This window comes from Chaetodon trifascialis, chromosome 16 (assembly GCF_039877785.1).
Source record: "Chaetodon trifascialis isolate fChaTrf1 chromosome 16, fChaTrf1.hap1, whole genome shotgun sequence".
In the NCBI taxonomy this organism is placed as follows: domain Eukaryota; kingdom Metazoa; phylum Chordata; class Actinopteri; order Chaetodontiformes; family Chaetodontidae; genus Chaetodon; species Chaetodon trifascialis.
In genome coordinates, this window is record NC_092071.1 from 18,191,051 (window position 1) to 18,335,229 (window position 144,179).

The 144,179-nt window shown below is 41.5% G+C and overlaps 4 protein-coding genes across 5 annotated transcripts in view; 3 read left to right on the forward strand and 1 right to left on the reverse strand.

The window, feature by feature from the left end:
• Window positions 1–540: 540 nt before the first annotated feature.
• gabra3 (gamma-aminobutyric acid type A receptor subunit alpha3) lies at window positions 541–91,873 on the forward strand. 2 transcript variants are annotated; one of them, XM_070982850.1, is made up of 11 exons: window positions 541–879; window positions 25,989–26,095; window positions 46,815–46,936; window positions 51,528–51,595; window positions 66,484–66,704; window positions 70,634–70,716; window positions 71,302–71,445; window positions 74,420–74,572; window positions 77,164–77,369; window positions 84,580–84,618; window positions 84,756–91,873. In XM_070982850.1, exons 2-11 carry the CDS (start codon window positions 26,010–26,012, stop codon window positions 85,074–85,076), a joined length of 1,443 nt encoding a protein of 480 aa, XP_070838951.1. In that variant the 5' UTR covers window positions 541–879; window positions 25,989–26,009; the 3' UTR covers window positions 85,077–91,873. The 2 variants fall into 2 exon arrangements, with proteins under 2 accessions (XP_070838951.1, XP_070838952.1); XM_070982851.1 differs by lacking the exon at window positions 84,580–84,618.
• A 10,472-nt stretch (window positions 91,874–102,345) lies between these two features.
• LOC139345061 (transmembrane protein 164) lies at window positions 102,346–117,822 on the forward strand. Its single transcript, XM_070983520.1, has 6 exons — window positions 102,346–103,206; window positions 110,107–110,156; window positions 112,816–112,882; window positions 113,815–113,893; window positions 114,995–115,095; window positions 116,267–117,822. The coding sequence occupies exons 1-6, from the start codon at window positions 102,769–102,771 to the stop codon at window positions 116,471–116,473; spliced, it is 942 nt and encodes a 313-aa protein (XP_070839621.1). The 5' UTR covers window positions 102,346–102,768; the 3' UTR covers window positions 116,474–117,822.
• A 5,223-nt stretch (window positions 117,823–123,045) lies between these two features.
• On the reverse strand, window positions 123,046–135,966 carry ammecr1 (AMMECR nuclear protein 1). The gene is made up of 6 exons (XM_070982832.1): window positions 134,350–135,966; window positions 130,618–130,728; window positions 129,224–129,338; window positions 128,917–129,007; window positions 128,710–128,806; window positions 123,046–127,559 (listed from the first exon to the last, which is right to left on the reverse strand). The coding sequence occupies exons 1-6, from the start codon at window positions 134,823–134,825 to the stop codon at window positions 127,445–127,447; spliced, it is 1,005 nt and encodes a 334-aa protein (XP_070838933.1). The 5' UTR covers window positions 134,826–135,966; the 3' UTR covers window positions 123,046–127,444.
• Window positions 135,967–141,445: 5,479 nt separating this feature from the next.
• The window catches only part of kif4 (kinesin family member 4), a 12,592-nt gene continuing 9,858 nt past the window's right edge, over window positions 141,446–144,179 (forward strand). Inside the window, exons 1-9 of the mRNA XM_070983021.1 lie at window positions 141,446–141,568; window positions 141,747–141,861; window positions 142,126–142,316; window positions 142,453–142,542; window positions 142,711–142,877; window positions 143,008–143,102; window positions 143,256–143,375; window positions 143,780–143,955; window positions 144,170–144,179. The exon at window positions 144,170–144,179 is cut by the window's right edge and continues 52 nt beyond it. Coding sequence (XP_070839122.1) covers window positions 141,446–141,568; window positions 141,747–141,861; window positions 142,126–142,316; window positions 142,453–142,542; window positions 142,711–142,877; window positions 143,008–143,102; window positions 143,256–143,375; window positions 143,780–143,955; window positions 144,170–144,179 — 1,087 coding nt within the window. The remainder of the gene's footprint in view (window positions 141,569–141,746; window positions 141,862–142,125; window positions 142,317–142,452; window positions 142,543–142,710; window positions 142,878–143,007; window positions 143,103–143,255; window positions 143,376–143,779; window positions 143,956–144,169) is intronic.

Consider the following 144,179-nt stretch of genomic DNA (forward strand, 5'->3'; position numbering starts at 1 on the left):
AGGTCGGGGACTGCTTGCACAAACACACCTGGGACTTGCACGGCGCAACTGCAGCCTTGTACTATTTGCTGCTGCATGAGCAGAGGTTAGAGGTGACAGTACGCGCCTTGCACAAGGGCACCTTGAGCATAGTTGCAGAGGAAGGTGAGATGTCTCATTTTTCTCTCCCCCCCCCGCGCCCAGAATGTTCCCAGTTCCTCTCACTGATGAGACCACAGCACCCCAAGGTCACAGAGTGGGACTGATCTGCTCCCATTTCCTACTACTGCAATGACTCAGATGAGGCAGCTGTATCACTGTCAGCAGCAGCTCATAGGCTTGGCGTCTCTGTCAGTGGTGGTTGGACCTTGGGCACCTGCGTCAGTGCTCAAACCGTGGAGCCCGCTGAATAAGTGGGCCCACTCACTGCTTTTTCTCGCCTGGGAGGTTGTTGTGCAATAACGCACAAGGAGGGTGGGAGGTGGGGGGAGAGTCCCTTCCAGCTGTTCGAGCGCATCACTGACAAGCTGGTCGGTTAACAGTGAGCCCTTTCGCGTACGTCCACCGCATGTCCAAGTGGGCACTGATCCGCATGACAGATCACCGCCTCTGAAGCAGCCCTCGGGTTCAGGGTTTGCCCCTCCTGGCCAGCACCAATCTGAGATGGGTAGAAGGAGGGGGCGGGAAGGTTAGTTTGAAGAGGGCAGAGCTTTGCGAGAGGACGCCGATTTCCCTATTATTTCACCGCTGGAAGAGAAAAAAAAATAAAGATCCAAACCCAGTGGACAATAAGAGCTGAGGGAGAAATCAGTCGGACCAAACGTCAGAACCTCATTAACTCCGAGGAAAAGCAGTCGGGAGAGAGAAGAAAGAGCAAGAAGACAACCTTTACCGCTGCTGGTGAGCTTCTTCTTTTTTCTTTAATGCTAGTCATAAGGTTACCTATGGTGTGTTTCACGGACCGCGATTTGTCAGGTGTCGCGCGTGCCGCTGTCAGGAGACTGGCTGGACGGGGTTGCAAATGTGCTTAATGGCAATGTTTCATTCACATGCAACAACTGCTGTTTGTGTGGCCACCGCAGTATAATTGATGGTTTAACAGGTCTCCCTCTCATGCTGAATGATGCTGATGTGAGGATGCGGCGCTGCATGCTTCAGTGTCGCCTGCTGCCGTCAACACTCGGCCAGGCTGTCCAAAGTGCGGTTTGACCGGTGTAAGCAACAAATGTGTTTTTCTTTCGTTTGAACTGCAGTTCAGACAATGGCGGGGGCTTAAAAGCCTCTCTCCAGCTTGACTTCTCAGGACAGTCAAACGGCAACACAATGCGACACCGCTGCTCGCGCGGTGATTGTTACTTTTCCGTTAATGAGCAATTAATCGACGGCGCGCGTGACGTCTCCAGTAATAAATCCGCACCTGCACCGTAACTCCAGCCTCGTGCTTTGACCCAGCGTGCTGGAAATTCCGTCACAAACACGCCGCCGCAACCAGTGACAACACTGTTGAGCAGAGGCTAACTTAACCTTGAATAAAACCCCGATTCAGCGAAGGGTCTGGCAGCTTTCAGCCCCCCACGAGAGCCTTGTTTGTTACATCTCCCAGAACTGATCAATTCACCTGACGCCAAAAAGCATATCCATGCTGCCACATGCGTTTCATTGAAGGGATTTGCTCCCCTACATAATTCAAACTCAGTATAGTTGTGGGTTTTGCTGTAGCAACCAGGAGCTATATGCTTGCCTCATTTAACAAAGAACACCCCCCCACCCCCCTTGAAAAATCTGTTTGTCACTCTCTCCCTCTTCATCCCCTCACCCCTCCTCACCGTGGTGACCATGCATGGTCTGTAGTGTGTTGATGGTCACATATGCTGAGCGACGCACAGCTGGAATGACATTTCTATAAATCCCACCCAACAGCTTAAATAATTCAAATCATCCCCAAACATCTCGCTCGTTGCAGAAGAACATGCACACACCCCTCCACCGCCCCACCGCCCCCCAGGAGAAATAAAAATCACATTAAATTGGGTCAATGCAGACTCCACAAAGATACACACTCTCAGATTTACTGTTGCTTTGTCGCTGTTTGTTGCCCAAGAAGAAACAGGGTCACACAAATAGGCAACAAATGGTTTCAACCTTAGAGAAGTGTTGGCGAGGGTCCCTAACTGAGCACCAACGCTATGCAAGGTGATTATTTTTGATGTGCACAATGTGGTGATTGGCACTTTTCCAGGCAGGATGTATATCAAATGAACCTGTTGGTCCTGCATATTTAAAGTGGAAAGGTAAAAAGGTGTGTGCACGGGTGAAAGAGCCGGCTTCACATGCAGACACTTCACATCAGGATATCTCATTAGTCTTCGCTTCGTCTTTTCTTGCTTCTCAACCCGCCGATGTCAGAGGCCACGCTCTCGTCTTAATTACTGGACATCATCCAGATCGAGGTTAGAAGACATCCTTTACACTGAGGACAATCTTCCACTCTCTGCTCTGCAGTTTGCCTCGCACGCATTAAGGAGTTCCTCCTCTGCACATCACAAATTCATGTTTTTACCACACCTCTCATTTGATGTAATGCACAGTCATGTGGAGCTCCGCGCAGCCCTTCTCCCCTGCCATCTCGCAGTCTGCACGCTACACGGCTCATAATGCGATGGCTCCCTGGACTCATCAGTGTGACCACAAGTAAATGACTTTTCTCAGCCAGTTTCTTCATCTGTTGAGACACACAGAGCAGAGAGAGCCCCTTCTTTTTCACAGTAAATGTCTGCGTGGTGGAAGGGAAGCAAACTCGGATTTATTGTCCAGCAGGGAATGTGTCAGCGAGAGCAGATTTTGTTGAGGGAGAAGGTGTTATCTTTTCCGCGACTTACAGATGGATGTGTTGTGCTTCTGTGACTTAGTGAACCTGCTGCATCTGAAGTGGCGTGATTAGAGGATCTGTTTGTGATTGCCATTCTTTGGATTCTGCACGCAGATGCAGTCAAATAAAACGTGTAGCAAAGACAGAGGCAGATTGTTGCAGGGATTAGCATTTCTATATTGTTCCTCGAGGCACAGTAAGGCATGATGCAGTAAAATGCAAAGTATCGAGAGTGATTACAAAATAAATGAGGGTAATGTCTCCCAGAGTGTTAAGGGAAAGCAGTCTTTTTTTCTACAGGAGGCAAATGTTTTGTGAACGTGTTTTGGAAATTATTCAAAATGTGAAATAATGGCGTCGCCTTCGACCGCTGTTCATGTTTGCGGTTCAAAAAGCAGCGAGCACACACACGTTGCCCTACAGAGAAGCTTGTTTTGGAGATGTCAATATGTACTGAGATCCACCACACAGCTCAAGTGGAGATAGGACTAAGGCATAAAGCTACTGTCTGATGATGATAATGATAACAGCTGACAGGAGGTAATCACGAGAGCCCTCTAAGTATATTGAAGCCTCGACCAAGATCATGTCAGTCATGGCCAAGAGGCTTTGAGGGAAATTTACAGCTTGGATCCACGGGGGCAAAGATGATGAGAAGTGGACAAAGCAGGAGAATGAGAAGAGCATGCAGGGTGAATACAGACAGGGAGAGAAGGAGAAACACTTACTTCACTTATTCAGCACAACCAAACATAATTCACTGGACCAAGTGAGGGAAGTGAACATTTTAAGGCCGTGGAGTGCTTTTGCATTACTGAGAATTTCTCGACATATTCACGGCTTCCAATAATTTCACTGACCTCATTCGTTCTCTGCCTTGGTGAGATCCCATCATTTGCCCATTTATGTGCAGGAGAGGAGTGAGATTAATCACTGAAGCACCATTCAGATAAGAATAATGTTACCTCCAGACGGCCACTGATTCATGATCATGATTCTGTGATTGTCACTATCTTAATCCTGCAGAAAATTTCAGCCACATCTGAAATTTGTTACATAAAGACCCCACAAACAGATGAGTTGTATTCCAGCGTTTTGGCAGGGACAGAGGGCTCCTGACAAGAACAATCTCATGTGAATACACATCCCAGTAATTAAGGGACTAAAACTGCTTGCCAAAACTGCATAAAATATTTTCCAACAAGTACATTATGTGCAGAGCAAATCATTGACTATTGTTTGAAACACTGGTGGAGGTTGTGGCACAGTTGCAAAGTTGAGCTGTTCAAATTGATCTTGTTAGATAATCATTGAGATTAGATTTGATATTTAAAAGTGTATTTGTATCTGGCTGCAGACTGCTTGTCTTAAGCACTTTCTGTGGGAGTAGAATAACCACAAAAATGAAGTAAGAAATCCTAATTTGTGCAACATTTTGCACAATTTAGTACATTTGCCTCTAAATGAATTAATTCCTCCTCTAACAATACCTTCACTCTGGATCCATTGTCACCGCAGATGTTCGTGTTTTGTCTCTGACACTCCATCTGTAGTACAGAGGAATGGAGGAAATCGCTCTCACAGAATCATGTTCTACAAACAAAAAAAGCAAAAAACCGAAGATCCAGCATACATTTAATTTAAGATCTTCAGAGTGGAGCCAATCTGCATGTTTGCACTGTGGTGGTAGGCTTTGAATAAAACTCTGTTTTCATTCCACAAGTTTGGTTTTTCCCCCAAGATGTTAAATCCATATGTTACTGAAGGTTGTAGAAATGATCATACCACCTTGCTCTCGCTTATTTTCACCCACTCTCCTTAACCACATGCGTCTTTCTTGTTTCACTGAGCCCTTTGAGGCTGACACTCAAAATCTCTCCGATGTTAGAATCTTCCAGGAGCCTCAGGCTTCATATCAGGACTGGCTGCATGGAGAGGCAGAATGTCTGCAGGCCCTGAGAAATCCCTAAAATGTCTCAGATTGTATTAAACACATTCAAGACCTGAAATGGTGTTGAAGAGAGATAAACGCTGTATTTAAAACTGTAAAACCTTTTAAAACATCGTTTGTCCAGTGAAGAATTGGCCCAGTCATGCACTAATTTGGAAGCAAAGCGTTAAATGCTGGACTTTTCATTGAAGTTGGCAGAGGATTAAGAGGTATTTTAGGCCTTTCAAGTCAAAGACAATGGCTGGTCAGATTTTGGGCCTGATCCAGATAAGTTGAGAAACAACGCTTGAAGGTTATTGGACAGCAGGTGCATATTTTGTGAATCAAGCAGCATGGCACAAATTGCAGTCAAGTGTGGCATGTGCAGAGGGAGTGGCGGTGCACTTCTGGTGTTTTCGCGGCTGCAGGCACACTGGAATAAACTATTAAACCTTTACATGGTTGCGTAACCTCCTCTACACAATCCAAAAAAAGTTTTTTTCTCTCTATAACAAATTTCAGTCTCTCATTTCTCTACCTCAGTTGCAATAATGATGCTTCAGACGCTACTTTAGTCACACAAGACAATGCGCACAGCTGTTGTTGTCTCAGGATGTTTATAGGGGCTTGAGTAAATTCCATGTGTCACAAGAGTCCTGAGGACAGTCATCCCAGCTCACCTGGTAGAACGCGTGCCATTCCAGTCTTTTTGCTGCATGTCATCCACTCTGTCTCTCTACAGCTGTCACCATCAAATAAAGCAAAAATGCCAAAAAAAAGTGTCACCTTCATCAACACAGATTAATCTAAGTGCAACAACTGGGAGGATGTTGGGGACATCAAGATATAACCCCAGTTTGTTTTGCAATATTTAGGTCCAACCTAATGTTGCCTTACAGACCAAAGAACTATCCCAACCCCTTCTACAAAGACAGGCATGCAACTTATTTTAAACACTGGTGTCAAATTGGTGCATTCCTTATATATAATATAAATAATCAAACATGCAAGCAAGAGCAGAATCTCACTCGCGCTGCACTCTCATGTAGATTGTGTTGCTTGAGTTTGTGCTGTTAACTGATTTGGTTCATATTATAGCTTCATACTATCAAAAAACATGCACGTGCCAAAGGCCCAAAGCATTTTCATCTGACTTTTGTTTACTTCAAGGGATGGCACCGGCCTCAAGATAACATCAGATACTACGGGAGGCAATAGTGGTGACAGTGGAGCTTAATCACAAACACTCATTCCCAAGTCCCAGCTCTTCACCCGTGAGGATTTACTGCTGTTGTTTATCTTTTGGCATAATAAATAGAATATCTTTGTGTTTGGTATGGCAAAACAAGCAGTTTGAAGATGTCACCTTGGGCTTCAGGTAATTATAATAGGCATTTTGCAGAATTCTTACATCCTTCAATCAAATCAAAAAAACATTAGCAGATTAATCAATAATAGAAAAAACTGTTAATTGCAGCTTTAGCGGATAGTGAAGTGCACTGTTGCCTGTGCAGTGGCAGGTTTGTAGTTTGAGGAATGTTTAGCACTCATCACGTTGTCATATAGCAAGTTGAATGCACACATCCTCTCCAGAAGACTTACATGTTGTTAATGTAAGTCAAAGTGCATTTCGGCACAGAAATCAACAGCTGTCTTCTTCATACGTAAGCACTGAGACCATAGTATTGTTCTTTTTTAATCACAGGCTGCCAGATGATTGTGGGCATTTTAATGTGTGTACTGTTTGGCCACCCTCCTGCTGTCTCAGCCTACTCTGTATTGCAGCAGGTAGAGCATAGAGACATTTCTTCCACAGAGATTATTTTGCATCACTATTGCATCGCCATGCTCAAACATGGTGTAGGTGTGATGATAGCTGCTGAAATCTATCTTTTAAATGCACAAGGGGATTTTACAGTTTAAATTACAGCATAAATTGTTCCTGTCGAGAACAAAAACGATCAGATTTTCTGCATTTGCCACAGGAAATCTGTTAGTCAAGGTTAAAATGACTGACTAACCTAAATGCCTCAATAAACAGAGGGAGTCATGGGGATAGCAAATGCAAAATATTCAGATCAGACAAGGCAGCAGGGATGCAAGAAGAATAAACATCAAAGTTGAGCAAAAAAAAAAAAGCCTTTATTGCGAAGTCACATTGCTGGAAGCTTGTTCATGAGCTCTGCGCCCTGACAGCAACAGCATGGTCACCTTTAGTCTTTAACCTTGACACAGAAACTGTCAGGAGGCTCCTGTCTGAGGGTTTCAGGCTGCACACAGGGGTCACAAGGAATCTTAAGTTCAGAGACATGTTAGGGTCAAGTCATCCAAAGACAAAAACACATTAGCAGTTCTAAAAATCAATGAGAAAGAGGCACCCGCTGACAAGATGCTTAAACAAGCCTCGATGCAGCATTTCTGAACATGCTGTAGCAGCTTCATGGATAGGACAGATAAAGAAGGCATTGCAGCACAGAAGCAGCCACTGCGAGCTCATAGAAAGCCAGTAGAATATCACTGAAAGATCATATACTGATTCCTCTCAGCTGTGAAATATTCACAACCAGTGGAGAGGTAATAATAAAACATGTTATTCTCACATTTTTCTGACCCCAAAAGCCCTTTTATGAGGAGACAGGGCTACTTTATTACATTTGCTAGACCATGAAAGCATATTGTAGACCCTAAACCTGCAGAAAATATCATTCATATAACTCTGGCTTTACCTGCCAGAGGAGCTTTTATTAGCATTACAGTGCCCCACGCTTGAATACTCTCCAGTGTCACTGTTGTCAGTTTGTTCTTCTCTCTGCTCCAGAACGCATGTTAAAGAGGAGAATGGAGGCTGATCTTTATACTAAACAGGGTGAGTAACTATGTAAATCTTTAGTAATTTGATGTGCACAAATGTAAAGAACAAACCACAGACTAAAACTAAGGCTGAAAGGCTGACATTTTTCTGCAATCAGCAGGGATGCCATCCTCCTGTGATATCGCTGAGCTGGACGGTCAGAGCTCGGCTTTGCCTTGATACATATCCATGAACATCACGAGTACGCGAGCGGACAACTCTGTCGGACTCTGACACCCACCTTGAATGAGTTTGACTTCATGCCAAGAATGTGAACACAGTTCTCTGTGAGGACAGGGTGACTTGCAGCAGTGACTGTCCTCCTGTAAAACCTGTCACAGGTTACCTTGGAGAACAGGGCCGTTTTAAATCAAAACAGCTGCCGCTTCATTTACTTTCCACCGACTAATCAGTAACTAACTAGTCGCAGCTGTAATCTTGGCTGCATGCAGCATGACCATATAGTTCAGTGTGAGTAACATTAGCCTATGATAAATATTACTGTTCAAACGTTCGTCACGTTTCTCTTCATTCCTTCAATAATGGCTCTTTCAGCATGGATTTAAAAAAGCATACGAAATGTATGTAAATAGTTTGGGCCCAAAAAGAAATTGAAAAAGAATGTTTACCCATTTCCACCATTTTTCTCCCAAGTACCCTTCGATTTTGAATGTTTCCAATGGCACTAGATCTTTACTGTACCATGACGGAGCGATTGGATTTCACATATTTTGGGAACTCATTTGTCTTTGGCCCCTCTGCAGTCTACTCAGTGGTTAGATTGAATAGGTTTAAACTGTATCTGATATTCCCTGATCCAATTGCAGTAGTGCCAACCTGAGACTAACCTTCTACTAAGGTTTAAGAACAGCTTTGCTAAAGCCTTGTGCCTGTTATTTCCAGCATTATTATGCACTTGGAACCTGTTCCTTGTTAAATGACCAATTGCCGGTCTTTTCCCTATGACTGGTGATTTCTAAAATTCTGAATGAACTGTTGCACAGAGGTGTCTTTGTCTCTTTCTGCCCTTTTGGTTGTGTGGTTGAAACATTGTAAAGCATTTAGTTCTGCATGTACAAAACATCACTTTCCTTGCAAACCCCTCAGACAAAATAACATCTGTTTGTAAAGAGGACTTTCTCTAACCTGAAAGCATGAAGGACCATTCATAAATATACAGTTGTCCTCTCAGCCATCTGACCACAGCGAATCAAGCTTTTGTGGCAGCCGACTCCAAACCTTTGAGTGGTAGTGTATACTGATGCTGGAAAAGTGTTATGAGGATGATTTTATCTCTTCAGTATTGACACTCTCTGGTTGTCTATGATTGTCTACTTTTTTTCTGGTCACTGGTTGACAAGTCCATCGCTGGTCAGTCACTTTACAGGTGGTAGCCACATCTTTGCTTCCATTTCAAGTCATTTCAAGGCTTCCTTAAGCCATATTGTTCAATTTGTCTTCAAATTTCAAGCGTTTTCAGCCCAATTGAGTTAATATTGCTGTACTATATTTGTGTGGATCCCATATTTAAAGGTGCCAGACGTGTTTGAAAGACATTAGTGGTTTGTTTACTCAGATCTCAAGTCAAGTATTTCACATTTGGAGTAAGCGTGTAAAAGCCTTTTAAAAATTCAGGGACAAGTGGGATATAAAGCTTTGTTGCCATATAAAAGTAAATTTAAAGGTGGAGTTATTTTCTGTCTTAAATGCCTGTGTCCGTTGGCTGTCCTTGTGATTTGAAGGCTTGAATATTGCCTACCGGGCGCACGCAAAACTAAACTGAAATGAGCCAGTGCTCCGTGTTGAGTGTTGTGTGTTGTGTGTTGAACGGTCAGGGTTTTCAAGAAGTGAGCTTGCCAGTTTTCAATAATGGATGAGGAAAGAGAAGCAGAACAGCCTGAATACAAACTCTATGGAAGCTATTGTTGGATTTTTACAGGCCTTGAAGTCTCATCAAAGAAAGTGCATGAAAATAAACTGTCCTCAAGCAACACAGCAATTCAGATCTGGGGTCTGTGCTCATAATGTCCAACAATTAAGAAAATGACAGCAATGAATCATTTATCAAAACTCTCACCATCTACTTTCTGCCAGTTGATGAACTGATTAATCATTGTTTCCTGCTGTAGTCACATCAGACTTGGAGTTTTCTACTGATTGGTGATGATTAGATGAGCCATAATTTGTGTTTAAAATGTCATTCCAAGGTATTTTTTTGGTGATCAATTTCTTTTTGAAAAGATGAAAGCATTGTTCCTTGACATTACCAGTAGACTGCAGTGAGTTTCAACTGGAACATGAGACACGCTGGTAGGCCATGAAGGACTAAAATGCAGAGCCTCCTCAAAAAGAACACAAGGAAGACACTGTCACTAAGAATTCAATGCTCCAGTGCATACTGTCAACATGTTTTAGTAAGCGAATGTTACAGAGTGCTGTCAGAAACACTTGTGCTTAATACTGCTATTATATTCCATACTATTTCAAATATTGTTGTTTTTATTGTGTAGATCCCAACAGCACTCCAAGTTCCCTTTCGAACCTGAGAACTTTGAAACATTCCTGTCTTTGAACTCGCAGGAGAGAATGATAAGAACATTATATTCACTGTGAGCTGTGCCGCAGGAATTGAAAGTACTCGCCACTTTGTTGGGAGCATCGGCTGCCATTTATTTTCAGACCAGACTGTGATCTTACTCGTTTACTGTATATGAGTGGTACCAAAATAAATGAAAGCTACCTTGCTTTTCCAGAGGCAGATGAAAAAAAAAAGGGGGAGGGGGGATCAGTGCACTCACTGATGATTTCTGTAGAGTTATTACTGACACACTGTTTTCCTGATAAATGATTGCTCTGTGTATCTGTTGTGTTTATCAGGTATGAGTATGCTTTCTTTCCACAAGTTTTCTTGCAAATATTAAGGGTGATGCTATTTAGATGAACCCAATGTGATGCTCACAAGAATAAATCAGAAAATAATAGATCCAATAGCTCAAACATATGGTTTTTATCCTTGTGTATCATGTTGGAACATGATCCTTAAGCTTTTTCAAGGCAGCAGCGGCAGGCATCAGTTCAACCTGGTCCTAACTCAGTAAGAGAGTCAGTAAGAAAATCGTCTCAAAGTTGTTAGTTAAAGTCAATTCACAGTTCAGCTAGTCTTTTCAAGCTCATCAGTCACTTGTCCTGCAAACCGGTCCGGTTGAAGATAGCTGGGTGACGTGATGTCAGGTGAGCTCTGTAAGTGTGACGATGACTGTAGTACTGTGATGGAGTATTAAGCTCAGTGAAGACGTCATAGTCATGCATCCTTCATAAAATCCAAGCGAGGTTTCTGCATATTCTAGCCATCCACCTTAGCTTAATGGCATGTTGTTTGTACAACCCTGATTTCAAAGAAGTCAGGAGGCTGTGTAAAACGTAACTAAAAACAGAATGCAGTTATCTGCAAATGAACCTTTCATACCCAATTATGACACTGTCACCTGTTCACCAGCAATGAACCTGTTTACCTGTGGAATGATCCAAACAGGTGTTTCTGGAGCATTCCTTGTTGGTTGTACGTTGGCTTGTCATTCAAGCCAAGTTTGTCATAGTCATGTTTACCTCTGTTTGCACCACAGAAATTGTGTGTGTGGCTGGCCACATTTGTAACCTGAAGCACACTCACCAGTGTGTGTCCAGATTGCAGGAGTACTGGAGCTTATCAGCCACACTCCACTGCTGCTAGAAACAGAGTAGCATGAACAATGCTTAACTGAGTCTTTCTCACCCCAGCGGCGGTCAGTCACACTTGTTGTAGTTGTGTTCATCATGGCTGCTGCCCCACCAGCAAACTCCACCAGAGTGATAACTTGCTGCACCAGCAGTCAAAGCTGCTTTGATCACCAGAATCACTCTCACCACAGTCTGTCAGCCTCTGCAGCAGCAGCCCACACAGAGCATCCAGAATTATGCTCATCACAGATACTCTGTCACAGTAGCCACAGGTGGGCTGCTGTAGCCACAGTCCAGCTAGCCAGCTACAAAGAGCTGCTACTTGCCGCGATCCGCCATGGTTGCAGCTAGAGTTGCACTCGCCCTTGCTGCATTCAGCATCGTTCTCGCCAGAGACGTGCTTACCTCAGCCACAATCAGTCATGCTCACTGGAGTGCGACGAAGCTTGAGCAGCTGGCGCTATACGCTACATGAGACCAAGCAGCCATAGTTGGAGTCACACTTGCCAGAGGCGTCCTCACAGCTGCCATCATTCACACTAAGTGGGATCCTACCGGCCACGCAAAAAGCCCCAGTAAACATCTCATCCACTCACTGCAAGACCCAAAGCTGATCACAGCCCCCTTCAGACTCCCACTCACCTCATTCCACTGGAGGAAGAGCTGATTATTATCTAGACCGCGAAAAGGTAACTTACATGGTGAAGGATACTGCAAAAGCTGTGAATTTATCTACGTGTGTTGCCCGATCAAATTTAAATATGTCTTCTAGCTGTCTGTGTGTTGTAATAAGAAGGTAATGAAACTTGATGTGTGCACTGAGATTTGTGGAATTCACATTTACGCTGCGTAAGGTCGTTTTTGATGGGCTGTATCTGCTCTTCCGATAAGATTAAATATTTCTTGCAAGCCTAATGTATTTCAGGGAAGAACGCCATCAGTAATATCCCTCCGTGTCACACGGGGAAATGGGTGGCCAACACTTGCCTACGGCATTCACGCCTACATATCTGGCTGAGTGACGATAAGTTCAAATATGAATGGCCTATTTCAAATTCAGTCAAATGAAGGAATTTGTTCAATATGTGGACATTTATAATAACAGACACGACACTGAGTCATCCCTTAAAGGTGTCAGATTGTGCTGATTCACTGTGTTTCAGCGCAAATTTTGGAATTTTATTTCAAGTTTAAAACAGATTGCATATTTTTGCAAATGCATATGAAAGGTTCAAGAGTGCTTTAAAAACTAAAAACCACTTACTTCTGGCTTATTTCATATTTACTGAATACATCATTTCAGTCACGCATTTGTCACGTTTATTGAAACTGTGCTGCCCCCCGATGCAGCCTTCACACATTCAGAAGGACAGACTTTTCATAAAACTTCCACTTTCCCTGTAATAAAACTGACACCATTTTCGGGCAGATCTGAATTTTGGCTTTACTGTAGCAACAGATCAGATCAAATTGATTTTCAAGGAATGGGAGCTGGCTAGCTTGTTGCCTTTGAAACTGGCTCCATTCCTTATAGCTCATGTTGTTATATTGTACATCCTTGAAGCCTTACAGTATAGCCTTGTTTGGATAGGATAAGAAAACAAGAACGCTCATTCAACACAATTTCCTGCTAAGTGGCAAAGACAAGCCTATAGAGCTTCAAGGTGAACCACAGCATGGATGTTTGATTTATGGTTTAAATTATTCTGTTGGGCCAGTCTAGTGCGGGTGCTGAACTCTGCTGCTCTTTGTATGGCCATTACCTGAGAGTGAAACCTTGCATTCCAATTACAGTTAGGCTATATAGCTGTCATTCACGTTAGTAATGACTATAGCTTCTACTTACACTGAATCGCCACCATACCCATGAATACCTTTCCTTTTAGTGTGATCGATAGCTACTGATCAAGCCACTTCAGAGACACTCTCTTACATTGGAAGATTCAGCGGTGTTGTATAAAGACCCACTAGCCTCTTACAAAAAATAAGCAGGATGCTATGTGTAAATTAATAGTGGTATGCATGTTCTAAATTGGTTTTCTATTGTGCATACCAAGATGAATTACAGTAGTCGACATTTACCTTGAGGTGTGTGTCAATGTTTGATGGACCTGTGATTTGAACTGATACATGCCATGCCAAACTTTCAGGATTCAGGACGTGGTTAGCTCTACTGTACTGTAGCTTTGCTTGAAGTTTTGCGGTAGCAGGATCAAAATGGCACATTCTAAAATATTTCAAGGAATCATTTGGGCCAATGTCATTGCTTGATTGATCATGGCTTTGTTGTCTAGGGACCGTGAATCAGTCCATTACATAGATCTTGAGATATTCCAGAGGATAAGTGGAGATTTTGACCTTCTGGGGCGCCAGAGGAAAAGCACCCAAACTCAGGAACGAACATGACTCGCCTTCATCCTCTGTGAATCAGACATAAAATATCTTGTTAATCCAGATAATAGTTAATGCGAGTCTGTACCAAAGAGGTGGACTGACTGACAGACTGACATTGACGTGCCTGAGACCACGCCACTAGCATGGCTGAAAAAGATGTACAAGGAGGGCCAGTGAGTAAAGGTCTAGAGGGACACCTGACATGTTCATGCACAGACCATCTTTGTTAGTTTAGTGATTCGAAGTGATATGTTGATATGTCTTTGATTGATGGCAGTGACATGGAAGTCCCATCAGAGAATAAACAGCCCGTCTCATGTTCTTGGACTAGTGCATCTTAAATCTTAGTGAAGCCACACGACTCAAAGGACAAGATGAAACTAGACAGATGTTCGCCATGTGTCCTCTTCTCATTTCTTACCCTGCTTCTCTGCTGACTTTGGAGGACTGTCAGCCAGTTTTGTGAATGGACTGCACTTAAGTATGGATGCTGTTACATTTCGTAGACTCACTTTGTGACCTAGAAAGCCATGATTTAAGTAAGGGTGGACTAAGTTAATGGACAAACTACTAAATGATGCCACTGATGTATTTGATCTTTCCTGTGAGGCACAATATAACTCAAGTTTGTTTCATTGGAAATGACCTTGCGAATCCCATTGATAAGTGCTCCTTTCATGTGTTTGGACCAATCAGGCAGTGGATGCTATTCAGTCCTTCGCCACTTAGCAATGCCTACCTATTGGTTATAAAAGAAAACATCCAGTACATTAAGTTAAAGGTTCATAAGTATAAGAAGTAGATTTCAGAGTATTTTGAAGGAACAGTCGGAAAAATCTTTTTCATAGGGCCTAAAAGCCCCAATGTGGCATGGAGGGTTCATCTCATTAACAAATCTAGACAGTGTGAAAGTTTAAATAGCAGAGCTGCTCTTGCTTTTGGGTTCATCTTGAAATGTCCTGTTAGCAATGTACTTTATAGGGTACTAAATATAAAAAGTGAACAAGAAGGTAACCTATCTGTACATAGTGATTCTTCCTTCATAATTTATTGCTTCCTGGCATGAAGCCGATGTTCCTTTGGGAGACAAATTTGATGGAGCGGTGACTCAACGTCTCGCATACTGGACAACGGTTTGTTCGTAGTTGAGTCATGGATATGTTTTCACTCCATAAATGACTTTACACATAATTAGTTTGAGCACATAATGGCATCATGAGTTTCAAATGATTTATTGTGAAAAGTCTGATGACTTGTTAGCATATTCCTGCATTTAGGGTACTAAAGATGGATTTTAGTGTTAAATGCATCTATTTCATAGTGCAATTCCCCTTTTGTTTTCATTTCAGAAAGCTCATTGTTCCAGCAACTGGATATATAAATGATGTGTACACACAAAACCATACGTACACCCTCTCCCACTCTCACATGAACTAGTATTTATGGAGGAAGTCTGTGCATACCTCATGCAAACTTCAATCAGTTTTCAAGAGATAGCTGCAAGTGAAATGATAAGGTGGAGATGAAATATAAGGTGAGAGAGGTAACCTCAGAGTACAGCATTGTCTAGGTTCTTTGCCAATAGACCTTTGATCGTCCCTCTGATGGGTAGGAATAGTGACTGGGATGTCACCATGATGATGGTTTACAGGCATGTGATGAGTTCATGACATGGGTGCTGTAGTGGCCACAGTTGTGTGTAATAATTGGGAGTGGAAATGAAGCTTGTGCACAATGACTGAGATTTATGAAATGGGATCAGGCACATCCGTACAGCTTTATAAATCTAATGAACAAAATGTGCATGCATGTCTGTCTTTGTGCGTACACACAGTTTTAGTTATACATCTTGCTCCGGGGGTGTTGGGTGTGTGTTGGGTGTGTGTTGGTTGTGTGTCTAACACACACCCAATCCAACAAAATCCAACATTTTTAATTGCAGTCAGACTTCAGGTCAATGAGAGTCCTCAAGCAAACTGTTTTTGGTTCATACTTATTTTAAATAGCTTTTCTCCTGAATTTTACATCAAGAGACTCGTGCTTACACTGGAGTGAACTCCCACAGTAAACTCCAACAACAAGGGGCTGTATGGAGCCAGCCAACCCTCCTGGCCTAGAGCAGTCTACCAAGCACCTCACAAGCTGAATTGTTCCAACAGACCAGAGACATGGCTAAAAATGGTTCAGAAAATGAATCCAGGGAGTGATCAGCAGGTTAGTCATATAATAATTACTGCCATGCAAACAAGTGGAACATGCTGTTCTCCATGAATAATGCAGGCGGCCCTGGGGCCAATTAGTCGGGGTGCATCATTGCTTCAAATGTGATTTGTCAGGTGATAATTTAGACACCATCGGCCTGATTTTAACAAAATCTGAAGGGATAATGTGGGGTCCAGGTGCAATATGGCCTCACTCTGAGTCCTTTATCATTATTATTAGTAGTAGTATTAGTAGTAGAAGTAGTACCAGTAGTAGCAGTAGTAGTAGTAGTAGTAGTAGTATCCCCCCTTTTTCAGCATATCTAGAGCACCATATAGTCCATATCAAATTCCTATGTTCTTTCTCCACAGTATTGCACAGTATTGCATGCTGTATCCATTGCATGCTTTCCATGCCTCACGCATTTGTATTCCCAAAGCATCCTCGCAGCAGTAGGCTCCTGTTCTGACCCGCAATATCACTCCTTGCACACAACTGAGCTGTGTCAGCGTCACTGTGAACTGATTGGCTAAACATGCGTGTCCATGCAGGCAACTAGAAAGAAGTCTCACTATGTTGATCCTTAGTCTGTGCTGCAGCTTCTTTGCAACTTGGAAGTCATTGTCCTATGAAGTATAATCTAACTCCAACACATTCTTATGTTCATCAGCAAGATGGGAATCTCATTTTGTTTCGGATTTATTCTCCTTTGCTGCACTGCTTGATAATTGATAATTAATGCAATCCTAATACTTTTGCTCTAAGTATGTTTTTATGGAATCAGCTGCAGAAATGTTAACAATCACAGATGTGGCCTAATGAAACTGTTTTCCACATTTAAGTGAGTGGATCGGCTTTATATTTTGCAAAGAATGTGAGGAAGAGGTGCACCATATGTGAAGTGGCTACTCATAGAGTTTATTGTTCAAAATTCAAATCTCTTTTTGTCATCATTTTTATTGTTTTGTATCTTAAAACAAAAAAAAAAAAACATGGGCTGCAAAACTAGGATTGAACCACTGATGTATTCCCCCACTACACATTGCCCTCTTCCAATGTTCACAGCTTGTAAAGGAGTGCCAAGAACACAAATCAGCACTTGCAGACACAGACCACACACAGTATAGTCCATGCCAATTGCAAGTATGAAAATACACAAAAAAATCCTTGTGAAAGAAAACAGTCATTCAGCAAAATGAATACTTTTATATGACTCTGACTCCTACCACCAACACCACCACCCATTCTCAGCCCTATATCCCCTCTACCCCCACCCCCAGAAGGACCCCAGGTAGGTGATTACACATAGGTTCTGATCCTCACCAACACAGCCCCCCAGAATTCAGCGCGGGAACTTTCAGCACCGTGCATTTTTGCCACAGAACCTTCAAGTGACACCATGTCCATTAATGAAAGCAGCCATTGCTGCGTAGATAATGTGTGCTGTGGTTTCCATCTGCAGGCCGTCATGCTTTCAGCTACTGTAAGGCCAGCATTGCTTCGGTGGCGGGGATATATCAAAATCGGTGCTAACATTTAATATGTGTGCTGGATACAGCCTCGCGGGTTCTGATAAAAGCTGTGTGTTGTCACAACAGAGGTCTCCAGCTTAATGGAAATCCACCATTAATGCTGTAATACGTGACAGTTCTGTAAATTGTACCGTACACCTCCCTTCTCAATCCCTTCCTTCTGGTGCCCACTTTGGTTACCCCTCCTAATGGGCAAAGACTTTGTTCCAGCTGTAATCATAATCCACTGAGCACATGCAGAACTTGTCACAGTCTGAACTGAGATATTAATTTCCCCTCCATGTGGGGCCCAGCTCTGCTGGCCATGTAATGCTATCAGCTTTGAAGGAATCTTGTCTGGTTAAGCCTTTTTCAAACGTTCTCTTTGACATCTATTTTCTCGCTTAGATTTTGTTTTTGCTGATGGTGCAGGAAGCATTGCAGTTGAGGGGATGTATCTTTTTTAGTTTAGGTGCCTCCTTCACTGTCAGCATGTTTAATTTATGGGCTTCTGCTGGTGTAAGATAATTATCTGCAAATTGGAAATTTTAGGTTATGTCCTGTTCTAACTATACCGATCAGTCTAAAATTATGATTAAAAATCAAAATATACAAATAATAAGCTGACAGCTTTTGCATATAAGGTGGGTATCATGTCACCTGGAACAATAGTAATGTTTATGTTCATGAATGAACTCACAAACCAGCCAGAACATTGTAAACACCTGTTCTGTGTATTTCGCCGCTGACACTGAATGGAAACAGGAGAATGTTTGTATCTAATACAACTTGACTTTGAACCCAGAGGATGTGAAAGCTGCTTTTTGAATGTGAACCACTGGGCACTTACGGTAGGCAACAATAATTGTATTGTGATTTGTTTTTTTCCTTCTCATTCTCTTGTCTTGAGTAAACACCAACTTCCTTCGCTTGCTCTTGGTCCTAAAGCTTACAGTGTATGTTAGCCCCAGAACCACTGCTAATAATATTGTTCTTTTTTCTGTTATTTAACGATGATGTTGAAACTGCATTAGCAGAGCATTACTTGAGCCTGCTGCCGTTCCTCCTCTAACAATGATTATTCTCCCATTCCCACATATGGCATTTGCACTTGCATCCCTCAGGTCCTCATAAACGAGGACTTATATGTCTTATATTTATCGTTCATACTGTATTGTGGCCTATTTAGGTCGCTCTCATTATGTGAAATGCTATTTTCAGAAATGTAAACTAAATACAAACCAATGTCAACTTTGTCACTGGGATGAATGTGAAGAGTCAACAGTGTGCTATCTGAGTTGTGCAGGCATTAAGCTGCAAACAGTGGAACAAGGCCTGAGGTAATGCATGAGCACAGGTGGTGAGTGCTAGAGAAGGTATTGCTCATCACCAGGAATCCTTGATGAACCCTGACAGATTTCACCTACAAGGCAGACACCCTGTCCCTGGCCTAACAGCTGCTTTCCAGTTTTTGGTTTTTTTTTTGTTTTGTTTTGTTTTTTTAATTATTATTGTCTTGACTTGTATGCAGATCTGCAGGAGTTTGATGTTCTGTGTCTCTAATTGCAAAAGTCACACTGATTTACATGATTATTCTATTTATCTGATCAGATATCTTCCTCCCAGCAGCATAATGAATAGCAGAGACAATTGCCTCATTACATTGTATTTATAATAACAATATGTGATTTCAGCATGGAAACATATCTGAGGTATTTTCTCAGTTGCACTCCTCCAATTGGAATTAAATGAAAGAATACGTGATTGTGACCTGTAATGGAAAATATACTGTGAATAATGGTATGCACCCTGCAGAATATGGGCTTTTTTAATCAGGAGGGTCATTGTGTCAACGGATTACAGATTTGATAAATGGATATCAGATAGTGTTGATGCAGCAATATCTATGAAGAATTCTGTGCTCTGTAGCTAAGAAAGCATTGCAGATCTTACCTATTAGCAGCCTCACTTTTACATGTGAAAATGGGGAAGGAGTAATGGGTTGAAATAGATACTACAGGCCAGGGAGCGGTCATATATGAGACCATTCCCTCTGCATGGTTTTATGGAAGCCAAGGTAGCATGTCGGCGGGTTTAAACATTACACCACCTGCAAGCACTTACAGGAATTTGCACTTCTCTGCTGTTCCTGTTATTGTTTTATCACTCGTCTCTGGTCGGCCGTCGCAGGCTTGATGGGAGCTTAAGCCCCTGAAAGCCTTGCCTTGTCAAGCATCACGTCATATTCACTGTCACATGCACTGTATTGTCACCACCCAGACCTCGCTCTTGTGCTCTCAGTTTACATTTTATTTTCGCAAAAGGTTTGAGCTCCTTCTGAACGTCAAATCACAAATGTTTAAGGGCAGTGACAGTGTTTTACTTTTAACCACTTTGGCCTCATTTCGGGGAACCAGAGTTCTGTTTTTCCCTCTCGACTGTCATGTAAATTTACTCACGCAGCATGAAAAGTCCAAGTCTATCTCTGTAAAAATAACTCCATCTGGTATGTATTTTTTATTCATTTCTTTATGCTAATAGAGGACTCCTGTGTATTTTAATGTGTCACTCAGTTTTACACCTCTGTAAATGTGCAGTCAAAGGCAAGTAAGCTTTTTTGAAGTAGATCCTGGTGAAACAAGCTGGTAAGAGATCTTATTCTTCCCAGATTCCTGCCAAGTTTAGCACTAATAGAAACATTTATCAAGTCACTTCACCTTAAATTCAGAAGAGATTAAATATATTTAGCTTTGATCAAACTGGACTATCCGAGCCACTGGAGCTGTTTCATTCTACAGTTTTATATAGTTCCTCTCAGCACCTGTGAACAGTATACTTCCACTGAACATTAGTCAGCCAAAGCTTGGCACAGCAAAATGAAAATGACAGCCTGGAATTTATCTTTCTTCTGCCCTAAAAACAGCAGCAGAGCCTCATTGTCATGTGATGCTGTGTTCATAATGGATCCACGGTATCTCATTACATGTCTGTGAGGAGCAAACTCAAGACTAGACAAATTATCACTGGTGTAACATGATAGTGATGAGCCCCAGCGGAGAGAGTTTTGCCTGGCAGCCCGATACATTGATCATCTGGCAATGATGAGGCCTAATGATCATATTAACGCTCGTGCCCACAGTCCCAAAACAAAGAAAATTTGTCCTCACTCATTAGGTCCACCTGTGTTCTCTGTGCAGGCACCGTCTACAGGGGGTCCCTTTCTTGTCAGATGTGCCCCCACTCTCAGATGAACTCGAGCATCATCAACACCACATTCCTTGTTCCAAATGTGGTAACTTGACCTGATTTTACCCTGGAAGTTATTCAACATATTGGATAATGATACTATTTTCATACAATTTATCTGTCAGTGTTTACATGGTTCGGTCCATGTTCTAGCCTGTGCTACCTGTTGGACTGTCCGAAGCAAGATGCTTCAATCATTTATGTATTAGCCTACTTTAGCTATTTCAACCAAGTAAATCTAATGAGGTACTTTTAGCTAATTATTTCACCTGTTAAGCATCACTTTTAGCTATTTTACCTGTTATCCATTGCTTTTAGCTAACTGTAACACCTGTTTATTCATTACTTTAAGATAATGTCTAATCTAAAGCTAATGTTTTTCATTACCTCAAAGTAACTATTTCAACTAGAATTCTTATCTTATTATTTGAAATGTTATCCACGTTTGGCTCTCTAGGCTATTTCAACCTTTTACTGTATCAGTTAGGTAACAAGTTCAAGTTTTTTATCCTTGGTTTGGAATCACTGATTTACAAGAGACTTTTTAACTCAACTCAACCTTTGTTAGTGTTATTTGCTCACTGTTCTGTTTCAATTAAGTTTAGCAGAAGCAACTTTGAAACTGTATTGATCCTCAGCAGCACACCTTTTGTCCTTTTTGTGAATTTCCCCGCTGTGAGATCAATAAAGTCTTATCTTATCTTATCTTATCTTATCTTATCTCTTATACTGAGTACAATCAAATAGGTGAAATTTTTTATATATATATGGTTAAACTCTGCACCACAAAGATCACTGGTAGATGCTCAGTGCATGACCATCACATCAAACCAAATGTGACAGGATTTAGGGCTATTTTTAGTTTAACAGCCACTCGGATTACATGGCTATAGAGCTGTGTCCTAAATTCAACAATTACTGCAGTCGACGGTGTTTATTGGCTGATGAGGTCCACAGCTTTTTTTCAAATGGTAGCTGTTCCTCGACACCCTGTGCAGTAACTGCAGCAGGGGGATTTATTTGCATAGAAAACATGGATTTTATAATATTACAGTTTGAATTTCAATTTCCTTTAGGTCATGAATGATAGCCAAGCTATAAAACTAAATGGAAAAACCAAATTGTCCCCAACTGACATCCTTCCAGGAGGAAACTTGGCCCTGCCACTTCATATCTGACCACTTATTATCTTTATTATTGAACAGCCCAGTCTGCACAGTCGTCCAGTCAGATTATTCAGCTAATTTCCACCAAAGGCATTTATAGCCTTTTAATTCTGTCAAATGTGATTACATTACTCATAGCATATGCTTTATTCCCTGAAAAGAAATAAATAAATAAAATAAGCTGACAGTAGAATTGAAAACAAATGTTAGAAGACTGGGAAATAGAGAGTGCTTTAGCTCTACTGTCACCTTAGGCAAGCTATTTTTAATTTGCTAACAAAAGCACCATGTCTGTTTTCCCTCCCTTCATATTCTCCGTTTCAAGCACAATCTGAGCCCCAGGGACCGCTGAGCCCTTCATTTGCATGACAGGTATTGGTAAATCGGGTGGAGAATTGTAGACGGCGGCCGGCAGCCAGTCTTTTAATGCCTGTTTGTCTCATTCTTATAGGACGGATTTGCTGACACTTGTAAGAGTGCTGTCTAGTGCTTTCTGGATGATTTTTCATTGCAGCTCTAATTGGTGTTGTGTTGAGGAGACATGGGCTGAACAAAGAGAACAGAGATCCAACAGGAAACAGGACAGATGACGAAATGACTAATGAGAATACTGATTAATGATAAATACTGACTAATGAGAATATTGACTTTATCGTTACTGTTTTGTTTACGGGGAACATTACTGGGCACTCCCAGTGTCTGTGCTGCGTCTCTTTAATGAGAACTCAGCCTTCCTTTCAGCCACGGCATGACTACAAGTCATGAAGCTACACTGACTGAACCCCGAGGCACAGAGGAATCAACTTATTTTCCAAAGATTTATTCACCCAGGACATTTAGAGCCTTAAAGACGACACATACGCAAAGATGATCCCCGACTGAGTGGAAGTGACTTGAAAAGGTGGCAATATATGTCAGGAAATTAGCATTGCAATTTCCAGACAGACATTATAGGACAAGGAAATCATACCTCTGGCTCCAGAGAGCATCCGGTAGTTTTTATGGAGAACATAAAATCTTTACTGGATAACGATCCAGGATTAGTTTTAACATAAACTCAGTTTTCAAAATGAGGTTGAAAATACCGAAGTCTCATTTGATCTGTGCCGAAAAACGAGGATCTCAGCTGTCTGCACCTTTCTGTTTACCAGCATTTGTTAAGCAACACAAGATGGGTTTAATTTGACACAGTCTGGGAGTCGGTCTGCCCGGGAGCTTGACATTTGTTGAAAAGGAGATGAGGTCTGAAATTATGAAAAGTAACATTTCAACTCATTTGCAGTTTAATTGGCTTCATTCACGGTTTTGTTTTTAAAGGGGCTACTCAAGTGCCTCAGTTTTGGATGAATGCACGTAAATTAACCTGGATACTCTCATATGCAGGTTGTAGTTAAAATTACGTGGAAACGTTCAGCTCGCACATTTACTGACTGGGACCGTCAGGATTTCTGTCCATGTTACAGAAGTAACCCACTGTGGTATTTGCCAGCCAGAGGACAGTTGATCACACAGGAAACCGATGGATTGAAGCTTTATTTATGGAAACAGGGCCACACTCACTGGTTAATAAATGTCTTTACATCAATAACACCTCATGGCTCTTGTATTTATGAAGCAGGATGTCAGTGTATATTGATTCTTGTCATCCCTCTTAAGTGCACATGATTGAAATTGTCAACATGTTCCATTGATTATTTTTTTAAAGCTAATAAAATAAATTACTGTTGAATTATATTTTCCATAAGCTGTGCAAGCGATGGAGAACATTTTATGAGCATTTTTGTGACTGCACACAGCCCCAGTGGCCATCTCCATCCATCAGGAGCAACAGAAACAGTTTTTTTACTTCTTGGTATCAGATTATTGTAAAGTAATGTAACAGTGGAGGCTTTCTTAGCTTGATTTCTTCCTCCTTATCAAACCGTTGTTCTCTGCAGCTTTATAGAGCATGTAGCAATCAGGACGTGTTTTATATGACACTCAATGACAAGTTTTTACCTCTAGCTCACCTCAAAATATCTCATGATGTGGGTTACACACTGCCAAGAAACCAGCAGCTCACACATATAAGACATTTGAAAATAATTGGCTGGTTATTCACGGGCATCACTGCCAGTGCGAAGACTTATCCGATGTGGATCGTGACTTAACTTGGTGCTCAGCTACAATCAATATAAAGGGGGCTCCTTTAAAGTGATTTCACCCTGGAGCCATCACAAGCATACTACAGAAGGACGGTCACAGTTCTTAACGTTATTAGTGCAGCCTCCTCCTGCAACACTAACCTGAAGTGCATCTTTGCAACCATTCATTTGTTTTCTCCTCCTGTAATGATCAGTGCTCGATGGCAACATGGAGGACACTGATTCCTCCCCCAGGAAAGCGTTTGATCTTCTCTCTGTATGCTGGCAATTGGGGGGGGGCTGAATCTCACAAAAGCACAATGAAAGCCTTTTAAGTACAACACAGCTGCCACGTGTGTGCGTGTGTGTGCTCGAGTGGCCGTGTGACTGCAGCACCTCACTCATTTAGCTTCTTTTCCCGCATCTTCCTGGTTATTTTAGGCTGCGTTCAATAGCAGGCACGCCAATTTCTGAGTGCATGTATTTTTAATGAGAGGTCAGTTAATCTTTCTGTAAACTGCCAGGCAGCAACCTCGTTGTCATAATTACGTATAATTACTGTTCCAGTAAAAGAAGGAATCTGTGTACTGCTGTATGGTGTTTATTCCAGGGTTTTAAGTGAAGTATTATCCTGGTAGTGTTTGGGTTTAGTGTACTATTCAAAGTCCAGGAGCTTTTAAACGACCTCATCTCTTATGATTAGTTGACAGACACTGATGAGCGGATGAATGAGTGTAACAGTACTTGCATGTCTTCAGTTTAATTTGGTTCGGGGATATTTAGGTGGGTTATTCAATATTTCATGTATTCTGTTTGAGGTGGACTTAATTATTTAGGCCCACATCTGTGATGGTAATATTTAGGTATAGATACATTAGGGACTGTAAAAAAATTATTGGTGTTTTGGGGGGGGGCGCGCTCTCCTTCATGCTTTACTTTTTTTAAAAAAGGTTTTTTTGCTGTGTTTTTTTTTTAATATCCTTCCCTTCAGAACACGTCGAAAAGCTGTAAAACCAACACAGTTCGTTTGCAAATGAATGTGTTCTGCTTATGTTTTACACAGCATCCAAACTTTTTGGGATTTGGGGATGTCACAAAATTGTTCATAAACATTCAAGCCTCTATCTTTGAACCAGGAGGTATCAAATGGCAAACAGATACTATTGCTGTCAACAATAGTATTTTCACCCAATGCACCCAAATTCTAAAACTCAATTTGAGATCCGTTGTTCGACTTTTGATTCTGAATCAAAGTCCAGGCACAGTGACCAGGTGCGTTTTGGTTCAGCAGCTAGAGACTCAGAGGGCGACGATTCCTCCAGACAGGTGCTCCAAGCAGCACGGCAACAAATATCATTACCCACGCTAATTATTGGTGGAAGAGTCTGCTGCTCACTGAGATGCAGGAGAGAGAGAACAGCTGCGTGCGCTCGAACACTGCACCAACTCATTTGACGCACAAGGTGATTTGATTATATGTGAGAAGTGACACCTATAAACAAAGCTTGAAGTGTCGTGAATATTCAGTCAACTATGGAGGGGCTGATGATGACGATGTGTGGCGTGCGTTCAGGACGTCCATGGACTAAAAACAGCATCATATCAGTGACGTCCCACACTATACAGACACAGTCAACCTGTCTGCTGTATATTACAAACAGCCTGCCCCCCCCGTCCCTCTTTTCTGAGTCTCATAAAGTTTTTGATTTATATCACTTCATAAAAAACGTTGATTGTTTGTTAGGTATAAAAATGTCAGTGTATCCATTTAAGACCAAACAGAATCATCAATCATATAAATCAAGAATATAAACCAGTCAAGGATTGGAGGGTTGAGCAGAGCGACATGCTGCAGCTGAGGCTGGAATGAATGATTAGAAATCAATTTGTTGATCATTTGATGGCCATCATTTTTGCATTTACCTGTTTACCAAGTCAGTCATGAGCCGTTAGCCTCACGGTGACATCGTCTCCTTCCCCCTCCTGTGTTGTTTCTGCAGGAGTCTTCTGTTTAAACTGATATGGCTGCTGCACTTTGGAAGCCTAAATCACTGGACCTGGGCTTGTGGACCTTCCTCCTGCTCCTCAACCTCCTTCCTGAAACCAGGTACAATGACACTCTGGATCTCATCTCTCAGTCTTCCTCTGTTTTCTGTCTTCCTTCCTCTCAGCCCATTTCATTCCCTCCCGACTCTGCTGTTGACACCTCAGTGATGTGTTTTGTATAATACCTGTATTAATCAGGCTCAGTAGACATTGTAATCCAACCGACTGCATTAGAAGCAAAAGTTCATCGATATTACAAGCAGAGAAAAAGCAAGAATTGTTAATTATTATTCCTATGGTCTCAGCTGTGGCTGTCAGTTTGGCAAATGAAATAACTAGACCTCCATCATGGTGCTGACATAATAAACTGCAGGACTGTCTTGGGAAACCTTTAACATTGAATGATCAAAGAAAGAGTATTCTACTTTATTTTTTTTTTCTCCTGCACCCTCACTACACACTTTTTTGCACTCAAGGACTTTCACTGTGACTTTCACACTTTTGGATGAGGATTAAAATAGACCCCACGCCACCTTGTCCTGAATTAGGCCAAAAAAGAGCAAACAGAAAGTATCCTCTCGTTTCAGCGTAGCTCCTGGTCTCTTCTCCTCCGGTCGAAATTTTTACCGACTGCTGAACTAATTTGCATTGTGCAGCACACCACAACTATGATTGTCCATTCACAGCATTTTCCTGCATCCTGGGCACATTTTTCAGTTTGTGTGTTAAGAGTCAGCGAAAAAAAAGAGAGAGAGACTCCAGGATGTCGAGGAGTCGTTCTAATCGCACTCCTTGTAATTTCAAACGCAAAGATTGCACAGGTTGCCATGTTAGCGTTGTTGATAAGGTAGGATGTTATGGCAGGGAGACGCGGTGGAGTGTAAATCACTTTAAGATTTTGCATGCTAGGAAAGGCTCACCAACCCTGGAAGAAAGCAGGCTGGGGAAAGAAATCAGAACAGTGTGACAGGGATTAGCCCAGTTTGCTTTGTCATTGTGCCACTTGGCTCTCCTTGCTTATTAGGCGCACACAGCGCTTGTAATTACATATATTCAATAGAAATGCGTGGCCAGGCGAAGGTGGTGGCCAAACCCGGCAAGAGATTCTTAAAAGAATAGGTGCTTTGACTTTACTGTGCCTTTCATGCCCAAGTACACTGAGTATGTGGTTCAATGAAACAACTTGAGGACAAACATGCTGCTGACACAGTTAGGGATGCTGCTGTATACCAGTTTACTGCTGCATCCTGTACTGAAAGTATGAAAACTGATGGTTAACATATGGTTATCAAAATATATAGTACATAATATTTTTGGAAATTATAAACATTAAACCCTTCTGTTTTCATTCTTTTAATCTGTGAATAATAATAATAATAATAATAATAATAATAATAATAATAATAATAATAATAATAATAATAATAATGATTATGATGATGATAGTGTGCCGTGATATTTTCTGAGATGGTAATTTTCATAGTTTAGCCCACAGTATATGGTGGCACCGTATGTTGTGTTGCATGTTGTGTGTGTGACTAATAAAGGATGTCTTCTTCTTTTTCTTCATACCTCTTAGTTCCAGTGAAGGAAATCTCAATGCTACAGTATACAGTGATATTTTACCGGCATTGTTTTGCATCCATTGCCACATTGTGGCAACAGTTTGTGGAGGACCCTGTCCTGTTTCATTATGTCATTCAGTGTCCAACTGGGTTTAGTGTACTATTCAGTGCACCAAGTCCATAAAGAATTGCTTTCCCTGTTCGGTGCGGAAGAAATTGACAGCCCTGACCTCAGCCCCACACCTTTAGGATGAATTGAAACACTGACTCCGAGTCAGGTCTTATCAGCCCTCATCAGTGGCCGACCTCACTCGTGCTCATGGGGCTGAATGGGAGCAAATCCCTGCAATCACCTCCCAACATTCTGAGGGAGAGACGTTGAGATGCAGTTTGCTTCAAAATTACTCCTCCCTCCTGGACTCCTAACTCAGTCATATCTAAACACACAGATATATATATTCTTAGATTCAGTGTGACTTGTACTTTCTCAGGATATCATTATCTCCACTAAATCTGTTTAGAAATCCGAGAAAAAAGATGCTCCTTATAACTGCAGAACTTGCCTGAAAATCATCCCATTTTTAAGTTTTCCTCAGTATCAAAGTAACCCAGTGATAGCTGTCTGTACATCCATGGCTACACTGCAAACAGGAGCTGCTAATAGCTAATTCAGCTTACTTTAATGGTGCCAAATTGCCAAAATGTAAACAGACATAGGCTTAAAAAACTGTAGTAGGAGTGTCCATTCAAAGATTCTGTCTCTCGTGACAACAAACTCCTGTCCAATCCCTTAATTTCACCTTGTGAACTAAAAAAAAAAATAGTAAATGCATAATTAATACACTCATAGTCATAATATTGCAAAAGTAATGGAAGCCTGACCTTGGTTTGATTATGCAGAGCGAGGCCAGAAAAGAAGATTGAAGACGTAATTATTGGCATTACTATTCAGGATGTTAATAAGTAAATCTTGAAAATCATGAGGTGTGATGGGTGCAGTAGGTTAATACTATAAATGTACTGAAGGGTTGACATAGTAACTGGAAATTGTCATCATTATGCATGGACACAGCAAGAGACAGGGATTTTCACAAATGTTAATCTTTCTGCAATTACTTCAGACATGATGTAGCGCACATAGGCAAAGCCTTCACACAGAAGTCTCATTTTATTCAGTTTAACTTGAACTAAATGGGGCTTTACATTAGTCAATATGAGGGAAGATATTTTTCTATGTTGCCTCTCGAGGAATCCAAACCTAAGAAAAAAGCAGTTTCTCTAAAAATTTGTATCTGAAAGTGAAGATATATATTAATTGTCCATCAAAGTTCAAGTTTGGAAATAATCCTCAGAACATCAGCGTGCACATGCGTATCAGCAGAGCTGTTTCTCTGAGAACTGCCACCTCCCTGATGCCCACTGATGCTATCGGCAGGCTCCAAATCGGCTTTGCTACAGTTGAGGCAGGAGACTTTCCTAATGGATTAAGGTGTAACAGACAAATCCTCCCTATAAGGGTCTGTCATTCCGCACATCACCAAAATTTCCTTATTTGTCACACACTGAAAGACGGGGCTGATTAAGCTATTATTCCCAGGAATCCCTGTATTACATATGAATGAGAAGGCTGTGTTTATTTCCATTCGCCGTCGCTCTTTCAATCCATCAGCTCGTCTCACTACCAACTCCCTCACCCTTCCCTTCCACCATCAACGCTTAACAAGTGTGGACACTCAGGCCGTCTTGTTGTCTATTTTGTTTGTAATCTATTGCCAAGCTGCCGGCTAACGTGGCACATAATCAATAGCTATAAGGACGAGAGTGCTATATGTACACTTTGCCTACAGATTGGCTCTGAAGTTGCCCAGCTTCTACTCGCTTTCTCACCCATGAATTATTCACAGGATGGCAGAGAGGGGCATCACTTTGAGATGCGACCTGGTCAACAGATAACATTCTGTTTCGGTAGTGTTGTCAAGGTTAATGTGTCACAGGTCCGGACAAGGGTAATGTATTCATGGCCGAGCCACTTTGCTGATTGAATGACCAGACAAATAGCTTCTATTTGGAGTCAAAACAAAAATAAAGCCAAAGGTTCACTGGGTGAAAGAAATGTTAAATCAGAAATTCAGTGAATAGCTGCATCCCGCTTTGGTTTACTGACTTTTTCTCTCTTTTTACAGCCAGGGTATATTTTATTAGTTGGCCTCTCATGGATTTTACTGAGGGTCACAGTGAACTCAAATCGTCTTTTCAATTGAGTCAGTGGGCATAGAGCAGCAACACAAGCCAATCTGTTTTACTGATCAATAGCATTGGAGAACCGCATGCACACACAATTAGTGCAAGTACAGTAGGTCAAAGTGGTACCAGAAACTAGCTTTGTAATGGACGCTTTCAATGGATGGTCAGGGTAATGTATTCAACTTTCACCTCAGTTTTTCATTTATTAATAAGCGGCTAAAATGGTAAAAGTAGATTTGCTGTCTGATTGCTCGGGTTTGCCTTGGTGCCAGCAATCTCAGCTATTAAACTATGGGCAAAACCTTGAAAATAAAACCTGGATTCATTAAAAAAGGCAATTAATAAAAGCTGATTTTTTTTTCTTCAAAATCCCTTTTTTGGTCTAATTACTTTGACATCCTGGCAGCATTCTCTTCATACAGTGACTGATAAGTCAGGTCACTGACTTAGAAAAGCTTGACTTCCTGCTGAAAGTGCAGGTCATGCCATACTAAAGCTTGTAGCAGCAGCAGTGTGTGAGTGCGCCATCTTTTCAACAGCCCAAACTCTGTAAAAATGTTATTGATCTGAGCCATAATTACTTTTGAGTTTCAGTCAATTTTCTATCGATACAGTGAGCATCTGGCCAGTGATCTTTAAAGTGACCAATTAGCAGACAACCCCAGGAGGCATGAATCAAACTTAGGCTGGACCGGATTTCCCAGAGGTGTCTGCACAGCTGCACACCGGGCGCAGACCATTCAGTCCTGCAAAGACAAACGTCCGAGGCCTCAAGATATTACCGATCCATAACATTGTTCCATTAAATTGTGGTTTTGTTGTTCCGCCACAGCTAATGCATCTTTTGCATGTTGTTTTTATGTTGTTTATTTCGGGGGTGGAGACATGTTTGTTTTTTTTCCTCGAGGAAATGGCTCTCGCTCACTTTCCGTGGAGCAGTGTCGATGAAACACAATCATTCCAGCACATCCCATATTCCTCGCCATCAGCACCATCCACCCCCGGCTCCCTCTGATGTTGAATCTGTGTCTGAGGTAACGCCATGGATAAACGGCCCCGTTCAATACAGATTAAAATCTTTACACCTAGCTGTGCCTTTGAAAATGCTGCACAGACTGACTCAAACTGTGGTGAACAATGAGTTTGTGATGACTTTACATGTAAAAGTCTGCTTTTTAAATAGGGTTATTTCATATATATATGAATTAATTTCACATCCCACACACCTTTATTACTGCTGGAAACTCAGAGCAGATGAGCAGCTTCTTCTAATGCTGCCTGCATGAGCATTTTCTGCTGTTCGAGGCTACATAGCTTTTGTGTTTTCTGGTAAGGTCAAACAGCTGCCAAAAGTTAAATCATAAACATGTAGAGACACAGAGGCTGCTCAGTAATAAAGACTACAGTATCACAGAGCAGATACTGAATATATTTAACAGCTCAGAAAGATGCATCAGGCGTCTTTGGCAGTTTATCAAATAGATTTTTGGAGAACAGACTATTTAATCATTCCTGTAGGGTGGATGTTATGATTCTCCAGCCTGTCCCTTTTCAATTCAGATGTCTGGCAGAGTCAAGATAGACTCTCCAGGAAACTAAATCACAGGATCAAGATAACCACAATAGCTGTGCACTAGTTAAGCCGATAATCACTTTATCTGCAAATGTTTATCAGCTACCTTATCCTTTTAATGGTGTGATTGTTTAATAGATCATAGCTGTGGATCTGCGCACAGATTAAGAACTTATAGATTAATTAATGATGTTAAACTCGAGTAGGTGACTAATAATTACCCTTTGTTCCTTCGTTTGTGTCACTGTAAATACTGTACAGGTTGTCCCACTCACAAATGTCTGGGCTCATGATCCAATGTGTGAATGCAGCTGCACTTGCAGCTTGTTCTAACAGAGGATACTCGAGTAAAAGCAGAACAAAGTCTGGAACAAGATGAAAGCGAGGTGAGCAGTAGGCCACAGTGGGCTTCATGAAGTGGCCTCATGATAATGCCAAATTTTATCTCAGAGTGTGGGCTTTGGAATAAATTGGAAGAATTAGTTCAAGTAGTCAGATGGCATCTGAAACTTCCATTATGCTCACCAATCTGTCTTTGGAGGACTTGGCCTGTGTTTTTGGCAGATGGCTGGGCTTAATGTAGAGTACACGTGTGTGCATTTTGTTACAACTGTGATTAAAAAAAAAAAGACTTTGTCCTCAGTGTGTTTACTTACAGTTTGGGAAATATCAGTGAATTATCTAGTAGAAATTGTTCATTCATGACTTGGCACGTTATGAACAATGTTGCTTCCTTTCCAGTGCACTTAAGTGTAAAAGCAAAACATTAACTGAAAGGCAAAATATCACATATCTGCCATTACTCCTCTTTTTTTTTTATCACTAATAGATCCATTCTTCAGCATACCAGGAGCGTTTTAGAGGAAAAAGAGAAATCTCAAGGTGTTTATTTGTTCTCCCTCTCAGCGGAGAGGACTGCATGAAAAAACACTGCAGTGTCCTACAAAAGAAGGTGTTTCAAGTGATCACATTAGGCTTATCTTTATCCAAATACCATTTCATTTAAAACTTGAATGAACTTGAATTTCCAAAATTAAACGTTTCACTGCCCAGTTTGATAAACCAGTGGCTGTAGCATTCTTCTGTGTCAGGTTAAATTGGCAGAAGACGAGCAGGAAAAGACTCATTATGCTGATTTTGGGACAGTGTGGAACTTGGAACGTTAAGTCATCGACCAAGGACAAAAAATGACGCAGCAGACATAAAATCTGGGAGCTTGTGTCAGTTTTGTTCCACTAAGTAGCTTCTTGTCTTTTAGGGATTAGTGTTAAAATTACTTAACTATATACATTAGCAAGATAAATAGATTTGTGTGTACGTCAAAAGATCCTGTGTGTTTATATACACTGAACTCTTGAGTCTGAACAGTAGGAAGCTGTTGTTTGTCAGGCCTATGACCTGCCACTGACTAATATTGACCAGCCATGCTGCTGTTAGATTGCACTGTCATAGCTTCCTTCACAGTTCTTGTTGTAGCTGTAGCTCTTCCACGTTCGTCAGAGGTGTCACAAGTGGAGGTTTGATATGTGCCACCGGGTTGTCACACAGTCTTCCCTAAAGTGGAAATGCAGTGATTACAGTGTTGCCTGGAAGCTTTTCACAGCATCCCAGGTGTGATCTAGTTAAGAGACCAGTTTATTCTGGTTTACAGGCCACTTAATCTCCAAAAACAGATTCTGCATATGAATGCAGAATCTGTAGGCGAGGGACGGGATTTTGTTATCGGCAGTGTTTCTGTGTCTGTTTGTAGCTCGCCACATTCCCATCCAGCCCGCAGAATATTAACGGTACTCACCTGTGGAAAAAGTTAAGTCCGTTCTAAGAGTGACAGCTTGCCAACCCGTGGCAACAAGCCAAACAGTCACTATTTCACAAATCACCTGCTTTAGGAATAGTCACAGAGACATCAGTTTCATTATGAGTCTTCCATGTTTTTTCCAGTCACAATGATATAGACTCTGAAAAATAACATTTATTTTGTAAGAAAGTGAAATTATTGAACAATAATAGTCTAATTCGGTCTAAAGAGATGTTTATTCTTTAACTCCAGCCCTCAAAGAAAAATTCTAGTCCTTGGAAAAATGCCGTTGAGGACCCCTAACATGCCCTGTGTGAACAGACGTTAAATATGTTATGAAGTGTAACATTTCCTATTTTCAAATGAATTTTCTACTAATGAATAATTTGTTAGTTGGTTAGTGTAGCTGGAGATCATTCCCAGCGATCCTGTTCCCAGGTGAATGTGGTTTTAATGTGGCTTATTCCCCTTCATTGACATTGTTGTCATGGTGACATTAACCTCTGGAGAGAGCATTGTGTGTTGTTGCCGCTCAGTTCACACATTAGTGCCAGAGAATTTTCAATCAGCTCCTAAATTGCACATACAGAATGTGCCTCGTTTTCTCCAGGACGCATTAACAAGTGTAAATGTCGCTGTAAGAATATGTCTGAGTAAGAAATAAACACGGACTAACAGTCTGAGCCTTGTCTGCGTCGGTTTCATGCTGGTCCAATCACAGGAGATGTGACGTTAGATAATTGATTATTTTGTTATCACTGATTGCTCCAGGCCTATGAGTTTGAATAAAAATCAGATGCAAACCTTGATATGACATGATATGACCTTTGATAAACTGCCTCAAGTGATGTCATTTGAGTCAATGTCAGTTCTAGGCTACATTAGCTGCCACTAGCATGACACACCCAAATCCCTGCCTGAAAAGTCAGCCGTGGAGTTGCACTGTGGGTAATGTAGGCACCAGGTTTGACAAGAAATACGAAAGCATGGAATAGTAAAGATGATGATCTGTGGTTCAGCTGCATCGATTTTGATTGGGTTGTCTTTTAACTGTCCAATGCTTATGGAGAAATGTTACGGGACTGTAGTGCTAAATCAGTGGTGCCCTTTTAAAACACCAGCCGTCTATGATGTCTAACGTTTTCAACTGCTTCTATTAGAACTAAGTGATTAGCTGATCACCAGACTATTTACCAAACTATTTTGATTAATCATTTCAGTCATATTTTCAACCAAAAAAACCTCACACATATACAAGTGTGTATGTACCTGCAGCTTCTCAGTTGTGAATACTTGCTGCTTTACTTTGTTCTTTCCAACAGTAAATTGAATATCTTGTGGTCTTGTAGAAATTGAGATTTGATTTTTTCAGTATTTTCTGACATTTTCTGGTTCAAAAGATCTAATAGATTATGTTGCAGCCCTGCTGTCCATACTGTACAGTCCATCATACGAGTAGGTCACTCCACCCTCAAGTGTTGATCACGTTCTCCCACCAAATATCAGCTATGTTATCTCATCACAAATTTTTAGCAAACGATATAAACCACCACTCATTAAATAAAGATTCCATTATGTCATTATGTTAAATCTATTCCCTGTTTGGTGTGAGTCCTGTAGTGGTGTGGCAGTGTGTATGGAAGGTCATCTGAATGTCCTGAATGTCGCAGTGTGGTCGGCATGCTGAACGGCTGTGACTGACACAGGTTGCCACGTGCAGGCTTTTACTGCAGAGGCTGGCAACACCTCGCAATGAGTGAAGGAGAAATTGAATGTAAACTAGTGTTTACTATGAAAGGGTGCTTTTATACATTTAGAAACCAACTTTACTACACAGACGTAAAGATATATTCCAAAACACAACCTGCAAGTAATATGCACCTAGTTTAACAGAATGAGTAACAATTATATGACCTAATAGGTTGGAAATACCGTCATTTTCTGCTGATATCAGGAAAAAAATACAAATTAAAAGAGGGAGGGAGCGAGGGAGAAAAGTTGAAAGCAGCATTGCGATCAGAGATGAGGAGAGAACATGTGTTTGTGGGATGGAAAACAATGAAAGGATAACACTGCTGTCAAACATGCGAGTAATGAGAAAGAGGAGCTCCAATATTTTCAGCCTCATGTTCCACAGAGGCGAACACTATGACATAGCATGCCCAGCCAGATGGGGATGCATATGTTGGCTGTAAAACCTGCGAGACACTGCTGTATGTGTCCTTTACCTGTGGCTTCAGGATCACTAAATCAAGGCAATTTTGGCAATATAAAAAGAAATATACGCGCAGCCTCTCGTTGGGAATTACATGGAGTGCAGTATAGCCTGTGTAGCCAGGATTTATCTGTGGGACTGTTACAATAAACATGGCCCTATTTGATGTATTGGATTCTGTTTGCCCCCCCTCCTCGAGCTGTACTAACCCTGTATCCCTTGGAAATTGTAATGAGATTTTGAATTAAAAAAAAGGGGGGATGTCAGACTCAAGATCATCAACTCTTGAGCTGTTTTTAATCTAGCTTTCCTGGGGCTTTATAAGAAATTATTTACCGTATGAAGTCGTCTGCTGGCCCTGCCCTCTTCTGTGAAAAATAACCACATCTTTTAAGGAGCCAGGTTTTATGGTTCTGCACTGGAGCTGTGGAGCATGCTTACAGTTATAAATGATCTCTTCATTGCTGCTGATGCAGGTGATTTGCGCTTTTCTAATCCCTGTGGATATCAGCGCTGCATGTGACACCCAGAGCCCTGGCTTTCTTCTATAAACCGCCTCAGAAAGTAGGTTGGTGTCACAAACGTTGATATCACACATTTCAGATCATATCTATGGTTAGATAATTTCCTGCTGCCGTAGGGAAGGTCTTGTCCTATTCGGCATACTTCATTTGTGGTGCTGTATTTCCAAATAAAATATCTGTTTCCCCTTGCTATATGTATGCCTGTCACCACTGTTACAAGCTTTTTTTAAGGACACTTGTTATCTTAAATGAAAAATGGCAATAACGCTCTGCTGTGGAGCTCCACATTGAGCCTGGACTGCACTGTTTCAAATGTTAGGATGGGAATACTTAATGTAGCAAACCTAGCTCTCATTATTTTTGAAATACCGTTGCACCAGATTTTCTTTTTGCATGTACCCGAAACCTTTCAGGTGAAGGTTCAGCTTTCATTTCGCAGCCTGAACAGACACTGGAAACACATTTCCATGCCCTCCCTCTGACCTTGGCTGTCATGGCAGTGAATTAAAGCTAGTTAAAGATCAAGCACAACAAGAGAGGCAAAAACTGTTGAAATCCAAGATCAAGTAAGGCAGAGGCTTTTACAGCGATGGACTGGGGAATTGAGACTGTGTGTGGGAGGAGCACAGATGTGTATTGAATGGAAAGAGGAGCACAGTGTTAGAACGGATGGACCAGTGTTGTTTGACTAAAGGCGAGAATATGCACCAAACGATACTGTACATTTAAAAACAGCTTCAGCAGATCTGGGCTTGCCGGAGTAATAACAGAATGCTTGTAAAAATGTGTGATTTCTCAGTGGATGACAGAAACGTCATAAACACGCACACTGTAAACACACACTTTTGTAAACTGACCAACAACAAACAAACAAAACATCTATGCAGAGCTGAGACTGCAAAGTGCTACAAGAAAATACTGTGCCAACTTCCACAAACTGTCACCACCAGCATCTTTTTTCTCAACGCCATCAAATAGAGGGTACAGAACAACAGAGACGGATAATTTGTTGGTAGTACCAGCTGGAAATTAACATTTTCCAACTGATTTTACTTTCCTCCTCTTGTTCCACTGTCTGAGCACACTGTTCTTGATAAACACAGGCTCCAACTTTTGGCCTCTAATGGTGATCAATGGGCCAAGAAGGCCCCAAATTGTTCTCCACGTCTTGCTTAAACTGGAAGTGTTAAACAGATGCTGGGGAGGAAGTGCTGGCCATGGCTGTCATTACTGCTGAACAATTATTGAAAACCTTTTCCCAAGTTGAAATAGTTTGAGCAGTCCTGGGCTCTGAGCAACAAAAGCCAATGCAAATGTCTTGGCACCGTCTGAAATGTGTAACAGTTTGTTCTCTCAAGTCAATACAATGGCTAAAAGTAGTGTGCTTCGAAGAAATGTTCCCAGTGGTCACAAAACCTAACTTGGCATCTACTCCAAACACACATTACCAAGTGTGTTCACTGGAGCTTGTTTGGGCATTTGTTGAAAATGTCCCTCAGGTGCCTGCCTCAAGAAGTGTGCCAGGCATGGCCAACTGGGAAAAGGCCCGAGGGCCGACCCATAACATGCTGGAGGGACTCCAACCCAGCCGGCAGGGGAGCTCCTGGGGATCCCACAGGAAGAGCGGGTGGATGTTGCTGGAGAAAGATGGATGAATGGACATTGTACAGCTACAGCTCTGCAGTGCATCTATTGTGTAAAAAGCTTGGAAATGTAATGTTTAACAAGACTGAGTCTACAGCCATTAATGGCTTTGGGGTTGTGTACAGCAGTGATTTGATCTAAATGCTATTGTCAACACGTTCACAATGACAGTGCTAACATGCTGATGCTAAGCAAGTAGAATGTTTACCATGCTCACCATCTTAGTTTAGCATGCCTCGCTAATTAGCACTAAACACAAAGTACAACTGAGGCCAGTGGGAATGTTAGCAACATTGAAGGTATTTTGTTATAAGTATTGGACAGATTAGTTTGTTTGAACTGATGATGGCACTGAATGGAAAGGAGTCATCAAAGTGGTTACAATTTATCCCGAGGGGAACACGAGGAACATATGTAAAAAATACATTTCAGTGAAAAAGGCAACCATGTGGTGGCGCTAGAGGAAATGTTTTGGGATCACCAGAATCTACAAATCATTTTACAAATGCTCTTCTTCGTGGTAATCCTTCTAAGAGTTGCTGAGATATTTCAGCCTGGACTAAAGCTGTGTGGTCAGACCCACATCAGCAGCATAGCTAAAAATGTAAAACCCACTCTGTAAATGTTAAAATTTCATTACACAAATTCCAGTTCCCACAAATTCTAGAACAAATTCTTCGTGCAGCTCTCTTTCAGCAAACCAACCAAAGTGGATGAAAGAAGTAACACGAGAAATTTTGTCCGTGATGAACAACCATATGTGTATCAGCTGTCCCTGGAGTCAGCCAAAGCCACCGCACGGTAGCAGCTTTTCTACATGCCCCCTTCTCTCTCTCTCCTGTGCACACTATCTGCACAAAACAGGCAAGTGGAAGACAGAAGAAAGAAGCAGACAAAGAAAAATCAGTCATATTGTAAAGGCTTTGAATGATACAAGGCACCCGTTGGTAAGAGACAATATGCTGTATAATGTGCCGCTGCATAACATTATCAATACATTGTTAGTTGACATGGAGAGAATGGGAGTGGGAGGATCTGGTGAGGAAGATTAGTAATGGTGTAAAGGTTAACTCATGCATGAATTCATGCTTGGAGTTTACTATTTATTTATCAAGAATGTGCTAATTAGATATCCTTGCCCCCACTCCCTGCATTGTGGGATTTAGATGACAGGAAGATGGAATTAAATATTTGTTGCCATATACATGTATAATAAACATGTATAAATAAACTAGAGGCCCCGTAACCACAGTCAAGAAAAGTCATCAGCTTCCTCTGTATCTTCTCCACGAAGCTCAGAGCAGCCTCGCTAATCCCCTCCACTCGATGTTGCTCATCCCCGGTGCTCAGCAGCAACACAGTTCAGTGAGTGCGTCGTCTGGCCACTTTGGTGGCGGCTGAATATCAAGATTGTTATCAGTTATTCAGGGCTTGCACTTCACTCCGGCGGGGGTGACGCACCTCAGAGACAGGTAGTTGGGTAAGGATGCCAGGACATTTCCTGAAGTGCCCACTTTGAATTCATGATGCTCAAGTAGCAGCTGCAGCAAAATGTCTGTTGCGATGGGAGTGAATCAGAGAGACTGATTGTTGATAGACAAGTAGCTTGTTTACCTTTCCGAGCTACTTTACTCCACTGATTTAGCATTGCACTCCTATAAACACTGTCAGACTCGCATTGGACAGTTTAAAAATACCAAAATTGATGCAGAAGCAGAGATACCATCTTTTTTATTCCATGCATTCTTCTTCCTTGTCAAAAACTGACACCACTATGTAACACAACCATCATCAGGATAATGTAGTGGCTAATGTCAACCTGTTGTTTCTACCTCCTGGTATCAGTACAGCCAATAGAGTCATCTCAGATTTTTCAACAGTTTGACCTTTCTATTAAAGAAAACTGCCAAAGCCCATTAGCGTAGACTTAAGATTGATCCCTCGCTGCCTAATGTCACTCCAACATCCTCCCTTTAAATGGAAATTCATCACATTAAGGAAGTAACATAATTCCATGGGACTCTTAAATCTGTCTGCGACAATGGCGACAGAGCACATTCACCAGCTTAAACACAGTTTGTCACTCAGGTCTTAATTGGTCGACTTCTCTGCTGGCCTCTCCTGGTGCGCCCTCCGACATTTTTTTCCTCAGCTCATAATGAAATATGCGCCCTGTCGCGTGTATAGAGAGGATTTAATCACATTGTTTCAAACTGCCTCAAATATTCAACATCCAGGAGGATGTGGGATAAAATAACTGACTCAAACTAGTCAAATCAGTTGCTGAATAGCACGCATGGTTGCACTTGAACTGTAACTTGTACTTACTCCTCCTCACTCAAGTACATTTGCCATCACTCTGCCGGCTCATGAAGCACCTTCATCTCACGCTGCCACCCAAACAGCTCTCATTACGGTTTACTTGACTCCAGCTTCCCCACTCACTCCTCCACCTTCTGGCTGGCAGCAGGCACCAGTGTGCCCAGAGAGACCACCACTACATCTCTTCTCTGGCCAAGCCTGCAATCCTTCACCTGTCACACTGGTTCATTGCACGGACCTTGGATCAGATCCAGTCCACTCACTCGGTACAGGCCCGTTCCTCTAACTCAGACTGCTGCGCCCACACACGTTTGTTCCCACCAGCCGAAAAAGTCTGTCTGTCTCACCCACCCCGCAGGGCACCACACAACCGCCACAGTTGAAACTTGTGCCTTTATGATTTTACAACATTCATGAACATTAATAAAAACCAGCGCGGTAAAAGTGGGCGACAGTGGCATGAAAGCATGGAAAGCAGGAGCAGTATTCATCAGAGGCTTGTGTGTGTACATAGTGGGTTTTTGTTTTTTGTTTTTTTTTTACCCTGTAAAATTGTGCGTGCTAATTAATTGTGCATATTTGCACACAAGTTGAACATTTTCCAATCTTTAGAATATGTCCTGCCTCTCATCTTTGAAAGAGGAAGAGTGCCCCTCATTTCAGCTGAAGAACGTTCATCCGGTGCAGAAATGGGACTGAGCAATAATTAAAGAGATGACTTCGACAGAAGATGGCCAATTAAGAAAATTCATTTTTGCAGGGTAACATTTCAGCCCAGAATGTCTCTACTTCTGAGGGAATAAATTCCCAGTCAAGTTAAAAGTCTGTTTGCACACACAGTATCAAGTTGTTTAATTGTCCATATGCTCCAGGACGAGTAATATCCTTGACCTTGCTGTTGTGTTTTAACTCGGTTCTGCTTTGTACTGCTACTGTCTTCAAATATTTGATGTCAGACTGCGCGGGTGAAGGATGTTTTACTTTAGACTTTAGGGTTTAGATTTTCAGACCTATGCCAACAGAAATCCATTTTTGTTTGTCTTCCAGTCAAACCTGCCCCAGGTTAACATTGTGCACTACTCACTGCTCCATTAAGTCAGAGGTGTTGCTGGACGTGGCAGTGATTTTCTTGTCACAAATAGTGAAGCATGAGTCGTCAGCTTTGGTACTGTAAAATGTCAGACTTCAGTTTCTGAGACAGCGTGTTCTTACTGCAAATACGCCGAAAGATAAAACGTCAGCGGTCACTTTGGTACAGCTGCGTGGCAAAAAAGTAGCATTAACTATGAAATAATTGCACAGAATATCTTGATGTTTTGGTATCTGATGACCATATTTAGTCAGTGTGAATGGCTAACTGGTTTCCAGATTAGTCCAGCTGACCCTGTCAGAGGCTGTGGCTGAGCAGCAGATCACCCACAGTATCATCAGGATACTGTTCATTAATTCCACAAGTCAAATATAAACGAAAACTGAGCAGCTAATTATCTTTCCTTTTAGATCAGTGTGTAGTCAGGCAAACATGTTCAAATTGCCACTATTAGCCAGCATCTTGTCTCCCTAGAGTCCTCTCTTTAGACATACAGTCACTCTATGTCCCCATGTTTTTGGTCTGGTGCTGTTTCTCAGGGATGGCTTCACGGTGTACATGTGTAAACCCGCCAGTGGAAAGTACATTATTATTCATTAGCAACTTAAAGGGCTGCACACCCACACGTGTCCTCACTTACTCTAATTAAACCATTGCTCAGGTTGACGTTGGGTAGAACCAACTTCATGAACCCATAGATCTTTTTATGGCAGACACCTTGACTTGTCATAGCAAGAAAAAAAAAAAAAAAAAAACATTATTGATTGACTTTCCATTTACAGTAAGTGTCTCAATAAGCCATTCACCAGCCATGAGCCAACAGGCTCAATCGCCGGTTTCTGGACCTGGAACATCTGATGAACAGATTTTTTAAGCAAACTACAGAATAATGTGCATCACAAAAATATAAATCACAAAACACACATAAAGAGCTGGCTGTGATTGTCAACATAAATACACTCCATCATATGCAATAGACACAGATATTTAAATGATTAACTCAAAAAAATGTACAACACAAGCACATATTTTTGTCTATGCATAGATTAAGACTCAATGCATAAATATCTGATGTGAAAACTTTTTTTTTTTCTCCAAAAACTGATGCACCCAAACCTCCACTTTTTCCAACCATATATGGACTTTTACAGTGAATAATTTCAACTGCAACAATTTTGCTGCAAACAAAATAAGTCAGATGTGTTTGAGTTTTCCAGCTCGCCTCATACAGCATTAATAAATATCACTCATCGCATGATCAAATACTCAGAATTCACTTTTAACCACTAAACTTCAACTTCACAGCGACCACACAGAATAATGCAGTCCGACGGCATAGCAGTTATTAAAAATAAACATGATTTTATGCTAAAGCCATGACCAATATAAATGTTTCATAAGTGCAGGATGCGTCAAATCAAAAGATAGCGTCACAGTGTTATGAGAGTAGATATACAGTACAGCGGCGGCGGTGGGCTTTGTGAAACACATCTTCAGTGTTTACACCTACATACAGGACTTTTACCTTTTTCCACTTCTGATGCAACTTGTTCTCCTTCAGGCAAAATTGAGAAAAACATTCAATTCGATGTCAATTGTGATGCAGTTTGTTCTCTTCTCTTTTTTCTTTATGTGTGAACAGTTCAGGAATATAACGACTGTTCTGTCCTTCTTTCTTTTCTTATTAGGTATTTATATGCGCGCACTGAGACACGGCGAATAATGAAAGGCACCGAGCAAATCAAACAAGCGGCTGGCGTGATTATAAAACCTGTGTGTTTTAACAAAAATGATGTCAAACTCAGATGGAATGTCCCACTTCTTTGTCCCCATCAGGGAATTTAAACAGCTGGCTAATACTGGAAGACATTAGCATGTGAGTGTGTCTGTGTGTGCGCATATGTGCCAGAGAGAGAGTGTGTGTGCATCAGTAAAGCACACAGATGCTACACACCACACAAGTACTTTGTTTTTCTGTAGTGGATATTTGAGTGTGGAGCAGACGTTGTTGAAAGGTTTCTCTGGGACTAAAGGTTTCTCATTAATTTTTGAGTTTCCACTGGTGCTGTCGGAGAGGCCACAGAGGCTTTTTGTTTGATATATGATTCATGTTAAGTGAGATATTACCTATTGCGGTTCAACTCGTCCCAGACATTTCTAAAGCTTTTTGTATTTGGTGCTTTCGGTGCATCTGAGCTGCCTCAAACATGCGTGCCTGTCATTTTTTGATAAGGTGCGTGAATGAAAAGCCAGAAATGTGTATTTCTTTCAAATAGTACTGAGTACACTATGACAATGTCATATTTTAACATATTTTAGGCAGAGCTTAATTATACAGTTAGGTACCCATTTGACAACTAGAATATATCAAACTGTGCCCCACTCAATGAGGTGCAAATCGTGAGCTTAGTGTTAAAAGGCTCAGTCTCACTGGAGTGCACTTCGGGGATACTAAGCCTCAAATATCTGACATCATCTGGCTAATCATTAGTACTTTCTTCTTAAAGTTGTAATTCTTAAGATTTCAGTCCCGGTTGATTTGGCGACACCAGTGGTTACCATGGTGACAGCGAGTGTGGTTCAATACAATAGCAAACACTACTTGAGCAGCTGCTTTTTTTTTTTCTTTTTTTTTTTCAGAAATACAACAGAAGAGCAGCTGTTGTCTCAGTTTACAGTCAATTCAAAATGATTGCAAATCAGGATCTGATTTCATGCTGCACATGGCGCTGGTGGCTCTCCACACGGCAAACACGGATATCTTGCTGAGAAGTTGGAGGTTTGCAGTTGCTCATCTGCAGCTCTTTTTAGTAGTTTATTCAGCTGAGCTAGTTAGTGTGACATCACATCAAGCACAGCTCAAAGCACCAATCACATGTAAGCTTGTTAGCTTCCACTGACTCAGAGTTTTGGGAAGCTAGTTAGCTACTGCTAACGTTCATGCAAAGGGCATGAATCACGGCCTTTGCTTTGTTTGTACTGGCATTGTTATAACATCGTCAACTCAATACAACAACTACTGGCAAGCCAGCTTCCATCCATGGTAACCATGGATACACTCAGCTGAAAGTCACCTGTTAACACTGTCACTCATTTAACTGAAACACAGGCAGTGCAGCCTGCCCTTTCCTTGACAAAATTAGGCCTTGTGGATATGAGTGAAGATGCAGCAACTGGGTTCCCAAATTGATCCTAAGCCAAAACAAAATGCCAAAAAAGACTGTTGTTTTGGTTTGTAGAGTACTTTTGAAAAACAATCTTGTGTTTCCTGTGGCTGTTTCACAATAAAAGCCACACTGTTTTGGGGGGCATTTGAATGCTTTTCATATGAGCCAGCAGCCATAACTTAAAACAGCTCTGACATGGTGTGAAGTCAATGAACAGTGAACACTGAAGCTGTTATCGATTCGACAGAATTACGCTGGATGACATGCTGCATCGTTTCCTGTGAATCCCTCATTCTGCAGCATGATGTTCATTTTGTAAATATAAGTCTCATTTAGAGTAAAACAGACAAAAAACAGGGGTATGTTTTAGGGCATGGCTACCTCCTGACTGACAAGTCACTACCACGGCATGTCCTCGGGTTCTCAATCATGATAGAGGCACAGCACTGCAGATCCTCCCCAGTAGTGTTGTTTTTGGGAGCCTATTTTAATTTTAGTCTTAGTCTAGTCTTTGTGTCAAGCTGTCATTTTAGTTTTTATTAGTTTTAGTCACATTCATACTCTTTTTAGTCTAGTCAAGTTTCAGTCGACTAAAAGTCTGAGCATTTTAGTGTTATTTTAGTCAGAATTATCCCTGACTATTTTCGTATAGTTTTAGTCAACGAAAACTGATGACATTTTAGTCTAGTTTTAGTCAATGAAAATTGTATTTTAGTTTCTTAGTAATGCAGTTCTATTTAACCCAGTCAATATAGTATAAGTACCTAGTAGTATAGACGAAACCAAAATTTTCTTTTAGCCAAACCCATTTCACAATTCAAACAAGGTTGTCATTATTATTATTTATTATTATATTGTTACCTTATAGACTCAAGAATACATTCAATCCAGACCGCAGCTGCATCTTCTAAATAATCTTCTAAATAATGCCACGAGTGGGAACTAACGCCTGCGATTGCGCAGTGCGACCTGATGCAGCCCCTGAAGTGAGACACAGGAAACAGAAACACTGCAAAATGATAATAAATAATGCGACTTAACGAGACGAAATCACGTTATAACATTTTATCTCATCTCATTTTAGTCAACGAAAATGAAGAGACAGAGCAGAGTTTTTATTTTGTAAACCACATTTAGTCTCGTTTTTATTCATCAACAATATTGCATTATATATTTAATTCTAGTTATCGTCACATGACCAGCATTTACATTGCGTCTCGTTTTTGTAACGTGATAAAGGTTCGTTGACGACGATATTCAGTCCTAATTTTTGTTGATGAAAGCAACACTACTCCTCAGCTCCAGAATCTTTTCCAAATGTGGTCACTTCTGACTTCAAGAAAGCCAAGCTGGCGACAGCAATAATGCCAAACTCAAGGCTTCTCCCCACAATGAAGATATACCTTTTTCTTTCTCTCTTGGGGCTTCATAAATTTTGATGTCCTGGTTTATTTTGCTGTACACAGCTGGAAAATGACGCCAGCCACGCTTATTTGATATATATTCATTGCCCACAAATGCCCACGTAATAGCCACTTAGCTAGGAAGTAATTTGCCCAAATGCCTCAAAATGATGATGTGTTTGCTGTTAAGAGCATGCAGGAATGTCATTTTGAACTCCCAAACACCACAAGCGGATAGTAATTACAATTGCATACATTTTAAGTAGTGACCTTCACCCGATTGGTGCTTTAATGGATGGGGCTGCAGCTCAGATGGACTCTCTTGTTGAGTTGTTATCATAAAGCAGATTAAGCCACAGAGAGCCCTTCTAAGAGGCCCAGCATCGACAGATTTGCTGTTGAGAGTGCCGGCTTCCCTTCAAGCAACATTCTGGGAAAATTCTGGTTACTCTTCAAACTCTAAACTGAGCAGCACAGTGCTGTGTGTGGGATAATGCAACAGGACATGGACTGGTTGTTGATGGGGATTACTCGGATATTATAGGTCAGCTCCTCTGGGATTTAAGTTTAATGAAAGACGGTACTCATTAACTCATCAGTGTTCCACCTACAGTATAGTGGCCTTTTTATCTCACCACAATATTGTCCTGCAGGGGATTGTGGGCCATGTAAATAAACAACCAGTGGCTGATAGTATATGATGAATTCTCTAACAAAATGCTACAGAGTATTTCCTTGTGGGAAAGAATTCATTACCATAAATTTGTTTTTTCGGTTTGTTTTTTTTCTGTAAATATGGATGTTCCATCCTGTAAAGACAAATATAACAAAACAAACAGAACCAAATATTATTATCCAAATATTGATTGAAGCATGAGGCTGATTACAGACCTCAGGTATGACTGTGAGGTTAATATTAAACAGGCGTGTGAAATTAGACCTGATGTCTGAGCAGAAACAGGTCACATTTATTGGATTGAATTATACTGAATATATGATGTGTTAAAATGTGTTTAAATTTACAATTAAAATGACCTTTTGATCATGCAAAAAATGAAAAGAATTCTTGTACAGTTCATTTTCATCATTTAATCCCTGTACGTGTATGTTTCCTGTATGTATACAGATGGAATTGTCTCCAGTGCTTCAGTGGAACAATATATCAGTGTTTTTACCACATTTCATGTGTTTTCTATCTTCTGACTGCACCGTCCTCTCTCGGTTTCTTCCTGCAGGGCAGTAGTTGGACACAGAGAGCCGTTGCCTGATGATAGTAAAGACAATATCACCATTTTCACCCGAATCCTAGACAGGCTGTTGGATGGCTATGACAACAGGCTACGTCCTGGGCTGGGAGGTAAGCAACACTATATGTTGGATAAATTCCAGACTCTTGAAAAACAGAATATGGACGATTGGGCACATGCACATACAAGTCTTCATGCATATTATGTCTTTTTATAGATGCTGCTCTAAACAGCATAAACCTGACCAAACAGTTGGAGTGCTGTAATGCTGTCCAACAATCTTTTTAGTTTGCATTTTAGGAAAGGCCTCACACTATTGGTCCAGAATTATGGCCTTAAAACTAGAATGTGTGGCACAACACAGTTGACATGGTTTTGACAAAATGAAATGAGTCCAGGTCTATACGTGCTGCTATGAATAACATAAACATGCAGAATAATCAAGTAGTAGTACATGTCTGAGCAGTACAGTCTGAACCATTACTTCACAGGGCTTTTAGAACGACTGACTTGTATCTGCAACCAATAACAGATGGCAGATGTAAAAACAGGGTTATTATATTTTTATTGATATGAACATTTATCTGCTCATTGATGTGATAATGATCAGATACTATACTGGTTTTGTTTGTGGCAAATTGTTCATTTCCATTGGTAGTCTTTGGACCTCATAATTAGGAGACATGGTAACTCATACAGATGGCACACTGACACCAGAATCACACTGAAGGCACTTTGTAGAGAAAATCTGCTTTCCCTTGGGTGGAAGACTTTGTTCAATCATGCCCAAATGGCAAATAAGCACATGTCAGTGGAAGTCCCTCTAATTGATGCCATTTCATCCAAATATTCGCCCCCCTCAAGGACAACAAACTGCATTACAGCAAGCGAACATGCTCAAGCAGGCTTTGCCATTTCTCAGCCAGCCATCTGAAATGGTCATTTCTGCTCTGCTGATTGCTGCTGAGGCCACAAGCGTTGCTACCAGGCTGCAGACCCACCAGGCCGGATGACCTGGACTCCATGGCAGCAACCAGAGAGGGAAAGCAGGCACAAGACGTTAATGTCATATTCTGTCTCTGTGCGGAGTCTCACATCTCCAAGGGCAAGGAGATGGCGAGGCCTGCACAACTCAGGCCTCACAGATATGATGGCTTTCTTTTGTAGAGCAGCGAATGAATGTGCAGACCTGTGTGGTGCAGTGAAACACAGCAGGCTTTTCCACCAGGCCCACGAGGTTTATACAGGCAGACAGGCCAGAGGAAAAAACACACAAGCAGGCACATACAAGGTCAGCATGGCCTGCACCTTGTGTTGTCTAATATTCATTAATAAAATCATTCTGACTGGTTGACAAGACTTTGATTTAAAAGCTGAATGTATGGTTAGGCATGCACTTTGTAGTGTGAATTTATGTACTTACAAGCACTATATGATAGATTTCATTATATTTATATGAATGCTTATATTGTAAAGCTGTTTAATTTTTCAGATCTTTAAAACCATGTTTGTTCTATTCATTAAGCAGCAAGATGGCCACATTTTAAATGATTTATTTCTTCTTCATGTATTTATTCATCAAAAAAAGACAAATTCATCACAAATTATCATATTTTGTCTGTATTTATATAGAATAATAGTGTTGCCTTGTGTTTCAAAAACACCAGGGTATTGCAGAGGGGTTTTATTTCGACTGCAGATTCTTTCCACATCATCTGCAATGTAGACCAACAACTGAGAGACTCTTGTGTCTCTTTACAATATAAGCAATGCTTAAAACACTATGGATCGTTCTAGTGTAAGTCTATTTGACATTACATGTGATATTCCCTGGAATAGCATGACAGCTCAGATCAGCATTTTGTGTTGTCATATTTGACAAAATATGTTGTGAAATTACAAGATGTTGGTTATTTATCTGCAGATTGTATTTCTCTAAAAGGATTGAAGGACTCCTGCAAAAAGTTTGATTTTGGACCTCAATAGTCCAACCATCTACCTGCAAACAGACACACCGGTTGGGGGCAGTGTTCATTTTGACAAGAGATTTAGTTTTAGTCTTCGTCGCTTACTGAAGATTAGAGTCAGTTTAAAATCTTTTTACGTTAAATTTTAGTCTTTTTGTTTTGTTGGAGTCAAGATTAAGTCAGTGGAACTCAGTTTTACTTTTAGTGTGATTTTAGTCAATGTTGTAATCATAATTTTCTTTGGCAGTTTCATGATACTGTAATGGATTTTCTCAGAAAAAGTGCCAGCATCTACAGGTTGTATTTATTTTCTGCATTTATCTACAACACAACAATCCTTTATGGCCTCTGCATGTTTGGTAGCCCAAAACAATCTCATCTGATATTATTGATGTTCCAGATGTCACAGTAATCAAATGATCAGCCTGTGAAGGGCCCCTCTGTCACTGCGCTTTGTGATGAATCATAGGAGAGGCTTCAGCTGCTTTAGTACAATGTGTAATACCTGACAGGACAGACTTTTTTGCATATTATATATTTTCTTATATTACTATATAACTTATGCTGAATTCTGCATCATGTTTCAGTCAGTGGAACTCTGGTTTAATAAATCAAAGTTGTGAAAACTGTGTCAGTAAGGCAGACATTATGTGGGAAACACCACATTAATTCACTTCCATGGAGCTAAAATGAATACTGAATTATGTTAAATGTTCTCCGAATGAGTTGTAAGAAATCATAAATTATCTTTTAGAAGGAGTAGAGGTTGACTGTAAACTCGGCTCCATTGAATTTAACAATTTGTTAACGGACTACGGCAAGCTAATCGCCAACACACCCTGAATCCACATAGAACTTTGAGCTAACATTGACTTGAGCACTGAAAGGGAATTAACATATACACATATCATCGAATCAATCAACATATGGAGTTGAAACCATGGCAGATACTGCAGGACAGTGTGTCTTCAGGTGTCTTTTCTTTGGTTCTGTTTTTTCTGCCCTGGGATTATGGACTAATAATCAAACACACTGGTTGGCCCTCCTCAGAGAAGTCAAGGGCTTCTACATGTACGTTTGCAAGACTGCTTATCCTTCTCCTGTTGGCCACCCTCATGCCCCGCCACCCACAATCCTGGTGAGAAACAGTCAAGTGGGCCCGTCTGAGACAAACAGACTGGATAGAAACAGGAGGACACCATTTAATTTCATTTTCAGCCACATCTATTAGCTCTGCCCCATGCTCTGGTGCTTTGCTGTAAACAGAAACGGGGCAGCTCATTCTGTTCCCCTGCCTATGCCCGCCATGCAAACTGCTGACTTGGTGTTGTGATAATCACGTATTTGTGAGAGCTATTTGTGTCACAGGAATGATTAATGTGGAAGGTGGATCTCCTCACCCGAGGGGGCCCTTTGCCAAAGGACTGGAGACTTCACCTGTGGGTGGTCACTTAGATCTGGGACACAGTTAGAGGCGAGGATCCATTCACTTTTGGAGAAAAGCCTCATCACTCTCGAGTTGTTACACCACTGGGAGCAGCTATTTGTCTCACCAATGGCCCAAAAGCCTGCTTTACACATTTTGCCCAGAGGAGCTGATTCATCCCACATTGTAGAGGGCAAATTTTGATCTGTCACGACTTTCACATCATGCCCTACTTTATACTGTACTCAAATCATTTGTGAAGTTTTTGGGAACAATTATTCCACAGCTCATAATACTTGTTACTGTATAATGATCAATCGGATCATTGTTACAGTATCAAGAATAATTCATAAATCACTGACAGGACAAAAGCAATAATGGAGCATGTGCTGTAACATAATGTGCAATGATACATGTCATCATAATTCAAGGATTACAGTGGCCCAGGAATACAAGGAGCAGAAAGGCCTTGTAATGGTTATGCCACATGGTCATACTACAATAAACTACATCACGTCTAATGTGATTACAATGTGCACAGAATTGTGTAATGGCAGCACAGTGTGCCCATTATTTGAATAAGAAACACACAGAGCCGCATCCTTAATGCTGAGCTGCTGCGTTTTATTTCTGAGCCAGTAGTCCCTCAGGAGCTGTTAAATGTTTGTGGGGCAGGCTAACTAAAATTATTTTGGGTCAAAAGGGATGTCTTCTCTCCAAAGATGCAGACTTGGGCCTGGCCCAAAGCAGATTTTATGCTGTAGTGGACAAAACTAGCTTGAGCCAAACAAATGGTAGTTTTACTGAACTAAAGACTTTCAAAGGCGTCTGTGAAGTTGCTCACAGCAACATTTTTGCCCTTAAATTGAGGCTGGAAAAAAAACCCTCCTGGGCCAAATATTCTGAGTGGTATAAACACTGCTGTCTAGCAACGTTTGAGACGACATTTTAGGAAATGTCTAACACTACTGGTGTAGCTTGACGGTCTTAAACCTGTGATCTGTGGCACAACAAAGTTGACATGGTTGTGACAAAGTGATGCACAGTCATAAAGCATGTATTAAACCGTCCACAAGGGCGCAAATTCTTCACGGAGCGTGCATAAAGCTACAGTTTCCCTTCAGTTTGAAGTGTTCCTCTAACCCTTGATTAGAATTTTCATGTGAAGCAGCTTAGTTGAATGCCAACAGGCAGACTTCACCGTCATGTACCCAAACAATCGGCTTAACAAAGGCAGAGCTGCTGCAAAGCTCTCTGTGTACAGGCTTCACTGTAATGTCTTCTGCTCCTTGTTGTCTCTTCCCTCAGAGAGTGTGACGGAAGTGAGGACAAACATCTACGTGACGAGCTTTGGGCCGGTGTCAGACACAGACATGGTGAGTATTTCTCTCTTCTCCTTCCTGCATGTCTCAGCAGGTCATCACTCTGTAATTATTTTACTTTGACAAAAGTAAGGAGTTTGATGTTACAGTTTGTCCATTCAAGCAAAATGCTTTTCACAGTATTTTTAATAGATATGTTTGGTATTTTAACATCCTATCACTGTTTCTAGCTTTGCTGAAGGATATTAAATAAAATGTGAAATTACTGTACAGTAAAATCATAGTTGGCATTTCAGGCATAGATAATTTGTTCTAGCTGAAATGTTTATGAAAACAAACAAACAAAAAAAGAACAATTCAACAATATCCAGGATGCAAAAGATCAAGCTTTTTGCATCATAAACCAACCAAAGTGAACACTTGGTTGATTCCTCTCATGTTTCCTCCGCCTCTGTGGCCACAGTTTGACAAACTACAGCTATTTTAAACCAGTTTTCCTGTTGGACTGAAAGGAAGCTGCTTTCTGCATGAGCTGTTCCACCAGCCTGCTTGATGTTGCTCCTACAAACTTCCTTACAGATGATTTTGAAATTGTAGGTTTGAGTAATTTATGTTCTATACGTGGTTATCTAGGGCGACACGGTGGAGCAGCAGCAAGAAGGTCGCCGGTTCGATCCCCGGGTCGGGTGGGGGCCTTTCTGTGTGAACTTTGCATGTTCTTCCCGTGCATGCGTGGGTTCTCTCCGGGCACTCTGGCTTCCTCCCACAGACCAAAAACATGCTCATTAGGTTGATTGGTGACTCTAAATTGTCCTTAGGTGTGAGTGTGAGCGTGAATGGTTGTATGTCTTTGTATGTTGCCCTGCAATTGGCTGTCGACCGGTTCAGGGTGTACCCCACCTTCCGCCCAATGACAGCTGGGATAGGCTCCAGCCCCCCCGCAATCCCGAAAGGGATGGCCGGGTACAGACAATAGATGGATGGACATAGTTATCTACGGGCATTTCCTCCACGCATGCGTGCAACACTTTAACTACTCGTATTTCTACTTGTTTTAGTGGAGACAATTATTGACTTTAAAATGCTGTTTCAAGTTTCAAAATGAAAATGAAATTTTTCTTACCTAATAAAAGGGAAATACTTTGGTTTGACGGTTAGTGTTTATTGATGCTGATGTGATTTGCATCTGATTGTCATGCAGGTATTAGCCATTAGCTCATGCATTTTTAATTTCATCCCTCAGCTACGAGAGTCAAATTAAAAAATAATAATAATAATAACAACTGCAGTGCAGTGTTTACTGGCAGGAAAAGATGACAATCATATAAAAATATTCTATTATATAACCAAAATCTCCAAAACCATTTTGGACCAAATGGTCAAAGTGCTCTTTTTAAGCAGCAATATTCAGCCCTGGATGACCTCCTTTAAACAGCAGATGCTGGAGATGGTTCAGGCTTTGTCTTGGGACCTTATGCGGCATTTGACATATTTGATCATGCAGCTCTAATTGACCGCCTTGAGCACAGGGTTGTTTCTGTGGCTCAGCACTGAGCTGGCTCAACAGCCTGTATGACATAGCACAATTAGTGGGTTTTGGAGGACTTTGGTCTCACTTGAGGGCTGCTTCATTTTGTAATAAGTGTCCACACCTACAGTTCGCTGCTGCAGTTTATGTTCAGGCTGTGAGACTCAAACATTCCAGGAGTCGATTAGGACCTTGTTGTCTTATGTTAAGATAATAACAGTGGATGGGAAAAGGTTATAATGTACCATTAGCTGTGTTTCCATCTAACTGTCAAACAAAAAAAGGTCTTCTGGATGTAAAATACCTTATGTGACAACAAAGGTATTTGCATTGTGTAAGAAGTTATGTCATCGTCTGACAGTGTGTCACACCCAATGCTGTTTGTAGCGTCTTGTGGCCTGGGCACAATAAATAACATAATTAGCTGACTATGTTCAAATCAAAAGGCCACAATTACTGTACCAAACTCCAAGAGCCTTATGTCGAGCAGCACAACTCACTATATTAAGCATTTTGTCAATATAAACTTATTTCTGTACTCTTGTGATCAATGAGCTTATACCGTTTCCCAGCAATCCCCACACTCACAAAGCAGGCGGCTTACATTATTTAGCAACAGGGATCAATAATTTATGACATTTACCTTCGCATATTAACTACACTGAAATTCTTGAGAGTGATTAACTGTGAAGCCTGCAAACGTTGTTCAATCAGCGCAGCTGGGTGACATGAGGCTCACTGTGGATGGAAAATATTTTCTCAGACTCAAGGTGCAGGAAGGTGGGTGCTCATAGTGCTGTTGATTTACTGGAGCCTATATGTAACTCATCTGTACTGTCCATTACTACCAGGGACAACCAAAGAGCTCAATGAGAGCACAGCTAACACTGTTTTGACCTCTTTTCCCATAAACCCATCCTTGCCTTTATGAGTTTGAAGATGCAGTATGCCGACCACAGTTTGTTGAACTTGCATAGTGAGAGAGTGAGTGAGAGGTCGTCGTCCTTATTAGAATAGACAGTGCTTTATCCTTTTCAGCAGAAATCACTTCAGGGTCTCCCCGGGCTCAATTCTAGCCCCAGTCTTTTATTCCCTTCACATGCTCGGCTTGGCAACGTCATGAATCAGTGGCAAACAGTCCTGTCAGCGGTGCACATGATGGCTGCACAGGACATGGCAACCCACATGTGGTAATGTTTTGATCTGAGCGAGTTAGGGTGGTCACAGCAGTTTTCTGTCTGCTGTCGAAGGCTAAAGAGCTGTTGTCTATACACACTCATACCTTCATCTTGTATTCAATGTATGCACAGTAGCTGCCAAGGTTTTGTTCTCAGATGTGGAAGTATTGCATCCATATATATTGATTTTTTTCATGCATTGCTTAGTCAGTTTCTGATGATTTCAGGATTTCGCCGATCGTTACCCAAGCATGGCTCATTTTGGCCACGGTGCATTTTCTGTCTATATTCACAGGAACACTGCACACAGGCTTCAAGTGTTTCCTTTCAAGATTCTCCACAGTCTGGCCTCAAAAGATGATCAGACATTAGCCTTCAGGAAGCGTGACACCATGGGACAGACAGCTCAGTATCATCTTACAAAACACATTGCAAGTCTTTAAACGTATGTTTTGCAACATGTGTGGATTACATACTTGTCTTTTTCTTTTCATCTGTGACATATGTGGTGCCTGCCTCACTTTAAAGGTTTTTGGTTTACAGTGAAAACATCAAGGCAAATACTTTCACTTTGTTTCATTTCTGCAAGTATTTTTACCTTTATTTTTGCCTAAATTTTGTGCATTTTGGCTCCTTTTTTTAAATGCAGCATTGCATAAGTGGGAAAATGTATTTGTGCACTTTTCAGAACAAACCCTCCAATAACTTCCTCCTACTGCAGTTATCATCAACTGGCAGCCTGTGGGACACATCTGACCCTCCAAAGCTTCCCATCCGGCCCACAGAATATTAATGAATTCAGAAAATGTGTGCATCTAACGTTACTCACAAGTGGAAGAGGCCCAGTTTGTCCTGAGAGTGATCATTGATTAGCTTGCCAAGGCCTGGCAATGAGCCAAAAAGTCCATTTCATTCATAATTCATAGTTCAGCCGTTGTACACATTCAGATTATTTTCAAACTCCATCCTCTCCTCTGCATGGACCCTCCATAAAGGCGCTCAGTTCCCAGGCTGAACATTCACTGCAGGCGACAGCAGCACACTGACCACACTACACCAAGTAACTCTATTCAGTGCCGGGCAAGGTACTTTCAAAATGTCATTTATTACATATTACTAGACACTTTCATTCGAAAGTAATAAACTACTTTAGAGCATCGCTGTCTGTGCAAAGTTATGTGTTACTGATCACACAGCTCTTGCATTACTTTCACCCAGATAACCACAGAAGTGCAACTAACATTATAATTGGTTGTATAATGGCTTGTAATAATAACAGTGTCGCCACTGCAGCCTCACCAGAACCTGGTCTCTATGGCAATGTCAGCCTCCCTTTTGATTGGTTTTCACAGGAATTTTGCTGACAAGCTTTATCAGATGGATTTTTCCTACTCGCGTCTCACCCACCAGATACGCTCTCATTGTAATCTATGCAGCTCCGTCTGCACTGCAGGCTCACACCTCAGCTGTGCGACCTGAAGCGTTTATTTACACTTCAAGTCTATTTTCTTGACAATACACGCATAAACATGAGGTTTATGCCAAAGAAAAGAAGCACTGAATAAATATACTTGTGTGCATTTTGCAACTGAGGCAGAGTTCTCTGGACACAGACAGCCCCACACACACACACACACACACACACACACCCCTGTTTTGCACCAGGTTTGCTGAAAGCTGGAGCTGTAATGACAGCCCACATTTCCCGTCATGCCATGCTGCTTTATATTACAAAATGTGTGTAAGGTTAGTGTTTGTACAATAGTGTGTCTAATGTGTCTGTTCAGAACACATTGGTTTATGTGGGAAATTGTCATTTTTGTGCTGGTTTATAGTAAACGCATTACTTGATATAGTAATTGTAATAATATCAGTTATGTAATGCAGATATGTTACTGTAATGTTACCTCAACACTGTGTCTATTCACTGGCCATCTCTGGTATTGAGTCTCAAACTGAATATTGTAGTTTTGCTGACGAGGAGGTTTTTATTAGGATTGATTGACTCATTCATTGGTAGTTGAACGGTGGGGTTTGTGTCGAGCACTGACAGCCTCCTCGACAGAGGTCTGAGAGCATTTTCTAGTTCAGTATGGACAAAACAGTTAAGGACCCCTTTCCCACTGAATCTATTCAATTCTACCTTTTTGCATGATGCAGAGCTGTTGTGTGGATTGCATGATATCCACACCAATAAAAAGTTGGTCACAGATCAGCACTGGAGGAATGAGAGGACAAGGCCACCGTTTATACAGTACAATGAGCAAATGTGGATAGTAGGCTGCGCTTAATAAATAGGTCTTGACTCTGGACTTAATAATGAGCGGTCTGAATTGATGAAATCTGTGCCTGTTTCCAAAAGGGAGGGCACCTGCTGGGAGAGAGTGGGTGGCTTTTGAGTTTAGAGAGTAACAAGGACCGTTGAGTTCACCAAGGGCAAAGCTGGATCAGGTTTACAGATCAGTTAATTGTGTAATGTACTTAGGAGCAAGTCATTTTCATGATTTTTATTAAGTATATTTGGGCTTTGACAACACTCTTGAGTTCTGCTACTCAGAGCCAATAAAGGCAAACCTACAGTAGGTCAGGGTCACAGGATCGTGTTTTCTGGTTCATGAGTTTCCAGGCTACTGAGTTCAGAATGAGCCGGATGTGTTATTTGAGTGTGGAGCGGGACAGCCTCAGAGTACTGAGCATCACAGTAAACAGATCTGGGAAACAAAGGGAAGGACCAGTTTTCTAGGTCAGTTAAAGGAGAGGAAATGACTAATCCTGGAGGCATTTCAGAGGTGGAGAGAAGCTTTTTAAAATATTTCCTTGATGTGTTCACCAAAGGAAAGAAAAGTAGCCGAGACAATTCACCAGAGTTTAACAGATTAATTTAGAGCAGCTACTGTATCTAGTCATTAAAATAAAGGAGGGGGAATGCTGTATGTGAAGCTGTAGGCTGCAAAGGATCTTTCAACTTAGTCTACTTCTTGTTATCGTGTTGTTACAGTGTTGTTTTGTCAAAGCTACGTAGTTTGTTTCCATCCAGATTCCTAAATGAGTCATTTAATAAACCTTGTTAAGTCTTTAATAAGCTTTTAGACTGAAGGTGCTTCCTCTCAATAATCTAATATATAATGCTATAAATGCTACCATTGCTTTTGATACAATGCAGGAAATTGAACCGAGATTCACCCCTGCTGGTTGAATATCTGTGAGCATACACACTCAAATCAAAAACATCAGCTTTTATGTTTTTTGGCATTAATTGGTTCCCCTGAAGCTGTAAAAAAGACATGAAGAAATGTATTTAAGGCTTGCGTTATAGATGGAATGGGACAGCATTGAAGGATTAGAGGATGGTGATAAGCATGGTGCTCTGTGGGAGGGTGTGGTAGGGGAAGGGGCACACTAAGATAGCGCTGGCTTGTGCTTGGCATTTAATACCACATCACCCAAGTCACAGAGCGCTTGAGCAAAGGCTCTCATTACCTACTCGTCATTGAAAATGTGTCGTTTTCTGAATTATTTGGAGCACATTCACCACATTAACTGCAGGTGACCCTGAATTCAACATCTATTAAAGTATTTAAATTACCAACAAGACAAAGAGTCTAGATTTCAAATGAAGTATAAAGGAAACAAGACTTAAGGCCCCTACACATGATCAGCGGTAAAAACGCTTTGCGCCGGCTGTCCCATTGTTTCCCTATGGAGAGAGCGCTGGCACCCGACTAAGTGTCACCGCTACCCTCGGCGCACCGCCGCTTACCGCTGCGCTCAAAGTTCAAATTACTTGAACTTTGACCTCGTTTGCCACTGACCTTTCAAAGCGCAACCAATAAGATAACAGCTCCAGGCAGCGTTTACGAACTACCGTTAAGCTAAATACAATGCTAACGTTAGCTTAGCTGTTTGTGTACGTTCGCTATTCCAGGCAGACACAGTGACTACTGCGTCTGCCTGGAATAGCGACTAATACTACGCTACTGCAAGGGCCTTATTTTGCGACAAACTCAGATACACTGTGTGTAATAATTTACAAACATCGATTAGCTTTCCGGAGTGAAAGGAAGTACTTGTGTTGCCTAGCAACGGTGAATCGCTCGCACTTGTTGATGACGTATACCTGAGCTCCGCCGCCTCCGCTCAGCGCCTCTGCGCCCTACCTGGCGGTGAGCGAAGAGAAAATTTCTTATCATGTGAAGGCCCCTTAAGTGTCAGAGGTACTGCAGCAGTTCTGAGGCAGAGCTCTACTTTGAGCTAAATGCTAACATCAGCATGCTAGCATGTTCTGAATGACATTGCTGACATGCTGATGCACAGCAGGCATAATGTTTAATATGGTTACCATCCTAGTTTAGCGTGTTAGCATGCTAAAATGCGCAATTAGCATTAAACACAAAGTCCAGCCAAGAATGCCGTTAGCTTGAGTCTGCTGATCAAGTGATTTTTAATCTCATGCCTTGATCAAGTCAGCATTTCAATCAGCCCAACATGACAATCAACAGTGTTTCATCCTGTGAGGAATGAGGATGTGTTGCTACAGGAGAAGTCAGTGGATCACAGAAGTTAGGAGGATTGGTCCTCTGGGTTTCATGGTAATCTATTCATCCCTAGTTAAAATATTACAGTCTGGCCCGGTGCACCGACTGACCGCCACTGCCAACCTTAGGGCCTCAACGCTAGCATGGCTAGAAGTGTGGAGCATAAATGCTCGAGGAAACTGTGAGAAGTGAGATGTTCTCGGACAGAGCACACTCTATACCCTAGGCATCTCATACTTAATGTTGTGTACATCCAGTGGTCCAATTACCCACCTCTGTAACATCAAGTGTCCCAGAAATGTCTGCTTCTCGCTCACCCTGAGGGCTCCTCGTTCAGCCTTCACTTGGACCCCAATACGCTACATCTGCCTTCAGTGTCCCACTATCGCCAGGCAAGGGAAGCTAACAGCACAATCGGAGTGAAACTCGAATATTAGGCCAACAACACGGCCCGTTGTTCTGAGTCGCATCTGACCATGTCACACCAAGGCCCAGAATGTGGGTTTACGATGTTGATGCTGATCTCTGGTAAGTAGGTGGGTGTGTTTCTCTACCTCGAGCTTCGCGTTTCTCATTTCCTCTTGCTGATTCTTCCTCCGTCTTTTTTTCTGCTCATGGAGTCACATCTCATTCACATGTACGCACTGTCACGCCACATTTACCTGTTTCATGGTTGAGTTTGACTGGTCTGCTCTGATGAAATGGAAAGCGATTGAGGCTGTCACAGGTACTGTGCTGATGCTCGCTTTGACAGAGATGTCAGTGATGGCCTGATCTCACCAGGGTTTCGCAATCTCTGGGAGTCAACATTTCGGGAATATCTGAGACTTTTCAGCACACAGCCGTGCGCTTAAAATTCATGAAACCCAAGCTCCAAAATGCCTGAGCAGCTCAAGGTCTTTTGAATGGAACAGATGGAGGTTTGGAGGTTGGTGTTACTAAAATTTGAGGCTGAACTGCATTCTGCATCAATCATGCTGACCTTGTTCAAAGACTCCCAAGCCGGATTAAGACCTTTTTCACTAGAATTTTAAATTTTTCATCGATTCTCAGTTACTTCGTGCAAAAAAAATGCATTCTTACAATAGGGCTTAATTACTTTTCACTGGCCACACAGGACATTGTGCTCTCTAGCGTCACACTATGATTCATGTGCCGGGCAGATCAACTTGAAATCAGAGCAGGCACAGTCTTTTCACACCCCGACACTTCAGTACTCTGCAATCAAGTGGTGGAAAGTGACTTTTAGAATTAAGAGCAACCTTTTGTATTGACCCGAGTTTCAACATGTTCATTTTCTGAGCACAGAGAAGATCACCCAGCTGGACTGGAGCAAAATGGTGGTTGTAGGATGGGACTTCCTTCACCATTGTAACTTAATGAATAGTGTGTTGTTTGACTGATAGGAAATGTGTAAATCATTTAAAAAACGATTGTTTTAACCATGATTTGTTTTGACACATAAATACCATACTAATCAGTGTATTTGTATACTGTATAATACATTCTCTTCTACAGCTGTGCAGTCTCTGGATGAAGGCTATCTCGTAAATAAATGGCGATCAAAGAGTATTTCTTTTCAAGCTTCTTTTCACATTCATAAATGTAATGCTACTTAGATTATGACTTTTATTAACGTAAAGAGGAAACAACTTTTATTCATATATCTGCATTTGTTTTTCTGGTTTTCCCGACAAGCTTTGCAGTCACAGCGAGAAAGGGTTCATGTTTTTAGTTATTTTTAGGCAAATTAATGTAGGCACAGACAGACACTGTGTGGATTAAACCCAAATTTAACCCTGAATTCATGGCCCCCAGCTAATTTTAGAATCAAGCCAAATAGTATTCATTTACATGTTGTCGCTAAGCCCTGGTATACTGCAAATAAACCTGGAAACAATAGTCAGACAGATTTCTCTTGCTGCCTTTCTCTCTCTCTCTCTTCTCCTTTTTGACAACATTTTTGAGGACATGGCCATCTTGTTTGAATAAAACAAAACTGAATGGGGAGATTCCATGTTTATATGTGGACACCCACAGCGTGACCAGTTGATTGATTCACACAGTGAGCACAGAAGTTGTATGTTTTGGTTGTGCAGAAAGGCAGACGCAATGCACACGATCAACAAAAATGCACTGTGTTGGCCCAGCTTCAGTGAACGGTGACACAAGAGGAGACATTTTTACAGTTCAGTATTTAACTGAAACCACAGTCTTTCCCAAACCAAAGAGTCCTCTCAGCCTAGAAAGGTAAAAATACACTTCAAGTTGCTTTTGCTCATGTGAAGCAGGGACACGCCATGATGTGGCCCATGTAGACAGCTGATCTGAACTCCTATGTAGACACACCACAAGATTAACCACAGGTAGGGTACGACACCCAGACCCTGATCTCTGGTATCAAAGTCTAGTGTCTGTACGCTCATTATCCACCCAGATCATCCACCTACAACTACTGGGACGCTGCCAGTGAGCATAATCCATGCAGCAGTCATGTTTCCTTTAAAGCAGATGATGCAAAACCATTTGGAAGTATATAAATTTTATAGTTATATAGTATTTATAGATAGGGTTTCACATGACAGACATAATTCTTCTATACTTTGACCAAAATCTTGTTTCCTTCTGATTTCCCTGAGAGCAGCTCACAACACCCATCATTTAAAAATGTGTCGTAGATTTTAAAAATGTGTTATGTTTATACTGGCATAAACATGTTCACTGCGAGATCTCCTTCATGTGTTTACCGCTCTCTGATTCCAGGCCGATTATATTTGTAGAACTAAATGTTGGTGTTGGAAGCTGGTGATTGCTGGAGATAATTGGGAGCAGGTATGGGATTCACAGCTCATTGCAAGTCTTACACAGGTTTCACTCCCAGCAGGGAAAGGTGAACAGCACACAAAAAGCAAAGCGAGAGAGGATAATTGACACCCCGAGAGCAAAATGGACCAATAATTAAGACATTAATCAAATCTTTGACTAATCATTACAATGCCCAGAGTGTGGAGTTCAGAAGAACCAGGTCGAATGGATACACCGCCTCCAGGAAATAGTCTGTATCACCACAGCAAGCTTATCTAAAACTTAAATCTGGTCTGCTGTGTACTGTCAAAAATAAGACATCATAACATATATCACACATATATCACACATTGATTGGGGAAACGGCTCTCTCGCACAATATCATATCTAGCCAGGGGCTCTAAATCAAACCTGTCAAGCCAGTGAGCTAATGTAAATAAAATGTGTACATCCCGCTGTAGCAAAGTATGAACAGAAATGTGCACAAATAATGAGAAATTTCAGTTGCCGGGACTCAGCGACTTGTTCAGTTTGCTGCGCACACTGAGATATGTGTTTTTAAAATACAGTATGTTTGGAAAACGACAAAATGTACCTTTAAATGGCAGATACGTCATTTGATTACGCAGATAATTCATTGCAGCACGAAGTAAAAGCTTGCACATCGGCTGTAAAACTACAAGAGATCAAATGCCTGAAATCAGCCGCAGACTAAAATGTCCAGATCTGTTGAGTAAAATCAAATTAAAACTAAAAATGTGATGACATTATTAAAATGTGATCTAATAACCAAATGTTTAGAATTTAATGAACTCATTAATTTCAGATAAAAGGCTGCATTAATATTCTATCGGATATTAGACACAACCTTCCTGCCATTATCGGAGATCCAGACACTGTCGTTTCTTAAAGTCTAGACTCATTTAGCCCAGTCTGCTGTACATCCTACCTTAACTGCCACCTTATCAGCCTTTCTTATCATTTCCCTCATTTTCCTTCAGCCGTGCTATTGGCTGCTTCTCTCCACCGCTGCTCTTCCACTGAGACGCACACTCACAAATGAGCAAAGGAGACATTTTGTGTGTGTGTGTGTGTGTGTGTGTGTGTGTGTGTGTGTGTGTGTGTGTGTGTGTGTGTGTGTGTGTGTGTGTGTGTGTGTGTGACATGCCCGTTCCTTTTCCTGCTTTTAATCACTATTTGTATCCGTTTATGCGATCTTGTCCTGCGATGCACTGCTTTGACAACCCTACAGTATTTACAGAGTTCATTAATTAACTTCATCTTGAAAACATTAGAGACCCATTTAGTTATGTCATATAGGACGACAACAGTAATTTCTACATCATTAAACAGACTGTTTTACCTAATTCACTTCAGTTTATTGGGCTCTGCGCTGCATGTGGCAGAAGAAGAAGACCATGTATATAAGAATCATATTATTTTCCATTAACGGTCACCTGATTTGACTTCTCCATTAAAATGTCAGTGATACAGAGAAAGAGACAGAAGCGTAATTTCTTATACTGTGTGTCTTGTACATTATCACTGTCCAACAAATGCGGCAAAAAAGAAGAAGCTGGAATTGTTTGTAGTTCCTTCATGGGTTGCAGTGAAACAGTTTAGGGTACAGCAAATTTGAAAGGGGCCCCAGTTATGGAGGACAGTTATTGTGAAATGTCCATCAACAGAATATTGTTTTCGTTGTTTTTTTGGCCACTTGTGGGCAGTGCGAAAAGCTGTTCACATTGGTACAGCATTGCTTAATAAATTTTGTAACACACACAGACACAGAGCAACAATAGCATTCAGTAAGTGTCGTGTTTTTATGAAGTCCAGCATTCACTCTTCTTTGAGAAGATTTACCTTTCATAGTGAAATGCTCTACTGTGTTCATTAGCTAGTCGCTAACTTTGTCTGGCTGCCATTTGGTGCCAAGCAGGAAGTGTACAGCGGGTTTATCAGAGCTTTGTAGCTGAAAACGATGTGGAAAAACAGTAAAGCCATTAAAGACACTGTTTTCAGTGTTTTTAGTGGCTTTACTGTTTTGCTTCAGCCTGCCACTCACATCAGCATCATTTCTGTTTCCACTGTTTTCAGCTACAAACAATACTGTGCCAATGGGAACAGCTTTTGGCACTGCCCCCAAGTGGCCGAAAAAACAATGAAAACAATATTCTGTTGATGGACTAACTACAGTGTCTTTAATGACTTTACTGTTTTGCTTCAGCCTGCCACTCATTAAAGACACTGAAAATGACATCATCTTTAATGACACAAAGAGTGTCCCCTTTGATAATACACATGGTTATTTGATCCATTGTTGATCTACAAATATTGGTTTTAGCATCTTTAAGTCATTTATGGTGGAAGAAATTGTCACATTGCCTTCTTTGATGGGCATTTTGCATATTGCTTTCCCATTTTCAAAATAAAAACTAGATTGTATATAAATATAATTGTTTTGATAGTCAAATCGTTGAATCTGTATGTAAGGGTGTCTTGGTGTTAAATCTCAAATCCCTCCAGAGACTGCTGTGACATTGCCTCTCTCTCTCTCTCTCCACATATGCTGAGTCTCTACCAGGCTTTCTAATAAAGGCACTTTGCCAAAAATACGTATACGGGCATAAAAAAAACGGGATCCGTATTCGTGAAGAGTGATTCTGTATTCATGAATCCGTTTGTAACACTGTCATTCAGGTGCCATGAATGTGTTTTAAAGTGTCATTTAAATTACAGTTGTTTGCTATAGTAAATCCTTTCATGATCCTCGCTGCTATAAAAAAAGACATTTTAAAACTACTGTGCAGTAGAAGCTCCGCTCTGTCTCCTCTGTCAAGGAGAAATCAATCACTCACTCCCTGGAGGAACACCAGCTGGCATTTGAACTGATTGTGCCATTTGGCCTTGTGTGGAGATTGACTATGCTTTTCCTCATTCCAGTGTTTCAATCTTCAAATTATTCCTCATGTTTACAGGAGATTTCTATCCAAAGGAAACAAACAAACGATGGCTTTGCCCAGCTGGGCCAAGCTCACTTATGTCTCTTTATTCATCACTGGATGTTTTACATTGACTGGGATGCGATTTGGCAACGTTGTAGGAGCTCATAAAGGAAAGGCCGTAAAGTCCATAACATAGTGTTTAACTGTGATAATGGAGATTTAAATGATCCAGGATGTTTCTGTGCCAGGACAGACCAAACTTTCTTGTAGGGTTGCTGCAAAGTTTTGGTCGAAGACACACAGGACGCTGAACAATAAATCACCATATAATGTGTGTCCTAGTGTCCGCGCATGTTCATCAGTCTTGTCTTTCTTGTGACCTGGAGAGTCCTTTGTTGTCTGCACTGGGCAACTAATTCATGAGCAAACTTTAAGGGGGTACCATTAGCATAAGAAGGCAGACAAAACTCGGTTTTAGCTCTGATTTTACATCAGATATGTAGAGACTGTAGACCTCTGAGACATTACAGAACGGAGACAGCAATTAAAAGAGGAACATAGCTCAATAGGTGGACAAAAGAAGACAGCGGTGGAGGGAAATGTGTGTTTGTCACACTCTTGCTTTTATCTGTCTGCAACGCTCTCTGCGGGCTTTATTAACAGCACAGATGCAGTGTCACTTTTTTGTTATGCTACTGTAGGTATGCAAGCCACCAGGAGGTCAATCACATCAATTAACAAAAGTCCATCCTGCGCGGCTTAGAGGAGCCCTGTCGACGTGTCGAGCGGAAGCCGTACACCTGTCCTGCTGAGCATGATGGCCTCCTGCTGTTAAAGCCACTGAGAAATGACTTTATGAGTTTTCCGCTCGGGGAGAAGCCAGTTACAGCTCAGTGGTGAGCGGTGCGGCACGCAAGCCCTTTCACCGCACGGGCAAAAGAACAAAGCGGATTGAAAGGAAACACACGCGGCTTGCTTTTATTGATCACCGATAATGTGTACCGTTGCGTGAGATGCAGACAGCTTACTTCCATTTCACTCTGTTAAGACGTCTGCATCCAGTCTGCACGGCCACTGGATGCAGCCAATGAGGGGAGTCTGTTGCTAGGACACCAAGTCCTATTGAATGAATAATGGGAAATAAATTCCCTTTGACTGGCTACTTCCTGCGTTCACTTTATTTACTTTTTGCGTGCTGGTGACAACACAGAAAGACTTTGTTGCATATTAATAAAACATGAAACAGATGTATTACAAGGTTTCTCGCTGAGGCTCGTTTGTGCCCTGGCCCATGATTGGGCTTTGAAAATGCACACTGCATCATTAAAGAGTAGTAATTTTATGATGCAGGAATACATCGTTTTAAAAATACAACCTAATTGAAGATAACTGGTATGACGTGTATTTGTATCCTGTTGGACAGGGGATACACGCACTGGATAGTTTGTGTTGTTTGCTGTTGACAGATGGTAAAGCATGGCACACGCTGCTGTATCTCTTATTAAAATCAATGACTGGCTGAAGCAGTTTTGCATACAATTGCCACAAAGTCATGATTCCATTTGCTGTTTGGTGTCTTTTTTTATTATTATTCAATAATTTGCGGGTCAGCTTTTCTTTTTCCTTTTATCCCTTCGGACTTGGCGTCTTTTTGAAAACAACCACAATGACCAAAAAGATATCAATACATATGTTGAGTTTTCACATTCAGGTACCTTTCCACATTACGCACAATACCAGAATCAAGGATCTGGTTCACCTAAATGGAATGCAGTCATCATTAATGCTTGTTCTGCTGTGATAAACCAAATTGTCTGTTGTGAAAAGGGTCCATTCATGGTTAAGGATTACATATTGCAACCAAATGGACTGCCTCGATGTAACCAGTGTCCTGCCCCTCCTCTGTAAACTGTTACCTTGCCAACCAATCTCTTGCACTCTCTTCCCTCAGGAGTACACCATCGATGTCTTCTTCCGTCAGAGTTGGAGGGACGAGAGGCTGAAGTTTGATGGGCCCATGCAAGTTCTACCCCTCAACAACCTCCTGGCCAGTAAGATCTGGACTCCTGACACCTTCTTCCACAACGGAAAGAAATCTGTGGCCCACAACATGACGACTCCTAACAAACTGCTACGACTAGTCGACAATGGCACGCTTCTCTACACGATGAGGTGAGCCACTTTAAAAATCGCACTGCCACTTTTTCTGTTGAAAATTGTCTTTAAACAAGGCTCAGAGTCTACAGCCGTGCTAGTGGCTCTGTGAGGCTGTACTTATGCACAGCAGCTCTTAGCTCACAATGATAATGCTAACCTTGTGATGTTCAGCAGGTATAATGTTAGCCATCATGTGCACCATAGTTTTTTAGTGTGTTAGCATTTGTGAGGACTAAACACAAAGCACAGCTGTGGCTGGAAGGCATCACTGTTCAGTACATGTACAAATGAATCTTTAACAGTGGCTCTTCAAACTGATCTGACTGTACTGAATTACAATTGTCACTGGCCAAATCAGTAGCTTAAAGCAGTGGAGCTCCGCACTGGTGACTGAGAGCACTGCTGTCAGCTCAGCTGTGATTCACAGTACGTTTCTGCCTGGTTAAAAGCTCAGTGAAAGCGAACGCCACAGAAACAGTTGTGATGTGACAGTGCTGTTGCAAATAGTTGGCTGGGGAGGCATTAACCTTGTAAAACGTGCTTGCATAAGCTTAGCTTTGTACTGAAATGAATATACTGCCGAACTGAAGACAGTCAAAAGTAGAGCCAAAAGTTACTGTGTTCATCATGAGTGAGACACTGAAAACCACACGGCAGCCTCATAGTGGTGAAGGATGAAAAGACGGGATTACAAATAAAATTGTGGTTGCTGCAGCAGTTGATTGTTTCTGATCATGGTGTCAGACTTGAAGTCCAGTCAGGACCACATGTGCTTCACCAACAACAACTCAATAAATAATCATTTCATCAAATGTAGCTGCTGTGTGTACGTCATGCTTAAATTCACTGTAAATATCAGTCTTTCTACGGGATTGGAGCAAAACTAATGCATTGGTTTTCAATCAATCTCATGATTGAACCTGTCACTCAGTCACTCTTCTCTGCACCTTTGCATTAGAGCCTTGAAAAGAAACATTTTCACAATGCTCTTCCTCAAGGTCAGTATTGATTTTCAAGGGCGAAAATGAAACAGCGAAAGAATTTTATTTTGCCGTCCCACATGAGTAGATCTGATGCGGTTGCAGTTCTGCCAAGGCCATGAAAGACATCTGTGCTCTAATGCAGTATTACAAGGACTGCTGTGTTTACATAACCGAGTAAATGTGTGGTAGAAGATGATGAAGGTGTACGCTGAAGCAAAGTGTGATAATCCTCTGTCAGACAGTGCAGAAAACCTTTTTGGGAAGCAGCATATTGATCATCACATGCAGATTGAAGCCATTTCTGCACACTTCTGTTTATTGGATCCTGTGGTTTATTAATGCTCATCAAAGCTACACATAATTCTTTCTGACCATTTAACTGACACCATGCAAAATGTAAGAAATCCAAGGGCTTATGTGCAGTGTTTTATAAGAGGCACTTGGAAGAATGTGTTTTATTCATGGGCTACCTTACTTTTGTAATGGAGTGTTGGCTGATTAGTTGAAGGAGGTCTAAATGAAAATTTGGCTGTATTGTTTGAGGCACTGGATAACACTCTGAAAGGAGAGAGCGATAACACCTTTTCCTGAGCACACTTGCCAGGTATTAGGCTATAGAATATAAATCCATCTATTTTCATGTGAGAAGTTTAGTCTGAAGTACATCACTGTCGTACCTTGTGTTGATTTACACACATCTCACAAAACAACTGCCTAAATCCCTTTAATCAACACGTCTACAGCATCTGAACTCTGCAGGACTGCATCATTATTTTTGAATTGAGGGAGCTGGTATTGTCTGCCAGCACTACTGCAGTCTCGGTTTTGTGTAAGAGCATTTATCACTCACTCTCAGTTCACCTCAATTTAACTCAAACTCTTTGTGGTTACTAAAGAAACTCTGTTTGATAGAGAATATTAATTTGCAGAAAGTTTCAAAAGCACTCATCAAAGGCAGTGGTGTGTATTTTTGATGAAAACTTTTTGCTAGAATTTATTTATTCTTAAATCCCCAAATTGGACTTCACAGCTTATGAACTACCAGAAACATATACAGCTGTGCAACCATATTTGGGGATATCCAGTTCAGAGTGATGAAAGCATTTTCAATAAAATCAGGATCCACAGGACCAGTGATGCAAAACTAAACACTCACTCACCGCTGTGCAACCACAGTTGGTGCAATGCTGGCTTAAAGCTTAAAGCAAGATATGGATTTTGAACTTGTTCTATTCGGTATGCAGAAAACAAAATATATTGTCTGGGTAATCTACATTGCTCAGTATCAGTCAGTCTGTCACTTTGGTCCAGACAGACATATATTTGCAGCTATTGGATGGATTGCCATTAAATTTGGTCCAGTCATTCATGATCCCCAGAGGATAACTCTTACTGACTTTGGTGATCCCCTCATTTTTCATCCACCAGCACTATCAAGTTGACACCTTTGGTTTTCAGTGAAATGTTTCCTCAACTGTGTAAAGTTTATGACTGAATACCAGTAAAACAAAATTTGCATCAGCCTTGGCTGTACATTGCATTTTGTGCTAATTAGCCAACATGCTAACACACTAAACTAAGATAACAAGCAATGTAAACATTATACTTGCTAAACATTAGTATGCTAGCATTGCCATTGTGAGCATGTTAGCATGCTGCTTTAAGCATTTAGCGTAAAACACTGATTTACAGGAAGTACAGCCTCTCGAGCTGTTAGCATGGCTGTAGACTCTCAGTCTTGCTTCCTTCATATTTAATATGAAGTTTTGCTCTTGCACAGAGACAGCATGCTTTGTTGTCTTTGATCAAAGTATCTCTAATTCTGTTATCAGTAATTTTTCTTTTTACCATTTATTTATGTTTTGCTTTTGCTTCTGTCAGAATGTCAGTACAGCTTAGGAGTGAGATGAATTTTGTCTATTAGTTGGCGGTTTAAGTGCTGTATGATATGCAGCGGTGCGTTGCTCGCATTTGATTTATGTTGTATTGCATTAATTTGCGTAGTTACTGAGCCACTTATCAGTAATGAGGCAGCACCGGAGAGCATCCAAGAGGGTGTAATAAAAGGATGACAGGGTTGTTGCAAGTGCAACACAAGGATCTAATTAGAAACAATAAGTTTGTCTCTAGAAGCGCCCCATAATAGTAGTTTTAATACTGTGGCTGCAACAAACTTCATAAATGGAGCATTCTACAACATGAAACTGTACAATGGTAAGAACAATTGACTCTACTCATGAAATTACTTTTACTAATTCATTTATTAATTACTTTTACTTTATAGAATAAACAACTTTATATGTTCCATGTAAAATCTACGCACACTACCAAGGCATGCATTCAATAACAACTAATACAAGCTCAAAACTATGAAAGTGCTCAAGCTATGTTCAGTATAGCTGACATTTTACAAATGAGAATTATATATAAACTACATTTACTTGCTCAGATATTCTGTTCCTATCCTGGTTGCTCAAATAACCCAGTTTTGGATTGATGCATGGACTATAAATGTTGTAAGCGATAACTCGGATAACCCAGTTTGTGATCCATTTTATGAGTAACTCAGTCCACCGTTGGATGGTTTTATGGGTTCTGTTGTGTTTGAACTCAGCAAATGTAATCCCCATGTTGATTAAACATGTATGAGTGAGATAATATGCAACATTCCTCTATTTTCTAATAGAGTGCATTTTGAGACTGGGTCATCCGACCAAATGAAATAAACTGCTGCTCTCTAGAGATCATTGCCACTGGTGGCTACAGGAGGAAAGAGCTGTGGCTTTTTGTTACTGGAGTATTCTGATAGTCAGTCAGTTACTGTTTAATGTAAAAAACATTGAAAATGGTTTCTGGTGACAGACTGTATGTCATGACATATTTGTTACAACCACCTCAACTATACTGCATCCTGACCAGTGGAATATTTTCTCTCCCTGTCTCCCCCTCTGCCCCCCTCAGGTTAACCATTCATGCTGAGTGCCCCATGCACCTGGAGGATTTCCCAATGGATGCACACGCCTGTCCTCTGAAATTTGGAAGTTGTAAGTCAATCCTGATGGTCACAACAAAACAGAGTTCAGTGCAAAATTGCACTGCAGAAACAATAGTGATTGTTCTCAGCAGGTGTTAGGTGCCTTTCCTGTCCTGGAAAAACTTCAGAGGACTCAGACTGCACCCACCAGTAGAAATATGATACGACAGGATAACTGTTTTAAGAAGTGTTTCTTTTCAAAGCCAACCAATGGCTTGAAGTGAGAGTGAGAGAGTCCCATGATAAATTCTCACCCAAGAGTCTGCAACCACGCTAGCGGCTCTGTGAGGCTGTACTTAGCTCCAGTGGTGCTTTGAGCTAAATGCTAACAACATGATATCACCCTCACAATGACAATGGTGTAATATACAGGTAATGTTTGCAATGCTCAGTATTTAAGTGCGGGATGTAAGCATGCTAACATTTGCTAATTAGTAGCAGTAAATATAGAGCACAGCTGACACTGATGGGAATGTAATTAGTTTTGCAGCTGGTAGCTGTTCATAAGCCAAAGCATTGGACATCACCAAAGTCAGATGAGAGAATAAAAAAAGATGTTGATTCTCATCCATGTTTTCTACTGTTTACTGCCCAGATGCCTACACCAATAACGAGGTGATCTACCTGTGGACCCAAGGAGATGAAAGGTCTGTTGCTGTGGCAGAGGACGGCTCCAGGCTGAACCAGTATGACTTACTTGGACACGTCATTGGCAAAGAAACCATCAGCTCCAGCACAGGTACGCTATATGCCAACCCAGGCAGTGGTATACATTACACTCTAAATTCAATAACATTTTGAACAGGTAGAGGGTAAGGTCCTAAGCCAAGCAACACACTACACCAGCTTGGAGTTTGCGCAGGCTGCTCAGCCAAACATAATTTCACAGCAGTTTGACTGCTTTTGCGGACACATCAAATTCTATTTAGAGGCAAGATGGTGCGAGCAGTGAAACAAATTTAGCGCCTTTGGAACGAAAACTTAGTTTTCCTGCATTAAATCTGGAGTAAATTAAATTGCCTTTCTTCTTTCCTGTTCATGTACAGTATACTGACACTCTTTTGTGTGTTTTCATAAAGTAACAGTCTGCACTTTCCTCCAGTTTCTGTCGTTTTGGATTCAACTTGCATTATTTCGGTCCATTGAGAAAATGATGAGTTGTCAGCTTTAGGGAAGCTATTCAGCATATTTACAGAGATAATATGAAGAGGTGGGCCAGAGGTGAAAGGCTTATTTCCATTCTGTTTTGGGCTATAGCCCAGAATAAACTTGAATAAGCAGAACATTAAAAGAAAGTCTCACAGCTAAAAGTGTTGATTACATATTCATTTGATCTTAAATGTTCATCGTCGAAACTGCTGCAGAAGCCTTTTATCCGTCACACACAATCAAGACGTATGGTCACACTTTAACGTAAAGGGCTACAGACTGATGTACGCGAGTGACCACGAGACAATTCACAGCAATTATCTGGTAATATCTTAGAGTTCAACCACCTCAGACAAAGTGCTGTTGTAATATTTATTATCTGTTAGAAAAAAATGGTGCTGGTCCACGTGTCCTGGAAGATTTCAATAGTCCAGGCTAATGGGAGAAATTCTGGTCAAGTATTCCAATGTTTTTTGTGTCAAATAGGGACAACAGTTTGAAATTGGTCCAGCATTAGGGTTGGACAATCATCTCTATTTTCTTATCGTCCAATCGTTTTTTACTCAAGATTGCCAATAGGTGATCAGCAGGGGGCTCGCAGGAGTGGGGGGGTGGGGGTCCCAGCACACCATGAAACACCATGGTGTGCCATGGACGACTGGGGGGCAAAATATGTAACAGATACCCCACTAATGGTCAGAAACTGTTGTGAGTTGATTGGTTTTGGCTCGTCCGTTTTCCAACACTTTCATGTTTTTCACAGCTACTGTAGAGGAGGGTGAGGCGAGGGGTACTGAGCTGCAACCTCACCACTAGATGCCATTAAATCCTACAGATTGGTCCTCTAATTCACTGAATTAGATGTGGAAATAGTGGGAGAGGAGCAAGAGGGAGGGTGGAAATCAGACAAGCAGTGTAAGAAAACAGCGCGTAGAGCCGAAATATTTTCATGGCAAAGTCAGGAATTATTTTCACTGGACATTATGACTGGAGACATTTAAATATGGCGGACTTCAACAGATTTTCCAAGTTAAAAACAGCAATTACCGAGTGATACAAACCCTGATTTATTATTAGTTATCATTCACAAAAAGTGTTAGTAGCCAAGCACTATGGATAGAGATCTATCAGGCAAAAAACATCATATAACGACTTAATCAGGTAACAGAGATTTAATTTTGAGAGATTTAATCTGTGGTGATACTGTTTGCTCATGCTCCTCAGGAGGTGAACAGATCTGTCAGAGTTGGCTTGAGTTTGGAGACGAAAACCATCATGAAGCCTCTTTGTTGAATGGCACTCAGCTTGTTTTCCTAGGAAGCATAATGTGTTCGAATAATATCACTTGTGTAACTCTAGCAAGGACACTTACCTTGAGCCCGTCTTTATTGTTGTGCTTTTCAGTGGTTTAACCTTAAGTCAAGCAAATTGCAGAGGTATTTTGAAGGAGCAGGTCTGTCTAGAAATACTAAAATCCAAGGTGGAGTCAACAGGATTGCTTTCATAAACTGGTTCAGCATGTGGTAATGAAAAAATCTAAATTCTTTAAACTTTAAACTGAATGGAGTAGAGTGAGCTGAGGGATGGGAGGATTTGAGCCAGTTCAGCTCTGTTTAGAATCTGCTCTGAAAAAAAAAAACCCTCAGGGAATGAGAGGCAGTTTTTCTCATATCTTTTCAACACAGATTAAGACATGGCAATGAGAGCTGGTGCTCAGGGGAACTGTGAAGTTGTCCATTTGCTGCCTCCAGTGACAAAATCCAAGCTGAAGGAAGATGTTCAGTATCGAGAGTTAGAATGACACAGCAAGATGTTCTTCACATCTGCAGCAAAGAGAGCCAGAGGAAAATTCAAATGTGTATTTAAAGGAAAGCTCCGCTCCGAAATCTAGATTTCAAGACTCAACGGCTAGGCATTAGCTTGACAGGCGGCTCTGAAATGCTGTATGCTGCTCCTTTGAGCAGCTGCAGTCAGACCTCCATGAAGGATCACGCAGCAAACCTTTCAGATTCACCTTTCCAGCCTAGTTTTGGTGAGCATGATAATCAAAGAATTGAAGTAAGGAGGGAAGTTTGCCCTCAACTTAAGGCTTCCTCTGACACATAATTGACCTCCATTTTCTTGTAGTAGGTGACAAAGAGTGCAGGTGCTGCTTTGCCACGGCCGTCTAACTCCTTTCACAGAGGACAGTTGTATCATCAAATGTGCCCCAAAACATTTGAGCCAGTAATGTCTCGCGTCATTTCATTTGTCCACTTTCTATGCTTTTTTGAAACTGAGGTCAGTCATGTGACCTCTGCCACTTTGGAATATTCCTAAGCACATGACATCTTTTTAATCAACATTTTCCATGTTCATATGGTTTAATGGCTCATCTATGGGACTGAGGATAATACTATGAGGTACTTTGATGATGCAACCGTACATGTTAATGTTTTAACTTTAATAAACCTTACTTTGAATATTTCAGCTTGTGTTGCTCCCAGCCGGGCATAGCTGGTTTAATAATTATGTCCTTGTGTATCTCTCTCCATCTCTTTCTATGTTTCTCTTCTTTCCCACAGGAGAATATGTAGTGATGACAACATATTTCCATTTGAAAAGGAAAATTGGCTATTTTGTGATTCAAACCTACCTCCCGTGCATCATGACTGTCATTCTTTCTCAAGTCTCCTTCTGGCTAAACAGAGAATCGGTTCCTGCTCGCACTGTATTTGGTGAGTGCCATCTTGTGTTTTTAATCCAACTCGAAACAAAAGAAAATGGACTAAATGATTAATTGAACGGGTTAGATCATTTGGTGGTGCTTTGTGAGGTATGAGGTAAGAGTAAAACAATTGTGCAGAGCTGCATTTGTTCACATCATCAGATGATTCAGCAAACTGCGAAACCAGTGGAGGGTTTAAAAAAAACGGTTCCCCTTGAAAAGTTCTAATTAACATAACGATGTACAAAACATAGCTTGGTGCATTTAAGTGCACGTGGGCATGAATGAGTAATTTATTTTTCCAAAGCTGTTATCACAGTATTGACTTTGCCCCAACTCTGTGACTGCAAGCTCTAATTAATCAAAGATAAGTCGAAGCAAAGCTGGAAAGTATAAAATTGGAAAAGTGTGGCAGGTGATGGACGAGCCGTTGCAGCTCTTGAAGAGGATGTTCGGCTGATTTGTCAACTATATAAACAGCCGGCCTGGTTCGACGTGTTATTACTCACTGAGCTTGAGGTAATTTAGAAACAAACAGACACATCAGTTCTGAAAACAGAGATAATCCCACCAAAGTTACCGTGGACTCTTAATAAGGGTCGGATCACACGTTTGCAGCTGTGGAAGAAAATAAATCAGAGGATCAAATCCTCAGCGTTTAGTCTCCGAAAACAGTCGCTGTTCATAAAAAAGACATGTAACCAAACCCAGGCTTTTACAAGAATATCTTATATTATACAAACAATGCTATTTAAAAAGGTGCGTACACTTGGCCGTCTTATCACCCCTTTGTACTGTGAATAATAAGAGATTCAATTTGTCCTTCTAGCCCATCCATGTTAAGAACATTACGTCTGCTTAAATCACCCCGTACTCCATCAAAACACAGATGTAATTTTCCCTTCCCCTTACTCTTCCAATTGTTGTTGTGCTGCATAATCTCTGAATGTGCCCCTTAACCTGTGTTTGCTGAATAATAAGCATTCTGATTTGGAGATGAAGTACACATGAAGTAGCACACATTGTACAATAGATGCTGAATAGCATGCAAAGCAAGGAGCCGTTTTCATCATGCAGGCCTGGAAATGAGGACTCTTACAGCTACCTATTCCCTTGCATTTCTCTGAATAATCACAGCTCCTTCAGTTCTCCACATGCACACAAACACACCGACAAGAGCATTTTTCCCCGGGGCGGACATCTGAAAATCATTTCAGTCACACATGAAATTACATTTTAGAGGACAATTTCCTTCACATGAGCAGAGGAGCTGTAATCAGTGTCATTTTTCCAGACTGAAACATTTACAGTGAAAGACACAGTTCCCAACAGTGTTCACGTCTTTGTATTTTTATGCTCACACAGTCGCATTGATCAGCTGAAATAAGGATATTTCGTGTCATCAGCGACTAAACTGATTAGCATTTCTGTTGTATTTCGTAGGCATGATTAAATACTATATCAGGTTTTACAGTGTCACATCAAGATTTACCGGCGGCGTCTTACTAAAGGATGTATTCACTGGTATTACAAGCACCTCCATGTCCTTAAATTCTCCAACAGCAGTTTAGCAGCTCCCTTTTTTTGAACACTGCGCCGATAAAGAGTACTTTCCCAATGAAGGAGTAATAAACTAATTAAACAGAAACACAGCACACAGTTAAAATGTTGGAGACAAGTTATGAAAAACCAGAAAATAAACCAATCTCCGTCTTTGAAGAAAGTGAATAGCTGCCGATCAATCTTTTTGTCAGAAATTCTAATTTCTCACCCAGGCCTCACTGAAATGAGTTGACCTCCCCGTTCTGCGGCTCAGTACTTATTTTTAGAGCCCACTGTGTATCTATTTTTCATCAGATCAGATAGGTTTGAACAGATGAAGTGATTGCTTTTATGTGGTTGGATGGGCAACTATTGTCCGGCCCACGTTTCATTCCCAGCAGCACTGAAAAAGTTTCAAAGGTTTTACGACAAAGGGTTCGCTTCCAGATGAATTAATTGTTGTAGATGGAGGTCTGTTTTCACTGTCAGTCTCACTGTAGCTGACCTTTGCACATAATCGCTTACTTGAGATTGCTTGCACTAAGACGACGCGTGTCTGCATTGACATGGCTTTTTCCTGCAGATAGTTTGGAACTTGCACAGCTTTAATAGTACAGCCTGACTATGTGATGGTTCATTGCATTGAGACAGTAGTTCTCTGTAGGTTGAACCTGCAGGACTGACCCAGTGCACTTGTAAATTTGTTAGCATTATATGTCTCTACTTTCTGATTTCCTCGCAGCAGGACCATCAGTTTTTAAGCTTACGTACTTTAATTTTACTTCGTAAGCCCCAGAAGTCATTTAGATAATTGAGCCAAATTGGGCACTTTAAACCTGTCTGAAGCTCCTCATGACGTGGCCTTAGTAGAAACTGTTTTAAAGCTGCACACAGCCTCCTCGTTTCCAAAACACTGTAAACAAATGAAGTAAAATCCCTTCAGAAGTGATAAAAAGCAACCTGTGCAAGATTTGACGCAGGTGTTGAAAAACTGACCTTTCCTTTCTGTGTTTGCTCGAAAAAAGAATTGATTTACTGACATTTTCCTTTTCTCCCCAGGAGTCACCACTGTCCTAACCATGACCACCTTGAGCATCAGTGCTAGAAACTCCCTTCCGAAGGTGGCCTATGCCACTGCCATGGACTGGTTCATGGCTGTGTGCTATGCCTTTGTCTTCTCTGCCTTGATTGAGTTCGCTACAGTCAACTACTTCACCAAGCGCAGCTGGGCATGGGATGGGAAAAAAGAGGGCATGGAAATAAGGGTGAGTGATTCTTATTTCTATGCATATTTTTTACAATTTATGGACATGACACACGTGCACCGACATTCACAATTACAAACACGTCATCCTAAAAACAGAGTGAAACAGTCTTTTGGAAAGGAGTCTCCCTTCTGACTTTTTTCTTCTCATTAAACTCCAGATTAATTGTTCCCCATCTTTTTTGATTTGATAACCTTATTAAAAAATGCTCCAAGTTGCTCACTAAGTCCTCATTTTACACTGGAGGAGCGACGAGGGCAAATTGCACTTTGGAAACACTGATGGAAAGTTCCCTCCTTAAAGCAGCCTGGAGTACTCTGTAAAGACTATAAAGAGAGATTTTATTTATTCATTAACAGCCAAATGGAACAGGGACAGCGGGGCGGAACAGTGAGAGCCGAAGCTGAGGTAAACTCCCAGAGACACTGGCCCTGATTTATGATGGCAGCATATGTTCAAGTCTCATCCTAAAGTCAGTGTAGTCAGCTTATTCTCCCCACAAAAGATGGCACCCTTACATCTAGTCTGCACGTTACGGACACTCTGATTAAAAAGTGAGTGTGCATTATTTAAAATGAATCACCTGAGGCTGACTTTTTTTATTTTAAGCATGGAACCTAATAAATCACATCTTACACATTTTAATTTGTCAATAGTGTGGGCTGTTGTTTATGAGGATACTAAAGGACGGGGGGTGAATTTGTATCAAGGTGGTAAAGTAGAAATACAGATTACTGAATTACTTTGGCATTAAGTCGTTTTTATGTGCTTGACTCAATTTAAGGACTGTGGTTTTATTCGGAGGTTGAGGGGCCTTAACAGGATGCTTTTCTCTGAGGCTATGATGGAGTCACATAAATAAAACCTGACGAGTTCCTCATGGCAACCTCAGCGCTTAAATTTACCAGGATTTCTATGATGTTTTATAACTGATCACATCAAATGAAATGGATATCAAAGCAGGCAAAGAGAAGCAATGAGGAAAATTAAAGCGCTCGCTCCACTTGTGCTGACTGTATGAAATGCTCATTTTTCTCTGGTATTAATGTAGCCTATAGCTTCAAAGAGGCTCATTCGTTCAGTAATGTAGGGAGCATTATCTTCCACGTGATTGACACGATCACATGATTGACGGAATCAGGTGTCGATAGCCTGCTGTGGTTTGATTGACAGTGCTGAGGAGTGGACTATGAAACATGATGTTTACATCAGTTAATCAATAATGTATGGTTTTCTCAGATGTTTTCTGAGATCAGTTAACTAAGCAGATCTTCACATGGTGTTGAGAAGGTGTCAAAGAACAGCATCAGATCTGAAGCTGTTTGTGAACCACATGTGGGGCTTACAAAGTCACACTGATGACTGACAGCGAGAGAGCTGGCAGACTCCACCATACGGCGTGTTTGCATTTCTCACGTTAGAAACAGATGCAAGAAAATGTAAGCTTTTAGTACTTTCCTGTATATTGAATTAATTTCTTTTTAACCTGATAAGAGTCCCATTGAAACCTGGTAAAGATGGCGGCACAAACACAGTGCTATAACAAAAATAAACAATACAGACAACATAAGCAGGCTGAGGGCAATTACTGCTTGTCCAGCTAAACTAAGTAGAATGGATCGATGGTGGAGGCATTTCTATTTCTAAATGAGTCAGTACATATTCAGTTACAGGTGTTATGCTTGTGAAAATGTGACACTCTTCTCTACAAAACAATACTGTCCTTGTGGTAAACAGTTGCGATCAGACCTGTCAACCTTCCCCTTTTTCCCAGGATCCTCCCATATTTTACCCCTTTCTCTCGCTGTCCTGCCGTTTAGATATTATCCCATAAATCTCCTATATTTTTAACCTTTCTAAAAAAAAAATGGCTCTAGCATTGACGGGAGGCATAACTGCCTATTTGTTGTGTTTGTTACATTCCCCTCTGGTGCTGCACGTCATTCACTCAAATGGCACCCACCTATAAAACTACGAAGAAGAAGTTGGATGGAGTAAATGCTAAAAGTTTGCGCAAATACCTCACCAGATGGGAGGAGGCTGACCTGAACTTAATGAAGAGCAACGTCAGTCAAAATCAGGCTTTTTGTAAAATATGCCGCTCAGATTTTAGTGTGTCACTCAGAGAGAAAAGCGACAAATCTGCCAAGCATACAGTAAGAGCCCAAGAGGCACAGAAACATCAATGGCTGCATTTATACTACGTCATCCATTTTCATCATCACCTTCTCTTTATTTCATTTAATCTAATTACACATTTATATAACAGAGGGATGTTCGGCATTTCACTTTCAACCAGGTATCTGATTCTGACCACCTAGCTGTGTCACTTAATGTTCCTTGATGCTCTGATATTTTAAAGCCAGCAGATGCGTAGTGGTGATGTAAGGATCCACTGTGTGTATCCTTGTCAAGTGTAAGGGCTATGTGGACAGTGGTAAGGGTGATGGGACGGTCCAGGGCAGGACACTGGAAAACTTCCCTTGTTTTCAAATCCCAGTGTTGACAGGTGTGGTGGCGATAGGTAAAAGGACGCACGTTGCCGTGAGCACATAAATAGCTGGAAAACTTCTATCAGCCGCAGACACAACATGAAACAGAGCACATTTCTTCTGCTGTGACAGACAGTGCCACAAATCTATTTTCTGCTACTAATGTACAAACTGTTTGACACAATCAGTACAGCCTCTCCAGTTTTTTATAGCTTGACATTTGGTCCTCTGAGTGATTGGCAGAAATGCATAGTGCTGCCACAGAACTTTTTCAGCGGTAGGGATAATTTGCGGCGTTACATTGCAGCCCAGTGGAGGGTTTTTTCTTTTCTTTTCTTTTTTTTTTTTTTGTTCTTTTGATGCCTCGTCTTAATGGCAACAGCCTGGGCTGCCGTCTCGGGGGCTGTGCTGAGCATGCAGTTGTCATGATAGATAAAAAAGAATGGGGTCACAGAGGGAGACAATGCACTCCTATCATCACACTCCCTGCTAGAATCAGCTACTGGAAAGCAAAGGGATCAGACTACACATGCTTTTTCCCCCCTTTTTGACATATTTACAATAAATTAAAACGAGAACCTTTAGAAAGGGAACCTATAAGAGCAGAGTGTCTTTCAGAGAGCTCAGTGAGCCCTTTTGAAAATACCGTCCCCAGTCATCAGAGGCAGGGTCTCAGCCACCACGCTTACCGGAACCAAACGATGACCTCATCGCCCCCAGGCTCCTTCTTTTTTAGGACTGAAATGGTGAGCTGGAGACGAGTCAATGTGCACTAATTTACCTTGCTGGTTATAGAGCCATTTTCTTCTTTTTTTTGCCTAACATTCTGTTTGACAAGTGATCTACCTAATTAGCTCTCCCCTCACCGGCTGAAGGTGTGCTTATTACAGAAATTAGCCGATGGGGAGTTTGGTTGAGATGAAAGCCTGCGTATTCTAGGCTCTCCATGACACATGATTGGACACCACTGTGTTAGATATTACGTGCTGGATTTATCAGCAGAGGCAGCAGTGCTGGCTCATCGTGCAGCGACTTCACTGCTGCAGCACAAGTTAAGACATTTAAGACATTTTGAGAGTCCAGTGTGTGGGATTTAAGGAGTCTATTGACAGGAATGGAACGAAGGTTTTCATAATTATGTTTTCATGAGTGTAAAATCACCTGATATTAAGAAGCATCGTGTTTTCCTTACTCGGTAAGTGGTCTGACAGAGGCTACTCTCCTGTTCAGGCAACGCTCCTGATGTAGCTTTTTCATTGTTTCCAACAGATATCTGACAGCCACAAATTCTTCAACAATCTGCCGATGTGGTTGCACTTCTGAGAGTTTGTTGTGAAGTGATGAGCTCTTGTTAGCTTGCTACCTCTGCGTGTGTCTGAGGCACCAAGTTTTTCTCTGTTCATTAGGCTTAGTTGCTGTGAAAAAATGTTTATAGTGGCAGAGAATACCCTGTGTGAATTGCATCCACATTTTGGCAATTTATGCAATATTTCAAGATTCAAAGTTGATCTTGTTTCTATTATCATATTGGGCTATTCTGTCTGTGTGTTTTGCATTGCAGAAACCATAGGGCCCTACATTAACCCTGGATACAGAGAATTAATCAGTGTTGCAGTATAACAAATGGCCGTTTTTGATCTCTGGTGAAAAGCAGATATTTGCTGCTGTTTTAGGAAGTAAGTCTGAATGGGAAATGAAAAAGATAAACACAGGAACAAGTAAAAGGAAAGAAAAAGTGTTTGGAGGAACCAGTGTTTCCTTTGATTCGGCATCACAAAGAGTGTTTAATTAACACTAATTGCAGATAACCTGCAACACAACCTGCAGTGATGAGATCAAGCCCAGGCCACCTCTACAACGACCAGTTTACAGAAAATTTGGTTGTGCCACTATAACAATCTCACACACACACACACACACACACACACACACACACACACACACGCACACACACACACACACACACACACACACACACACAGGGACACAAATGGGGACAATGTGGCTCCCCAAACACAGTCTGCTCGTACACCCACATGCTCACATACTTGAGGCTATTAAATATGCCAACACCTCATCTTCAATCTTAGACAGGGACAGACTGTCACAAGGTTCAGTTACACGCACACATGCACACACTGAGCTCCACACAGCAGGACTACAGCGAGACACAATTGCCCACAGGATACTTAATCACACTCATAAAGAAATTCTGATGCAACAATTTGCAGAAGTTATCAAGGCAAGGTCAATAGATGCTTTGTGTTCGGGGGGTATTTGTGCCTGCAGCTAGCCAAATGACTTTGAATAGTGCGCAAAAATCTCTGGCCGGAAGTAAATTATGTGCTGTGTCACATTAGGTTTATAAAAACATGCATACAGCCCAATGCCACATGCGGTTTCTCAAATAATTAGACCATATAAATGACTGCACTGGCGAGCTAAGCTAGCGACAGAAAATTACTTTGCTTGCCTCACTTGTCAGGTTACTGGGCAAAGAGCATCTGTAAAGCCAAGGACTGAGGAGTTTAGGGGGCTATGATTAAGGTCATATGACACGTTATAGTAGTCATTGGCTTTTCCTGCTGATGTAAGCTATCGCTGTGATAGAGAAGGCGCATGGTGGTGTTAGACGTTTAGAAATCGATATCCTGGGAAAGGATCTGGTTATCCAGGGGCTATCAGTGCAACGCTTTCTCTCTGTGTACTAATTGACTTGAGATAGAACCCTTCAGGCAGCGGCTCACCATTTCTCTGTTTAATACAATCAACTGTCTGCAAGGTTTGTTAGCTCTCTACAAGCCTTGCTGTCCTTGCAGTGGAGCTTGAATCATTCTCCTTCTGTTGTCCTGCTCACTTGAAAAGGAAACACTGATTACATTGAGCATGTTTCCTCTTCTAGCCTGGTGCCTCCATCACCTTGAACGAATAGTCTGAGCGTTATCAACCACATAAACGCATATATTATTCTACAGATGGCCAGATTTGACATTACAAAAACGGTCTCCCTGTCAGGATATCCCGTCCACAGGTCCTGGAATGTTTAAATGTCTCAGGCAAATGGACGAAATTCCAGTCAAATATTTATGTTTATGGATCCTATTTTTACCATGTTTTTGTGCCCAAGTGACTAATGGGGACAGTTTTTAAAATTGGTCCAGAATTGAGCGTGAGCACTGCAGCTAGCAACTACGAAACATGCTACAGCGTAATCCCTCATCGATTTAAATCCATTAAATATGTTTGTTTTTGCCACTGACAGGCTCAGATTGTCACCAGACTCCATTTACAGAAGCAGTAATTTTATCATCGCAAAACGCACTTCATTCAAACTCAACAGAAACAAAATAAAAGTCAGCGAAATCTTCTAGATTTGTTTTTTGCTGTTCCAACAATTACCTCCAACCCTGGACTGGTCAAAATACCCTAAATTCACCAATTTAGATGTGAAAATGTGGAGAGAGGCGCAAGAGGGTGGGCGGACATCAGAGAAACAGCAGGAAAGCAAGCGTGTAGAGCCAGAATATTTTCAAATCTAACTCAGGAATTATTTCCCCAACCGGAGAGATTTTAATATGTCGGAATTGGATTTTCCAGATTTAAAAAAAAAACAGTAATTACCAGATAACGGAAACCCTGCTCCCTGTGCACCGCTGTGATCCAGTGGTCCAGTTCAGACAGTGGACAAACATGCAAAGCATATTTTGTCACATGTAAAACCATATTTCTACCTCAATGTGAGAGTGCATATGAATACTGGGAATAAAGACCGAACAAAACATTTGGTGATGAGCTGTGTGTGGAGAGAGATCCACCATGAAGAATTTTGGAGGTGGAGGGGGGGGGCATTAGTTATGCTAATTAAAAAGATGGAGTCAAAGGAAAAGGAAGGGAAAATAAATGAAGCTGAAAAAGTAGAGCAGAAATTAAAGCTGGGCTCAAAGCAAGAGTGAAAACTGGGAGCACTGAAAGTGAAACACCATTACATGACACATGCAGCTTCAGTTTTGCTGCAGATCTTAAAGTGGTCACAGTGGGGATGAGCGGTGTGAAGGAAATGACCCCGGCACAGGCTCACACACAGGAAACTAAAACCCTGCTCGGTGATCAATCTCAGTGCCCTACTTGTTCTCTCGCATGTACCGTGTGCGCTGCACTGTACTCTTGTGGGCTGACAGGATCCTCTGGTGATGCAAGTTTAGCTATGTGAGTGCACCAATTCAGCAAATGCGATTTCAATATGAAAGACAGTCTAATGATTTCTCTCTAGTATTAGGAAGAAGGCAGTTTTCTCCAGCCAGCTTTATCACACAGAGCCTTTGTCGTGTTTGTTTTATCACAAGCTGTTTGCCTGAAGAGGCCTGGCTGTCAGACATGTTTTCGGGCACCGCTCTTTTTGCTTTGTTTCTAATCTTGCTCTGTGCTGCTACGGCTACCGTTAGCAGTATCAGACGCCAGTCCAGCCTGGTTCTGCAGTGATGCAAAATATGATTGTTCCTATTTGTGTACTCTTAATTTTACCAGCCTGATCATCTCGTCATGACTTTTTATCATGACCTTTTTGCTGCAATCTAGATTTGTATGATGCAGATTTGAATTGACAATATTAGTAGTGTAAAATGTTCAAAAGTTAGCTAGATACTGATGAATAGAGTATGTAAGTTGGGTAATTTTAATATAATTGGTAAACTTTTTTTCTTTTCTACTTTTCTTTTCAGGAACCGTTTCAGGCTAACATGGCCAGGATTAAAGATATGGTTAGGCTTTTGTTTTGTTCTTGTGTGTGTCGTGTCTCGTGGTGTTGCTTCTATTTCCTCTTTATGAGTTCAAATGGAAGTATTGTTGAGTCTGGTGCTTCGCCCCTGACGACCTTTACTGCCTTCTTCCTTTTCAGAGAAGAGAATCTGCGACTTTGTCCAAAAAGGCAAACAACACCTTCAACATTGTTGGAACGACCTACGCCATCAACGTAGCTAAAGACCAGGGTTTAACGACCATTTCCAAGAGTGCAACCGGAGCGTCGGCCAAACACCCCTATCTCCATAAAATGGATGACCCCTACACGGAGGCCAAGAAGTCCTACAACCGCGTCAGCAAAGTGGACAAGATATCACGCATCATTTTCCCAGTTCTGTTCTTCATCTTCAACCTAGGCTACTGGGCCACATATGTCAACAGAAAGCCCGCGATCATGAAGGCAAACAACCTAAACTGAATTTGACCAAATGTTAGGCTTGATCTGGTTTGTTTTGGAGGGTAGACAGGTTTGCAGGAGGCCAAGTCCATTACATCTTATCGTGCGTGTGTGTGTGTGTGTGTGTGTGCGTTCCGTGTGTTTTTTCTCGAGGGTTTGTGATTTTGCACGTCCGTATAGATGGAAGGCAAATTTGAACATACAGTAGATTCACATATATTAGCGGACCTGGAGGGAGCGCGCTCTCACGTCAGACTGTGTTTGTGTAGCGTTTCTTTTCTCCCCTCCACACTTAGCTCTGGCCCTGTTCCCTGTTGTGAGTAACCACGTGTTCCTTTGCTGTATCTTGATTGCTTGCTGTTTTGTAGAGTAGTCAAATTGTGTTTTCATTATGTTTTGACATGTTTGCGCTTTGCTTCTAATAAGTTAGAGCAAGCATGCCTTTGAAGTTTTCATTGTAGCTCATTATCGATGATAAGGTTTTGACACGTCCATCAAGTTAACCACATGCATGCATGCATGCACGCACACAGACACACAGTGATGCATCAGAAAAATGCCAGAGGAGCCATTCGGCAGTTGCTTTACTGTGCTCCGTTAGCCAGGGGCAGCCTGTACAGTTCCATAGGAACATCATTAATAATCGTCAGTGTCTGGCCTTCAGCTCACACTGAATCTCAACAGACCCGATGCAGTATCATCTGGAATTGCTTTCGCGTCCCACGGGGCTGCCTGTGCATTTTCTAGTCCAGTGGCTCTTATTGTTTTAACTGGCTGAGTATGTTCAATGACGGAGAAGCTATGTGCCTTGGTGAATACACACATGATAAACAACAATGGCTTTGACACACTCACACTCTCATCTACTGCACACATATGCACAGAGGTCTTTGTGTATAGTACATGCAAACTGGTGTCCACAGGCTCCGTGCACTGCAGTACAGTATGTGGCTGTGCCCCACCCACCCACCGCTCAGGGGCACGAGCACCCAGTGTAAAATTGCTCATTAGTGTGGAAGGTTAACAGACCTCTGCCTGTGAAAAGATGAAGCAAAGAGATTAAAGGATCCAGCGTAGTCCAGAACAATTATCATGTGCATTTATGTTTTGGCTCATGGCGCGGCAGCGTCTCCATGAGCCAAGCAGTCAAAACAAACTACCACCATTACCTCAGACTGAAGTCAAATATCTGAATCGCAGTTTATTATACGTTTTCCATGGAAGTGCAAGGAACATCAGATGTTTTGTACATTCAGTCATACCAGACACTCTGTGTTCCTTTAAGTATATTGGATTTCTTTGTTTTCACTGCAGCTATTTTTTGGCTCAATTATGATTTTTCTGCATTTCTGCCTTGTTTTAAGCCAGATCTTGATTCATGTCGTACTTGTGCCCTTTTATACTCGATTGTGTAGAAGTATATTGGTGTTGATTTGATTGTCTACATATGCTGTACTGTTTTAGTGTTTTGAAATAGACAATATGTCACAGTCATTTAGTATTTTTAGTATTTCGAAACAAATGTTGGAGACGCTCACTAATAACTGGAGACCGTTGCACTGCAAAATACTGCCAATCAGTAGAAAGAACATGAGATAATAACTAACCTGAGCAAACTAAAGGTTAAACTGAAGAAGAGAAAAGGTTTCAGATCAGATTCGTCTCTCGCTGTGGGGATGTCTCCAACTTCTGTTTTCCATTGAAGTGACATCTGTATTTTTGTTATGTGTTGAATTTGGTACATATTTATACAGATGTTATATTATTCTAAAGCAATTTCTGTTGCTTTTTTGCCGGATGCACTGGATATTTTGCATTATCTTAAGTATGATGACCACTGTACTTTAGACCCCAACATGAAGTGGATCTCCTCAAACTGTATCTTCAGTGGTAAGCATAGGAGAAGGAGTGAAACTGTGTTCTGGCCTCTTTAAAAGGTGTGTTTATAACACAAAACACGTATAATGTTTCGGTCATACGTTACTGCATGACAATCTGTACACGTGTATGTCTGCAACCTCCAATAATGGTGTTTGTCACACTGAAATAGGGCTTAGTATCAATGTGTCTGTAGTTCATCACAGTTACTCATCAATTACCTTCTCATAACCTCAGCAACATCTGCATAAATGCACCTGAATTTCAATTATTTGTGCATATTGATGTGATGCTAATAATTTACAGCTGGCACGGAGTTCTGAAAGTGTTTTCACCCTCATTTGGGAGCACACAGATTTTAGACACACACTCACACACACACACACACACACACACACACACACACACACACACACACACACACACACACACACACACACACACACACACACACACCTGGCTCTACATCCATCCCAGTGACAAACAGAAAAAGGAAAAGGGAAGTTAGTTTGCACACAAGTACGGAGACGTATGACCACACAAACTACAATTTCAAACTAGTACTTGCAGGTTCAGCGTAGATCTAACAAAAGAGGATAATTATCCTGCTTTGTGTTTTAATTATTCTTCAAAAACGAATAGATCAGATCATTTCGTAATGATTATGTGTTGCAGTGGGTTGTACTCTTGAAGTGTTATTAAATTATTTGACATCATAGTTAATTATATAGCACACATCCAATCAAAACATGGCAGAAGGCTGCATCCCACATGCAGGACCACAGACACCTTAGAGGACATATTGTCCATTTTAGCCTGAATGTTTATCTCCTGGTAAACCATTTTTATACTCAATCAATACACACACTATAAACACAAACACAGTGACAACACTGACATGATAAACCGTGACACTATAAATTTGTGAGGAACTCATCAAATTTTTATGGTCACATCAAATTACGAACCCGGTGAATGTGTCCTTGTTTAATAGCCATTTTTAATACTTCCTCATATTTTTCAACACCATAGGAAAATAATCATTCTCCTGACAGAGAGTAGCCTTTTGAATCCCATATATTTCACGAGTTACTGTGAGGACTGCTGTGAGGCACCGTGTCTCTTTTTCACATGATTTTTATCATTCTGTCTGAAACAAACTGATTCATGATACACATCAGCTGAGGGTCTATCCAGCCTGCTGGCTGCTGCTAATTCAGGCTCTGATGACACAGAGCGCTAATGTTTATGCATGACTCCTCTGAGTAATATGATCGAGGTACCGTAGGTAAGTCGTCGTGAGAAGCAGCAGCCGCTGAGTATTTGAACTGCCTTTGTGAAATAACTTGCCTCACAGACAGTCATCCTCTGACTGACACAACCTTCTCAGTCATAAATATCACCAATATGCTCACACGCCTTTAGCCAGCTGCCATGAGCCGTATCTTGTATAATGTGGTGACCAAAGATGCATTCACATGGCAATTTCTTTTGAGCTAGGACTGCTCACTAGTGTAAAAGAATCCAATTTACTCCCATCCACACAGAGAAAGCATTTTTGTGGGCAATTAACCATGCGCCCCATAAAAGTTATGAGACCACAATAGTCAGAGAAAGACAAAAACTAAGTGGGTACATCTTTCAGAAGACGTGCATTTTATCAGTAGCTTTAGTTTTTTCATCACTGGGATATTATCAAAAATGGCTTGCCAGGAGTTTAGAGTTTGGTCTGTTTCATTTGTTAAGTTACTCTTGAATGTAATCTGTCATTATACTGTATATTAATACTTTAGTCTTTGCGTCAGACAACCACTTTGACCCATGTCCTGATTGGTCAAAAGAGTTTAAAATTTACTTTCCTGAGCACAACATGCAGGCTTACCTTTTTTTTACTGACATATCTTATGTGTCTGTGTGTAACAAAGAAGGGTAAGAACACTTCCAGATCCACAGAACCACAAACTCTGCACTCTGCAGCCGAAGTACAATGTACAGGAGAATCTCTGTCATCCAGACTGCTCAGACTGAGACACAGCAAACAGAACATGCACCAGTGCAAAGATTCGAGCTGATTGATCAGTTTAAGAGGAGGAAATTGTAATAAAATGGCAGTTTGAAGATGTAAGCATAAAGCATGTACATTTGGCATGTTAGGTCCAGAGTTTGTGGTAATCAGGATTTTCTTGAACATCTTCGTTCCTGAGGGGTTTTGACTAACAGGACTCTACTGTATTGTTGCCATTTAGGTTTTCTTAGGATTGTGTGACTCATGTGGTAAATCTTTTCCTCACAGGGCCAGAGTTAACGTCACAGAAACATGTCATCCTATAAGATACAGTATATTAAGAGTATATTACTATAGGAATATATTTATGCTATTCAGTACAGCATTAAATATTATATGTTTTATATGACATAACCTCTGCAGCGTTGATGCAAATCTCTCGATGGGTAGAAAGTCGTAGGCAAATAGATGAACTTAACAAATGATTATAAACTAAATGGCAACAATTCTAATTGCTCAGAATAGTGTTACCAAGTTGTGAATTTGTAGATATTGTGAAATCAATTCCAATAGTTCTTGTGAATATTGATATGTCACGTCATTTATTTTTACATCTGATGAGTACATGGAGCTCTGTAACACCACGTGTTATGGTAGTTTAAAGACGTACAGTAGAGATAATATTCATCAAGCTACTCACAAGATCAGTACCTTGTGTGCACTTTTCAAATCTAACTGTGAATTAGCAGCTGTCTGCAAGCAGAGTTGTACACACTGTGTTCTCTCTCCAGCTATTTCACTGCATGTCCCTACGCATTGAAAGATCAAAGACTTCCTCCAAAAAGACAGCTCCAGGAACATAGTGGATTTTGTGTTTTTGTTGAGAAGTTGCCCTCTACAGTATATGCTCAGTGACTGGACTCTGTATGTCGTCCTCTCTCGTTCATGGTCTTACTGTATGAGATGTAGCGAATGGAAATGGGGATTAAAAAGGACGTTGTATTTTGTCTTGGAGTTATAAAGCCCTTCTTGGTCGTATTCAAGCCTCAAAGGTGCGCATTTCCAGCACGGTGGACTCATCTGATGTTCCTTTAGAGGCTCATTTGAAAAGTGTTTTTGTCTGATCCTTCGTGTCGTTGTCGAGGCTGTGCATGCGAGTCGTTTCGTTTGTGGTGTTTACACCTTGATTTGTTAGGGATAAAATCAAGCAGTGAGGACATCCTACAGGGAGCACAACACTCAAATCAAAACACAGTCAATTAAAACGTCTCATGATATTTCTGTGAAGTCTGGCAATACATGCAACTCAGAATATGACTATGGTCCATCACACATTAACCCAAAGGTATTTTCAGGGTCAGGATTTACGAAAACTGCTGGTATTTGATGCCAGTGGGAGTACCTGTGCTCCTACCTGACAGCCGCTGGTACAAACACCTGATAAAGCTGGAATACTGCAGTTAGTCAGAGTTGCTTTTGCAGAGCCTAACATGTAAACATGTTTTAAGGCCGCACTGGTTAACTTTGGCCAGAATGTGCTGCAACAATTCATCCATTTAACTTCATGAAAGGATTTATTAAGTAAAGACCGAAAATCCTCAAAAAGCTCTTTCTCTATGAGAAAACTGCCAAAAACTCCCAACAGTTTTGGGTTTCGTAACATCAATAATATCAACAACATCGCTATCTAATCCTGAGATTTCCAAACTGCAGTGGAACAAACATAACGAGCTCAAGAAATGAAATCTACTAAAGTCTGTACAGAGCAATGAAGCAGAGGGGTTTCAATGTGAACATTCCTGAGTATTTCTAATAACCAAGGCTGAGCTGTTGTTGACAGACTTTGAAGGTTAGCATTGCTGTCTGGCTGCGGTCCAGTCCTGGCTGCCCTGTAGGTGCCTTCAACTGCACAGCAATGCTATTATTTCTAAAGCTAAAACGCCTCATTTTTCTCAGCACGCCAGGGAAAATGAGCTCGCTAAAGCCCCCCACATGGACATGTAAGGTTGTTTGCTTGCTTATGCTTGCTATGATAAATGAAGCAATCCATTATACATTTACAGGCTGTTGTTCATACTCGCTCTAGGACCATATAGTGCTTTGTTTTTGTGAGCTGCACCACTGCTGTGCTCATCTGCCTGATCTCAAACAAAAAGAGCAGGCACATTCGAGAATTTGATCGCAGTAAGACACCATCTACTAGGATAGTAGCTCTATCTGCATAACATGCAGCATAGAAAGACGGTACTGACACAAATCACTGAATTACAACAGATGGCAATTTAAACATATTCATAACATGAAAGGCGATATCAGACACATAAACATTAGTCAAAGTAAGGAAGATATGAGAGGTAGTGTAACAACAAATAATTTAAGTGTTGTCAATATATAGTCACTCACAAAAGACATGAGATATTGTACCTACAAACTACACAAATATGGTTTTTACCATAAGCAGCAACCTGGACATCATAGGATGCCTGCTTCATTTCAAGAAAAATACCAAGTAGAGAGCGACATGAGTCATTCATGCATGAAAAACGTGTAATGCAACTGTTTAAGTGTATAATTTGTACAAAATGTACAAACTGATGACCTCAGTTATTATGGTAAGCCAAGGGATGCCAACACTAAACATGCAAATTGCGCTAATGTGCTTCTCTCCATGACGTGCAGTCAGTATTGATGTGCAAACCAGCATGAGAAGGAAGAAGGAAGCTGATCTCCACCGACTCATGAGAGTAGCTCGGGCCAATCCTGTCAGACATAAAAGAGGCTTCCCCCCTCGTTTTTAACGTGTTAACCCTCATTTTAAAAGTGTTCGCCTTTCTATTACTGAGGTTTATTTGTGGGGCTATAGTGACAAACTGTTTCCATCCTTTTTGTCCAGGAATTGCTGTTCTTTACAGTGAATAAAGATTACGTGTTTTCACGTGTCTGTTAGTATGACTGAGTGTTTGGTAAAATGAATGATGAAGTTAATGAAAAACATGTCAGAGAATGCTGCAGCCCAATAACGTGCCCAGTTATTGACTGGTCCACCCAAAAGCCACTCAGGGGAGTCTTAAATCTCACAGAGGATGACATCATCATACTGGAGCCAGCTGGAGGGACACATGTGATGCAGTTCAAAAGGTGCACAAATACATCTCAGCATTTCAGTCAGCAAACACAGATGGAGCAGATTATTATGAATGCAAACTGTGTAAGGTTGATACTTTGCCTCATCATTTCCTGCAAGCAAGCGCACACCAAGTTCAGCACTTGGTGTCAATCTGCAGAAATAACAGACAATAATGAACTCCACCACACCACAATCACATTAGAAAACCTGACGCCAGATTATCTAGAATCCACTTGATGATGCCACCAGTTGTCATGTGGCCTTAACCCAACAAAGCATGCAAACACCGCAGAGAAGAAGCAGATGAACTGAGATGGAAGAATCTTAGCTCAGCAATATCCAGCTGATATTGCAGCAACAGGCAAATGTCATCTGTGCAACAAATTCTTGTTAACTAAAGCATACTAAACTCGCAAAAACTCTTGGCTTGAAACAGACAGTCTACTACGCAATCTACTACGCATAATGTTATGCGGTGTTGCTGAGCAGCAGATGACCTTAAGTATGTGGATAGGAGCTTAAGTTGGTAATAAGTGCAGCTGAGTGCTACAGCGGCAGAAACTATAGCACAGAAGCTCAGCACTTCAGGGGTAATTATGAAAATATTTCACAAACTTAATGCTGAGCTGAATATGAGAAACATGTGAGTGTGACAACCAACCCTGTGCGCGACAAAAGCCTTGAGTTTCCCACGAAGCCAACATTACCAGGAAATAATTATGTGAATGAACTCTTCATAAGTCACATTTATGTCCAAAAAGTCAAAAGACTAAGAATATTCGCCTCAACCAAAAGCAAAGTTCCCCAAAACAACAAGCGAGGTGGAGAACATGTCCTTCACTGGAATACCCATAATTCACCAATGTTTAGTATATGAATAGCATGAAAGCATCAGCATGTACCTGACACATAACAACCAAGAGAAAAGGCCACAGCTAGAACTTCATTCACAATTAAAAGTCAATGTTAGCGGCACTGTAGCAGAAATTAAATGTTTACAGGTGGCAAGAGAGCAACCACAAGGAACTCTGCAGTAGTTAGAGTACACAACCAGCAATCTCGGCGGCCATTTTGCCAAGCTCATAAGCAGACTGAGCAAGGCCAAGGCAAGACTCACAACATGCTAACAGAAGCAGCAAACACATAGCCTACCTAGCTTGTTGAGGTGAAGCAGCTAGCCTCTGCAGCTTAGCAATAGTGAAATCTTTGTGGAGAAGAGTCACTGCGGGGCCAGGCTCCAGACAGCAGGACAAGAACAGTCCACGTCCAGCTTCATGTTTGTGTTTCAGGCCAACAGGTGACAGGTGTGGCAACCCCAGGTACTCCACCACAACCACTTCCTGAGGACACGACTGGCTGTCGGTGAGTCTCAGAATTAGCTGCTAATTAGCAGCAGCGTTAGCAGCAACGGGTTTGTCACATTAACAGCAAAATTAGCTAGTTAGCACTGCAGTAGCCAAACAGGAGTGTGTTGGTGCTGAGAGTTTAAATGTCCCACCTTTTTTTCTAAGGGTGCGTTTGATATGTGTCACAGCAGATAGAGGGTGTCATGTGTCCTCAACCTGAACCAGCGTGAAGGGTTAGCTTGTTCACAGTGGACATTTGAACTTAGTAAGAGCACAGCTGTTGTCAGTAACAATATTGTCTTTGTTCTGTTGAATCCAACTTTACATTACATTCATTACAACCCGTATGTGATTTTTTTTTTTACATTTATAACTTATATTTCAGAGGGAAATATTTTCCTTTTTACTCCACCACATTTATCTGACAGTTGTGGAGACCTAGAGGCTGCAGCTGCAATCACTTTTTAACCCTGTTGTGTTAAAATTCTAAGTTAATTATCTCGTTATCTCAGGATAACAGAGTAGTTTTCTCATGATAATGAGCCAATTATCTTTGTATCTTGGGAGAACAGATGATAATACTTATGTCCAATTTAGAGAATATGATTTTAAGCTATAATGGGGTATTTTTAAGTTGTGCTATAACTACTTTTACTTGAATAAAGGATCTTAATTTGTCAACCACAACTACTGGAGTCATATAAAGACAAAGCTTAATTTACATTCCCAACTCAAATTCGAATTGGACTAATCTGACCATCTCATTCAACAGCACACCATTACACCAAAACCCCTTGAATATACGTGTAAGTCCAAGCCATTAAAGGAGAATCACAGGATTTAAATAAGCACAATAATTTTTGCTTATTATGTCAAAAAATCTACATACTGTACACTTAAAATGGAAACACTTAACACGACTAACTTATGAATTATTAGTTGTGAGGGTAGTCAGGCAGTGTAGAAATGCATGTGGAGGTGTGAACCTCCGGTATTGCATCACCGTGGACTGGGATTTTATGAGTCAGTCATCTTTCAGCTTTGAAAAGCCTGACCATTATTCCTACTGATGTCTCTGACAGCCACATGTAAAGAACTATTATTATCTTTAATCGCAGCCATGTTGTGAGCAAGTACACTGCCTCGTCAAGCCTTTGGGGGAAGTCCCCCCTGCCCACTTCTTTCCGCTGCTCATTTTCATCCATTCAGGTGAATTCTTTGTTGCATCAGAATATGAACGTGGTCACATTTGTAAATTACCCTTTCCAATTATTTAGTCTCTTGTAGGTCCAATGTCTGCTGTGAGCTTGATGCCTGGCACGTCTTGACATTATTCTTCCAGCCACTTGTCATTTAGATAAGTGAAATAACCTTTTAGTTATCTGGAGAACATCTGTACTCTGTGCATCTGTGGATTACAGTGTACTTCACAGAGCTTTCTTAGTGATACAGCCTGTATAAAACATACAGTGACTCGTGGATTAATTGTTGCCACTAAAAGTGATTAACCATTATGATATAGAAGTAATAGAGGAAGACTTGCAGCAGAAGAATCTCTTGCATATTAGCTTACGTCATACCAAGTACAATGTATCAACTGCAGGACAGTAATAATACGTATAATATTACTGTCATTATCAGCAGGTTGGAGTATTAACAGTGTTAGTCATTGTCAAGTCTTATGTTATTTACTATGTCCTTTTTTCTGGAAGAGCTGTCAACATACCCACTAATGTGTGGAGTAAAACTGAACCATCCAGAATTGTTTCATTTGCCCTCTTTTCCCTCTAGGGCCCCTCCGCTTTGATGACACCTTGTAATATTAGCGCTTTACTGAACCTCGGCTCAGCTCGGCAGTTTTCACTGAACAAGACACCCCTGGCCCCCGGTGTATGCTGCTTTTCAGCGATTAGTTCAGGTACTGGAACCCTACAGGCAGACACTTTGCCTCAAGGGTTTGTCGGGGCAGGCTTTTTGTAGCTTTGTTGTTAATTAGGTTGCTTGTTTTGTGCACTGGTGAAAATAATGTTAGAATTTTCTCCGCTCGTTTCATATATTCAGATACTCTTATAGTACAAAATACAGGAGAGTCAAAGAGTTTGTATGTACTGGAAAATTAATAAATATTAATCAAATCAATTACATTGCCTTATAGGTTCACTCAATACCAGCACATACTATTAACACGCTGTGCCCTCTAGTGCCTGAAGTGGTGCACAACGTGTAATTAAGTACAAGACTTCAAAAACCATAAAAAGTTGCATTTTGTTCCCTTTGGAGGTACTGACTGGACAAATACCTTGATTTGGACTTTCCGATGTAAAAATGCAGGTATATTTAGTGAAGACATAGGTTCTGGTCTGGTCTCTGCAGGGCTGTGTTCAGTACAGCAGCTAACATTTAACAACCTTACAGCATGCAAGTCGAATCCCAATCTAAAACTCGCTAGAGAAGAGTTGTAACTGTGCAGGATTTGCTCATGCTATAGTTTCCTACAGCTGCCACTAGGTCATACTAAAGAGTCAGGTTTCTACTGGTGCGTCTGTAACGGCCAGGGATTTTCCTTGCAGGTGGAAAATAATCTTTATAAAAAGAAACGATTGTTGGTGTTTCAGTTGTGGGCAGCCCCTCTCTCAGATGACTGTGTTTGATGGTTTGTCATTTTATCCGCCTGGGAAGAGATTGCCTCATAAACGCTGATGATTTCTCAAGCATACAAGAGCAGACTGGCTGGTCTAAACATCACGATGAGGCTATTCATCTGCCTTTCAGTGGTGACGCTGCACTCTGCTGCTGGGACAAGCAAAGACCCCCATGGCTCCAGAGTATGGATGACTAACAAATGGGTTTGGAAATAAATAATGTTATGACCCAAAGAAAACTTAACATGAAGAAAAGTTTACTTGTGTTCTTAACTTGCCTCCAATGAGGAGAAGACACTGGATTTGCAGAGCTAGACAAACTGTCACATGGGCATCCCTGAAACATCGCATTATCTTTGTCTTAATGTCACTGCTTCATGAAACTGCACCTACATGCACTGAGTTCTGCATTGGTGAAATACAGGACAAGACATGACTTGACTCTACTAAAACCTCTGCTATAATTTATCATTTTCTCAGCAAATGCATTGGGTTTAAAATCACTGACTTGTCACAGATCCAGTGGTAGCAGTATAGCTGAATATGGAACAGCTTAAAAATCTGCCTCTTCTCAGCCTGACTCTATCTCCAGGAGTTTAATTCACATTCCACCCATGATTCTCAGCTTAGGATATGCCATCGATTAGCAAATTAAAATGGACCATGTTGGCATGTTTCTGTAGCTGTTAGCACACTCGACAGTCGTAGTACATTAGATTAGCGATGGCGTGGAAAGCTTGGATGCCCTGCAGTCAGTAAGGGGTATTCTCATGGAGGAAGCAGCTCCACAGCTGTACTTGTCCTTGGGAAGATAACCCAGCACGAGCAGAAGAGCAGGAGAGGCAGAGCAGACATTTTATAAAGGTGATGAGACAAAATGAAATGCAGCATATTGTAGGTAATAAGAAAATGGACTGGCCCTGAATTTTAATATTTCCAACTACTTGTGTGGCTTAGTAGAATAGCTGGAGGATTAGATAGCAATAAGATGAATCACATTAACATATAACTCAGAAATATAGCTTTCTGCTTTCTGTCTTCTCCCACACTGGAGATATGCATTGTTCCCTGCTGGTTTTGGACTGTGGCATTCTCAGCGCTATCTGACGTAGCTGTAACACAGATCAGAACGTGGTTCAGTGAGCTATGTGCAGAGTCCAGTTTTGATGGTGCCAACTACTTCAGTTTGGGTTTTATTGTCTTTGTGCCTGCAGTCAGCCCACATCGCATCTCCTGATAGATGATACCCTGACATACTTACCCATTCAACTCCCCTCCTCAAAGCCCCTTACCTCCCCCAGGAGACGCATGGATGAGCAAGCTTATTCTCCTTGTGGGGTGTTCCCCATGCATGACTGATGTTTAGATTAATATCCTTGACTGATTCCTGCTCTGCGGTGTAGAGGAGCTGGCCTATCATAGCGCAGACGCCCCCTCAAGAGCCCATTGATTTTCGCACCGTTCTGACAAACATAAACCTCCCAGACACACAAAATACTTTATCTGTTGTCCATTTAGATGGCGTGTCCTCAGTCCCAGATGTCCACATGGGCTTTTTTAAAATAGCTCTGTTTGTCCTTCACCTATGTTAGCTACCTGGTATTCATTGTTAATCTCATCCACTTAGGAATTAGTTCTTTAAATGAGTGCAATATGTGAATGATAAAATTCTACAAATAAATTAAAAAAAATTGTGTATATTGCATCAAACATTTGTTTTAATATGTGTGTTTGTTTTTATTGGGAGCTCCAGTAGCTTCTCCTGTAGCAGCTCTAATCTTCCTGCAGTCCACACAGTAAGAAGATGAAATCAATATTTCATAAACAAGCATTAAAGAAAACAATCAAAGCAACAGTATGAAGCATCATGAAATAAGTGGAAGCAAAATCATACCAAACAAAATCAGCATAAACCTTTGTGTGGAGCTGTAATGACTTGCATTGATTAATGTACAGTGTGAGATCCAAATGTGATCAGGCAGCTGCACAGCGTTGACTCGGCTTCTCTAACTTATGTGTTTGCAATGTGAAAATAATTCTGTGACAATAAAATACTGTTTGCAATCCTTAATATTAGTGCACATTAAGCAGTTAACATGCTACAACCATAAAGGCAACTGGTCTGCAATTGGACTGCATTTAAGAAGGATCTGATCTGCAATGAAGTGGTGGTTTTACAAAAAAAAAAAAAAAAAAAAAAGCTCTTTAAAAGTCTCATGTGGAAAGAATGCTGGAATCCACAAATGGTGGGAAAATGGTAACATCGCCCCCTGGTGACACTAACTACACTGAGAAAAGGCTTGTCCTTTCTATAGAGAGCTGTGTTGCAGCATGATTCAAATTCAACATGAAAATTCATTTTGCTAAGATAGTGATATTGAATGTTTGGTTTTAGGTTTCATTCCAAGTCTGGGCTTAAGCTTCCAGCGTGCAGAACAGCAAAGCACAGACATTACAGACAGCACTGACAAGTGTGATACAGGATTTTGTGCATCCCTCTCCCTGTGTGTTTGTGTCAGACATAATCCATTTTATGTTTGAACAGGGGGTTGATTCAGTTGTGACAACACTTGGCTCATAATTTTTTCAGTATGAAGAGTTGGAGAGTCACCAGCTTTGAATCCTAATACTTTCGGTTTGACTCTGAGCTTAAAAACTGACGTGCAGTTCTGTATGAGCTAAAAACCTGACACTTTCCTTAAGGACAGTTTGTCTTTATTATGGATCATAATAAAGTTATCTACAGTCTATGAGCCAACCCAACTATTATTATGACATTGAAGGAACGTGGAGAGAAATGAAACACAGACACTGAAATCTAGAGGAATGTGGGGTAGATGCAAAGTAAATTGAACAAACCACATATGTACGAAACTAAAGTAAATGTTAACATAAGCCTGTATGGTGTAGTAAGAAGATCATTTGCATACTATAGCACAATCAAACAAATTCCATCAAGCGTTTCTGACATATGGGTACAGTTACACTTGTTTTTTAGATGAGAAATATCAAAGCTCATTAAAAACTGAGGCTCATGTTGAAAATGGGCTTTTAGGTGGGAAGAGCTGTCTGAAATACTGCCTTCATTTTCCTCCACGGGCAGCGATCCTCTGCTTTCTGTTTCCTGATAAACAGTGCAGCCTTGAACCTATATAAACAAACTCAACGTACATCAAGAAGCTTGAAAAAACATTTCTGTGTAACTGAAGCTGTGCTGCTTTTCTCTCTCCCTGCCCAGCTGTTCTTTCTCCTCAATCTTCAGCTAATTGGCCTTTTTTCCCCACCAGACCTAAAGGGCCTTGATTTCACAAAGCTGCTCCTATCTAACAGTTTTTTACTTGAGGAGTTCAGCATCTGGAGCCAGGAGACCGGCTCTCTCTTCATCCCCCAGGATCATGTGCTGGGAGGCCAGTTGATCTTTAGCCCTCTCTCTGCTCCTCCTTCCATGTCCTGAAGTGAGGCCTGGACTTTATAACCCACATCGACTTGTAAACTGAGTCTGAGTACTTTCCCTTCTGGGACTGAGAACATACTGTATTACCCTTGTAAGTATGTTGAAATTGGGTTCATTTTATGTTCCTGGGCAGCAAGTGCTCCCAAAAGGTCTGCTGACAAGACAGTTTCCTTATCAAGTGGCAGCGGGCGTTCTAGCTCGTGAATGGAGCTCTGAATCACCTCATCAACCTGTTTGGAGTCTTCCAGGTTAACTACGGTCATGCCTTGCAGCTTTAATATCACTATCAGTCAAATGCAATTAAGGAAGGTCACTTTTGATTGGTCAGATCAAGTTACGGCACCTAGATCTCTGGGGACACTTGTCCATCTGTGTCTTAAACAGAAACAAGTGATAATATGAATGACATGAGCCTTTAAAAGATAAGATTCCATTAATTAGACATAGATAAAATCATGCTGTAAATAAAGCCAAAAGATCTTTTCCCTTCCAGGAAGGAAGTCTGCTGGATGGTTTCCTGGTTCTTTGATTGCATTCCTGCTCACCTGCTCCTCACCTGTTTTCCTGCTCATGAGTCTTCTTTGTGCACTTATCAGTAATTTATGTCATTAAGAAATTATCTTTTGATGCAAAGCCCCTTTATGTAATCAGTTTCAAGGCCCCGATGACACCCCCAGGCTCAGTTTCGCCACATCACCACCAGTCAACCAAACCAGAATTCTACATATTCCCTCATTGTGCATAGTAAATGCAGGTTTGGCCACAATTACAGCATTTCAACTCAGTCATTTGTGCTCAGAACGCTGGACCTGCTTCCAAACAGGCCGTGCACCACACTGAGTGCTACACACACACACCCCGACACTAATGGAATCATGTCAGCGTGTGGTTATTTCAAAAACCGAGCAATGGCCAACCAAAGCAGACGCTCTTTCACTTCTCCTCTTTCCTCTTCACTCAGGAGCCCATGTCAGTCCACACTCATTCAGTCCACTCCATCTCCTAATGTGCGCTTGTGAAAAGCATTTGCCAAACTGAAGTGCATCCCAATGAGTGTGGAGCATGCATACGTCACTCCCCCCTGCTACAGTGGAACCACAATGAGCCAAATGAACATGGAGGAAAACAGCTTACAAATGAGTCCTCTGTGGTCTTCGATGCTGGCAAGTATGTGTTTTGTGATTCACTTCAGTCAGACTTTGATGCCTTTTCCACTTACATGAAGTGATTTCAAAGAAAATATTTAGGTCTCATCATAATCTAGATCATACAAACTTCCTATTACCATAGTCCTTGATCGTTTTTGTCCATATTTAGAAAGATACATGCGGTGGGACTGTGATAACTTACAGTTATTCCTTGGTGTCATGCATTTGTGAGGACTGTTGAAAAGACTAAATGACAGAGCCATGTGTCAATCGATACATGGTATTGGAAGCTTTCTTCCAACAGTACTGATTTGGTAAGGAGCACTCTTCTTTTGGAGTGACACCTTGCCAAAATCATTGTGGCTGATCATTAACTCCAGCCCCCCCGCAACCCCGAAAGGGATAGGCGGTATAGAAAATGGATGGATGGGATGGATTTGAGTGTTTATGGCTCACGTTTCACTGTACACGTGGCTTTAAAGGTTTAGGATTGGGCCTGATGGCATGCCAATCCCGTCACCAGTTTTCAAGATAAACTGGCCCCAGTCAAACAAACTGAAGACAATCACATTTAATGGTGGCACTAATTAAAGCTGTTTTTAAAAGTTTAAAGTTTAAAAGGGTTACTTTATTTGGTAATTTAGCTTACTTTCTAACTTATCACTCACACCGTTACCATAAGGTAAATGTGCCTTAATTAAAAGGAATAGCTCAAAAAGAAGAGTCTGAACTCCATGAATCCTTGAAACATTGTGCAGATAATAGAAGCCATAATGCTTTTGGGTAGAGATAGGAGGGACTGTGAGAACATATACTGCTATCTGTCTCTGAGATTTATTTATTTATTTAGTTATTTATCCATTTGGTTTTAGTAGCCACACCATAATCTAGTGGAACGGTCAGAGAGCTTGCTGTTAGTGAAATATATGTGTCTTGTGTGAAGATGCATGGAGGTTAACTGTGCTCTTACTGTGTAGCACCAACACAGGTGATAAATATCGCTCTTACTTAAATTTAACTGGCTACATCCATAAACTTTATAGATCAAGGGTGGCTAAATACACGATGAAAATCATTCTAGGTCTCAAGAAGAGAAAATGGAACGGAAAATAATTATCGTATCGTTTGTTATTACTTCAGCATGCAATGAAATGAAAGTTAATACCCACGTGAAGAAAGCAATTAGGGTTTAATATGGAGACATTACTTTGGCTACATTCAACAGTCGGTGCAGTTTACGGATTTTTCATGAACGCACCATCACCAGGCATCACGTGTGTTTGGCGTCATCCTTGGTACTCGGGATATTTTCTCCCTCGTATTCGCCGCTCAGGCACGGTACATCGTGTGTTTCTCTAGGGTTATGCGAGAAGTTAAAAAAAATCTGCTACCATTAAGTTGTGTTTCCACATAAAAATCGTATCTGTGAATATCACTAATAATATTATACTTACAATTAATGTATTTGTGTTAATGTAAAGAAAATACAACGCAAATAATACGTGAGCTGAGCAAATCAGCAAGCCGGAAAACTTGTGTTCTTTACTTGCTTTTTGTCATTATTCGTTCAGTTCTCGACAAATGCCATCATTTTTCATTATCAGCGAATGCAGCGCCTTTGCTGTGTGCCCTGAGATTTGTGCTCAACCTGAAAGGCTAAACTCGGGGTAAACTCTTTCCATGAAACGCCGCTTCAGTCCACTGATATAGACTTGATATCTTAGCTAGCTGCCTATCCGGTGTCTGCGCTAGCTAAAACAAGCTAACCCAACGTCCTGCAAACTGCTCTCCAGCTCGGCGTGACTAAGATCACGTAGCCGGCACAGTCGCTCGCTTCATATGTTGCTGATGCCATTATGACTGTCCATGTTAGCTAGCTTAGTTAACTGTGTGAAGGACGTGGAAGAAGAGAGACGCTTCCCACTACACATTACTACCAGCAGCTCCTACTGGTAGTCTTGACTACAGCTCCCTCCTGCTGCTAGCTGAAGTTCCTCATCCGTCTGTGGATGAAGTAGTTTGGCGATTAAGCTAGCTGGAACACCCCGAAGCGGTGGATACATGTCTACCTCCCTCCCACGACACCAACTACGAAAGGGAAATCTTGCAGTTCATGTTTCGCCAAGAAGTCAGTGTGACGTCTTTTATTCCATCTTGTTCGTATCTTTTCCAACCCGAGAAGAGGAATATGTCCAGATATAACATATACAGCCTGTTGGACTGGATCTACGGCGGGGTGGACCCAAAGTTTGAGGGCAATGGGGGCCCCGAGTGTGCCGCCTTCATCGCGCCCCAGCAGCGCATCAGTGAAAGTCTGGTCATCGTCCTCATCTCCCTTGTGGAGATTGGCGTGGCGATGAAGAAAATAAACTTGTCTAAAGAGCTCAAAGTGGTTGGGAAAGACTGCACAAGGGCAAAGGAAGATAGTCTGGGCAAGAACCTGTTGCTGGTCGCCCTTTGCATGACTTTTGGAGTTGAGGTCGGTTTCAAATTCGCGACCAAGACTGTGATCTATCTGCTGAATCCCTGCCATGTCATGACCATGATTCAGGTAAGGATGACCCGACCTGTGGGTAAGGTGTGTTTCTGAAGGCTATGTGTAATTGTCTACGCTCCCTGACTGGGCTGCTAATGTGAGAGAAACGCCCGTCAGATGTATTTGAAGACGCACTTCTTCAACAGGCTGAGTGACAGAAGTGATTGACATGCGTTATTTGACTTTGCTCTTCTGTCACCCTCGCCTGTCTACAGAGCAGTAAAACACAGTGTCACCTAAGTGCTTCTTACTTCCTCGAGCTACAAATGCTTTTCATTTTAGCTCCACGGAACTTGAACCTAGTACAAAAATGTGGTAAACACACTGGTTCTGTGTGCTCAGTCTGGCTTTTTGTCTTCTTCCCCCCTCTTGGCCTCCTCAGCCAGCGATTAGGCCCAATTAAAACCTGTCTATTGTAACACTGATATATCACAGCACAGCATTTTATTTGATTCACTCAAAACATGAGAGAATAACACATTAAATACAATCAAAAAAGGGAAAGTTTGGCCTCTAGCTTTGGAGACTTGATGGGACACTCATCTGTGTTGCGGATGTGAGTCATAAAGTGCCCCATGAAATAAGACCTGTTGTCTCAAGTTCAGCCCTGGAGGTATACAGCTGGGCGTCATCTGATTTGAACCCATATGATTGTCTATGACTGGAAGAGGCGATGTTATGAGCTTTAAAGCCCCTGAGCTGGGTTTTTGACTGCGCATGTAGAGTTTGATTGCTGTAACACAGGAGTTAAAGTGGGCGATGTGTTGTATTTCATTAAGTTTATAAGCAGGTTACAGTTCTCTCTGCTGTGAGGAAATACAGTACCTGCATAAATTTCGTTCACACTTCCTGGTTGGCTGACCTTCATGGTACATGATTGCACACTGTGGGTCATGGCAATGGGTCACTGCCAACGGTGTCCTAATGGATTTATCATACACATGAACTATGGAGAACAGGTGATATTGATGTATGGTGATTAATTCAGGTTACACAGCGTTGGTGGGATAGCAGGTGGACGTTGACAAATGACTTGCTGTGACGAAGTGTTGACTGATGGTAGCCTAATGTCCTTCATGTCACGTGTGGTGACAGAGGTGGAGAGAGTCAGGTATTCATCATGCCTGCTGACACTTGAGTGTCGTGTGGTCAGAAGAGGAAACTAAAGAAAACAAACAGTACAGTTTAAAAGGAGGTGGAAGTTGCCAGTTTGTCGTAACAACTGTATAGAATAGAGAATTACAGGAAGGAGATGCTTCTTCCAGGGACTTCAGGGATCGCCTCCGGGACTTTATTCGCTGCAGAGAATCGGGGCCAGGGGCTGGACTGCATGATATGAGAAAAACAGGTGGAACAGGAAGTCCGTTATACCGTCTGACTCTGGTGAAGGTGATGCTTGTTGGCGCAGTCGTCCTGCAGAGGGTTTCTCGACGGGAGGGCTGGAGGGAGATTTATGTCAAATATTTGACATCATAGTAGTGCTGATTGTTCAGAGCGTGTTTGTTTGACTGTATAAGTGTCGTGATCTGAGTCCACCTACCAGGTCATTTGAGCTGGTGGATTTACAGCGTACGGGTGTGGTCCCCTTTTCATCACTTTATAGATCCATACGTCTCACAAAGATTGCAAATATCCTCAACTGGTCCCTCTGGGTCTATTTTATAGGCTGAAAAATGTCGTCTCCTTTTGAAGTTCCTTCTTGAGATGAGCAGAGTGCAGTGTTGCTGTAGTTGACGTTATCGCGGTCCTTGAGTAATCAGCACAGCCATCCTCTTCACCTGAGTGCTATTAAAAAGAATATAAGCACTTGACTGTGTTGCTATGCTGCAGCATAGTTACCTGCCCTGCAGAGTCATTACACAGCAGCCTGTTTGCTAAATTCATCATATTTCTACAGTGGGTTGAAGAACAGCGGCAATGTTATTACTACACGCTTGTTTACTACAAAAATATGTACGTTCAACAGGAAGAAATTTCACAACTTTTAAGCAAAACTGTACTTGCTCAGTCTCGTATAGAGCGGCCGTGTCAGCTGCAGAGTTCACACACATATCAAAAACAGCAGGCGAGGGAGCGTCCATCTCACAAGGTGAGAGAGTCCCACTGGGGGTGAAGAGTTCAGTGTCTGATGACTGATGAGTTAAAGCTCCACATCTGACAAGGCGGATGTCTGTTACATTTCACTCCAAATGGAACAGACAGACGTCCAAATCACTGATCAGTTTACTGTCATGCATTTTCATTTGAGTCCAGTCTGCATGGTCGGGGCCCTGCAAACCAATGCAGTGTCAGTGTGATGGACTAAGTTTCTTTTTTCTTGTTTAGGTTCATGGACGCTCATGTAAAATACCAAGATATTTTTCACTCACTCTGATGTCGCCCAACATGTTGAAATTTCTGATTGCATAGGGGTGACGGACTGTTTTGATGGAGTGCTAGATTGAGCCTACAGGATGCTAAGAGCCTTTTATTAAGGTATAATACAGCCAAAAGCTGGTGTGGCATGAAAGCAGTGTCACATAATGTCAGGATTCCTGTTAGGAAACAGAAATCTGATCTCCATAAGCCAGGAATCAGATTTTAGATACTACAAAGGTTATTGAAGTCCACTGCAAATATAACAACCATAGTCATGCAGTGACAATTTTGACAAGAATTTGCAATTTAGTTTTTGTCACTTACTGAAATTTGTAAGGTGAAAAATACTGTTTCTATATTACTGAGGTCTTCTGCTGAATTCTGTGTCATGTTCCACTCAGTAGAGTTGTTAAGGCAGATGAGCATTTTGCAGGAAACATCACATTTCTTCACTTCACATGGAGCTGAAATTAATAGCAGATTTATGCTAAATGTTTGACAACAGTAAGTGTCTCTTCATGCGTCGTAACAAATCATAAACGATCCTTTAGAAGGCGTAGATGTTTACCATAAACTCGGCTCCATTAAATTTAACAATTTGTTAATGGAGCAAGAGCCCTGAAACCACAACTTTAAAATTGAGTCCTGAAAGGGAATTAACATATATACACGTTATCCAATCAATCAATGTGCATAATTGATACCTCGACAGATACTGCGTCCATGCACCGAGCAGGAAAAAAACATCATCCAATGAGAAAGATGCACAGGGGCAGTTAGAGTTCGTACTTGTACTCGCAGTTAAATGATTGGCTGAAAAGGAAAACGCAGCCGAACAGAGGCAGCTTTGTCTCGTCAGCGCATTAGGAATATTTTGCAGTACTTCTTGTTGTCAGTATTTTTTCATTCACGCTGCTGTTTCAATTTAGTCATGAAATAAAAGGACACTGATAAAATTAACACTGTAACCATGATTCACTCTGTCACTAAAAATGCTGTCCAGCTTTGTGGATGCGGCAGTTCCAGGATGACAGAATAGGTTAAAGAAGGTGAATTCGTCAGTGGTGTCCATGTGGTGTTCAAATGACTCATCAGCTCCTGCACAGTTCTCCAGCGAGCTGGGAGTTTCCTATTCATGCACGGTGATAGGTAGACTTCTGTCAAGACACTCAACCCCCTTATCAAATGAACCTTCAGCCCTTGTAGAAGTCGCCAAGAGTCCAGTGTGACCGATCACGTGGATCATATAAAAACAATGGTACATCCAGGTAGGCTGATGGTAGATATTGCCCCAGGAAACAATAACTCTCCCCTCCTTAAAACAGGCCTCTAGCATTTGTACAGCAGCTTTGAATGGGTTTAATCGGAGTTCAGAATACTGCTTGGTTGCACACTACAGCAATGAATATAAAGACTTGTGCTTTGTCTTTGCTCCGTCGGCTGCGGCGTTAACAAGTGTGCAACAAACATCCACTATCAATATGACAAACGACAGTATCAGCATTATCTTTAAATATAGCCACATTTATCAGCTGTAGCTGTAACACCCAGCACACCAGATTGTTCACTCCATCATTCAGTTTGCACTCAAGGCGCTATACTGTATTACCTAATGACTACACTTGTAAAAAGGAAGTATGGCTTATCAGTAATGGGTTCTTGGCGATCTGTATATCTTTTTTTCAAGGAGTTTTCCTTCATAGCTTGAAAGATCTTTTGTTTTAAAATTGCTCTGCTGCAATGCAGAAAATGTTTGAATTAAAATGGGGTGATATTTGCACCATACAAATACATGTTTTGAAGGCATCTGCAGGTAGATTTGCATCAGGGAAGGTGATGGTATTATACCCCATCCTGCTGTCTCCAGACATTTATATTTCAGCTGTAAAATTAATAGGGAGAGACGAGGATTAGAGGTAATCATGTCTTTTATGCTGCAACAACAGCGTCGAGACTGGGTTGACTCTCATAACTGTGTGGATGCAGTCTGGGTCGGACTGTGTGTTGGAGCTGCAGAGGCTTGTGTGCAGTGATGACAAGTTTGGTTGACCATTGACATGGTGGCTCCTCAAGTCGAGTACTTGTTCAAGTTCAAGCCAACAAAGTTTTTGGCTGAACACTGACTGAGTGTCAGTACATCTGAGGAATAGACTGGCTCATGCCTCACCTCCAAGAATAAGAGAACAGGCTCCCTGTTGCTGACCTTTAGATGCACCACACTGAATATCTTAAATCCAGTTTTTATTGCTGATTAAATTGAAGGTTTAATTTGTTCAAAAGTTAGTATTTTGACAGATTTAACAGTGACAATAGTAAAAGCACAGAGCAGGAAATGGTAACCTGTATATACAACACTGGATTATTGTGGGGGGGGGGGGGGGGGGGGCACTGTGGAGAAAGACTGTCAATAGTTGCTGAATTTAAAATTCAGTGTGTGTGTGCTGAAAGAGTACATGGTTTTTGTACACAGGCCTGGCCTGTAAGTGGGAAATGAACAAAGTGGCTTGGACCAAGTCCATCCATCCATTGTCTATACCCGACCATCCCTTTCGGGGTTGGGGGAGGGGGCCGGAGCCTGTCCCAGCTGTCAACGGGCGCAAGGTGGGGTACACCCTGAACCGGTCGCCAGTTGATTGCAGGCAGACAACCATTTATGCTCACACTCACACCTAAGGACAATTTAGAGTCACCAATTAACCTAACGAGCATGTTTTTGGTCTGTGGGAGGAAGCCGGAGAACCCGGAGAGAACCCACACATGCACGGGAAGAACATGCAAACCTCACACAGAAAAGCCCTGCCCGATCCGGGGATCGAACTGGCGACCTTCTGCTGTGAGGCACGTGTACTACCTGCTGCTCCACCGTGCCGCTTGGACCAAGTCCGATAACAATATTCCAGCGAATCAGCCACAGGTGGCAACTGTGCTCACGCACAGGACAAAGAGAAGGGAGGGGGAGCGAGGGGGACGATAAATCTGCCACGCTGATGTGCAGAATCAGAGACAGCACTATCAACCATCTCTCTCCAGAGTGCCTCCCCCACCTGGAAGCACTGCTTCTCACCTGTGAATCAGGTCATGACTTGATGGGCCAGAATCCCAGACAGGGATTAATCTCAGTTCTAGACTGAAGTGACCTTTTCAGTCAGATTAACTCAAATTGGCAAACTCATATTTTTTACCGTCCAGGACAGCAGTGTGTCCATTTCTGAGAATATATAGAGATGACTTCTGTGCTGGAGCCCAGACATGCATGGCTGCCAGAAACATGCATCTCTAAGAAATACACTCGTATGCAGCTGTCTCCATTAGCAGACTATGTTTCACACATTGCCTAAATTCCCTTTTAAGAGCATGTCAATGCCTCAACAGTCAGGTTGAGACACCACAAGAGTGATGAAGTAACATTTTGTAAAACTGATATTGCTTCATCCAAGGTGATCACACACACATTCTATTTATGAAATGCAAACCCTAAAGAAACATCTATAAGTCTATTAATTTGCACAAGGTAGAATGAAAAAGCCTGGCAAAGACTGAAGATGAAAAGAGGAAACAAACGTTAGATTTTCAGTGAAGCTCCTACACGTATTTGAAAGTATTATACGTTGAATTAATCCCGTCTGGTGCTGAAAGCTTTTCTTTCTTACAGAAAGCTCAGCTGTGTTCACGGTGTGGTTGAAATTAGTTGACGGGTGTCGAGCAGATCAGTCCTCGCCATATCGCCTGGTCAGTGGCTAGTTGTACGACAGAGCTCAAGTAAATTGCTTTCTTGTAATGCGGTTTCCAAACTTTGGCTTCCAGGCTTTCTTGTGTGAGATGGTGTTTGAACCAATCTGTGTTTGCAGTATCCTCCAGGCCCCTGAAAGCACAGTCGCTGAGCGCCGGTGACACGTTTAACTGGGATCCACGTTGTAACCGATATCCTCCTCAGTGATAAAGCCGACATCGACGGAGGAAAGTGAGGGATTAGAAACCAGTTTCAAACTGGCTTCTACTTATATTAAACAAAATCTTTTGGGATTTTGCTGTGATTTAAACTCGACTCATAACCCCGAGGATTGTATAGTAACACAGTCATCATTATGCTCAGAAAGCCTGACAGAGGAGCGTGAGCCTGGTCACCGCTGAGCCGTCAGGGCTCCGTGGCTCTGCTGCTCTGGAACAGGAATCCATTATTTTCCTCCTCCCTGTTGCATGAGCAGTGACTTGTAGATTGTTTCAATCGACAGCCCTGTTTGAAACCAGACGATAAAATGCATTACCGCCAATGTCTGGCAGCCATTTTAATGCTTTCAAATTCTACCCTAATTGTTTGACCATCCTCCTGGGTCCCATCGGAACTCGGCAGTTTGTTTTCTTATTTGAAACAAGAAGTGCTTCAGAGTTGCCTGTGGGATGCGCTGTTCAAGGCTCCTGCCCTTTTTATATTAATAAAAACTTGTTACAGCAATTTGTTCCTTTTCTTTGCTTTCAGCTCGCAGCGCTGGAAGCTCTCGAAGTATTCAAGCTGTGAGTTTAATGCGATTTCTCATCTCTCTATGCTTTCCCCAACAGATCTTCCTGCTGGCCTGCCCGCCATGTAAAACAGCCATGGTTGTATTTAGGTGAGTATATTTACTCCTTGCTCATGTCTGTTTCTGGTGTTTCATCCTGGCTTGGTTCTGTGAAAATGAACAGCACATTTTGGTGATATCGATCTCTGGTTGAGCTAACGCTTTCTGTGCTACGACTCGCGGTTTCCTGCATTATTTAGCCATCCGCCCTCCACCTCAGCCTGCTGTGAATGTAATATAGAATGACTTGGCAAACAGACCCAATATAAACATGGATTTTATTTTCATATAAAACCGATCGCCATGTTAATTTTAATTACTCGTTGGTGTCTTCAGAGTAAATTGGGTTTTCACCGTGTTTTTATCGGAGTGTATTTGTTGGGATTTATAGTCTTCTCTCTTTAATAACCACTCTGGCAGTTAATTATTTAGGAGAAAACAACTGTGTTTTTGCCAGTGGGAACACAAATTTGGATTTACTCAGAAATAAATACAAGCAAGGTCACTTTCTGTTGCCCGTGGGAGCCGCACAGCAAACAGCTGCAGCGGCCGGTAGCAGCTTTATCAAGGCGCTGCAGCCGTGTCTTACCTGAGATGACCGTCAGGTAGCCAACTGAAAATAAAACTGAGTTTTAGACGCTTTGGGAAAGACTCTCCCAGTCTCATCCCTGGAAAATAAAACACTCAAGTCAGCTCAGAAAAGTGATTTTTATAAGGCCAAGATGTTCTTTCTTTCCAGTTTATATAATACTGGATCAGCTTACTGGACATTTCATGGGTGTTTCCCGTGAGAAACATGATTTCTGTCCTGGTTCAGGAGAGTGACAGTTGTAGTTTGTGTAAACATGCCATTTTATATCCAAAGTCAAGTGGAACTGCACAGTGTTTGTACTATAAATGCCAGCGATACCTAAGATGATAAGAAGAAACAAACCGGCAGATTAAGATAAAGAAGCTGGTAATTGTTGTGATGTTGATATCCATCAGTAGCAAACAGCAGCTCCCCAATCAGAAATACAGCAGAAAATCAGCCGGTGTGTATGTTTAGAGTACATGTTTTAATAAAGAAGTCAGTCACTCATCTGCCTTATTCTATCACGCTGTGAGCAGCCATGTTCTCCACACAGCCAGGGCTCAGAAGAGGCAGCCAGTCACACACAGTCCTCCAGGTAGTGGCTGCTCCTCTTTATCTTGAGCAGTTTAACTCCAAAAACACATTTTTCCATCCATGATTTTGATGGGGGTAGACTTGCTACTTTTTTTTTTTTTTTAATGAAAGCTCAGCGAAAATGTCTCTACTCGAACTCTAAAGATTTTCCAGACAAGATGAAAATGTTTTGCTTTGCCTCTTGAGTTCATCATCTCTGCCTCCGCTTCTTGGATGAATGCAGCTCAGTGTGACTGTATCATGGAAACAGACGCTCAGTCCCAGCATCTGTATTCCAGAGTGGGAGACCACCTTTGTCTTAAGACACATCGCCTCCCCTCTGCTTGCTTTCAGCTGTTTGTTTGATGCTAAGCAGACAAAGCATAGCGTGAGGAGCAAACCTATACAGTGCCATTATCTTGTGTTAGCAGACTTTGGAAACTTTATGCATTCAAGTTCAGAAGCACATCTGGCTGGAAGCTCAGAACTGGCTCTAAACTTAAAATGAATATTGATGACACTAAATGGAAATGTGGATACATTTACAGATGTGAAAAAGTGATATGAAGGCAAATACCCACCCCCCTTGTGTAACTTTTGAATAAATTTTCAAACATCTTCAGTCAAAGGGGAGCACATACTGGGCAGAGGTTGCTAATGATCAATAGATGTAGTGAATTTGAATTTGAATGAAGCAGACTGTTTTTTCAAAAAAAGGTCTGGAGGCCCCCGGAGTGACAGCTGGGCTCATTTGAGCTGACATTCCTACAGCACTGCTGTTTTCCCAGTGACCTTGGCTGTCACAACAGTTACTTTGGCTCATTTGACAAAGTGAGCAGTCAGAGGATAAGGATGTAGGTCCACACTGTGACACATAAGCTCCTGGGCTTTTCTGTACGGTGGCTCTTACAATAATTGTTGGTTAAAAGAAACATTTCTCCTCATGCTGGATGTGCAGACGTTGACTGAACAAGCATCACACTCCCTCTGTCTGCAGGAGCAGACAGGCTGTGTGTGTCCTGCATGGTGAGTGAGATGAAGAACAAGCACTAACCAAGGACTGGATCGTCTCTAAATGTACACTAATTCTGAATGAATAGCTAAACTTACTGATTTGTCAGAATCATGACAGCAGCTGTGTGTGATTCCTTAATGGATCGTAGAAATATCAGGTCTCTGCAATACACACACAGAGTGAAAGGTCGTAATTGCCTGAACCATCTGTGACCTGACTTCTCACAATCAGCATCCCACTAAGATCTGACCCTGCCAACGAATGAGAGACAGCTGCTGCTAACAGCATCAGGGAGGACTCTGATTGGTTTTCAGCAGCATAGAACCTAATATACGCTGCCCTCCACCTGTTCCTCTGTGCTGAGATCAGCACTAACCGATTCAGACTAATATGTCAATGCAATGACACGTTCAATGTTGAAATGATGTCAAAGCTTTCCTGGGAGTCTCGTGCAGGTGTGATAGAAGGCCTGCACTTTATGAGACTGTTTGAAGTTTCAGTGTCTTTATTATTATTGGCTTATGTTTTTTCTTCCTGTGTGTTTTCAGGCTGCAGGTGCACATGTTGAACGGTGCGTTACTGGCTTTAATGTTCCCTGTAGTCAACACTAGACTGGTAAGTCACCTGTACTGGGAAATCCTCGTCAAAGCCTCATGATCTCATTCGGAAAGGCTTCTGCTCTCCTCTTGCAGGCTCTCGTTCTGTCCCTGCGGTGAACACAGATGGGCGTCTTGAGTCCATATATTTAATTTTTTTACGACAGCTCAACAGGAGAGCAAGTTTTATCCCTCAGCTTCGATATGTTCGGGACATTTTATCTCCCTCTTGTCAAAAATGTGGCGTTTATATGCATGCGATGTTTAAATAAATGCAGCTCCTCTACCAGAGCTTGAATCTGAAGAATTAAACTCCAACATGCAGAAGACAAAATGTCAGACCCGAGTGGCACAAAGTAGGAGCTTGATTGATGATGGAAATCTGCTGTTTTAGTGAATGAAATCTGAGCGAGTCGGCTCAGATCCGGAACGCCGCCTGCTTGAAAGGCTTCGGCTAACAGCTGCAGAGGAGGACCAGATCCAGGAGATAATGCACTAGCTTTAAATTCAATTTGCTTCTTAACATCAAGTTTCAGTCTGAACGTGATCCCTGTGAAGATCAAACGCTCCTATTACAGAACAAGTCTAACCAAAGAGAAGAATCTCTGCCATAACTCTGTTTGCTATCAGATGACAAACTTGTTTTCTCCAACAAGAGAAGTACGTCTTCACAGAACTGTTGGCGCCTTGAAAAAGGCAGAGGAATCACTAAAGCAGTCCATTGCCTTGTTATCTTTGTTTTCTTATCCATATTGTGCCCCTTCCAGCCATTCTCCTCTCACAGGGGCTGAGGTGTCTGCTGCTCTTAGGTTAGCTTTGGCACCACAACACACCCGAACAGCACTGCAAGGGTCTCAAATAATAACATGTGCTCAAGCCTGTAGAGAATCGGGCTCTCAGTGCATCATTAATGTGTGCTGGAAGAGCTGAAACAGCCTCTTCTCTCCACAGCTACCATTTGAGAAGGAGATCTACTACATCCAACACTCCATGCTGTACCTGGTGCCACTTTACCTGTTCAGGAAAGGAGGTAAGTGCTAGTCCATCCTTATTCTCTCCACACGTATTTTACTCTTGGGTGGATTCCCTTTTTGTTGATGACGTCTGAATTACCGTTGCTGCCTTTTCTTTGTCTGTTCGACCCTGGTGGCTCCGACTGCTCACGTCAGCTCTTCAGTCATCTTGTTTATCCTAAACACACGTCTGTTGCCGCTTGCTGTATAATGTCATTAAGATTTACATGCAGCTGAAGAGCAAATATGAACATTCTCAAAGTGGGAACAGAGCCAGATATTCAGTGTGTCTTCTAAAGGTCTTGCAAAGTTCATGAGATTACTTTGTATGTCAGCGAGGGATCACACCCACCCTGTGGGTTTAACTGCAGGAGACAGTGCAAAGATCATCTCAAGCTATAAATGCAGCTTACTTAACCTTTAGCTGGAACCAACAGCTCATCAGACTCTGCAACATTTCACCTTTTGTTCTGAGATTCAGACTGCTGGGCCATGAAACAATAGGCATGTCTGCAAACATGCTGCAGCTTGGAGATGCACTGACAGTATTTCCTCCTGAAGCCATCGTCAGGTTTCCCTTAGAGTCACCCAGTGGCAAATGTTAGAAGACAGATGTTGCACTGGGCAGCTCTCAGGAGTCACTGTGTGGGAAAGAGGTGCAGAAGAGACCACTGGACTTTTCCTGAGTGATTAAAGCTGGAAAAAAAATGCTTGAACTATAAACACCAGTATAATTGGTTACATCCACAAAACTGTCATTGATAGGAGTCCGATAGATGAATCTACTAATCTCATTAGTAATGTAGTGCTAGAGCCACATGAGAGGAAATCTTTGCTCTCATTAAACCCATATAATGGGTGCACATTAATGCCCTCGCCCAGTGTTAGCCTGGCAAATGGCATCAGTGAGGAAACAGGAAAAGCCAGTTTGACACCACATCCTGTTACTGATTTTACTATGTGTGCAGGGTGTTCCATCTGTTGGCTCAGCTCATGTGTTATGAAGTGGGGAGGTGACTAGAAATGGCATTTGGCACAGACGGCAGATTCTACGAGCTTGCTCTCTCTTTTTAACCCGCAAACTGGTTCAGATGTTTCAGGAGTCTCTCTCTCTGCAGGCGTGTACAAGCCTGAACCTCTGGGGGACATGTGGTGGGCGCTGCTCTCCAACGGCATCCTGTTCCTCTATCACTTCCTCTTCTTGCAGGTCCTTGGCCTGGTAAGATAGAGCCCTCTGCTGGACGTTACTGATATCACACAACGTGCATGTAGTGAGCACATCGACACTCGAGTCGCTGGTCCAGGGAGAATGACGAGTCATTCATTCAAACGGACATGTGTCAACAGGAATACTAAGAAATCTAAGGCCATGCACTCACACTATGTGCTTATTATGAAAAGATTTTGATCATGATTTCTTTCCTGACACTAGAGTCTGCTTTTATCACGCAGTGCGATCTTTTATGAATCCTATATGAATATCGGCATTTAATATGTGGCTTCATATTTTTTTCCACCAGTGTTTCACAGAGGGATTTGAAAAGCATCTATTTTTGAATTTTTAATAATAGTTTTTTTTTTAAATGTACTGTACTGCACATGCTGTTTGAAGTCTGAGGAATAAAATGTGAGGCTGCTGTTGTGAAGTGCCTTTCAGTGACTGTTGGGTAAGGGCCTACTTGTGACCACTGCTCAGCCAGTTTTCCTGTAGTTTGCACATATATTCTGCTTATATATGCTGATATATTCCTGTTCAGCAGCTGGTTGCTTCAAAATTAGTATCCTGTTTTGTGACACTATTATTTTGTCCCCTCACTGTGCGTTAAAATTAGAGGCGCAAGTCATGTTGAGATGAATAGTCTAAAACGAGTTCAAGTGCACGTCTAAGGTTTAGACTGTCACCAATGCAAACGTCAGCGATAAAGTAAGGTGAGTCATTCAACAGCCACAACTGTTTATGCAGTCAGACAATAAGCTGTGATAAAGCACAGTGCACTGTGATACACAGATGTCAGGAAAGTTACCACAGGGATAAGTGGCTTGTGGCAAAGCACTCATAGCGATGCCGCTTTCTGGTCCTTCTGTGTCGGCTCTTTCTGTCACTGTGAGGCAGAATTCACCAGGAGTTGGATTGTTCACCCACTAATGGGGAACGTGAGCTGGGTTCAGACCGTTGTGAGACACGTTGATGTGTTAGTACAATAGAAACTCAACCGTTGGGCCGTTCAGTTCAGTCTTTTGAAGAAGAAATTAACAATTTGAAAGACATACACAGTGAAGTCAAGCCAAATCCCTCATAATCCAGCAGCAGTGCTTCATTTTTTATGGTTAGTATTTGTATCACGTTTAGGGATGCTGACCCAGCCTGTCCATCTCCATCCCCCCTCCAGGCGACTGAGGTCAACCTGAACAACATGCTGTGCCCGGCCGTGTCCGACCCCTTTTACGGGCCTTGGTACCGGGTGTGGGCGACGGGCCACCAGACCCTGCTGACCCTCCTTCACGGGAAGGTCCTCACACTCCTCTCTCAGCACACAGGCTCGGTCTGCAGAGGCCTGCTGGACACACTCCGACTGCGCAGCAAGAAAGTCGACTGAATGTCCACGACGGTGCATCGACACAGACCCAGCCTTTCATTCTAAATGCCTGCTCTCATCGTGGAGTTTTTTTTTATTTTAGATCCTCATTTTAATGCATCTTTTAAGACGTACCATCTGTTTTGCTGAAACAAGTGAGCATTTCAGGGCCAGTGAATCAATGTGTCATTCTTTTTAGTGCTGTAGTTGGCTTGCATACATACTTGCATGAACAAACATACAAAAGGCATTTTAAGGCTGGTAGTTAGCATTTTGGACTTGAACAGATTGATTTTTTTTTTATTTTTTTTGGTTAAACACTCACAAGGAGATTTCTCAAGCTGCCTTTTTGTAAAGTTGTAAGGACAGACCATAGGTCCATCCTCCAAATGTCTCTTCTGATCTCCACTTTCAGTTCTTTATGTGGTAGTTATGCTGGCAGATGTTATGTTTTCAAAAGTTAGCGGACAAAGCCGCCATGTTATTGCTCTCAAGTGCGTTTCGAAAAAGATTGTGAACGTGAGCTGTCGTAAAAGTTACTGCTTGTTCGTAGTCCAAGGATTTTTTTCTTTGACATGTATGATCGCCTCTTACTGTTGTCATGACTGAGAATAGAAGCTTATTTATGGCGTCTCTCTGTTCCCACTTTACTACACACACCTACAGGTTATGGAAACATTATTGTATGCGGCATCTTTTACCATTTCTGCCTCCAGTCCGCTCAGATCATTCCAGTTGTGATAATCAGGGGACATGAGGTGTATTACGTGCTGGGATTCGAAGTGACGAGGGAGGATTCGTGGATCTACACTGGGATGTTATTATTACTTCCGCCAAGGAGGTTTTGTTTCTGTCTGTGTTATTTTATTGTGATATTGGACCATATTCGGTGAGGTATTAACGTCAGTGCAACGTTGGGATGAATGCGATGTTTGCCGAGATAGAGCAGATCTTGAGGTCATATGTATCTGGGCTGGGATAATGCATCGTGACACTTGAATGGAATATGTTGCTCAGTCCTCGAGTCAATCTTCCAGGGCATCCTGAATTCACTCCACCACTCTAACTGCAGCAGTCACAGTCTGGGTTTTGTATAAAAAAATGCATCAGATGATCTGCATGAAGTCACTTTAGGTCATTCACTGACTGCCCAATCGGAAAAAAAAAAAAAAAAAAAGTATTAACTAGCATTGATAATTGGAATATGTCAGTCATGGTATACATCATTTCAAGTGTGAGGGATGTGTGTATTACTGTAGCATATACTGTACTTCACTGTAAAGAAGGGATAAGACAACCTTTTGTATTTCTATGGATTTGAGTGTATGTGCTGTATTGACAATAAAAGTGATTTCAGTTGAACAAAGTTGACATTGTGTATATTTAGCATTTTTTTCATTGAGCTCTGTTAGTGTTCAGGATATATTTTGGTGCACTTACCTTGGGATTTAGGATTTTGTGAAAGTAAATACTTAAATCTCTATTAATATTTACTTGAAACTGTTCAGGAATATTACTCTTGTGCCTCAACTGGACAGTACGCTTCAAGTGACAATTTAAATAGAATTTACTGAATAATAGTCATTTTAGGAAATGTGTGTATTCACTTTTTTTGCAGAGAGTCAGATAAAAGGAATGATACCACTCTGGTGTGTGTCTGATCGATGTGAAACTGGAGCCAGCAGCTGCCTGTAAGATGAGCATCAGTGAGCTGAGTTTAGCACAGAGGCTGGAAACTGCCAGACTGGCTCCATCTGAAGGCAGGAAAATCAGCCTACCAGCAAAAGTCACTAATTAACAGTTAAAATCTCATTGGTTCAATCTGTATAAAAGTCAATGTGTAGAAAAACTGTGTGGGTTTATGTGTGGGACTATAAGCTGGGTGCAGTGACTTTGCTGTTTATGCTTTTTAAATATTCCATGTTAATCAGCTCTGGGCAGAGCCAAGATACAAGCCCAGCATGCTGTGTAACACACTTTTTGACATTTACTCAATTAAAAACAGCACAAAGACAATATATTGAACGTTTCACCTCATGAACTTCATTGATTTTTGTAAATATATGTTTATTCTGAATTTGATGGTTCAAACAAATTGGGACAGGAGCAACTAAAGACTGGGAAAGATGTGGAATGCTCCAAAAACACCTGTTTGGAACATTCCACAGGTAAACAGGTTGATTGGTAACAGGTGATAGTGGTATGACTGACTGGGTATGAAAGGGGCATCCAGGAAAGGCTCAGTTGATCATAAGCAAGGATGGAGTGAGGTTCACCGCTTTGTGAACACATGATTGGATAAAGGACATTACTACATGGACTCAGGAACACTTTGTTAAACCGTTGTCAGTAAACAGTCTTTTATTTACACAGTGTCCCAACTTTTTTGGAATTGGGGTTGTAGCCATTAACCTTTATGCTAAGGTAAGCTAGCCAGCTGCTGGCTTCATATTAAACGGATAAATATGACATTGATCACGTCATGTGACGGTTGGCATGAAAGCAAATGAGCGTATTTTCCAAAACGTCGACCTATAAATAACAGCGCCTCTCAGCAGACCATGAAACACTGAAGCCAAATTGCTGCCTGACTCAAAAATTCCAGCTTTTGCACTGTATGTTTGGGTTCACTGTTCTCTGAAAGGCCAGACAGGGTGAAAAGCTTTAAGTGCAGAGAATCGACTCAAGTGAGCTGCAGAGGGTTTTTACAGGCCTGTAGCACTTCATCATTACAGTCGAGAGGAGGTCGATCTAATACCACCGCAGTGGCTGCAGCGAGATGTGATAAAATATGATAAAATGTGCTGCTCTTCTTTGGAGTGCTTGTTGTAGATGCAGAAACATGCAGCTCAGCCTTTCATGAAGTGAACTTGACTGGCTTCCTTTGTTGCTTCAGAGTGGAGCAAAGGCAACAGAAATACATCTTTTCGCTTTCTCCCTTGGTCAACACAGATCTAATCACTGCTCGAGGAAGTGGAGTTAGTGACAGTGGGTGATGGAACTGATGAGGCTGGCAACGCAAATGGCATCGAAGACAATATTAATCCCTGGTGAAATAAAGTGAATGGAATGGAAAGGCTTTTCGCGACACCAGTTTTAAATCCATTCACTCATCAGTATGATTTATTCAGACAGATGGAAGCCTAGAGGCAGTCTCAGGAGAGAAAGTAAAGAGCTGCTTGGATTTGATCTCAGGCCAGCTCGGGGTTCATTTGTGGTTACACATAGACAGCAGACTGAACCATTCAACGATCTCCCAGCGCTTGGCCCTGAATATCATGTAACATGCAGCAAAGTATTTTCAGATACGCCTGCCCAGACTTCTCCTGACTTGGTGCCGGGTCTTTTTCAGCGGAGGGACTGGCAGAGAGGCAGGCCAAGCGTGCGAGGATCCGGCCATATTTGCAAGGTTTGCTACCAGGACAAAAAGGTATGGAAAGGGAAAAACAGCGATGGCCCAAAAAGCAATAAAACATCCAAAAGCAGAGGGAATTTAACGTAAGGCCTAATTTTTAAGGATTGTACAGACAGTTGGCGACTGGCTGGCTCAGATTTCATTAAAAGTTATTAGCCTACTATAAATCTCCACAGTGGTCGAGTCACTTCTGACAGTGATTATCAAAATTAACATCACCACAAGACACTGCAAATGACTAAAATGCTACCATGCTGATGTTTAGCAGTTATAATGATTTCCATTTAAGTTTAGCTTGTTAGCAATACAGTTCTATAAAAAGTGAAGCACAGCACAGACCTATATGATGTTTGGACTACCAGCAGAAGACCACAGTGACGCGTTACATGTCAGTCAAACATGAAGGGGACACTTAAACGTCCTGAGCTGGATGGCTGGCAGGGTCCCATCATTCTTGGGTCAGAAGTGTGGTCTGTTCCACCTGTGACCCCCAGCAGTGACGTAGCAGTGTATCACACTGGTACAGTGTGACATCACTAAACAGACAGCTTCTACTGAACATCACTTGTAAAAAATATTAGGAATAGCATTTAGTAGCTGTTCTAGAGCTTTCAGTCATATCACCTGATCTTCATTTGCCCAGTTGTCATGAAAAGGTAAAATAATATTACATTGCTGCTGTCACATGAAGAACTTGCATGAACTAGTTTGGGGTGCCATCTTCATCACTTACTCAAGCTACAAAATCCTTATTTGGCCTCCAGCCATAGCATGTGCCCTGCATGCTACACTGCTGGTTCAAATATCAAGCAAGTGTTCAACGGCTGAAGTGACTTAGCGTAACTGTAGAAAAGGCACAGATCATCAACGCACACCACCGGACGGTGGCAGCAGGACTACATTAGATCTAAAGGGTCAGTTCACAGATTTTCTCAGTTACTCCCGACCTCAATTAGATCTCCTGCACCTTTATTATTTAGAGCGAACTGATCATTGTGGATCAAGATCAACAAGGCTACAGAATACTGACTAAGAATGAGCGTTAATCAAGGAAGCATGTTCTGTAACTGACCAAATAACATCATCCACAGAGCTCTTGTCAAGATGTATCTCTCACTACTCTATCACTCTGCAGTGCACATGGAAAGTTTTCAGATCCTGTTGAGTTTTCCACATTTTGTTATGTTTGAGGCTCTTTCATTCCTCATTAATCTACGTATAAGACTCCGCAATGACAAAGCAAATGCTTTATAAATGTACCAAAAATAAAAGACTGAAATATCCCAATTACATGGTTATTCAGACTCTACAGCTCTGCTGTATCCTACTTGTATCAATGGTCCTTGAGATGCTTCTACAGCTTGACTGGAGTCTGTCTGTGCCTAAGTAAATTCACTGGACATAATAAGGAAAGGCACACACTTGTGTACATAAGGTCTCACAGTTGATGGTTTTTGCCATACCGAAAAGGGTTGTGTCGAGGCACAGCTGTGTGGAAGGATACAAGAAAATTTCTGCACCACTGAAAGTGTCCAACAGCATGGTGGCCTCCATCATTCTTAAATGGAAGAAGTTTGGAACCATCAATCAATGGAGGCAATTCCTCACTAAAAGGCAACTGAACAACCCCCAGACCATGAGAAGACATCTGTCATCAAGTCATCTGGTCTGATGAAACCATGATTGAACTATGTGGCCGCTATCCTCGACAGCGGGTGAGGAGGAAACCAGGCAGTGAGCATCAACTCAGTAATACCATCCCAGCAGTCCAGCAGGCTGGTGGCAGCATCACGCTGTGGGGATGTTTTTCTGCAAGGTACTGGGAGACCAGTAAGGATAGAGGGAAAGATGGATGCAGAAAAATTCAGAGCATTCAAAACCTTTTCCACAGTGTTCCAGATCTCAGGCTGGGGAGAAGGTTTGTAATTCAACAACAACCTAAAGTGCACTGCCAAGAAAAAACAGGAGAACTCTGAAAGTCCTGCAGTGGCCCAGCAAGAATCTGGACCTGAACCCGACAGAGCATCTGTGGACAGATCTGAAAATGGCTGAGCACCAATGCTCTCCGTCCGACCTGGTTGAGCTTGAACGATCCTGCCAAGAATGGGAGAAAGTTTCAAAAGGGAGGAGCGCCAAGCTTGTTGGATCCTTTCCAAGAAGACTTGAAGCTGTCATTGCTGCCAAAGGTGCAGTAACCAAGCACTGAGGAATACTTATGAAAATGGGATATGTCAGTCTTGTTTTTGAGGAATATACAAAAGTCTGCTTTGTCATTGTGGAGTATTTTAAACATGAAGGGTGTGAGAAGAGTCCACATTCACACTATTGCTTCAAATGTTGAAATGACAAATTTAACTTTTTCTTCTGTATTTTTTTAATGTAAAAAAAAAAAAAAACAGTTCTGTGTGTGGATGTGTGCTGAAAGAAAATAGTGACACATTCGCTTCAGTTGATTTTATATTTTTTTTATTGAATAAATGATTTTAAAAGGTAATAACAATGTTTAAAACTACATTATCTTCACAGCCATTGCTTACATACTCAGATAACCCATCTATATATATTCTGTCAACCCTCCCCACACTTTTCTTTTGCAATTTTTTTTTCTAATTTCTTTTTGTTTTTTTCTTTTTGTGTTTTTTTTTCTTTTGGAGTCATACTATCATAATAAATGCCCATTTCAAGTCGCGTCACACTAACAGCAATTCAATAGGAAAGGAGGAAGGGTCTAGCTCTACAGGGGATGGATTTGAAGTTCCCAGTTCATATTATTCCATCAACATTTTTCAAGTTACTAAAGCAGACAAAAAAAAAAAAGGATCCAAAAATCAGAAGGAAAGAAATAAAAGTTGGTATGAGGAGTTACACCAGGCAACCCTCCCAGCCCATCAGGCCACTGCAACAGAAAAAAGTCATTTTGTACAGTGACACATCTTCGAAGTCAGTGTCTCAAAAATTCAGAACATAGAAAACCACTAAAATAATTTTGAAACTAGATCCAAAATATTCTTTTGAAAAGAATTTATTTTGATGTACAAAAACAGTCATTTTCTTTTTTTATTTTCTTTTTTAAATCTTTTTTTAATAAAAGTTTCAAACACAAGTTTATTGTAGTTCTTATTTCATTTGTCATTATCATTATTATTATTGATTCATTTATTTATTTTTTTTTTTTTTTAATTCATCTATCAGTGCGATTGTATACCAGTGCAGCTACTGGGTCCAGAGTAAAGAAAACAGGCTTTATCATCTTTAATGGCATAAAAAATAAGGAAAAATCCATCTTTTATACAAAGTATAACTGCTGGTCTTTAGGGAAAAAAACATTTATAAACCCATAAAGCTAGGAGGCACACCATGGGATTTTCATTTTTGTAAATTATAGCAATAATAATAATAATAATAATAATAAACAAGTAACAACAATTTGCAACCATTTTTAACCATCCTTGATGCCACGTACGGCTTCAGAGATATTCAATGAAAATTCATTGAAAAATTGGGTTGCTTCATAAGTCAAGACAGTTGAGAAATCGCACAAAAAAAAGGAAAAAAAAAAACAAAAAGACAAACAACATTTTGTCAATTGCAGGTGTGTCTTTTGGAAGGACAGGAAGCCAGGCCTGAAGAGCAGCATTTGGGCATGGCCGCTGGCATCTTTGGTTCAGTCAAACATACGAAGGTAACACAAGCTTGAGCATTCCACGAAATATGAGAATGACCACACAAGGAATGCTGAGGCTGAACTCTAACCCTGGTATGGAACCAAAACACAATCTGCTACAACAAACTACAAATGTCGTTCCATAATATCCAATGAGGTATCAATGCTTTAAACAGTTAATCAGTACAGAGGCAGGACTATTTTCTGCGTGCTCTACGTAAAACATTAACTCTGCGTCCCACTGTAGGAGAGGCTTACCTTCAACATGCCTAGTCTAAGAGGCCGCGAGAGCCTCGACACAGGACCCTTTCACGAGTCAACACCTCAAACCTTGCCCTTTCAGAGGTCAAATGATTCAGCAGCTAAAGGAGAAACGGAGGACACGCTCGGAAAAAAGCGGCGTCCGATCTTCCAGGAGAGGCAATGACCAATAGTACTGCCACCATCTACCGAACGACACACATCACACCTTGACAAACTAGGCCATGAGGTCGGGCCACAGTGTGGGGAGTAATCGAGGGGAGGGAGGCTACGTGTGACTTCTTGTCCTTTCAAACCTGCAGGGGTGTTGACTTGCACTGGTAGGAAAAAAAGAAAAAAAGAAAAAAAAAAAAAAAACACCTGTTGAACAGATCTGCATATATCAAGGATAGTAAAGGTAACACATGTAGGATTTCCTCTTCGTATATCGCTGTTAAACTGTAATAACGGCCATTAACAGTACATTCCAGAGCCCCATATGACGGGTTTGCTGCAGGGACTTTTCCTTCTTCACTGTATGTGTAGAGTAACGGTCCGTTTTTCCCATAGGGAATTGATCCCAAAATCACCCACGTAGGACTTAATGAAAGCACAGATTCGTGGGGCTACTGTTTGTATCGGTGACAGTCACATCCTTCAGTATTGACATGTGCCGCCATCACTGATCTCACAGCAGTATACTAAAAGAGCAAATCTTACATGCAGCATCTTTAAGTATGATATGATCAATGAGTCCGCATGACCAGTCACGAGCTGTGACCACCCCAATATGAGGTCCGATAGCACCATATTTGTCTTTTAAATCTCTTAATGGTTAATAAGAGTGTCTAAGCCATAGATCAAGCATATCATGGATAAAACCATAGGTCTCATACTCATACATACATGCAACAAAATACATTGCATGTGTATACAAAGACATATATGTAAAAGAGCATGGTCAATTTGGTTTTGCAGCAGAAAAATTCAGGTTGTGCTGTATTGAATGGACCAGGAAATGAATGCCTGACTGCTCCTCTTTGAAACTTCTGATGTAGTGTATTGATCAAAAATGCATACATTTCACTGGAGGCATGAAAGTGTCTTCCCATGGTTTCGACATTTGGGGGAACACCACCACAGTGTCTGACATTATCTTAAGAGAATGAGTGCATGTGGATCTTTCAAAAATAAAAGAATTGAGGACCAGCAGCTGGGTAAGACGTGAGCAAACGGGAGACTGCAGGCATACAGGGGCCCCCGTGTGTCTAAGAAAGCATTAACAACAGCATTCAAGTGAAGAAAACATCTGAGGCCCTCTCCTACACTGTGGTGTGACGATGGGGCTGAGACAGAGCAAACCATGGGACGGAGGAGCACTCAGAGCTTCATCTACTGGTCCATCGTTTATTAAATCATTCATTTAAGGCAACACAACTTAAATCTGGGTCATTTCGGGTTACTGTGGATGGAGTGCCAAAAGCCCTTGACATTTTGCATAAAGAAAAATAACCTGCCAGTTAGTAAAGGCTGTTACGAAGAAAGATGTTGGTCAAGTAACAAGAACCTCTCAAAAATTCCAGTTAGCAGAACTAAAACCGAACCCAAAGCGAGCGGATCAGCGTGACGATCCTCAACTGTTCAAACATTCTGGAAAGTAAATCCAACTAGCCTAGAGTGTGTGGATGTGACTCACAACAAGTAATATTTGGATGGGAAATGGCTTCTTAAGTCCTTACAAAGCCCTGGCTTTTTATTTGTAGACCTTAACTGCAAGCTGCTTGGCCCCACGCAGAGACTCTGCTCTAACGAATTCAACTGTGTTTGCTCTAACCTACTGCCAAACAGCTGACAAAACAGACCACAGAATCTGACCATTTCCTGTGCCGTGGACACACAGATTGACGGGATCTCACTGAACAGCAGAGTATCAGAGGAGAGTAGTAGTAGTAGTAGTAGTAGTGCGGTTTCAACAACTAAATCGACTCGCTGCTTTTCCTGCAGCTGCTCGAGGCTCTACAGAGCACAGTGACATGCACTTCTAAATGACACAAACATGTTGAGTGGATCACTTCCTTTGTGCGTCAAGTGGTGTGTCTTCATTCAAAAATGACAATTTGAATACATCATACTTTGTGGACGAGTGACAATGGTTAGCTATAATCTGAAAAGGCAAGACAATGTTTCCACAACGACACACGATACACAAGACATCCGACGAATGACTGAAACCGCCAGGTTTGACTGGTATTCAGTGGTGCAGCCTTGCCTGAGGATGGCTGGTGGAAGTTTGCATTCAGAGGTTTAAGACCCAATGTATTAGTGACCAGTTAAGTGGCACCGAATGCAAACGCTTCAAGCCAAACGACAGGCGACTCTTACAAAGTGTGGAATAAAAAGAGAATATGGCTTTAAGTAGTTATAGCATGTCCCTGTCAAGTGACTCCCTGCCTGTAAACTCAGAAACCAACAGACACAGTAAATTTAAATGAAATCATCGTTCATGCACATACTTTTTTTGTTTGTTTTTTTTTCCTGCAAGGGACCCGGAGATCCGCCTGCTCCCCCTCTCCAATGCGGGGAGATCAGACCCACTTGTGGCCCGTTTTTACACACAGAATTAACAAATCACCTGCGCAGACGTAATTATCCTCAGACAAAAAATGGCTTCCTCCACAATTACCTTAAAGTTTAAACAAAAAAAAAAAAAGAAGAAAAAAAAAAGTGAAACGGAAAACGAGGGAACGTCGCCGTGAGCTCTAGCCAAACAGTTCAAGGTTTACAGGTTCCACCACAACACACTACAAATACTCGGGAGGACGTTTCCCAAAAAAATCTCTGTAGGGGATCTTTGGGTGAAAAAATCCAATTTCTAATTCACTCTACTGGTGTTCATTTTGTAGCAGACCAATATCTATATCCACACACAGGAATACACACACGATTGTGAGCTCAGACAAACACTACCAGCAAAGGCCGGTTAAAGGGCATCACAATCCTACTATCTATACTTTGGAGTATACAGATCCCAATATATAGTCCCAACTACAACACTACAAGAGTTAACAAGGCTAAAACAACCTCAACAGTCAATCGTTTTTTTTTTTGTTTGTTTGTCTTTTTTTTGAGAGGAATCAGAATAGAGACGACACAGCCTTTGAGAACTGCGGTTGCCTTGCTACATGGTATACATGTCTGGATAGTAAGATCAAGAAAAGAAGGAAAAGAAAAAAGAAAGAATTTTCTTAGTAAATGTAAAATCGTAGCAGAGCCTAAACAATATAAGCGCGGAACTAATCCACCGTAAGAGACTTCCTTCCATCCACAGAATCAAACACCTGATTAGGTTTGCTGAAAATACGTAAGATTAATAAAATCTAGTATTTGTTTAATTTTCAAAAAATATGAATGACAGGGGTTATAGATAGAAGTTTACATATGCTGCAAAAACTTAACCACAGGCAAAGAAAAACAAACGTGGATTTCTTGCCATAATCAAATGATGCTTCGTTGCCACCCGTTGCCATGTCAACGTCTGGGAGACGGCCAGCATGGCAACGGAAACTATCATCATAAAATGGTACAGTAGTAGAAATAGCTAGACCAGGAGGGGGCGGGCTCTCCTGGGAAAAGGTCCGCGGAGAGGTCCAATGATTGGTCATGCGGCTCGCTGTCAGGAATAATGGTTGTAGGGTGGTAGAGGGTGCCCAATGCCATTCTGGTAGTGATGGTGCTGGCGGTGGGCGATGTACTCTGCATAACCCATTGTCATCTTCTCGCTACGGTACCTAGGGATGAGGAGAGAGGTGTTAGTAGAGGCTCTCTGACCCTCGTGTCACGCTGGGAAAGCTGTGATCTGACACAGTCTGCACCAAAGTGCTGTGGCTACTGTAAGCCTGAACAATCTGTTTAACACTGAAGAGTCAATGCTAGACCTTGGAAAATGTCAGAAACACAGAAATTTTTGAGCATCTGTTTTTCTTCCGCTGACACTGCTGAACTCACACTGGACAGTTTTTTTTTTTTTTTAAATGTATGCAGCAGAAGCAGAAGATATCATGTTTTTTTATTCCACACATTCTTCTTCCTTATCAAAATTTGGCTCCTACTCGGGTTGAGCACCAAATTCAGTACTTTGGAGGGTACTGACCCAGTTACCTTGGTACCCGTGTAAGTCAATCAGTGCCAAATTGTGGTGCCTGAGAGAGCAAATGGGTCTGAGAGTATCTTACGGTGTAGAGAGGAAGAGAGAGCAAGACGGCGTCACCCCAACAGCACAGTGAGTCAGGGCAATGGTGAGCAGACAGCGGTGTGGTTGTGTTGCAACACCTGCTGAAATATTTGTAATGTGAAATGCAAAGCTGGCCAGGGAACACGTCTAACCTGAGTAAGCACCTGCTCGAAATACAGCTAAAATCTGAAAAGTGTACCGTGTTTCTGCGGTCAAGACGACAACAACAGAGTGCTCACACTGTGCCCTGCCGAAACGCTGACAGGCGGGAGGCTGTGGGGACGGGTTTGGAGGGGAAAGGAGGCATAGGGAGGGGTTTTATTTTGTGTGATGTATACAAAAATATTTAAATAAATAATGTTGCAATTAAGAAGTTTGGTCTTTTTTGTTACAACTGGAATTAGAATTTTGTTATTAATAAGAAAGTAGAGCAATGAATGACTGAGTTATGCTACTCTCACCCAAGGTTTTATCCAACTTTCTTCACTGTGCAGCTCCTAAAGATGTGTGAACAGACTGGGACACAGATCCCATATGTCATCATACATTTGTCCATTTAAAAGCCATGTTAGCTTTATACGGCTTACTCCTATCAATTTGGGGACGTGGAAGTAAATGAAGGTAGAAGGAAAACAAAGAGTACATCAGTGACAGGTCAGTATATCAGCATGTCTGTGGGTAAATGAATACAACCAGCATGTTCTTACCTGGTTAACTTAATGGTCTTCCTGAAGTCATTTGTGATGGGAGCTTTGTAACCTCCCTTTCGTAGTAAGGAATCTATGGTTTGAATGTGGTCCCAACCTTAATAAAACAAGAGTTGAATCTCTTTACACATCTCTGAAAAACCACATTATGTCATCTTCATGAAGAGCAGGTGAGGCAGCATTGTTAGAGGCACAAAAAGATCTCACCTTGCTCCTTTGCAACCTCTGGTAGGTAGGTGGCGGTGCGCTTTGATCCTTTTTCATTGAAAAACTCTATCCTAATACCGTGAACACCCACCTAGAATTCAAGACAGGCGTGACCAAAGAAACCATATATTTTAAACCCATGAACCACTCCATCCAAACAAGTCAAGTGCAGAGTGCTCGCGTTTGTTTGTGTGGAGGAGCTGCTGCGTATTCACAGCACAAAGAAAGACGCACGTTTGAATGAGCATTTAAGCTGTGCCGCGCCACAATTCTCAATGCCAGTGTTTCAGCAAACCGTGTCTCTTACCTCCCAGTCAAGGTAATCACCGACGTCTTCAAAGTTGGTGAGAAGAGACACTGAGCAGAAGAGGCGAGGCAGCTCATCCCTTGTCATAGGGGGGAAGCGGCTGTCTTTAAGGGCACTGCGGGCATAAGTAAAGAAAACACCATTGCAAGAGGTGATTCAGAGAATAGTGATCAAGACACCCAAAATTCTGATTAGCATGTGCATGATTTGAATGCAAAGCACTAAAATAACCTTTTTTCATGTATTTATTTTGAAGTTGAGGGCAGGTTTCCAATCAAACATGAGATAAACAAGGCCTTTTCTCTAATGCATGGCCCACAGACATACAGAGGCCAGCGTGGACTCTGATCGTGGCGTCTCGCTGTGCTGTTTGTAATGCGTGCGTCTGTACACAGCTGTGTGTGTTTACATGTGTTTGACGGGTCAGCTGTGTCTGCCTTCAGGTCACGAAGCGCTAATGAAGAAATTCCACAGCAGGTATTTAGAGAGGGCAGGGTTACCACTCACTCTGTGGGAGGCTTTTAAAACAATGTCACCGTGAAGTGATGAAATTAAGTTTTAGTTTCTGTCCTTACAGATACCTGCTCCATGTTATGAGTCACAAGATCTTTAAATGTCAATAACATACTGAAGCTTTCTGATTAAAACACTTGCCCAGCCAAGCCAAGTGGCGCACGACCAGCTTTTAACCAACGAGCCAGACAATCGATCCGTTCAGATCAACCACCAGGGTGGGTTCAACCTGTGCCATTGTGTTTATCTGGAGGGGTAAAAGACTAACCAATACAACTACACATTGACTCTTTATTATCAAAACTTTACAGTTTGGAATTTAAACATCTTTACAGCAGTTCATACATTACAATCAAGTTTCAACAATACATTTCATTTATGGCTTTGTCCTCTTGGTGTGAGTGCCAGGTCATCAAGACAAAAGACTTTTGCATCTTTCTACATCGTCCCCACTATTAACAACTCATTGTGTTGGTAGCACGATGTAACTGCTGTTTGTCTGACAGTTAAAGACATACACAGTATATAAAACCTTGTCTTCATTTTTTTTTCAGAATATACTTTCAATCGACCTTCATGGAAAACCTGACTTAACGACATTTAGAACTTTATAAACCATCATAAGCTCGGGTCAAAGAGACACACAGCGTTACAGCAAGCTACAGAAATGACACAGAACAATATCAAGTAATAACAGAAATGGTGTTTTTTGCAGTCATGCACAGGCCAACTATCAGCTGTGGTGGTAATTTACTTCAAGTGATCACAGAACATCAGCCATGTTAGGGGTCTTGATTGTACTATGCTTGTCTGTTACTTTAATTTACTCCACTCTAGTGCTCTATCACAGCATTTGGTCTACAGCTGGAAAAAGAACTTACCTGGTAAGGGTGTACTCCCTGAGTCCTGAGTGCAGATTCATGGCAGAAAATGTACCTATACAACCCCTCAACCGCTTGTCTCTGCCTATTTTCCATGTGACAAACAGCGGGCTGAAAAACAACAACAAGAGGCCGGGTTAAAGACGTTAGAGACTTTAATAACTTGCACGCCACATCTACATTTCTGTTGTGTACAAAAGTTGTTTAACAGTTCACATCGCCAGTTCATTCTGTTTCAGTACACCACAGTTGTTATTCACATTCAGCAGAATTGGGACTATTGTCTTTTACACCACGATGGATCAGTTTTCATCCAAGACTGCAGGCTTTTGTTCACAGCCATCTGTCCACCCTTGACTGGATAACTTCTTATATACATGTAATAAAGGCGTGGAGGGTGAGAGTGGATGAACCCAGTTAAAGGGTAACGCCTATAAGCGCTAAGAAGCAAAGCGAACACGCCCGCAATGAGACAGGGATCATCTCATTGGTCAACACCTGGCATTCAACCAGCTGGGGAATTTTGACCGGGTTATTGCGCAAAGAGAGCAGAGAGGAGATCTGAGTGCAGACGTTTCACGAGTGAGGAGAAGGGCTGGAGCCGGAGTGCATGAAGTCTGTGCAAGGAACAATGCATCTGAGCGCAAGCATGCAGTTTAAGCAAAATCTGAGCAAATCTAGGCACAAGCAGGGGCTATTTGAGCACGAGCAGTGGGTTTTGAGCATTACGAAATCTGAACGTGAAATGAGTAAGTCATGCTCTCAAATTCAAAGACCACACTCTTGAATCAAGACAGGGGAAAAAAGCCCCATAAGCGGAGCACTGTGACTATGTCAGACTTTGCATTTGCGTTGAGCATTTCAATAATTCAATCTGACAATGCCCTTAAGTGAAGGACATGCCGAGGACACTACAGACCCTAAGTATGAGTTTCTCAGACCTGTGGTAGTTTTCACATTGGTGGCCTACTACATTCCTGGTCATGGGTGACTGGTTGAGTTTAGATCTTGGTATGACATGGTGGTTAGGCGCAATCTCTGTGTTCACCCTTTCAGATTGACAGACTTTAGATCCATTTGAATGGGATTTACTTCTCTAAGAGAGGTTTGGATTCTGATAATGTTGCAGGCTCAAATCAGTCAAAGTGTCAGAGGGGCCATGTCAATAGGTTGGCATACATAGGTTGGTACTATAAGCTTAAAAAAACATTTGAAAGCCCCCATTGTGTAAAACTCACTGATGTTCTGAGCCCTTTATGAACAATTTATCTATGTTTTACTGAGGGAAATCACCCACAATTTACCGTGCTCTCACTGACGGAAAAAAACAAACGAAAATGTCTAGTTCTTCATTCATGAAGGCAAGATTATGTTTTTGTTTTCATCTTTTATGATCACACATTACTAATAATATGAAAGCTATAACTGTATTATTGAGAATCAACAGCAAATAATTGTATTATAACTGCACATGAAATATGAGCCTCACACTATGTTAGTCATATATTTCACTTTGTTTGAATCTTTTTTTAACTGATAACAAAACGCCATTGCCCAGGTCGCATGGCGTTTGACATATTTTCACACACTAAGGCCTCACATCCTCTCGCAATGAGGCACTGATTCAAATTACACTGGTGACATCAGGTAACCTTTGGTTTAAGGCTTCATGTGGCTATTGGACTGAGCCTTGGAGACAGTGTTTCAAAGGGTATTTTTACATTAAAATACTAACACCAGATGATTTTTTTGAGTGTGTTTCACGTGTGTTATCAGTGGCAATACTAATCTGGTTTGCCGAACTAGGCTCGGGCAACACTGGGACAACAGTCTGAGAAAGCACAACTGACTTGTGCATGAATTAATAGCAGCAACCATGTGTGCAATCTTGGACACGTCAGTTCAGTGTGAGTTTCAAATGCGTCTCACATTTGAATATGCAAAGCCTTTTGCGTGGAGATGGTTAGGGGAGTTTCAGATAGACTCTGTGCAGAGATGTTAGTGTGATAAGATATTGAGAATGCACTTGCATAATGAAAAGGGTCCAACATATCGGATTTTCTCTCGAAGGTCAATGTGCCAGTAGCAGCATTTCAACAGATTTATAATTCAAAACAGCATCAGCAACACATGCAAAGACAAAAAAAAATATGATAATGATAAAAAAAAGAAATAAATCCTCTTGATGTGAATGTGCAAAGTACAAAGAGAATAGGAGTTGCTTTATTTTGTACATATAGAATATGTGTGAGAGATTGTTTCCAATAATAGATAATACTTTCCAGCACACATCTTGGGGATGTTGAAAATATTTACATACCATTAACAGCCCATCATGTGATAATGTATTTAGTGTCTTTATGGCAAAGTGCAAGCTTAACTTTAATTTGTCACATGACAGTAGACAGGCACGTTTAAAAAACAAATCACTATTAAGCAACTCCTTTGACTATTTTGACACATTTAAAGTTTGCCCTTGTCAATAAATCACTCCAAAGTTAACTGGTCCATACACTGGATTCGTCATCCATGGTTGAGATGGTTAACAATCCCCTCACGACCTCAGAATGTCAGTTAAACGGCCGCAAAGTCACATGCTGTCCCTTCTCAACGCTGCTATGAGGTGGGGTCAACGGACAGAAAAAATACATTTATTATTGTCATGGTTCAATTGGTCATAACACATAAAAATCTAATATTCAGTGGATGTTGCCAGTGATTAAACACCGTGTTTGTGACGGTTATCTAACATTGTCAATGCTGTTTTTTTAGTTAAATGTGGCCATAAGGAATGCTTAGGACTGCTTAGTACTTAGCAAGAACCACCTTTTCTTTGTTGGCTTGATGCTAAATCGGCTATTACTGTTATTTTCCCTCGACTGGACAGACCACTTAGCGAACCAAACCTGCTGTAAAACGACCGAGTAATATGACCGGAAATCTGACAAAGATACCAGGGACACTTTATAACACATTTACAATTAAATTAATTACTACAAGCTCATTGGTACCTCGTTGCTAAGCTAATGTAGCTCAAGGCTAACAAAGCTAAGCCTAGTATGTGGCAACCCAGAGTTCATTGAGGGCAACTTAAAAGATTAAGGATACTCGTGTTAACTTTTGATGTTTTGTATACGTGTGTTGTATTTCGGAGTTTTAATGGTCCATCCGAAGTATCAAAACTACTGTTGTCAAACCGAAAAAACAAGCGATGTTATCTTACTCGTTCCACCCTGTTTCTTTTAGCTGAAGTGTTAGTGGCTAGCTAATATTAGCAAGTAGCAAACGGCTTAGCTAATGTTAGCCAGTGTTTTTCGAGTTGGACAAACAGTATCGCGAAAATGTTGTTTTTTGTTTTGTTTTTCGCCGAGTAGCGACCGAAAATCTGAAAGTGACGGCGGACATCGTTCCGTGATATGTAGCGGAGCTTGATAACACATCAAATCATTCATTGTAACGTTAATGTGAGATTTAGTTCAGCTGCAGGCCAGTGCAGTCAATCTCTTTGACAAGGCCCAAATTCCAACTTGGCCAAATGAAGCTGTGATCGTGAGCTTTTCACGTTAAATTCATCTTTGGTAAAATGTTGTTTCGATGTGACAGTTTGTGCCCTCAAAACTGAAGCAGATTCCAAAGGTAAACCCATCAAGAGTGCCTTAAAAGACATTTGTGGAAAGAATACATCAGTGAGCTTTGACATGCAGCAAAACAACAAAAGACAAAAATACTCACTAGGGATCATTTGTAAACCTGGGTGTTCTCGGAGGTTGGTATCCGTACAGATGGCAATAAAGCACGTCAAAACAGAAGCAGCACATCTCCGCTGAGACGACCATTTTTCTGCCTCCACTTCCCGAGCCGGGTCCCGAGCTGAGATTCGGGGAGAGGCCGGATGAAGTGTAACCAGCCGGGGCTGGGGACAGAGCGTTTGTGCCGCTGCTACCACTACTACTACTGCTGCCGCTAACGTTACCCCCGGGTCCCCCCAGGCCGTTGGCTCTGCTAACGTTCGCCGTTGCTGCAACGGTCGCGGAGGAGCCAATCCCCAACTCCGAGCCACAATGTCCGGTTCCTGCCACCCCGCTTCCCGCCCCCACCCCGCCGGGACCCCCCGACCCGGGCGATCCCGACAGTTTCTGCTTCTTCACCCCGCAGCACCCGGCCGCCATCTTGGAACAATCTGCACCGACACACCGCTTCCGACCCATAACCGTCACCGCGGGAAGGGTGGGGGGGAACGCCGACCAGACGTAGAAATCCCACTGCGTTGATACGTACGACGGACAATACTCCACTTTCACTCTTTTATTTTTTTGTCGGACGACGAAATAACCGATGTGGTGAGAAGACTGCAATGTCACCCTAGCGTTGCCTTTAAAAATGCGTGACTTCGCTACGCAAAATCCATAGCTGGATAAGCGTTTTTTCCATGAGTAGTCAGCCAGTCCAGCTTTGGACCACGGTGTTCCAGTGGATCACCGATAATGTCAAGTCCCAGGAAAATATTCACCCCTTCTCCCTAATACGACACCATCCGAGGCGAGCTCAGTCAGTTCCCCTTAAACGTACAAGTTCAGGGAGTGCACAGTCCGAACAGGCCGCAGATGACAGTAGCCAGGCGGTCCAGATGTGAAGCCGACAGCCAGTGCGCCGTAGCCCCGCAGCACACCTCTCCAAGTGGAAGCCGGGAGCTTGAGTACGCAGGACCCATAAGCTTCAGCACAAATTGCGCACAATGTCTTGGGTAGCGTAGCTTCTCATTGCACCAGCTTGTTTGCCACTGCCTCACGAACTTCTAATTACACAACAGGCCCAGTATGTTGGAATTCCAGACGCTGGGATAACGCAGGGTAAAATGGCATCTGACAATGCGGGGCTGGCATGGCACAATGAAACGCGTCAGCGCCGAGCAAGTCATTTCAGTACCGTTAGCCCACAGTTTGCACCTGCGTGATGTCTGTTCTTGGACCTGGTTTCAAAAAAATCTCAATAACACCCCCGCGTCAAATGGAGAGCTGAAAGTTTTCAGTACAGGATTGTTTGGAGGTTGTCATCCGTTTATGGGGATACATATAGAAGAGCATTCTAGTCCGTGAACCGTGAGAAATCCTCCGGGTTTGGCAACCCTCGCTCCGCACCCGTCTCTCAGCTGCTACCATTCAGTGCTGTTCGGGTAAAAGCCCTGTGATCAGTCTGTGGGCATCGGTGTCGTCGGCACTCCGGAAGCGGATTCAGAAAATGTGTTGCGCCCGGTTGCTACACATTATGCGTAGCTTTCGGGGGGTATCAAATTTGCAATTCAGGAGAAATGTGCGGTGCGATGGAAGCATGCGCGCTCACGACGTCCATACGCGTGTATGCGTGCGTGCGTGCATGAAAAAAGTAGCGGTGTCCGTCAGCTGTAAAAGGCGTAGAGCTGAAAAGCGCAGTCTCTCCACTATAGGCCTGTTAGTTATTCTGCTCTTCAGTGTGAATGCCGTAAAGAGGACTCGATGTGTTTGACTCAGGTGATTTATCCTGCAACCAAGCGTCTCTGTGGGCTAAAACACAGACTGAAGTTGTGACTTTCTTTTTAAATAGTTCCTGTTAAAGCGACTTGTCTTTTTTAAAAAAACATTCAGAGTGACTAACATAGAATCTTGCAAATATCATAGTCCTGTGTTCAGTGGATAGATCATTCTGGGCCTCATGACCACATCTTCTCTGGGACACTGAAACAGTCGCCTAAATACATCTGAATGCTGTAATCCTGTCACAAATGGCTCCTGTCCAGTTCTGGGCCCCCCTGAATCATTGTCCAAATCCAGCCCTTCGTATTTACTCAGAAATAAATGTATCAGTAAAGAGAGTGGTCTAAATGTCAGTGATTAATATACATGGTAGGATCAGCTGACGGTGACCATGGCCTGACTCATGATGCTGGCCCCAGTGTGCTGGAACATGAAAACACTGCCTGGGTGGGTGGCATGGGGGCAGGAGATCTTGATCTCTGGATGCTAAATAAAACATACAGACAATGAACTTATGAAATTCATGTGAGGGCGTGTTTTCCTTCCCTCCCATACATTCAGCATACTATCTAAAATCAGGTACATGCTGTACCTGCATCGCTTAGGTTTAAATGATTTGAAGCCGTGCGGTATGTGTAAGGATGAGGTCAGTCTGGAAACAGCTTGCTCTTGTAATGCAGATTCAAGGCACAAATGACTTTGACAGTTGTTTTTCCATACTTATTTTTTCAGCAGAATTTATGGGAAATGTGTCAGAAGAGACATTTTTGATTACAAGTCACGCTCCTTCAAGGTTTATGGTGCAAAATAGTTTTTAAAACTTTGGCAAAGCTGCATACTTTGGAAAACACTGATCAGATTGAGATCATTAATGGACAAATTAAAGCCTGTGACAGAGGGCAGTGTGAGCATGATAATGTTTACAGTAGCCTGTAGTATCCTGTCTTATTGGTGCTGATTCTCATATCAGGACAGTGCTAATGAAACTGATGAAAACGACTGCAAAATAGCAGTGCCAAAAAGAGTTTGTGCTTATATTAAAGCTGTCTTAAGGTTAATGTGCATTCAGTGTCCATTTGCTTTGTCTTAACCTCCATTTGCTGTCAAGTCTAGACATATATGAGTTTATCATCAGAGCCAGAGCACTAGGCAGTAGTCCTCAGACACCCCTCCCATAAAGTGCCTCATGACTGAGTCAGCATAAGGCTTCAAGTCTGTTTTAAAATGTACAGCTAATTATTGTTGGCGCTTGACTGACTGATATTGAGTGAGCATTTTCCTGGTAACAGGCCTCCCTGGGCAGACCTAAGTACACATGAGGCTAAATCACTTTAGTTTAAGCAAGAGTTTGAGTGCAACCATCATTCTCTTGCATGAATGACTTCCCTCTATCATATACATTTGCCTTTCTTGGAATTTGTAACAAGAAATCATGTGTGTCTTACAGAAACTGAGATGGTAACCGATTGCCCAATGTGGGTTTGCTTGTTGTTGGCTAATTTTGGTATTGATTAAACTGGTACTGTATATGAAGGAAGTGCTCATCATAACATTTCCAAAGTAATTACAGGCAAATGACAGCAAAGCCCTTGAAAATCATTGCACCACCTCTTTCCCATTTTTACTGGCCAGTAATTCATGCAAATGCTGTTGCAGTGGGATCAGCGCTCATATGACTTTCCTTTTCTGTGCAGGTTGTTTTGGGTTTATTTAAGCCGTAAAAAAAGAAAAGAAAAAAATGTTGTCTTACTGTGCAGACTAAAATAATCACCATAAAATACCCCCTTTATGCTTTGAAACTGCCAAGGATTGCATTTCATTCTACACTAGAATATGAGTCAAAAGAATAATGTGGAAAGCAGCCTCAGCCATTCTGACATGATGTGATGTGATACGATGTGAAGGAACGTCATGAATTCTATAAATTAATCAGCTCTGATGGAATGTGTGAGCTGGGTGATAATATTTCAATGATAAAGTTCTGCTGCAAAATGCTCAAATTCACTCTGATTAATTAATGCTCAGCAGACTCAATTATTATTTTAGCTGCTTTACTTATGCTTTTGATCATATATTAAATTTTCCTCAGTTAATGGGAAACCCCATTATAGAACATTAAGCTTGGTAGAGCATGAAGCTGGTATGTGCATATGGCTTAGAGCAGCAGAGAAGAGTGTATCCTCTTCAAAACCCCATTCATGCAACCACTGGATTTTAGGCAGGGGTGATGTCATTGCAATACAATCCACCTCATGTAGATTATCTTTTGAAAATACAACAGGAAAGGGGGAAGCAGGCTCAATTTCCTCCCATCCTCCCATTCCAGCTACAGCATAAGAGTGGGCACTGTTGTTCAAGGTCAAGGTGGCTTTAAGCAAGTCCAACTGGCTGAGCTGAGAGCATTATTATTGGCATTGTAATCTTCCTATTAAAGAAGAAAAAGCAGATGCCAAATCCTCATTTAGTGAATATAAATGAGGGGAGTAGATTGGTTTGTTCCATCCATTCACTGTCTGTTCTATTCTTGGGAGTGGAGACAATCTGGCGTGTTGTTATTAGACCTTGTGGTGGAATTTCCCGCAGCAGCAGGACTCACTCGCTTCTGAGACAGCGCGTACAGTAGCTGACTGAAGACAGAGAGTCAGCCATGCTTATGATAATAAACAGAAAGTTCAGTAAAGATTCACAGTTGCTTCAAACAGCCAGAAAATAGAGAACAACACAGTATGTACATGCTGAACAGAAATATATCCGAATGGGATGAAAAGGAAAATAACTGTGGTATATTATGTCTATAGTATATCAGCAGGGGTTTGATCAATAGTGATCACCCAATGATTACTTCTCCAGACTTCTGCTGAGATTTCTGGATATTAAAACAATCACTTACTGTTGACTAATCTCGCGTTTTGGCGCAAAATATCACCACCCACTGGAATTTCATGGCACTCTGAATCCCCCTGTACCTTCTGTATCATTATCACTGTGGTTTCAGCTGCTCAGTAATGGATGATAAATAATCAATACAGAAGCCAGTATCAAAAGACATTTTATCGCAGCATTTTACAACATGATGTAGGACATACCCATTGAATAGCTCTCGTGGATATGCGCTGCCATAGCTGATTCATTCATATGGTGAAAATGTGACGTCTGTATTGGACAGGATAAGCTCTATCAATGTTGTTGCAGTTGCCAGTGGTCACAAGGTTGATAAAGGTCATAGACTGCATAGGACCCAATTACGACAGTGCTGTCAGTGCTCATTTCTCCTTTCAGTTTAGTAAATCCACTGATGTATTGTTGGGACCAAGTTTGGATGCAGGAGAAACATTTTGGTTCAGCTTGTGTGCAAACATCATCTTGTGGAGGAATTTCTGGAAATATTAATGCAGCTTATCAGAAGCACATGAATGCGGCACGAGTCCGTGTTCTCACTTCTGGCACTGTATTGCCTGCTTAGCTCTCTCTTCCCTGCAGAAACGTCGTCATCACTTTATCTGGACTCAGCTGTTTCCCCCTCTGGCTCCCAGTGTAATGACCTTTCTCTTCCAGCCAGAACAGAAGAGTCACTCCCCATTTTCCATTGTAGGCTGAAAACTCATCTCATCAAGAGGGATGTCATGTCACCCACTCAGCGTCCCTTCTGCTGTATGTTCCTCCTCTATTTGCACTTATCTTGAAGTGAGAAGCTTTTTGTTTCTTAACTATACCAACACAATTATGGAGTCACATGCTGTTGCCTGGGTATCATCACTCACTTCACTCTGCCTCACACCCTTGTTTTGGTTGCTATGCATTATTGGTCATCTAGGAAAAGAGATGTATTTTCTAATTGACCTCACTGATGTCCTGCTTTCTCTCTGCCATAAAATTGTGGCAATATTTAATGAGTGAATTCAGCTTTCAAGCCACCATAGATAATTCAGTGACATAGGTTAACTCTGCAGACTTCAGTCACATGCAATCTAAAAAAAAAAAAAATCAACACAGAAATCCAGTTAGTCATTCATTTCTTTCATTTGATTACCACAGTAGCATTTTATGACTCTCACAGCCATACAAAGTATTGCCATTCTGTTAATGAAGTAACTATTAATACATTATGTATTCTCAGTTCATTGGGACAGGCATTAGATTACAAACTTTTTTTAGAGACTGGATGATTTGTTTCATCAGTCAGAATTAACATAACCCTTTAGTTTCTAAACACCAAAGTCTTGATGATTTGCTTTGTCAACTAGTCTATATCCAATTTTCTGGATGCACCAGAAAAACATGATATGTAAGAAAATCGAGAATTATCATTGTGAAGAAGACACAGGTTTAGTAACAGCAAAAAAGTAAAGAAAAATAATTAACCAATAACTTGGATCGGGAGCTGCATGTGTGTTTGGAATATGCCGAGTAAAAATGGTCTTGTGTTTTTTGTCCTTTCAGATAATGCAAATACTGTATTTTTGATTTCATCCTGTAGATGTCAGTAATGCTGCCAACTTGCGTTGACTCTACCACAAAATTACACCGAGAAGAAGAATGAGGAGGCGGAGCTCAGTGTTTGAAAGTGGCGGGCAGTAACAACATTGGTCTCATAGATATTGGTTCACGGACAAAGGACGAAAGTTAATCAAAAAAGCTGCAACAAGTAAAGTTTTATTAAGAGCGTCCGATAGTAGTGCTGTTCTTTATCAGCTAGAACTGGTGAATGCAGTTTTTGTGACATTTGGTCCTGGAGGAACCGTGACAAGGTAACGTTATCGTTAATGTCACCGTTTTGCTAATAACTGCAGCTAGCTAACATAGTTTATTGTAAACTAACGCCAGCTTTAACGTAATTATCATCCGACAGCTGTGTTGAAGACGGCCCCTTTGCCCATCGGTATTGTTCTTAATGCAACAAAAATGGCACTTCAGTGGCTGCTAATCATAAAATTGGTAGTAGTTTTGTGGTGTGCCTTCATTGACGTTAATGTTAATGATAGTCAACGTTAGCATTATAGCTAACTGATCTGTGTATCATGGAGACACGTCGACTGAGTAACACTAGAGGCAGAGATACTCCATAATAAAATAGTTTAGTAGAGCATAAGTAAATCTATGTAAATCTAGTTCGGTTTGTAACTGTCTTGACTGAAGTCTGGACCATAACGTACCAAGCTGACTAGGTTCAGTACTATACATCACAGGGCTGTCATGAACCACTGTATCTCAACATCTACCATTGCAGTCAGTGTCAGCACTATTTGATTTTACTGTTTTCTCTTATTGAAAATGAAAGTTTATCAAAATATTTTGTCTAAATATAGGGGCATTGCATCATGACAAATGAGGATGATAAGGTGATCCCAGTGCGGGTTGCCTTGCGATGTCGCCCATTGGTACCTAAAGAAATCAGTGAGGGATGTCAGTGTTGTCTCACTTTTGTGCCTGGGGAGCCACAGGTATGTTCTCAACAACAGCTTAGTCTGTTTCAGAGTAATGTTTTGTGCAAAGTCCATTATATCCATGTGGGTATAATGTGTTTGGGTTGTGTTTTTTTTTTTTTTTTTTAATTTAATGCAATTAAACTACTTTACAGTTACAGTACGTAAAACTTGCTATATTGTTGTTCCTTTTCAGGTCATCATTGGCACAGAGAAAGCATTCACTTATGATTATGTTTTTGATCCCACTGCTGAACAAGAAGAAGTCTTCAATTCAGCTGTGTCATCCTTACTGATTGGACTTTTCAAAGGTAGCTATAGTTTTTAACATGATGATTTATTGAATCTCGTAAGATAATTGTCCTTTTGTTTTTACACCCATCCTGGGAGGTGACAGTGTGGGATCTGTGACATAAGAACCGTTTGTGATTCATGGTTTTGCTATAAGACACTTCAGTGGAGACTGCACTTACCATTGGCTGCACACAAATGAAAAACACATAAGATACATGATAAGATGTTATTGATGATATTTTAATATTTGTATACTCACTAAATTGTCCTGTTTTTTGTAGGCTACCATGCCACAGTACTTGCATACGGGCAGACGGGATCAGGGAAGACCTTCTCCATGGGGGGAACATACACATCAGCTCAAGAAAATGATCCTTCAGTTGGAGTTATTCCACGAGTTATCAGAAGGATCTTTGAGGAAATAGACAAGAGGACAGACAGTGAATTCTGTCTGACAGTATCCTATCTGGAGGTTGGTGGACATGTTAACACTATGTAGATATTTTTTTTCTGTAATTTAGACATATATCGTGTTTCTTGGCATCCAGGAAAGGTTATTTCATTGCTTGATGGCCTTTTAAAGTAAGCTTTCTTCCTTTTGTTTATAGATCTATAATGAAGATATATTGGACTTGCTGTGTACATCTAAAGATAAACCTGCCATCAGCATTCGGGAAGACCCAAAAGAGGGTATTAAGGTGAGCGACTGACATGTTGACAAGAATTAATGCATGTATTGTCACATTGCTTTGATCATCCATGTCTAATTTTATAGCTTGGTGGCAATTTTTTTGAATCCTTACATGTTTAGATATGATGATCTGTCAGCTTTTGTTTTTGTTGAAAGTATGCTATTTTCCATCCAGATTGTGGGTTTAACTGAGAGGAAAGTGTTCACTGCCCATGAGATGGTGAGTTGTCTGGAGGTTGGAAATTCTGCTCGCACTGTGGGTTCCACAGCAATGAATGCCGCTTCTTCACGCTCACATGCGATCTTCACCATCACTCTGGAGCAGCGCAGAGGGACAGACAAGTCAGTTGTCTAGTAATTTCAGCTAATATTAGTATTAGTATGTGCAGGTCCAGATTCTGTGGCTCACAAAACAACATTTTGAAAGCAGTATCTTCTACAGCTTGAATATTTGTGTATTGTTTTGTTGCAGAGTGGACTCAGTTGTTTCAAAGTTGCACCTCGTGGATCTGGCTGGTTCAGAAAGGCAAAAGAAAACCAAAGCAGAGGGTGATCGTTTAAAGGAAGGTAAGCAGAATATGTTTTTCCTTGAATTTGTTGGTTAAAAGTTCCCAATGATATATACTGTACTATATGACACTGCTGTGTTGTCTCTTTGTCTTGTAAAGATGTGCTTGATAACAGCATTTCTGTTTGGATGCTATTCATTTTCATCTTCAGGCATCAGCATCAATCGCGGCCTTTTGTCTTTGGGTAATGTGATCAGTGCCTTGGGGGATGAAAGCAAGAAAAATGCCTTTGTTCCTTACAGAGACTCCAAGCTCACCCGCCTGCTACAAGGTAGGCTTTGATTTAGATGTTCAGAAGTTACTTAGTGGTCATTTGGGCAGGCTCAGATATCGTCCTCACTTTGAGGGCCTTCAAACATGAGCAAATCATATTTGGAAAGCATATAGTTTTCTTCTGCTTTGATTGTCTAATGTGAAAGTCTTTCATGGCTGCATCTGTTCTGTTACCATAAAATGAAGCTTTTTTCATGATCTGTTCATTTTGTTATGTGTAATGTTGGTACATGTACATGTCTGCATACACGTCTAGTTTTATATGTTTTAAATGGCACGATTGCTGGTTAATATACATCAACACAGGCAGGCATTAGAAGCTGCACCAGTGTAACATAATGAATGACTGCAGAATAATTTTACAAAATGCTTTTGTGAACCGTTTCCTGTTTGTTTCATCAGACTCTTTGGGGGGCAATAGCCACACTTTGATGATTGCGTGCATCAGTCCTGCAGACTCAAACATGGAAGAGACCATCAACACACTGCGATATGCTGACAGAGCTCGCAAGATTAAAAACAAACCTATTGTCAACATTGACCCCAGAGCTGCAGAAATGAACCGTTTAAAACAACAGGTACAACAATTTTCAGTCAGATCTCAATACTGTCATTGACTTATGTAACAGTGCTGCAAATTGCAGTTCAGTTACTTGGTTACATGTTGGAAATCTTGTTTGTATAGATTACTGCTAAGGAAAGAGATCAAAGATTCACAGGACAGAAAGTGTATGATACACACCGTCCTTCTTCTATTTGAAATGTAATAGATGTCTTGATTCATAAATTTAGGTTCAAGAGC

What these genes read in the sequence shown, in the direction of transcription:
- LOC139345061 (XM_070983520.1), top strand. Translation starts at nt 102,769, where the DNA reads ATGTTTCGCCAAGAAGTCAGTGTGACGTCTTTTATTCCATCTTGTTCG. An exon ending in TTACCTGTTCAGGAAAGGAG is followed by an intron (nt 113,894 to 114,994) that starts GTAAGTGCTAGT and finishes CTCTCTCTGCAG; the next exon opens with GCGTGTACAAGCCTGAACCT. An exon ending in TCTTGCAGGTCCTTGGCCTG is followed by an intron (nt 115,096 to 116,266) that starts GTAAGATAGAGC and finishes TCCCCCCTCCAG; the next exon opens with GCGACTGAGGTCAACCTGAA.
- ammecr1 (XM_070982832.1), bottom strand. Translation starts at nt 134,825, where the DNA reads ATGGGTCGGAAGCGGTGTGTCGGTGCAGATTGTTCCAAGATGGCGGCC. An exon ending in AGGTTTACAAATGATCCCTA is followed by an intron (nt 130,729 to 134,349) that starts GTGAGTATTTTT and finishes GTTGTTTTTCAG; the next exon opens with CCCGCTGTTTGTCACATGGA. An exon ending in AGGGAGTACACCCTTACCAG is followed by an intron (nt 129,339 to 130,617) that starts GTAAGTTCTTTT and finishes TTATGCCCGCAG; the next exon opens with TGCCCTTAAAGACAGCCGCT.
- gabra3 (XM_070982850.1), top strand. Translation starts at nt 26,010, where the DNA reads ATGGCTGCTGCACTTTGGAAGCCTAAATCACTGGACCTGGGCTTGTGG. An exon ending in AACCTCCTTCCTGAAACCAG is followed by an intron (nt 26,096 to 46,814) that starts GTACAATGACAC and finishes TTCTTCCTGCAG; the next exon opens with GGCAGTAGTTGGACACAGAG. An exon ending in TCCTGCTCGCACTGTATTTG is followed by an intron (nt 74,573 to 77,163) that starts GTGAGTGCCATC and finishes TTTTCTCCCCAG; the next exon opens with GAGTCACCACTGTCCTAACC.